This window comes from Atractosteus spatula, chromosome 2 (assembly GCF_055471065.1).
Source record: "Atractosteus spatula isolate fAtrSpa1 chromosome 2, fAtrSpa1.hap1, whole genome shotgun sequence".
In the NCBI taxonomy this organism is placed as follows: Eukaryota; Metazoa; Chordata; class Actinopteri; order Semionotiformes; family Lepisosteidae; genus Atractosteus; species Atractosteus spatula.
Window position 1 is genome coordinate 45493963 of NC_142707.1, and position 105287 is coordinate 45599249.

General features: G+C 39.7%; 1 protein-coding gene across 1 annotated transcript; it reads left to right on the forward strand.

Annotated features, from left to right (window-relative positions):
• Nucleotides 1-2086: 2086 nt before the first annotated feature.
• On the forward strand, nt 2087-84687 carry foxo3b (forkhead box O3b). The gene is made up of 3 exons (XM_088932070.1): nt 2087-3687; nt 74112-75607; nt 81591-84687. Exons 1-2 carry the CDS (start codon nt 3112-3114, stop codon nt 75564-75566), a joined length of 2031 nt encoding a protein of 676 aa, XP_088788196.1. The 5' UTR covers nt 2087-3111; the 3' UTR covers nt 75567-75607; nt 81591-84687.
• Nucleotides 84688-105287: the final 20600 nt, after the last annotated feature.

Genomic DNA, 105287 nt, shown 5'->3' on the forward strand with positions numbered 1-105287 from the left:
GGCCGAGCAGTGAAACACAAAAGGCCAAACTGTGCCACTAATAGGCTGCAGCTCTGCAGACCATGTGCAGGCCAGCTGCTGCCTTGCATGACACAAACAGTGGCACTGTGGACTAAGAACCCTGCTCACCATTTGCCAGAGCTGCCGATGTTTCCAGAACAAACATTGTTTTTCCAGACCTGGGATCCATTAATTCCTCTTCAGTCTTTGTGTTTATTTGACCTTCCCTCATTTGATCCACGATTATCATCTAATAAGTGTTGATGAAAGTTATTAGTGTTGTCTTGACATGTGTTTGTATTTATGTGGTACTATTTCTGTGACAATCGGGTTTTAAACCCTGGTCCTTTTGTTTCCCTCTCATGCTACGTTATCTATGTGTGCATTTCTTCAAGTCACAATGAATTTGATGCTAAGAAAACCCATCCCCAATGTATCTATAAATCATTCGTTTTCTTCAGTGTGGTCTTACACTGACACATTTATCACATGGACTGCAGATAGCTTCAGCATTGATCTCCAGTAGCATGATGTACAGTCTATATATTGCTGATCGATAACTCAAGATTGCTATGCAAGCCAGTCTGGAATGGCTTTTGTTAAGGGGAAACATTTATTTGCAAGGTGGGCATTTTTTTCTTGATACCTCGGAACATGCAACCTTAATGCATCTCATCAAGCATCTCATCTCTTATACAACAGCCGTGTGGAGTAGCAAACAGGCCACAGGCAAAAACTCGACATTTAAAATAAGAACATGTATGCAATTTAAACACATGCAGATTTCATGTGTGCCAAACTTAGACACTACCCACGGTTCATTTTATTCTGACATTATTTAACACAATATGCAACTAGCTTTGATCAAAGTTTGACAAAATAATCTAGGCATACATACTAATCTGATCCCTTTTCTGATAAACTCCCATTGTACTGCAATAGTTACACTGTCTGGTATCTGTGATTGTTGATTTTCTTTATTTAGTTGAGTGCCCTGCCTTGACTAGGTTAAAGACTTTAATTTTTAAATTAATTTACCTTTTCTTTTTTCCTACTTACAACTGACTGCTGTGTTGCCTCTTCATACCTACATTATTTATAGGATTAGAAATCTGAATCTATACTTGAATCTGTCAAGAATGTGGTGAGAGGTGAGCTTGGTTTGCACTGCCCATCAGTGTGATGCGTATATCTATTTTTGTCTAGGAAACACTCTTCAAAATGATCTTAAAATGAACAGAATATGCTACTTTTTACACAGTTAGACTCCATTTGTAATTTGTGACGACGTACTATTCTGGAGAATCAATTAAGAACAAATTTTCATTTGCTTTTGACAAACTCTACATTTACTTAACTTTAATTTTTTATTCTGAAGACACATTCGTAGAGCAGAGCATGGGCTGCAGCAATCTGAATGTGCTCAAGGTTATTTCAATCCATGATTTGAACCCACGACTGAACCATCCGATCTAGAGCCCTAACCACACTTCCACTTTGCTTTTCTGTAAGTGTATCTGTCTTGGTAAGGAACTGTGCCACAGCAACTACATTTTCAACATTGCACTTGTACATTCACAATTAGTTATTTAAACAATCTAAATGCATAGAAATATAGACGGACACAAAAAAATGCAACATAGACAATGTTTAGTGATCCTACACCCTAAACACCAAAAACAAATTGGATTTCTTTCTTTTCCTCTCAATTAGCAAAACTCTTAAAAAGTGGAAAGGTATATATGTCTCTAAAATCCGTTCATGTATGACTGCATCATGAAAATAACGTCACATCCACGAAACATCCCGCATTGAAACTGTTTCCTTTGACATTCACGCACAAGACTTACTATAGGCTTGCCTGGAAAATCTAAAAAGAAGTAACAATCCTTGTGACACGTTGACTTGACCGTGAAAGACAAATGACCACCGAAGCATGTGGAGAATCTGCGCATGTCCCAACTTGTTCTGTAATCAGCCCGTACTGTACATTTGGCACCTTGTCTCTTTAAAAGGCGATGCCTTCCGTGGAATCCAGGGGGCAGGTCTTTTTAGTGCTGGGGTTAGGCTGAGTCTCACTATCTGTGCTGTATAAGTTAGATTTTGCAGCAGGCTGTCAGGAGACGGAATGTGGAGTAGGATAATGATGTACGTAAGTGGTAGGGGGTGCAGTGTACTGCCACTGTGAATTCGCATCTGTGTATGAAGCTGTGGTTGACGTCCTCCGAAATGCGAGAAGAGGAGATGTTTGCATTTTTTTTTATATTCGTTTTTTAAATGCAAAACTGTCAGGGAAGCGGGTGTCCTTCTCCTGTCTAGTTATTAAAAAGGACTTGAGTGAAGGGGAAATTGTCAAGATGGCAGCGGTAGGAGGAATAGGAATGTGCTGGCAGTAATCTTGGGTTTTTTACTGTTATTTTTTCCCAAAGCGATTTTCAGCGTTGCAGTCTACCTGGAGCCTGAAGAATGGATCTTTGAATAAATACGGACCAGCAAAGACAGACGCAATTGTAATTTATTTTTTAAATGTACATTACATATTTGTTTTCTGTACGGTGCTGAGGTGCGGAGAAGATTTGTAGTTAAATCGCATTGGTACGACGTTGGATCCTTCTTTTCTTTACTACGAGGACTGACTCTTTGGTGGTATACGCCGTAGTACTCATTGGATCCAGAGAAGTACAGTGTCTGGCCTGTAAATATTAATTTGCACAGCGAACACCTAGCGGAATAACTCGAGATCATCCTGGGATATACCTGTGGTTTGCAGCCGTACTGCAATTACACCACACTAAGCATATGGGATTTAACATTGGATGTGGGTATGGTGATGAAGAACGCCTCAAGCTGGAAGAAACTTACTGGGAAAAAAATATTTTGCTTTATCCAATTTGCATTTTTTAAAACAAATCGCCTCTTTTTATTATTCACAACCGAGTTTTTTTATTTAGAACTTGCATTTCGTTAGGCTTTAAATTTACGTTTACTTTCCCCGTGAACGCAACTTCTAATGTGTGAAACGCATTCATGGAATGCGACTTTGACAGGCATCCTGTAGTGATTTGTTGAGTGATCGTTTTGTGGCAGGGACTAACGAGAGAGCAAGAAAAGATGGCAGAAGCACCTCCCCCTGACCCTCTTTCCCCGCTGGACGTTGAGATAGACCCTGATTTCGAGCCACAGAAGAGGCCAAGGTCCTGCACTTGGCCTTTACCCCGACCTGACTTGCAGTCCAATGTGGAGAAGCCCGAAGCCACTGACACGGACATTATCCCGGAGGAAGAGGACGATGAGGACGACACTGCCAATTCTATGACCATCAATGCCAATGGCACCCTGAGCAACACCAGCACGACAAGGGAAGACCAAAACAGTCCAAGCGCCCTCTTAGTGGACGCGATAGGTGCAGCGGCGACTGGCCAGGAGAACGCAGGGTCCCCGCTCTCTTCCCAGTCCCCGGGCACGGCTGGAAGCGGCTCCAGCGGCAGCCTGGGGTCCCAGCAGCCGAGGAAGTCCTCCTCACGCCGGAACGCCTGGGGCAACCTGTCGTACGCAGACCTGATAACCAAAGCCATAGAGAGCACGCCGGACAAGAGGCTCACCTTGTCCCAGATCTACGACTGGATGGTCAGGTGTGTCCCGTACTTTAAGGATAAAGGCGACAGCAACAGCTCGGCCGGGTGGAAGGTAAGAACGAGCCCGCAGTGCTGATCACCAAAATAAAAACAACAAACACATGGCTTTGGGTCTCTGACTCGTTTCCGTTGGTGTGCGTGCGGTTCTGTCACACTGCTCACAAGCCGCACGCCTTATTTGAGTTTCATAGCAACAGCTGCAGCTGATGGGAATCGTTCAAAAATGAGCTAGGTTTTAACCCAGCTTTAACCACTGTATTCCTTGTTTGCTAGAAAAAAAAACAACCTTAAATTAATTCTAGAAAGAATTAATTGCCTCTGATTCTGAACGTTTCATATTCATTGAGAAAAGTTGACGTATATTTAGTTTTTTTTCTGTTTATGTAATGTTGGCATGTTCGATAATTTTTTAAAGGTTTGAGGGAAATTTTTTAAAAAGCTGACGTTTGCAAGACTGTGTTGTGGAATTTGTACTACACAGCTGGGCTTTCTGGTGACAGAATGATTTGAGGACCTGCTGGCTGCGTGACAGATGAGGGGTTAAAATGTCCTCCTAAGTGAAAGTTGTTAACCTTGTAGACATTCAACATTGACCGGGCACTTCAGCCTCATCAGAAGGTTGGGGGGTGAAAGGTTAAGACTGTCAGCATGTAGCGTGGGAGGAGGGCTCCTGAATTATTGCATTGGTTGAAAGCACAATAAATTATCAGGGCAAGAGAGTAATCCAATCTGGCAGCTAGGGAAACTATCTGCTGGAGACCTGATTTGTGCAGCATGCACTGTCACTACAACTGTCTGCAAGAAAGTTCAGTTCACGATTCTGTTTTGCTGTGCTGGTTAAACTAGGGTTTAGGCAGGGCCGAAGAAACCTTTTTTGCATGTGTATTTTTGTACTGTAATTTAAATACCAAAGACTTGCTTCTCGGCCTACAGTACACGCCTTTAAACTTCCACGGAAAAGCTTATACAGTGTAGGCATCATTTAGCTTGTAAAATCCAAATGTCCTACCCAGTCTGAAAATGAGAGGAGGCCTTTCAGCGTTTGTGGAAGTGCATTTAAAAGCAAGAATAAGAGTCACTGCTTTACACAAAAGCTAGTAGGAGCATGGAACGAGCCACCCAGCAGTGTGATTGAAGCCGATACAATATGTTGGTTTCATTAAAGAAACGTCTGGGTGAGATTCTTGAATCAGTTAGCTACTAACTACCAAACAGGCTAGACGGGCGGAAAGGCCTTCTCTCATTTGTTACTGTTCTTCTGTTCTTACAGTATGTCCTTTTGTAGTGGGAGAGAAGGTATGTGATTTTGTCACTGGTGTCTTGCATCCCTTTGCCTCATTTACTAATATCCTTCCAGATTTTACAATAATAAACTAAATGAGATGCAACACCTTGTTTAATGGTGTGACCGCTCTTAAAACTGAGGGAGCTCGAAGCTAGATTTTACACAAGAATGATCCATGGGATGACATCTTAAGACAATTCTTTTTTTATTTAAAAAGTGAATACTGTAAATCTGTGTGCCTTTAAATTCATATACAGTCAATGCAGTGTATGATGATACCTCAATAATGGTTCTAAGTCAAGGAGTTTTTAATAGGTAATATTTAAAATTCCACGTCGCTTCATGCTTTACTGAGGTGCGTCAGCATCTCAATTCAAATATCTCTGCTTATAAGTTAACATTTTCTAGTCAGGAATGACTGGACACGTAATTCGGAGGCTGCCGAGTAAAAGCCACCTGGTAAAAGCGCTCACTCACAGGAAGGTTGAGCTCAAAAGTCTCGGGGTCACAGGCTGGAGCCTGAGTCGTGTCACTAGCTGACTGTGACAAGATTCCCCGAGATGCTGTGTGCAACAGGCAGAGCAGCACTAAGGGCAGAATTAGGATTAAGCTCCCAGGGCTTTTCTTTCCTTAAAACAGGGACTCCACATGTCTTCCTGAATTCCTGTACTTCACAGAACCAGAAGACACAAATGGCATGTATGTGGAAGTGCATTTAACACCGAGAACAGGACGCCCCTCTTTACCTAAAGTGTCATGGGAGTATGGAAAGTGATTAGAAATATGAATTGTTTGAATGTTTTTTCAAAAGCTGTGGCTAAGGCATATTAAGTTTAAACATCACCAGATGTTCATGTCATTTTTTTGGCTTGAAATGTCAGTTTTGTGATTTTATTAGCATCCAGAGTTTCCTGTAGTTCTAGAAATTCTCGTGGAGAACCATGCAGTTTCCATGCTGCTGCACCAGGTATCCGTTTTACGTCGTTTCTTAATCGAGACCACTGTCCAATGTTTTTCTTAATCAGTTTTGTAAAAGTTATATCTTACTGAATTTGCCAAAACCAGAAATTACTGGCCATGGAAAAGTTGCGTATCATATAGGACTGTTCACAATAAAGAAATTACAGCAGAAGAAAAGGATGGATTACAGTGCATGGTGAATTCCTCATGGCATCCCAAAATGAGTTGCACTCATTCGAGTGTACTTTCACCCCAGATTTAAACTGTGTAAACATACATTAGTGGAATTGAGATGAGTCTGACCTCAAAACTAAAAAGAATATAAATTACTATAAAAAATCAAATTAGTTGACAGATATCAGAATTACAGTACAAATATTAAAACATTCCAGTTTCAAATTGCTGTTGTAATGGATGAATAGCAAGTTGGGAGGGGGGGTAATTTTGAAAAGTAGTCAGTTGGAAACGTCTAGTAAAATGAGGGACACTGAGTTTATTGAAAGCAAGGGCTTCCATTCAGGCGTGACTCCAGTGTTAAGTAAATATCCCAGGGTTTTTTGTGTCATGTATAAAATGCTGGACAGACCTGGTTGTCTCTAATTCTGGCCAGCATGATAGCAAGAGGAGAGCTCAGAGACTTTGAAAGAGTGGTGACTATTGGGGTGTGTTTGGCTGGAGCTTCGGTAATGTCAATTTGAGGAATGTAGCGGTTCCTAAGGTGATGTTGACATTGATGTCCGAGGGAAGGACATCCACAGCTTAGGGCAGCAGAGGATGAAAGTGTGTGGACTGTGGTATCTGCACCTTGATTTGAACTGCAGCACAACTAACTGCAAATTTCAACACTGGGTGCAAGCAGCCAGTTTCAGCAGAAGCAGCCCACCAATAACTCCACAGAGCAGGATACAACAATCAGGTTGCACTTCTGAAATTACATGGATCTCCATCAGAAAAAAACAAAACACTTATCACACTTGGCAGTGGTGCACTGAAGGGTTCTGGTGGTTTCTGTAATGTTGTAGGATGCATTTTTCTGACATAGTTTGGGTGCTCTCATTCCCTCAGAAGTCAAGGTCCATGATCATTTCTAATTAATGGTACTGAGTGAACATCTTCACCTCATGCTGCAGTGTTTCTTTTCTGCCAAGAGGGGTGTCTTCCAGGATGCCAATAAGCCCATCACAGAGCACATGTGGTTGTCCAGTGGTTTGATGAGCATGACACTGATGTTAACCACGTCATGATCTTCTCAGTCACCAGATCTGAACACAAGCATTTATGGGTTATTCTGGAAAGTCGCCTGGGACAGAATTCAGAACCTCCATTAACAAGCCTGATTTGATTGACCTCCTGTCGAATTCCTGATGCTGGTAGCCTTTGTGTCATAGAGCAGATGGGCTACACTGGTCGCACATGGTGGTCCAATGCCTTTTAATTGATTTTACATCAGTATTTCAATTTTATGTCGACTACTTTTATGTAATACATGTACAGTGTCTATGCAGAGTACCCCATCATCTCTTAAATAATTTTTATTTTCATATCAGTTTAAAAAATAGTAATCCCTCTTGCTTCTCTTTTTAAAGGTAATTGTACCCAACTCTGTTCCTGAACTTATGTAACTAAAGTTATTATATTAAACTGTATATAGAGAGTAAGGAACCTAATAGCAGTTTTGTTGAAAATAGCAAGGCTAACACTTGACTGACATAATAAGTGTGTGGGTGACTGCATTCATGTTTTTCAAATTTGCAGTGCTGTGAGAAGAAAAAAGAGGCTGTTTTTTTTTTCGTCTGAAGTGTGCCCAGGAGAATACATGCAAACTGCACCGTTAAGTCCTGTTGGGTTTCTTACTCTGTGTGTAGAAGGTGAACTGTGAAGGAATTAATGAATGTGGCTTATGTTTTTGTTTTTAAATTATCTCCTCTGTTAGGATGAAAGGAATTTTGTGTTAATTTCATATGCTACAATTTATGGTATTATTAGCATCAGTAGGATATTTTTCTACCATTTTATATTTTACAAACTTATTTGGTTTTTGTACGAGGCTCAGGATGAACAGAATATCACAGAGTGGCTGTAATGTCTCGGATTCACAGTGGCACAGGCTAAAGAGTTATACTGTAGCTACCTAGAGTGAATGATGAAGAGTCTGCTTTAGTGTTAAAAACTCATGGATATGCATTTGTTTCTTAAAAATGTGCACATAGCTCAAAAGCGATGGGGGCAGGAAGGAGATTTTTTTATTGATTAATAACACTGGAAATAACGATCTTGGGACTGATGTCAGGCATGCATGTCACCTCCATGCTATTTCTTTATTCCATTTTTTCAGATGGTTAAAATTGAAGTCATCAGTGGGGCAGGCAGGTGAAAAGATCAGCAAGAGGTCTACTGTCAATACGCGTTATGGAAGACTATCAAATGGGAGACCCCAAGTTTTATTCATAGTGCATTATAAATTAAATGTCAGCTCGGGTCAATATCTAGCTCTCTGTGAGTTGGGGAAAAAACATTTTCTTCTCATATTGTAATGATATGAATGTCCTCAGATGGTCAATGAGAAGGAATTGACTCGCAAGGTATAGGAATGAATGTGGAGTTTTGTACCTCTGTAATTCTTGTAGCTTACTGTGGTGTTTTTCTGGAAGAACAGGAGATTTCATGAACGTTTACCTGGCCCAAGTGCATATCTAGACCAGTGAATTATACCATGTCTGAAGTGGATTTTACCTCCAGGTTGTGAACATGGAAGCTATAAAGTTATTGATTGAAGAGAAAAATCAATTATTTCCCACAAGTAAAACGTCGGAGGGGAAAATATCTGAATTATACCTGCCATTGTTTTTCTGCAGAGCAAGTCTGTGAAAATCCCAGTTCAGATCACAACCTGATGTTTTGTTGATTTGTATCAAAATCATTTGACTGTGATCAGTAAGTATCAGTGCTATTTCTATATTGCACCCAATAGATGTACATATGAATGCATATTATTTTGGGACCATTAGATAATTTTGCATTAGCGAATGTTCAATAATGTCTTTAACTGGTATACAAAGGTGCTTTCACAAATGTTCAGCCATTACAATACCAAGGTACTCATCTGTAAGGACACTCATACTATCCATCAATCTATTTTATAACCTCTTTATCCAATTCAGGTTTGTGAGGAAGCAGGAGTCTATCCCGGAAAGTAACGGGCGCCAAGGCAGGATACACACCGGATAATATGCCAGTCCATCACAAGGCAGACACATGGACACAAACATGCACACACTCACACCACGATCAATTTTCCCAAAAGACAGTTAACCTACCACTATGTCTTTGGACTGTGGGGGGGGAAAAAACAGAGCACCTGGAGGAAAGTTATAAGAATACAAGGAGAACATGTAAACTCCACACAGATAGCACCCCAGGAATTGAACCCAGGTAGCGCTAACCACTGCGGTACCATGCTGCCCACGCTCGCACTAAAGCTGGCTAAATGATATAGAGAGCACGTAAATGCTGGGTTCCTGTTCTTAGAAGGTGTGTGATACATGCCATCATAAAGGACACTTTCTGGAGCATCTGCAAGTGCCTTGTCTCATTATTGTAATGTTTAGCACATCAGTCTTCTTTGTACTGTTTTTGGGATGTGCCCTGAATCCAAAAGCCTAACCTTTAACCATCTGTTTCCTTGGCCTACTTTTTCATTTTGAGCTCAGTCATGCCTTAAAAGGCGGACGTGAGCAGCCAAGTTAAAATAGTAAGAACGTCATTGGGCAGCTCTTTTTTTTGGGGCTAGAATCCCATCAAACTGCCGACTCAGGTGTGCCTCGATCTCCCCTTCAGTGCTACTGCCTCTTCACCGCTCCTTGCGCTTCAGAGGAGGGGCCCTTCAGCCGTGTTAGTTAATCGCTCGACTCTGAAAAGCCTGTGGCTGAATGTGCTTCTCCCCATTGAGTCCTCTGCTGGCCTTATTTTAGGGGGGCTCTCTGCTGAAGACGAAGGAATGCGACCGTGTGAAATTCCCTGTGGATCAGCAGTCAGTACCTCAGTGAGGTCCAGTCCTTGTGGTGTTTCCAAATGGTGGCGACATTTGAAATTTGCAAGGGTGCAAATTTTCGAAAAATGGAACTGCATGTTCAGAGTAAGAGTGCAACCATCTATATATTGTTTGTAGACATAGACTGGAGTTGAATTTGTAGACCTTAAAGGCTGATGGTATTCTGATTGCGCCATACAGTACATGCCTGGCAATGCACAGGTATTATGAAGGCTATCCCATAAAATGGTGGGCCCAACTCTCTGACAGATATTCCTACAGTGACAGTGTTTCATATGTAGTGTTTATTGTGTTGGATTCCCTCTAGTTTTTTTGCAGCTTAGGGCATACTTTTAGACACTGAAATGTCTTTGCGTTGTGAAATGTGTGGCATACAAAATAAACTTTAAAGCGAGTAAAAAAGAGAGTGGGATGATGGCACACCGGTTAGCCTAGCTGCCTTGCAGCGCTGGGGTTCTGGGTTCAATTCCTAGGGTGCTCTCTGTGTGGCGTTTTGTAAGTTCTCCCTGTGTTCGTGTGGGTTTTCTCCCACAGTCCAAAGATGTGCTGGTTGGCTTCTGGAAAGCTATCCCTGGTGTGAGTGTGTGTGTCTGTGCGTGGCCTATGATGGACTGGTGTCCCATCCAGGATGTATCCTACCTTGTGCCTGTTGCTTGCCAGGTTAAGCTCTGGCTCCTCAGCGATCCCGTATTGGATAAAATGGTTAGAAAATGGATGGATGGATGAATGAAAATGTAGCCGAGACGGAGCCCATTGTGGATCAGGACCCATTCTAAAGTTGCCTTCCCTTCTGAACCAATCAGGTTTACGGATGCGTATTCCCCGAGATCATGAGATAAATGCCATTAGTTCTAAGAGGACATAATTATAGGAGCTCATTTTCTACTGGAGCCCTGGCCGCAGCAGGCTGGAACATTGAAGATTTATCAGAGACAGATGAAAAAGTGGAGAAGATCCTTTAAGATAATGGATGAAAATTAGCAACAAAGAACAATCTAATGGCAATGAATCATAATCAAGGGAATTATATGAATGCCTCAGTACAATCTAATGTTCTTCCCTTCACACACTTCATATTATTTTAAATTTCGTTCCAGTGAATTTTTGCAGAGAAATGAAGCCATTTATACAAATTTACATTATTTTATTCGGAACCAGTAATAGGTTTATTCCATGCTGAAAAGAGAAGAAAGAAAACACAATGTTTCAGCCATGGAGCCTTCTTCAGGTGTGAGAAAGACAGGGCAGTAAGCCTTTTTTTGTCGGAAAGGATAATCTGTTTTTTGAGGGAGAAAATGGTAGAAAGCCTTAGTTTCTTAATTGTTATTTAATGAGTTCATTTATTAGGCTTTCTGTACTAATAAATGTATCACAGAGCTAGTCTACATTTTTCCTAGGTGGATTTCAACAGTCTTGTTATCAAAATTGAGATCCTGTCTACGGCTTTGGTGCATTTGCTGTTTCAAAATGTTTAATAAAAATAACGCATGTTTCTGCAGCATTCGTATTGCTTCCTTTTTGGAATGATTCACAACACCCGAAAGCCCTTCTCATCATTTGTTTCTGACCTTTCTGATGGGCTTCTGTTCAGCAGTCAGGTAGTTCTTAATCATGGAGAGAAGGACAGGCCCAAAATGACTGACCACAAAGTGGCAACCGCTCATTAGATACCAATACTGAAAGGGGTAAAAATGGGGAAACACAGGAAAGATTGTTAACATTGTGGAAAGGTCACATTGAATTCATCAAAATGCCATTCCTGTGCTTTCTACTCTTTAATGAGGCATATTGAGTGATACAGTGGCGTAGGGGGATTATTCTATAGAGAGTTGCAGCTAAAGAGGACAGCAGTGACTCACAGCTTGCATTCCAATGAGAAATGTCATACATTTATGTTTTTCTACTGTATTAAAGGAAATCAGGCAGGGCTCAAGCAATGTTGCACATTGTAAATTAGTGGTTCTTAAAGTTCTAGAATAACTGATCAAGTTTAGGCCCTCTCGGCGAATTCATAATTTACATTAGTTGGATGAGATGTTAACAACAAGAAGGTTGTTAATGAAAGACAGTAGTGTCAGAAACTGAAGCCTGCATTGAAGCCGAGCACTTAACAGCTGGTCCTGGTTTCTAATCAAGGATATCAATAATGTATGTACTGTAGCGGATAATTGAGCCCACAACTGTCTGGTTAAGAGTCCACAGTTCTGGCCATTACTCTACAGTGCCTGTTAGAAAGTAACTGCATTGTTTTAAATGTAAATGTCAGTTTTAAATAAAGGCTGCATCTCTGCACAGACACAAGTTTGCAATTTATTCCATGTATGTACATTGGTTCAACTAACTTTTTAATGATTAATTTAATAGGTGTATAATGTAGCAAAAATATCTATTTGAATTCACTGACCACTTTGGCAAGCAGGTCTTTTGAACCTGACCATGAATCTGTTCAGCTCACCTCCTGTAATTGTTGATGATAAGCATTTGCTCAGGGCAGTGACTGACATTAAACAGAGATGCGCAAACACAATTCCTTGAATTTCATTAGGCTCTTCAGTTGTCATCACTAAAACATTGGCACTTTATACACAGGAAAAATTCTTATTCCGTTGCTTCAAATTACCTTCCAGAACTCTAGTGTTCAGGCCTAATTAATCTAATATATTAAAGAAACTGAGACTTTTGGAGAAGGCTTGGAGTAAGACAATAGTTTTGTAAAAGTAAGCTTTTCTATGAAACAGGACAGTGATTGTGTGGCAGTAGATATGTGCATGGTTAACCTGTATAGTAGATAATATTGTCTGTGAAGTGAAATTATAATGGAGGCATTTTGAGCCTGAGAGTTTCACGAGACCTCAAGACATCCCTGTAATTTTTTTTCATTTAAAAAATATTTAAATTTAAATAATTCTATTCTATTTTTCAGAAATTTGTGAACTAAAAAGAGCTGGTTTCTGTTGAATATTAGCAAAAGTCTGTTCAGTAGCAAGGCTTGCAACAAAACTCAAGACATGGAATTACAAGACCTTTTATAAAGTAAGTGGTACAAATACAAGGCAGAAACACAAGCAGGAAGACGATATTTTAGGAACCTTCTTCAGAGCTTAAGTAACGTTTCATTGGTCACCATTCCCTTAAAGCACTGAGTGAAAAAGGGCCCTTTCCATTAAATTGTCACATCCCCTGACACATTACGGCATTGAAGGCTTCTGTCCTGTAAAGGCCTTTGAGAACTACATATCCTAAGGGTCTGTGAACCCTTCACTGTGTAAATTGTACGAAGTCTCTACCTTGATAGTGTCTGAAGCTGAGCAGTTCTCACTATAGACCCCTTGGTATAATAGGTGTAACAAGTGCAGCTCAGGTTCGTCACTCTAATTTTTTACATATTAAGCCCTAACCATGTCCTGGGACTCTTGAAACCTCTCCAGCTCTTTACTTAATCAAATCCTTAATTAGAGGTACCACGTTGCTTGATTGGAGCCTTTGCAAATTGATTTTTTTTACTTGAAAGATCTGAAGTTGCTGTTGAAATGCAGTAGTTAACAGACAGAACTCCAGCATTCTTAAGACTCCCAAGGATTATACAGTAGTGTTAAAATGAGTCCTGTTTTTAGGTCAGTTAAGTGTACAACTGTGTACCTGAAAGCAAAGCTGGAACACAAACTATTAGATTTAGGGGCCCCAGGTCCAGGGGTGAGAACTGCAGGAATCTTGAAATGAGTTTTAATGCGTGTTTAGGAAAAAAAACTATTCTAGCAATGCTTTCAGCTTGAGTAAAATGCATTGTTTTCTTTTGCCATTATTTATCCAGTTGAACAGTCTTGTCTGCCAGGCACTGGTGACAGTCTTTAGAAGCAAGTGAGTTAACAACTACTTTTTCCGAAGCATATTGTCCATCATCCCTCCTGTTTGTTTTAAACCCTGTAATTTACCTAATTATATAAATCAAAAGTGTGTGTGTGTACAGTAATATGTGTACAGATAAACAAATCCTGTTGACACAACCACTTTCCAAGGGCAATTTCAGATCCCCAAGGAGACATCATTATGGTAATTTTTCTAGGATACTCTTTACTGTAATTCAAGATATTTATCATGTAAATAACTATAATATGTGTATTTACATACTGGAAGTTATGGTCTCTGCACCCTGCTAAATATAGTCGCAACCCAATTCCTGTTTTTTTTATCCTTCCAGAGTTACGGTGAAATTTGTTTCGCTAGTATCTTGTCGAGCTGCACATCTCTTAAATAAGTCTCAAAATGGATTTTTTGTGACAGAAAAGTGCCATTTTCTTTGTTTTTTTGCCAAATGAAATTTAAATTGCTGCTCACCTCCTTCTTAGTATGAGGTATTGAGACCAGCTCTTGCACTGTTTTTCTACACGATGAATTCAGGAAAGGTGGGAGCCTGTTTTGGAATTGCAGGTTGGCAGGGATTTCAAAGTTTTCCTGATCGGTGTGAAATTGGTGCCTTTTCGGCAGCCGTTCTCTGCGGTCTTGTCTGAAATTTCAGCCTTTGCCTCTAGGCCACATGGGAAGGCTCCCCCTGCATTGTATCACTGTGTGACTCAATGGCTGTGGTGCCATGCCAGTGGTTTAAATGTGTCATAATAAGCCATTGTGCAACATTCACCAGAGTGTAGTGTTTGTGTCACAAGATGAAGGGGCGGGCCAGACTCTTTACCACCTTGTGTCTGCCGTGGTTACACCTTGAAGTGCGGCGACGGTTGCGTGCGTGCAGGCTGAGTGTCCTCTGGCTATCTGAGAGAAGGTCTGTATAATTGATGAGCAGCAGGGGTGAGTGCCGCATGGGTGCTGTCTGATAACGCCTGTCCTGGGGAACCACGGCCTGAGCTGGCTGGCTAGCTGGGAGCTCCTTGTCTCAGATAACATGACAGCACTGGTGCTGCGTCAGATAACCGGGCTGTTCTGAAAGATGCCCTTGATTCGCTCAAATTCAGAGCTGCCACAGGAGAGCCAGAGTTTCTTAAATTAAGTGTATTCTGCGGATGATTTCAATTAGAAAATAAACTGGACATTTGATTCCCGCAGCCTTCCCAAGGGATGCCTTTTTTTTGTGGTTGTTGTTGTGTTAAAAAAGTATCGCGGGTTTGTCAAAAAGGTCACTGAGACTCTTGGCCTTTTTTTTCTCTCCCCTTTGGAAGGTTTTGGGTGATGTCATGACTCTTTGCCCTGGACTTGAACTTTAAATTGTTTTGTGAGAAGGCTGTCTCTTCCAATTGTGCCTTTTTCCTCAGCTCTCTTCACCAGTGTGGGAAGTTAAATTGTTCTTGATTAAAATTTAATTGACTACCTTTATAGCTTTCTGTGTCACTGAATTGGACCGCAAGAAATTGTAATTTAAGATGACAAGCCTTCGAAACAGAAGGTACTTTTTTTATTCAAGGGAACACTGTACATCCCTGCCTTACAATATAACTGTCTTTATGTTAAAATACTGTTGTTCATTGTGTTAGTTGCCAATGTTTGTATTTACAAGGGTGAAGACAACTTAAAAAGCAATGTGAGGTTTAGTGTGTATGATTTACTCTCCAAAGAAGCAGTGAAAATATGACTAGTTTTCCACGTTGCTTGTCTCTTTTCTAATTTCTACAGTTTTGGGCAATTCTAAGGAATTCTAAGGAGAAAATGAATTAATTACTATGCCTTGCTCCAGTTACAGTATGTGGTATTTACTTGGCTGTACTGAATTGTTTTCTCTTTTTAAAATTTGTCATTGGATAATTGCTGGATTTCTTCATTTGAGTAAATTGTAGTCGCTTTTCAAATTAAATACATACATCAAAGAGTAAGAAAGGTTAGAAAGAAAATTAATCAATTTAATCTATTTAACTCGTTGAGTTAAACATATTTTATAAAATACTATATGGTATTTTTAGCTGAACTGCACTTTCCTGACAGCTGTATAACAGCAACTACAGTATAAGCACTAATTTCAGAAAAAAGACAAATATGTTGAAACAGAAACTTACTATTCATGCTTTGCAGAGGATGCTGAAGGAAAATATATATTTTTTAGCTTCTTTCAGCATTTATTATTAGTAAAGGGAGTTTAATGCTCACACTTCCTTGCTAATGATGGCTTGACTGCAGTGTGTCGGTATTTTCTGTACAAAGGTCTGTTACTCTCAGGACTCCATCACAAAAGATGTTTCTTGACATCATTTCTTTAGAGAGAAACCTGACTTTCACTGCCAGTCCTGCTTCTTTAAGTGGTAATAGTATACTGACTACTACTACTTTGGCAGGTTAAAATAGGTCTTTGTTTGAGTATACTGTACTTTTCCGGAGAAAAAATAGATTCAACTGGGATATGAAAATGTGTAGGTCCAGAAGAAGCCTCAGTGATGATTAAAGAAGCACAAGTTTGTCATTGCAACTGAAAATTATTGACGCCAAATATTTCTTTAAAGTTTTCTGTTTGCAGTTGAACTTATTTAACCATTTACTGGTGTGCTGGACAGAAAAAATGAAGCAGGAGCCAGACAAGCTCTCAAAGAGTTTCAAAACAAAAGCAAACAATTCTTCATTTCCAGTAAAATGTCAGGCCTCCCCTACTGTATGATATTAAACTGTAAATTCTGTGTCATTTGACCGAAAAAAATGTCAGGTACTTATGAGCAAAATATCAAACTTATTATTTTCTATTCTATTTATCTTGTCATCTCTGCTATCCTCTTTGTCACGTTGCTTCCTTTTTTTGTTTACTGCCAAATATAAGGAATTCTTTATTTGGGTAGCTTTAATGTGATGTTCTTCATTGTTAAAACATTTTTTCTAATTCTCTTGTATCCAAACTGGAGGTATGTATTCTAGTGCAGAACTTATCCTTTTTGTTTCCTAACTTAGCTCAGAATCTGACTTGCAGGATCTAAGTTTACATAACCAATCTTTCAGATTGTGATCTTATCTAGTAAATTTATTTCTGCGTTCTGCATTTGGATAAAACCGCCTTTTTCTACTGTACCAACCAGTAACTGATATTTTGTTTTTGATTCAGCATCTTTTAATATATCCAGGTGAGGGAATTTCCTCACTAAAGCACAGGATAAAAGCATTCTCGTTTATCTGGGAAACATTTTCTGTTCAGATTCGGTTGCATTTCTTGTTGCGCGTTTCGCTTTCGTTTTAAAAACCGAGCGAAATCAGGGTCTCGGTTTTGATTTACTGCTTTAAAGTGCATTCTGTCACGCTAACCTTGGGCCTCCACTGCGTCATCGTAAAAGTATATGTGGGTTTATCAGACAAAACTTTTTTTTGTGTTCTTATTCATCCTCCCATTTACAATGACATATTGTGAATTTATCCGTTTCTCCAACGGAGAGTTCATCTACAACTCTTAGAATTGCGTCACACCTTTTTTTTCCCCCAAAGTGAAGATTTGACCATCACGTAGCGGTCTCCATTTGGTCATTTCCCAGGTCTTCGGCACCAGCTATTGGAATCACCTACAAGTGTGGTTGTATAGTGTTCAGCGCTTAGGGGAGCATTAAATTACTGCCGAGTTTAAAGGCTTCCTCTGAAATAAGACGGCTTTTTTCTTTAGACTAAATAATTGAACTCCCCGTACAAAAGGTGGGTATGGTTTGGGTCTAGCGTAGCGTTGTGTGGATTTTCCTGTTTAATCATAATAATTATCATAATAATTGCTTACACTTATATAGGGCTTTTCTGGACACTCCACTCAAAGTGCTTTACAGGTAATGGGGATCCCCTCCACCACCACCAATCTGCAGCCCCACCTGGATGATCCGCCTGTTTGACAATGAATTTCAATTGAGCGAGGCTTCTGCATTCTCTGCTGGCAAAGCTGTGTGCATCACCCTCACACCGACCTAAGCTGGTCCACATCTTCTGTACTGGTGGGTGAACTAAAGCCTGACAGCAAAGCTGTCACCGTAGTCAATGTTCCTAGAGTTTGCTATTGCCAGTGGAGTGGTTTACATTCCACTGAGCACAGCAGAAAACAACAAAAACGCTTGTCCTGTGTGTGTGACTAATGTTGCCCGACACAAAGAAGCCTCTTTTCTAGTTCAGTGCTGAAGTTATGACGCCAGCACTTTTCCCCCCATATCCTTCCTTTTTGTTTTGAGGACGCGGGACAGAACTGCGCAACAGCTCAAAGGGGCTTTGCAAGATTGGCGAAGCTTGGCAGGAAAGTTGCTTAGGAAACCCCTTTTTAATATTGTTTTGCATAGGCAGTCGAAGCTGCGGTGCCAAATGCCGTGTGCCGCCTGAGATGACCGGAGACGCTCCGTCGCCCAAGTCCGCCCTGTGTCCCACATGCACCTGTCCCTGCCAAGTCCCCTGGAACATGTGCTACCTCGGGAGAGGGGGCTCACTGTACGTCCCGGCTCAGCCCATAAAATGGATGGGACTGTTTGACGCCCTTAACTCTTCATCCCGCGAAAGCAGGACTTTGTCATTCTGGCGCGACTACTCACCTTTCCTGGAGCTGCCCGCTGTGAACAGGATGTCGAATCTCTGCTGCTGTTGCTCTACACGAGTACATGGTGGTGAAAGGGGAGAGATGTCGTAGGATCTTTTGAAAGCAGCTGGAGAGTAGAGAAAATACTTGGCTTTAAACATTCTGAAACAGCAATAAACTATGGCAAGAATGAGCAGTAGTAGAAAGGTAAACAGGTCTGTATCGGGGGGTGTCCAGTGCATCTGGAGAAAGCCAGATGGATGGTCTGTTCGTTTTCTTTTCTGTTGCAGTGTATATCAGCTTGTTATATCACAAGCCAGTATTTTATGGTGACACAGCATAATTCAAGGCACCCCCGCACTTCTAAACTTTGTGAGTGAGCTTGCATGATTGCTTTCCATTTATGACAGTTTTTGTTAATGACTCCTTAAGCTGCACCCAGGCCTAAGCCAGCAGTTGTGCGCCACTCTTAGTTGTGTGTCTCCACTTTCTCTGCACCTGAGCAGCTGGGTGAGCACCAGCCCTCGGGTGTTTGAAGTTATTTTTTTATCGCAGCTGCCTCATCCCTGATAGCTGTTACTTTTATTTGTTCTGTCTTTTGCTTGATAGCAACATTAGGATTCTCTAAACCCACGTGCACCGACAAAAATACTCATAATATATGATTATGTACAGTATCCCTATAATTTCAAGATTTCCGTCAGATGATTGCTTTATCACAATGCGTCGCCTTTAAGCAGATAACACCCATTTAAACATTGAGGGCTTGATTGTTATAGTATCTCCATGTTTATTGGCAAGGGAAGCTCTGTGCTGTCTCCCAGTTTGATCATTTGTTGCCAGAGTATGTCTCTGCTTGTTTTTCTGTAATTTTCCCCCTAGCTCACTGCTACTTACTGGGTTTTTAATCTGTTTTTTTTCTGTAAGCTGCTTGTTATTTTCAGAAAGGAAACAGATTGAACGTCCACACTGACAACTCACCCCTGATTGCAGGAATGTTCATATCTACGTGATCTGGTTGCATGCTTCCAAGTTCAGCAGCTGATCAGTCAGGTTTGTTGGCGGATTTAGGAAATTGGTTTACTGGGATGCTTGTGCACAGATCAGCCAAGGGTTCATGTATCTTGAGCGTCAGGGCCATAGCACAGTTCTGATACATTGATTTCTTATGGGATATAAAGCAAACAGATGTTTTAATCAAGTCAACACATTTACAACCAGTGTAATATTCTTGCACCACAAACACTTGTGTTTAAATAAGTGGCAAATGTGCCTTTTAGCATTGTGAGAGGCTTAGAAAAAACAAACCACACAGTCCAGTGGCGGTAATGGTTTGTCTGTCTGAAATGTTCAAAAAGAACAATTGCATAGTTGGACCGAAATGTAGGGAAACCGTTGATCGGGAAGTTTTATTACAAATTACTCTGATGTGGATTGTGAGACCGGAGTGGATCCATCTGAACTGCACGTGTGAGAGCTGCGACTTGTTAGGGAGCAGCTTTCCTGATTTGTGAAAGCTAAAAGCCTGTCCTCTGACAAGTTTTGGATTTTGAACAGAAAGAGGCCCGCAAGCGTGGAATGGAAAGAGGTCGGCCACAGTGGAGGCTGGGTGTGTTACTGCATGTTTCTTAGAGGGAAATCCTGCAGTGTTTGTTTAACACGCGTCTGGGTGACAAGCAGTGACAGAAAGCTGGGGCCCCCTTACAGAGGGTGAAAACAACACTGAGATTCTCTCTGGGGCAAACAGACTCTGTAGATGTGAACCTGGTCTTTACAGAGTGCCTAGTGTGTCATAGTAAAATTCAAAAGCAGCGTTTGCAGAGTTTATTTTTTTCTGGTTAGGAAAACTGTAAGCTCTTTAGGCTGTCTCACACCATGCAGACATTCATCTGTGAAAGGTCATTGGGCAAAGTCAGCATTATGAACCACGGCCTTTTGACTGAAAGTTGATTCAAAATGCAGAACGTGAAGCTTCATGCAGGTTGTGCGTTGCTGTTAGTTGTCTTTGTGGGCCGACGCTGACAGCCGTTCGCTTCTTTTACTGTAGAGTGGGACACAGGATCTGCGCTGCTTGGCTCTTTCAGAGCAGAATCAGTAGGTCCTTCAAAATAGGCACCCCTAGTTCTTCTAAATGTTCCTCAGTGAGCAGTAATGGCAGTGATATGATCACTACAGTTCATTTCTGGCACAGCCCCCAGACGGAGGTGTTCTGTGTGTCTGCGCTCTTTGTCTTCCTCGAGCCGTTCGCAGCCTGTGTTGGGTCGCGGTGGGTGGCGTATGTCTTCAGCAGCACACACGTCAGAGCAGAGCGCAGCCCTTTACCGTGCTAGGATTTTCGAACACTGCAGCCGGGGGATTAGTTTGGCTTGGAAAACCAATTTATCTGCTGGCGAGCCCCTTCTAATGAAAGCCTGGGCTTTGGAGGGAAAATCTGAAACTCGGTAAATAGGTTTTTAATCCCCTTTAACTGTTCGAGTAAGAGGTGGCATGGGCATTCGGGGTAGGATTTTCTCATCGGTTGTGTCCTGTGATGCCAAAACAAACAAAATCCAGAAAAAAAAACACACAAAAGGCTGTAATAGCAAACAAAGAAAACAGAAGGAGTCTCAAGAATGTGTGGCATTAACCTTGACTCGTTTCTCAAATTGATAGTAATGATGACCTGTGGGCTTCCACACTCTGGTAATACAAAGCATTAGGGTAGAGAACAGCAAGATTTCTCACTGGGTTTTCAGGAGGCCAGGCTGGTCTCAGTGAGCAGATGTGCTGTTACAGTTCAGGAATAGAAAGTAAAACTTAAATTGGCTTGTGAAGTTGTGTCTGGACATGTTTGTAACGGAGCAGTCAACAGGTGTTTGGACTGGGGAAGAGTTTTTTTTTGGGTGGAGGATGGGGTATGTGTCTGACTTCCGCTAATGCATAACCAGTGCCTTGCTGTATCGGCGGAGTCATATTCATGACCGCGGTCAGGGCCACATGTTTCCTGACACATGCCAAGTGACTGCAACTTGTGGAAGGAAGAAAAGGAAAGTGAGAAATGGATCTTCCTTTGTGACACAAAGAACCCTGACCAGAAAACCAGAAACAGTGTCCCAACACCAAGCTTTGAATGCAGTAGGTAAAGTATCAGTGAAGCCAGCGTTACGGGTTCAGGACGTATGTCAATATCAGTCAGAAGTACATATTGATCATTTCAGCAAACTAATGCATAATTCAGGACTGCCTCCCCCACCTCACACACACACTCTCCTGCCAGATTGAGCAAGCGATTGATACCCAGTAGAAAGAGAGAGAACGTCAGTCCCATGGAGCCTGGATTGTTGATTATCACACAGCATTACATCACCAAAACACCAAAATGCTTTTAGACTCATTAATTCAGAGTAGAGCCTGAAGAAACACAGAGGAGCCTCAAATACAAGAGGTGACTTTATATAGCTTCTGCTTTTTAAAAAATATAGCCTTCAGTGTTAGCCTTTTAAACTGTTCCTACTTCACAGACATTTTAATTTACATCCATGAACTTAAATGTAGGTTATTGGGCCTTGTTCTTTAGGACAAACATTTGGCAACATTTACTGTTACAGTTGTTGTCTAATTAGTATTCAGATTGTATTTTGAAATATTTTTAAAATATTGAAGGGTTTAATAATTTTATTTTATAAAGCATTAAGGAAACGTAAAGAAATAAGAATGTTTTTTAGTTACCACCGATTGGTTTCAAATGAAGGAACTGGCCAGTAGTTGGAGGCTAGTGTTGTTAAACATTATCACACCACATTACATTTTGCTGTGAGCTCTTGTTGTCGGAAATTCAATGTGCCGCTGTACACAGTGAAGACACTCAAGAAACAAGAAGCTTTAGGGAGTTCATTTCAGAGCTGGCATGAATTCCCAAATCCATTATATTGTACTGTTTATAACAGCCAGACACTGGATTTTCTTTGCCGAAGAGCTATAGTGACCAGTGTGGGATTAGTCGTGTCTAGCGGGGTCAGTTTGGAGCAGTGGCCTCACCGTGCTGTGATCTTACAGTGAGAGACAGGTGGAAATGTGCTTTGTGTTGCAACTTTACTGTGCAGGTCTCCATACGGGCAAGTAATGAATATTGCATTGGTTTACTAACTTTTTGTTTTGAGTCTGTGTTCTGCTTTTTTTTTCAGGGCATGAATATCTGCAGGGTTACCGAAAGAAATAGGCAAGTTGTTCCTACTAAACAATTCTTAGACGTCCCTCTTTTTTGCTTCCACTTGGCTGGAGGGGAGTATCTCAGTACCTTACTGGCTGGAGTCTTACCACAGCAGCAGTATCTACTGTAGATCACTGCTTTTAAAGAGACCTAAATAGGGGAACTTGCAACATACAAAATATGTAGAGAATCCCCTGTATTAATCTGATGAGTAAGACAGATGGCTCTTGTGGCAAAACAAGAGGGGGATTAGGCTATATAGGGTGGCAGCATAGCCCTGTGTGTACAACTAGGGAGAGTTAGGAAAATAGCAGTCATTAGTAGTTTTGAGAGGTAGGCTTTGCATTTCCAGCAGTTAATTTTAACAAGTCCAGAACTGATTAATAAGCTCTATTCTATTATCTACATGTATTACCTTGAATTTTGTTTTAATTTTGTGTCCATGGAATAATTTATTTTAAACTGAGAACTCTATTCTTGTTTTCTGGTGTTACATGGTATAGTCCACATTTATAAATAACAAGGACCCACAGTATATGAGTCATACAAACTTACTGTACATCGACTAACTTCAACACCTTCAGCACCTTTCAAATCTCCTTTACTCCCAGAGCTCCAGCTTTGGGGTATTAAAAGTGAGGGTGTAGGTACAGTACATGTGCTTACTAAGTTCATCAGTTCTTTCTCATCCTTCAGGTTTACCATGGCAACATCCTTACCAGGATAGATTTGTGGAGTTTGTTAAGAATGTGTTACATTATGTTTCTCATTAAATAGGACTAAATTAAAAGCTCTTTTAGAAGTCAGTAGTGATTCTAAATAATGAAATATGGCATTTGAAGTTTTTTACTTTCCTTGTCTTAGAAGAAATGTAGCTGGAGCTGGAAAACCTGTTATCATTGTGTAACGTTGCCATAGCCAAAATGTAAATGTAGTGGCTCTCTGAAGGCACCAGTTCTGTAGGGTTTGGGCATTTACTGTGACAATTATTAATTGTAGCAGTAAATCACAAAGTTAATTCTTTTGATGGCTTTAGAATCCAACCATGCGACATAACTCAAACAACGCACACACACAGGTACTAATACACGAGGATACATTTATTAATACATAGAATATGCATATAAACCTAACAGATCTTATCGAGAGGGTTATCAGAATACAAAAGATATATATTCAATCAGTTACGAAGTGTTACACATATCAAGAGGACATACGTTCAGTATATCATTCATTTAGACCGTTTCATAAATGAACTTGGTTATAACTTCTACATTAGATACTCAAAACAAGTACATAACTCTTAGGAATTAAATTGATATCAACTGGTTGGGATAACAATTGAATTCTCGAGCCGTAATGCAGTGAAGTTGAATACTCATCCAATTTCTGGGGATTCAGATCTCCTGCAGGCACAAAGAATCAGCTGCAGGCTTGTTGCTGTCCAGTCCGCGCTCTCTGGCTCCGTGCCAGGCTGTGCTGTGCGGCTTGCGACGGTGCGCTGCTGATGCTCCCTGACCGGCTAGTTAGTGTTGGCTTTAACTAGCAAAGTTTGTGCACAGGAGAAAAGATGACTGTGGGTCCCAGCAAGTCAGGAAGAGGACCGGTTCATTTCTGATGAAGAGCTAGTTCTGAATAGTGATTCAGCTGTCCACAGTTCCAACCTGTTCACGAGGCTTGCTGCTGATGCTAACCTCAGGTGGATCCTCTGGTTACTCTCTGGCAACCTCCGCTCTCGACTCTTAGAACAAAGGAAAGTTCTGGCACTCGGACACACTGGCCGTTCCGTGGTTGTCCGGGCTGAGTCTCAGGATGGTCAGGAGGCGCGCTGCGAGAATGTCCTGCCCTTGGGAGCCTTCTGCTCCTGGGCCGTCCTGCCCTGGAATTCTCCTTTGAATTCCCTTTAGAAAAGTTCACAGAATTCTTCTAAAATCTTACTGAATCTCTCAGGCTCTCTGTGTTGCCTGTTTTTACCTGGAGGAACTTCAGCTCGTTGATTGGCTGAAAGTTCCATGGGCATCAGAGTCCCACGTGGGTTACTCGGCCCTACCAGTCCCTGATTGGTTGATCAAGGTGAGATATGAGTCACTTACTCCTGACACCTAGGAATGCAGTCCAGATGTCCATCTGGCACTCCCTAGACAGATAGGCGCCAATGGATGACCATTGATCATGATAGCCAGACTTAGCTAAGTGCATCCCCCTTTGGGAGCTGTCCTAGGAAACCTTATCAAAAGAAACCTTAAATCAGCCTGCATGAATAGTTTCTCTGTGGCTGCACCACAGAGATGAACAGAGAGATGAGGCCTAATTTGGGAAAGCTCAGAAACACTTAATTCTTTCTTATTAATAAGCCTCGCCGCTACAATTGTGTGAGTCCCTTCTATATTTACAATAGATTGTTACTTGGAAAGACATAAAATGATGCATCAAAATGTAATACGTTTAAATGGTCATCCCATTTCACAGTAAGTTTGGCACAGGTTGGCTTAGGAGTACATAGTTTATCTGTCTTGCAATAGCAGATTTTATATAGAAACATTAGGCTCTTGGAAGAGAATGGCTGTGATTTGGTTCTGAAAACATCACTGGGTAGTCTCTTAATTGTTTTTGTAATTGTGCAGAAAAACTGGTACTGAGAAACATGGAAAATTAGATGATATCCTTTGCATTATAAAAAAAGTGACATGGAAAAAAATCTTTCTGCTGAAATCATAGAGAAAATAAGGTCCAGACAATGCATCATATACTCCCAAGATTGCCTGTGAACTCATTTATTGGTCTGTGAAGTAAGAACATATAATAATAACAATTGCTTATACTTATATAGCGCTTTTCTGGACACTCCACTCAAAGGGCTTTACAGGTATTGGGGACTCCCCTCCACCACCACCAATGTGTAGCCCTACCTGGAAGATATGATGGCAGCCATAGTGCGCCAGAACACTCCCCACACATCAGCTATCAGTGGGGAGGAGAGCAGAGTAATGAAGCCAATTCATAGAGTGGGATTATTAGGAGGCCATGATTGGTAAGGGCCAATGGGAAATTTGGCCCGGATGCTGGGGTTACACCCCTACTGTTTTCAAGAAATGCCCTGGGATTTTTAATGACCACAGAGAGTCAGGACGTCGGTTTTACATCTAATCTCTGTGCCTTTTTACAGTATAGTGTCCCCGTCAGTATACTGGGGCATTAGGACCCACATAAACTGCAGGGTGAGCGCCCCCTGCTGGCCCCACTAACACCGCTTCCAGCAGCAACCTTAGTTTTTCCCAGGAGGTCTCCCATCCAGGTACTGACCAGGCTCACACCTGCTGAGCTTCAGTGGGTTGCCAGTTGTGAGTTGCAGGGTGATATGGCTGCTGGCTATAAAGCCCTTTCCACATCCTACAGAACATTAGGTGTTGTAGATATCCCATCCATCCATTTTCTAAATGCATCTTCCAATTCAGGGTTGAGCCTATCCCGGCAAGCAACAGGAACAGGGTACATCCATGGCAGACACAAACACACACATACTGTACTCACATCTAGGACCAATTTTCCCAGAAGCCAATTAACCTACCAGTATGTTTTTGGATTGTGGAAATTAGAGCACCCAGAGGAAACCCACATGAACATATGGAAAACATACAGATAGCAGCCCAGGTCTTGAATTGAACTCAGGGTCCCAGTGCTGAAAGGCAGCAATGCTAACCACTGTGCCACTGTGCTGCCTGTGTTGTAGGTATAAGATGAGTAAATCTGAACCCTTAGGAAAATAACCTGCAGGAAACCTATAAGTTTCTATAGAAATGTCCTAATTCTCTATAGAAACCCGGAGGTTATTTTTTTTTATGGAAATGGCAAGGGGGTTAAGTATCCTTACACAGTGATGACACATACCTACTTTACAGTTAACAGTATTTTTCAATGGATTAACTTCAGAGGTATCGCTGACGGGAATATACTGATAGGTTTGGTGCAGAAGGGAAGAATGTTTTTTGGAGTCCAGAATGCACTACATGTGTTGTTTTAAAGCCCCTGTTCTAAGTGTGTTGCCATTTTAAGCTTCCCTGAGCACTGCCTGTCACAGCACCAACTGTCACCATTGCAAACACAAACACGTTGCGAGCAGATGGACAGAGGAGGCTTTAGTTTAATAACTTCAACCCTTGCTTTTGCTGGCTATTATCTGGGCCTTTTGGCAGAATCTGACATTTGCGGTGGGATTTGGGGAAAAAAAAAGACATCTGAAAAGCCATTTCAGCAAAGTGGCTCCTGTAGAAGAGGTCCCTGTTAATGTTAAGTGAAAGCTGTAATCTGGCAGACCTGGGGAATAATACCAATCAAAAGTTTGTCTTCCCTTCTTTAATATCGTTACAGCTATCTTCAGCTGAGCAATATTCCACTTGCCCTGGCCCACTGCACTCTGTACATGAATCTCTTGGACATGATGCCCATAGCATAACACTTCCCCTGTACATCATGTGTTTGTTAATAAAAGAAATAGCTTGTGAACCCCTTAGGTTGATCCATATTCTATATATTAAACCTGAAACTTAATTAGATCTACATGAAAATCTTAATAAAAGACCTAAGCTATATTTAAATTATTCTATTAAGAAAGTGATCCAACAGGAATATCCTTGTGTGAATATGTATGTTAACCCTTAGATTCAATAACTGGTGGCCCCTCCTTCAGTAGCAGTGACTTTGTTTCCAGTAACCATTTTTCAGTGTCTCTCACCAGCTTTTAGAAAATGTGTCCCTTTCTTCCTTACAGAACTGCTTCAAGTCAGTGTCCTCACACGAACAGCTCGACAGGCTGTGCCAAACCTTTTCAGTGTGGTTAAGTCCAAGCTTTGACTTGGCCAGTGCAAACTGCAGAATTTCTTCTTCAGCCGTTCTGTTGTAGATCCGCTTGTTTGTTCGGGATCATTGTTCTACTGCATGAGCCACTTTTGGCTCAACTTCAGCTGCTGAACGGTTGGTCTGCCATTTATTAAATGTTTCTAATTGTATCCAAAAGTTTAATTTTTGACTCATTTGCCCAAGAACACTTTTCCATAATTCTTGTAGATCATCCAACAAGGTGCTCTATGATGAAAATGACAATGTTCTTTTTAGAGAGCAATGCTTTTTTTCTGCTCGTCCACCCATGAAAGCTGTTCCTGTTTAGTGGTTTACTGATGGCTGAGGCATGAACACTGACATGAGCTGCAGCAGGACAGGCCTGCAGATCCTTAGATGTTACTCGGGGGGTCTTTGTGACTTCCTGTATGATTTTCTGGGTAACTCTTGGGGAGATCTTGGCAGGACGACTGTTCCTGGGTGGAGTGACTATGACCTTGAATATTTTCCATTTGTAGAGAGTGGATGGATGGGGCACTGAATGTTTAAAAAGAATTCTGTAACCCTTTCCAGACTGATGAGCATCAACTGGTCTTTTGTCTAAGGTTCTCTAATTGTGGCATGGTATATCTGTAGGGTGATCGCCAAACACACAAGGATTCTGATCATTATAAAGGACGGGGCTACCCAAACTCAGTCCTTGTGTACTTATTACCTCATATTTAACCACCTGATTTATTAAACCACCTGATTCTAATTACCTCCTTCATTATGACAAGTGAAGTAGAAGTTCACTTACTGTTTCACGTGCACTAATTCTTGTAAGAAAGTGTCATTCCTGCAGTTACATTGGGGGTTCACAGGAAGAGCACCTGTGGCACAAGAGGTGACAGGGGTAAGATAGAGCTGGCCAGTGGAAATTGAAGCTAAAGATCTTTTGGATGGTTTTCCGAAATTGGCTAGAGATTAAAAAAAAGAAATGAATTCTTCAGGATTTGATGGAACACATGTGAATTTGATTAACTCATAAAAGTTTCAAGAAAATAGGCCAAAACTGGTGCTTCTCTCTGTTGTAAATGTATTTTTTATTTGCACAACTTTAATTGGTAAACATTTAGTTTGCAATTGCCTTTTTAATTTTAATAGTTTTAGATGGGCGAATGTGGGCACTGCTGTGAGAATACATTGATTAATCATTTCGTAATGAATATTTTATTTGCTGCTGCACCACAAAAACTATGTAAAACAGCAGTCTTGGCAATTTATACAGAGGTCATTTTCAGCTTTTCCCTCTGAAAACAAATTACAATATACAATTATCTGAACAGTAAAATCCAAAGAAAAGAAGCAAAGAAGGACTTTATCAAATGCGCAGGATTTTAGCAGAGGAAAGGAATGTCCAGTTCTACCTTTGTACAAAGGGACAATAAGAGCAGTAACATACAAGTGGCTAGGACTGAAATTGCCGTTTAATCCTCCTGGAAGGCAGCAGTATTTAGCAGTCCCTTTCCAGCAGTGTGGTGTAAGGTAAAGGGAACTATCAATTTAGATTAGCCCCTGCCTAAGCTATGTAGCATTTGTACTTATTTGAGTGCGCCTAGCGATTATTGAAAACTGTATAGAAACCGTGAGCTTGACTTCATTACGGCTGCTGCCATTGGCTGCCAAGATCTCCTCCCCTATAGCTGATTGGCCGCTTACTTGAGCAGGAGAATCAATCAGCTGACTGGAAGCTTATGTAGGTCAGTGTGTAGCAATGTGAAAGTGCCTGGCTGTTCTTACTCCCTGAACTGGCTTTGTGTAAACTGGCAGCAATCCAGCTCCTGTTAACTACTCCAGGAGAAGCTGCAACGTGACTGGAATGGGGAGGGGAGGGCAAAGTTTTCTGTCTGCCTGGAGGTTGTGCTCACTGTATTAAAGGTACACTGTCGTGCACTGTTGATAAGTAACTTTCAGAACACTGGATCGTTCTGAACAGTTGCTCTTCTTCAGAGGTTAATGGTTTGTGCAAGTCAAATCCGGCTCAGAGTCGTTTCCTTTCATTTCTCTTTATTAAAGGTTGCATTTTGGAAGAACTTATAGCATTAACACCTCATTTTCTCTCTGGGCACAACAAATTATTACAGTACATCTTACAAATGAGGTGTTTTTATCTCCTGTATTTTTTATTTAAAAAAAAGACCACAGCAGTGTCTCTATATTATTTTTTTATCCCTATCTCTATTTTTTAAATTATTATTTTACAATGTGTGTGAATCTTCCAAAAGGACGGTTCCTTTTTTTATTTTGAACCCCCCCCCCCAAATTATTTCAGAATTCATTTATTGTTCTGTTTATTTATTGTCACTTTTTATTATTTACTGTTTTGTAATGTGCAGTCTACATTGTGTGGTGTTGTCTGTTGTACTGTCGTCTGCTGTACTGTGCATGTCCTGAGAGAACAGTGTGAGTAAGAATCCCATCGTACATGTGCATATGGTAATAAACTCCTCTATCTAAATGTCTCTTTTGAAGTACTGGCTTGTATGAGAGAATTGCTCATGGCTGGTTTGGTGAATGACTCCCATACACTGATTGAGCTGTGATTGTATTGCCCTCTCTTGTCCATATGCTTAACATACTGTAGATATTAAAAATCACATTACATGAACACTGCAATGTTACAAGGGTAATCCTAAATGGCAATGGGTGAGCCCAAAAGGATCACAACTTCCTGCAAAAAATACACCTGGCCTAACACATAGCGCATCAAAACTAGCCTGTTTTACATGTAAGATTGCATCTTCATTTGATTTGTCTGCCTAAAAAAAATTATAAATTATAACCTAATTTAAAAAAAAACTTCAATCAGGTAGTTATTCCTGTCAGAAAAACCCTATGGTGACGTGCAGTACTGCTGTTAACGATGTGCTTCCTTCTCAGCCCAGAAGTACTGGTTTTGTGATCTTGGCAACTGACCAACTGCAGTTCATCTCCTTATCAATCATTATGAACTTAGATCAACTGCAGGATGGTCCTAAAGTAAAAAAGTTAATTTGTTTGTGTGCTAGACACAAAGTGATTGTTGAACTCTCCAGCAAAAAGTGGAGCAACTCATTGAAAATGAATGCTTTTTGAAGGTTTCTTTTGAAAACAATCTGTTTTTAAGGCATGTGCAACACTGAACGTTGGGTGAAAACAATAGTTCCCCACAAAACGACGAGTTTACTTTCCTCTACAGGGCTTTTTCAAATTGCCTGCAGGTACGCTGCACTATAGAGCTAGAGTTCATGGCCAGCCGCTGACTGTGATCAAATCTTCATTTCCCTGACTGTGCATCTTGATCTCAGACAAAGAACTTGCCACATCATTTAAGTCAGCACTTGCTCCATTTGTTTTTTTAGTCTGTTTCATATTTTGCTAACAGATTGTACATGTTTGCACAAAGCCCCATTGGTTCATTTGGAAATTCTGATTAAAACGAAGGCCAGAGCTTGACCTTCCAATAAGGACAAATAGTCAAAGATTTCACTATGGTTATACATTAGGTTGGAAGCAATGCAAAATGAACAATTTGTTTATTTTAGTGAATACTGACCAGAGCCACACTGTCAGCTATCTAAAAGTGTCTTTCTAGTGTTTGGCCGAGCTCCTAAGATAACAACTGTGCCTGTTCTTCCCTCAGCTTTATTGGGAGCAGCTGAAATTGAGATATGCTAAAACCCATGCAACCTCATGTATTATTCAAATAATTAATTACCCTTTATCAAGAACATAATTTTTGCATTGCAGTGGCATCACCAAGATATAAATCTCTTGTTTCACCTTTTGCTGCTACAGAAGTTTAGAGATATGGCCAATTTAAACTGTGAATGAACTTAACAGAAGAGCAAATAAAATAAATTTTGTAAATCCCAGCTGACTCCAATCACTATAATTTCAAAGTTTGCCATTCGAAGGAGTTGGCTGGAAATCTCCTTTTTTGTAATGTCACACACAGTGCAAGGACATTGTTCTTTCTGCATACAATGTAGCTGTCAGGGCTTACTTGGAAACTAAGAAATCTGCAGTTATCATCTTCTGAAGTACATTCGGGTGTGAAATGTCAAATATAACTTTATTTTGTTTGACAGGAGCTCAGGTCTTTGCAATGCAAAATCAATTGCATGCTCACAGACCAGGAAGTGAGACACAGAGGAGATACAGACTTTCTCAATTAATATTTAAGTGTGCATTTATGTGGTGGGTGTATTGTACTTGAAGGATTCAAAATGTCCATGTTATGGCTGAAGGAAGTATGGAAAAATCAACACAGGTTCTGATGTGTCATGTTCTGAATCATTACTCCATTCTTATACTTTGCTTGTCATGGAGTGAAAATAAAATACAGCCAGCAGTACCAGTTTAACAGGCTCTGATGTGTGCGTACAGATAACACCAAGTAAAGATTGCCTCTTTATGGGCTAGGAGTTACCATGAAATTGCGGGATTGTTATCGGTCACTTGCACCAAAAGATAAGGGTGATAAAGGCAGAAATAAGGGCACAAAAATGTATTTCACACATTTGTATGATGACAGAAACCCTTTTTCCTTCAGTGTGTTCTAATCACTGTGGGGTTTAAATGTAAGATTGCCAGGGAGATTCAAGTTCACAACATCAGAAATGTGCAACAGTGGCAAGTAAAAAGATACTTCAAACCAGGGCAGCTATATGATATAATGTGCAGGAAGAGCCTCACAATTAGCACATTTTGCTTTGGGATGTATTTTATTCTTGCTGTAAGCAGGAGTAACAGAAACAGTAGTTAGAATAATACCAAATTACAAATTACAACAATGCCATTTTTTATGAGCCTTTTTAAAAAATGAAAGCATTGTGCAACAGCGCACACAATGCACAAGGTAAGAAAAAAGAGTGAGAGAAACATAGTGATGTTAATCAATTAGTGAAACCAAGTGGAAGATTAAATTACACATTAAAAGCTGTAGACACAATAGGAAGTAAAGTATTAATAAATAAACAGTGATAAAGCACCCTTACCCAGAAATCAAGCCTCAGTCCCCTGTGCTACAGAGGTCGCAGGGGAAACTAACGTGTCGTCAAACTTCTATGCAGCATGTTCAGCCTGTTCAGCACCGCTTGATGTGGAATGTAGACGTTTCCCCGGCTGGTGCCCTTAACAGATCCTGCCGTGTCTCCAGCAGTAATTGTCTGCTTGCACGCAAGCCGTCACCGGCTCGTAAAGAACGACATCATGTCTGTTTGTGGAGTGTTTTGAATAGGATGGGTTAGCTCGTCCTCTGGCCCTGTGGGCTGCATGAGACAAGAGGACGCGTTAAATACACAGTGTGTTAATCGGTGAGTTACAATTTTCAGAGAAATATTTTTATACTTTATAGTGTATTTTGTCCAATATCCTATACTGCAGTATACTGCAGTAGACTGGTGTCCTGTCCACGGTGTACCCTACCTTGTGCCCTTTGCTTACCAGAATAGGCACTGGCTAGGCCCTCCCCCCCAAAAAAAAAACTGGAAGAAGTGGTTAGAAAGTAAGTGAATATTCCTCCAAATACACGTGCTGTGCCATAAAACACTCCAAATATAGTGTAATGTCTCTGAAGAAAAGGAATATTCAAAGAAAATAAATTATACATGAGGTCAAATTGTTCCTTTTTTTTCAAATAGAAAAGCCCTGGTGCTTGGGCATGACTGAGAAATGATCTACTGTATTTTGTATTTACTGTACTTAATATGTGAAAGTCTCTTCTAGAGTCTCATCACTTCCCAAGTATTTATTTTTGCTTTATCTTAATGGTCCTAACTGCTAAAGTATTTGCACTCAATCTGCACTGACACAGAAGATCCATTTGGATAGTAAACACTCCATTAACTACACTTACACTGTGCAACTTAATAAGTGACCTCCTTCAAATTATATCTGAATTAAACTTATCAAGCAGTATTATAAACTAAACCATTCTGAAAATATTGGAAAAGCTAAATGGTTGTTAAAATCTGAAGTATTGAAAGAACCTCTTCTTTTTCCCCCAGACTTAACAAGTATTGATGGGGCCCCATTTAAAAATATGCTAAATAGGTCTTTGATTTGAGTAGGGAGCTACATCAGTTGCAGTGTTTGCTGCAAAGCAACAAGCAGAGATTAATTCCACACTGAAAAGTAGAAAGTAAGAAAAGGCACAACATGTTTTATGTTAAGTCTTCCCAGGTGTCTTAAGTTCCCTTGCCTGTCAGCACTGCTAACTTCAGACCCTAGTCAAATATGTAAAGCATTTTCAATTATTTTTTCTAAATGTATTTGCCAAACAGTAGTTGGAAATAAACATAATTTGATTCTACAGATATATTTAAAGATATTCTCATATTCTTAATACCTCTTTGTGGAGTAACATACAAGTATGTACAGCATATGAAGTTAATCTGTAATGATGCATTTATGTAATGTGTACATTATTCATCTGTTGCTAGATAACTTTTGGTTTTGGGGGTTGGACATAGTGTTGTGGGAAATTCTTCATCAGAGGAGCAGGACACAGTCTTGTGCAGATTCAGTTTTATTGAGCTCAGTAAGTCCAACAACGCGCGCTGGGTCTGCCCCTCAGAACAGACAAACTGCAAGGGTTTCCCAGCTCTTATATACAGTCAGAAGAAAGTTTGTTTCACAATCTGAGTGCTTGTCCTGTTCTTTGATATGTAATTACTTCTTGTCCTACTCTGTCTTGCTCTAGGTTCTGTCCTTTGGTGTGCAGACATTGATCTGCTTTATCCTGTTTGTGGGTGTTGGTCCTGTCTTTTATTATGTAGCGTTAAGTCACTGGGGCTGCTAAAGCAAGCCACCTTTATGGCATCTTAGCGTAACTTTTGTTGAAGGCTAAATTAACAGACCCCAGCAACACCTCTCACAATGTGCTTAAGTGGTGATGTTGCGATGCTGGAAAAGTGAGATGTATACATATCCCACTTCAATAGTATTTAATTTAATCAATTTTGACATACTGTAACTGAAAATTAAAGTGATTAAGTAAGGTGTATTAGACCTTCAGTACTGAATTTACATTACTGTTAGGCAATGTTTAAATTAAGTGATGGAAATGTGGATACAGATTATTAATGTTTCCTAGTAAAAAAACAAACTACTCTGTCAACATACTTTTAAATACATCCGATTCTGTACTTGTCTTACCTGCATATGCAAATGTAAAAGAGCCTTCATTGAAAATTGGACAGTTGCAATGTTCACAAAAGTCTTTAACGATTCCTTAGTTTAAACTCTGACATTACATAGTGCTCAAGAATCCTAGATCTTACAGGTGTCACGATACTTCTTTGCCTGTAGTGAGAAACTTGAGGCAGGTCACTGTGGTTTTCTCTGTGATTGGGTTGACCTTTCAGGTGTGTCTAGCTATAGGTTAGTAGAAAACTCTGGCTGCTCAAGAATTAAATAAGATGTCTTTTAGAACTGATTGCCGCTTATAAAACATTACATAAATTAAATTAATCAGATCACTAGATTTGTAGCACAATATACTCTACCTCATTACAGTTGACAGTACTACTATTGCTACTAATAATAATAACTTTTATTAATTAAGCCAATCCCAGGGTGACTGTATATGGTGATGAAGAAACAAAAAAGAGAAAAAAATACAAGTTTAGATTTGAAGTTAAAGAGTTTGTCTCTCAAACAGTCAATGGATGGGCATTCCATAACAGTGCAGCAACAACAGAAAAGGCATGAAAGTCCGCGATTTAGTCCTGGGTTAAAGTGAGCGAAGGACCAGCCTCACCTGGGCCGAGCTTACAAGAGCAAGTGTAAACACGGAGGAGTTCAGAGATGTATGATGGAGCCAGATTAGTAAAAGCCTTAAAAGTCAATAACAAGATCTCATGTTGCATACGTGACTTTATAGGCAGCCAATGTAGAGATGGCAATGCAGGAGTGATATACTGGCAGAGTCAAGCAAGAGTTAGATGTCTAGCTGCGGATTTTTGGACATGTTGCAATTTACCGACAGGAGTGCTAGGGAGGTCATAGAACAAAAAGTTGCAGAGATTAAGCCTTGATGACACAAATGAATGGATCAAGCACTCAACACCGGGCATTGACAGAAATCGCCTAATGTGGGCAATATTTCCAAGAGGTCTTAGTCACATTTTTCATGTGGCGTTCTAAAGCCTGGAGAGGATCGAGTATGGCTCTCAGATTCCTGACTATACCTGAGCCCTGAAAGCAGTGGGGAAGCAGTCGACCCTAACTGTAAAGCTCTCCGCAGTAGTGCCCTGTTTTGAAGTTTTCTCTCAAAATATCTGTGACATATCAAACAGTTTGTTGTATTCCTTAATTATCATTTGTCATGTTTGTTTGCAGATGGCGTTGCTGGTCAGTGTTCTGTTAATTCTGTTTGACATATGATTCAGAAATTTGCGTTTTTAAAAATGCTCATTTTAAAAGGTTTTAAATAGGCCTATTCTCATTTTGTTTTTAAATTTTGTCTTCATATATAAAAGAGTCCTTATTAGTACATCAAACCAAAAGTGTAATTTTCAATCTGTAATCTAGTGCAGAATGTAATTCTATTCATTTAGGTGTTCTGTATTCATGGGATGGGTTTTTCTCAGCTTGTAGTATATGGTATTCTCTGACTCTTTGACATTTTAGATCTTCTAAGTGACACATGAAATTGACTGCATAATAATCAGTACTGTGCTTTAGTTTGCCAAAGACAGTGTAATTACAGTGCTTAAGTAGTGATTCTCAGGATCTCTGACTAAAGTTGCTGTACGAATGCCATGGGACAGGTGAGAGGTGATGGGATGAATTCTATACAGCTGCCAAGGTTAGGCAATGCAATGACAAGGCAGAATGGCTTTTTATGTTTGGCTTGTGCCACCTCTACAGGCACTAGCAACGCTGTGGTCTGCTCAATATGTGTCTGACTCACAAGGTGCATGAGCACATACTGTACACAAGAGAGAAGGATGGTGAGGCAGGGTTTGTTAATGGGGTTATAGGGGGTGACAAATGATCCCACCATAGTTGGCTTTTTATATGCAGTTGTCAGGAGAGATTTGTAACCCATTTCTTGGTGCATTGTTCCCCTGATGTGCATGCTGTCCACATTAAGGAGAACTCAAATGTACTGTATACTGAAAGTTCAGGACCTTACAAAATTTAGAACTAAAATGTAAAGGAGGCATATTCATTAAAGTAAGATATTCAAATAACTGTTTTATAGTAGTAAGCTACAGCCTTCGAATATTATCACTGCTTATTACTGCTTAAAGGAAACATTTACAGTATAGGTGACTGAGGATGAAAAATTTTGAAGCAGTTTTTTGGTAAATTTCCTGTTTTGATTGCAGTGTTTATATCTGCAAGTCAGTGGACAGTTTAGATGTCCACCAGAGTAATGTTTCCATCCAGCAAGCTTAGTATTTAAAACCCTAAATAATATGAAGTCTAATTGTATGAACAAAGATGTGTCCTCTTGTTGAGTTAAAATACTTGAGTTTTTACTATTATAGATAAATCATGAGTCTAGAACACTCCTACTAGTGGGCCACAGTCCTGTAGGTTTGACAGATGTTTGATTATTTCTTCAGAATAGTTCTCAGTGCAACCTGCTATGACATAAAATTCTATATCTGCCCATAAATGTGTATGTTTTTTGTTTGTGATAACATTTTGAACTGATTATATGCTTAAATGTTGCCAGTATTTAAAACAAAATGGGTTTGGTTGTAAGGAGATTTGTGCAGAAATAAATGTGGTTCACTGTTAAAATAATGTAAGATCGAGCAAAAATATCAAGAATATCATGGGATGTCTAAAAAGTGGATATGTACTCAAGAGGAGATGACCAGGAAGGTTTTGGTATACGTCCAACATTAGGATTTGTTGGTAGTTTCTTGACCTCAGTGCAGTGTCAACTAGCTTTCAATTGCTGTTGCAAATCTGAATATTCTGTTTTGCCATATGCATTTTTATATCATGTGGTTTTTACACTATTAATTTGTTATTTCGTTGATTATTTATGTTGCTTTTGGATAAAATCTACACTAACCAGAATAATGCATAATGCTCTTCTAAAGAATGCCAAAAAAAATATAAAACTTTAAAAACATTAGACTGCCTTATCTCTACTTTCTATCACGTAGATCAACTAACAACATAGATTCTGTATTTTTCACAGTTTTTTTATGTACCAATATTACTAAAACCCAGGCTTTCAAAATCCCACTTTTCATAGTATGTAATGTAAACAGACAAAAGAAGGTAAAATCTTAATTTCTACCTTCTCCAAAAAATGTCAGACTAAATGTGGAGCCTTGCTTAAAAGCAAAATCAGATTAGTCATCTTTATTGTGCTGTTGTCTCTGTTTAGAAATGTTCGCCATGCCTAACCCCAATGTCTGTGTTTGAAACCACCGTAATGAAAACATTTGATGCCTTGAATGAATCCCAGATTAAACTCAACTGCATACCCATTTAAATCGTAGATTTAGATTAGGCAGTCTGGTTTTATGCTATTGAAATCTCTAGATGATATGAACTCACTCATAGCTGTGCTGTAGGATCTTCAAGATTATCATCTAAGTGCCTCCTACTGAAGAAGCAGCTTTATCAGAGAGACTGTTCCTGTCCACATTTTGAAGGATAATGACAAAAAAACTGAGAACACTGGTCTTAATGTTTGGACATCCTTTGGGGTGTCTTGCATTAAGAGCAAGGCTGGGGTTCACAGGGACAAATTAGGTACAGAACTGTAAATTGGTTTGAAAATACAATTCTTCTGGAAATTAGGAAGTCAAGACTGCAACATGCTCTGGTGTTTCTGATGCTAAAGTGATCAGAGCACTGCTAGCCACTGCTAGCCAATTGTAGATTGGGTCAGAAAACTGAGTTCGTTACCTTTTGAGAAGAGCTAGGATTGGTGTCCTGATCAGTGAATGCCAGTATTGTATATCTACAGTATCTGTCCATTTTCAGCAGCTGCACTAAAACTGGCTTTGCCGAAGCCTCACCTAGCAGACACAAGGTGCAAGACAGGACTGTAGCCTGGACGTGATGCCAGTCCATCGTAGGCCATCATCAGACACACTGTACACACCACAGCTTTCTCTTGTCCAAGCATTTGGGTTGGGATGTGGGGCACTTCAGAGACAAAACGGTGGGAAGAAATCTGGAGCTGTTGACAATGGCCACATAAATGTGGACAGACCATGCAAGCTCCACACAGAAGACACCCCCGTCCAGAACTGAACTCGGGACCCAAGAGCTCTGAGACAGCAGAGCTAACTGCCACACCACCGTGAAAATGGGTATTAGTGTTGCACGTATGTGTGTTATGACTCACAGCAACTTGAATGCAGATGTGCTATAGACTAAGTGTCTGAGAAACAAAAACTGAGGCACGGCCACTAAACCATTTTTAAGTAGCCTTGAATCTCGCTCGCGACATTTCTTTCTGAAGATTCTTGTCTTCATTAGCCTCCATGGTATACACATAGTGAATATACACGTGTGTTTTCCTTGATGCACAAATGCCACATACATAGGTTAGTATCTGCCAATTTATGCAACCAGTCTCCTCTGTTGTCACATCAGTACGCGTTTTTATCCTTTTTGCTCCTTGTTTTCTGCGGTGTTCAGGCGTCCCATCCAGGGTGTGCGCCCGTTTCTTTCTGAGATGTTTATATCCAGTACAAGAGGAAAGGGTCTCAACACAATTAGTACAAAAGACAGAATGGCAGTGAGAAACGCAGTATAGCTTCAAGTGTGCAATACTACTAGAGCAAGGATTTCACTCCTCGGTTGATTTATCTGGTTATAAATAAATAAATATAAATAAAATAATATAATATAAATAAAATGGTGTGAATCTAATAAAAGCTGAAAATAGATTGTAAGAATGAAAAATCCACATTATATTTTGTTATTATTTAGAATAATAATGACATATGTGATGTGGTTGACAATGTCTATGCTGTATTTGACAACCAATCAAGGCTCTGAAGCAGCACAGACAATTCAGAACACTTGACTTTTTTTCCTTAAAAGATTAAGCAGCATTAGACAAGACAAGGTCTCCCTAGACTCCTAAAAATACACTTGATAGCTTTAATCCCATAATGGACTTGCGCTGGAGGTTAGCGGCAGCTCTCCGGTGTGACTGTGGCAGCGCAGCCGCCAGGGAGGCAGAGGGGTGGGGTGACTGAAGGCGTTCTGGAACTTGCGGTGCGCAGCTCAGCGATTCTTGCTCAGGTTAGACCAGTTAACAGCTTAGCTGTAAGCGTTGCTATTGTGAGCGTCTTCCTGAAGTGCGCTTCGGCATCTTCCGAATGAAGAGTCCCCGCAGGCCCCGCTCATTCTGTGTTGAGGGGGTCCGAACGTCTGTGGCCGATTTCGAGAAATGTCTGGAAGGGCGTAACTAGCTATAAAAGCAGAACCAGCCTCCGTTTCCTGGGGTGCTCAAGTTGTGGAATAAAGCACGAGCATGCAGCAGCACTAAGTGCATTTTTCTGAATGCTTAAGGGGATGTAGACAATGGATGGCCTTGACTTAATGTGAGACTAGACTGTCATTTTCTGCAAAGTGCTGTTTTTACCTTCAGTAACATTTCCTGAGCTTCAGTTTGGTCTTGAAAGGAAGAGGTCTTTATACACATTGCTCTTATCTTTTATGTCATAAAACCTGGATGTCCAGTCAAGACGGCATTGCGACCTTTAGTCACAATGGTCACAACCTGGAAGGATTGGCTGGAAAAGAACTCTGACAGCCCCTAAGACTGGACTGGACAGTTGTACAGCCGTGCTCTGGATAAGAAAGCCTAGTTAATGATGTAGGCGTTATCGACTCTAATTGATTTCAAGCTGAAGTGTCAGCCAAGAAAAGAGCTGGTAAAGTGTGGTGACTTGCACAGCCAGAGCATGTCCGAAAGGGTTAGACATAACTCTGTTTAAAACAGCTGTAATCTGTCAGATTGAAAAGATTTGGCATGGGGTTAGGGTGAGCACAGCCAGATTGTAACAGTGTTTGATCTCAATCCCTGAGGCCTGACTTCGAAAGTGCTCAGGGCTTGCTGTGAGTGCATATGTGTATTTGAATTTGTTCATGGTACTTCTGGTGCTTCTTTGAAGGTCTCTTGGTAACGCAGAGTGCTGTCTGTTTGGTAATACATCATAGTCCTCAAGTGCAGTACCTTTTTTGAACATGAAGCAAAGGAACCAAGGAGGCTGCGTCTTACTGTTAAAGCTAGGGGCTCACTCCAGAGGAAGGCCTGGCTTGTCATGTGCGTTCAGAGAGATTGAGAGATTTCATAATAACTGGTTAAGCATTAGGTTGCGGAAGCTGTGCATTGGGCCTGGAGAATGTAGGCAGATGACAGCATGTGACATTGTCAAGGGCTGTGGGAGTCTGGAAAAGCTGCCCGGCAATGTTGTTAAAGCCGATACCCTGGCTTCCCTCAAAAAACAGCTGGATGGAGATTCTTGGATCAGTTAACTACCAACAAAAACAGGCTAGACAGGCTTCATTCATTTGTAAACATTCTTATGTTCTTATACAGTATGCATTCATAAGTAACGTGTTTTATACATTTTAATTGTGCCACCAACAGTGCCATGAAGAGTATACTATGCTTGAACATACGGTCTTCAATTCACCGTGAAAAACAAAAAAAAAAGTGAAGATAAAACCTTTTTGAGATTTCCTCCGCACTGGTGTCAGGATACATTTGGATCTTGTGAATATCACTGTTTGATTTATATGAAGTTGTGCTGTAACTAATGTTCCTCTTCAGCCTTTTCTGGAATACATATCCATCCTGCTTATGTCACAAGACTGAAGTCCTATTGATTTAAATAACATTTTCTTCCTTGGCTTTTACTGTAAAGACCTGTGTTCACAGGCGATTGAAGTACGCTGCTTTTCAGCTGTACAAATCTCACAAGCGTCATGGAATTGCCTGTTAATGCTGAACTCAGAGGAATGCATTGTCCTCATTGATTCGCAGCATTCTAAAGGGTTACTCAGAGAACAAAATTCTACAGATGCTTTTGGTTTGCTTTCTTGGGAAGACCAAGCATTGTAAACAATTAGCCAGCCCGAGCAGCGTTGGTTCATGGTTTTGCTTCTGTCGTACTGCAGAGGTTTGGGTTTGTCTTTATGATCTGGAAATGCTCCAGGAGAAGAGATCTCTTGTTTGTGCGCCCTTGCGGATCTCTTACAGTCACTAACCGGGCTGGCTCATAAATCTGAGCATGTAATCACAAGCCATGCTTAGACCAGCCAGTTCTGAGGAGGGCGGCCCTCCCTCTAGATGCTTTACTTCCTTTGACACTTCCAAAACCTTTTGTATCATAGACACTCACCCACAATGTTCAAACAGACCGCCTGCAAAGCGTGGGAGTTCAAATGGCTGTGGGTTCTGCACTAGGGGCTTCTACTAGGGGCTGCACATACTGTACATGAACACACACTGTGCACACTGTTCAGAAGAAGAAGAAGAGCAGAGGAGTCTTTGTGTGTTTCTCAAAGCACAGGAGGCAGCTGAGAGAGAAACAGCGCACGTGGCGGTGCGCTCTCTCGCTCACCAGGCGCCCAGAGTACTGCCTACTGCTCTCACCGCTGCAGTGGAGCATATACAGTATACGCAAGACCTGGCGTTTGCCAGCAGCACGTCACCTTCTCTGGAATCATGTGGATGTGATTAATGGTCTTAAGGCGTTTGGTTTTGGTAAGCCATAAGTTGCTTTCGAGGTAGATTTCAAATCCTAATGAGAAAAGGGGATTTAAAAAAAAAGTAATGGAAGCTGGCACAGGCAGATCTGAAAAATGTGTGTGGGTACATGTGAATCTTGAGAAAGATTGGATATGGCATTTTATCCACCCCTGATTGTTTTTTTTTTGCCAAAATGGGCAGATTTGAAAAGCATTAAACTTTCTTGAAAATTGCTCAGAAGGCTCATTTGAAATCAAAAGAAATCTAAATCAAATACAGAAAATGTTGTGTTACATCGCCTTTTTAGTGCCTCGGGGAGTTTCATCCAGGGCTCTTACATTCAAAGGAGTCTCTTTTTTTCGGTTTTAAAGTGTTTTTCCCGAAGAGAAAAAATAAAAAGCATGAGTTTAGATAACCGCTTTCTGAAGCCGACCCACAGTCTCTAATCGTGCACGTGCCACTCTGCAACAAGGGCCTTTCCTGTTTATTAAATTCATTTTTCGTATTCCATCAAGGGGGCTTTTAATGCTGAGAATCAGATGGCTTTTCCCCTTTTTTCATCTCCTGTAGCCTAGTAGATCAGTTGAGCTTCAGTGTAGACAAGCCCTTTCAATCTGTGCAAGGCTAAAGAGCATCTCAAGGGAATCCTTCAGACCTTTCAGAGCAACAGAAAAATGGGTCACAGAAGCAGAAGCATGCCAGTGGGTAATAAATAGCAAGGAAAGCTTTAATTTTGAAAGTGGAATGTACTACACCGAAGCCGATTATAGTCCTCCTGTGTTTACTAAGAAGAGCTACCAAAACTACAATAAAACTAGGGTTATGTGTGAAGCTGCTTGTTTAATCCAAATAACACATTATGTAGTTTCTCTTCAGGGACTAGATGCTTTTGAGTTTTACCAAATGTGTTGCACCTGTCAGAGGTAGACATCTTCCTAGAGTGCTGCCCAGCCAGACAAGCACAGCAAGTGAACCAAAATAACCCTCTGACGTGTGTCTGAGGTGTGCCCAGTGCTGAAACAATATGGAGTATCATGGCTGAACCAGGCAGGTGCAAGAGAACTGCCTGGAAACAAAGAAGAAAGTGACACTAGCAGGAATCACAGTAGTAGCACGTCTCCTTCTTAACACGGCTAATTGCTCTGGTGCAGTTGCAGGCCTGTTTGGTACAGGAGGAACCGCAGGTCCAGACCTGCAGCACCCGTGCTTGGCTGAGGAGCCTGTGGTATAAATCGACCATGTGTGAGATTATGACTGAACGCCCATCAGAACCCTAAAAAGTGTCCCTGATCTTGTGGTGCGAAATCACCTGTGAGTTGGTGAGTTGGTTTTGTGATCAGACTGAATTCCTGTACTGAAGATACTGTCTTCTGACGGGTTCATGCTGTACCCGTTAATATGTTTAACAGGTTTTGGCCTTGCTGAGGCCACATATACCATATAATAAGTTCATGTGACATCTAATAAAAGTTTGTTCTTTTTGTGGGGGGGCACAGCTAAGATCACACAGTACTTCTTCCATGCTTTAGAATTGCTGCAGCAAAACCCAGGGGAGAGAGAAGATAACATCTTTTCCTAAAGGATGCTGATTACAGTGGTGGTGAAGTTTAGTGGTTTCAAGCACAACAAAAAACAAGGAGCCCGGCTGGCCAGGAATCCGTTCTGTACCACAATGTCCCCTGGCAAGACATTTACTACATTTGACCTTCCAGTGCCTCAGTCCCACCCTGCTGTAAAAAAGTCTATAGTACATGGCGTTCGAGCTCGCGCTGGAAATTGGAGTTTGCCTGGCTGTGACTCTTGGCTTCCAGTGAAGGTTCCTTCCTGTGGGAGTTCAGAAAAAATTCTGAGACTAAACATGTTGAGCAGGGGTACTGTATGTTCATGAATGCTCAGATTCATGCTATAAAAGTCTCAAATACTCCTCTTAAAGCTATTTCTTACTCTCTCAAATATCCCTCTTTATTTCTTGGGAAACCAAATTCCATTTCATTTCATTTCTTTTAATTGTCCTTTGTTCACTGTGGGAAAATTTTAACGTAATTCATCTTGAGTTAGCATTTTCTGTTGCTAGCAGTGTAGCTTTAAATTATTCCTTAAGATTTTGCAGCCTCTTTCCTGAGATAACAGCGTCAGAAATGAACACATCTTCACTCGATTATCTAATCCTTTTGGCTTACTGACCATCCAAACAAGTCCTCCTCAGAAAAGAAACACATTTCAGATAATTGCTTGCGGGTTTTCCACCTTAATAAAAGATGGTCATAGTGTTTGGTAAACAGTAGTAATCGTTTACATACGGCTTACGAAATTCTCCAAATAAATTACATATTGCATCTGTTCGGCTGTAGCCGTCACAGAAAACTCAATGCAGATGGTTTCCAGAAAATCTGTTTTCCACATTTTCCATCCATTCAGTGGCTGGGGATAGTGATAATGCTGCAAGAAGGCTACTGTCATTCTTTCTGGAAAATGAATACCAGTGGAATCAATGAGTGGCTTTTGTTTGGTAAAGAACTATTCAATCTTTCATTTTTTCTGTTTAAAAAGCTCAGGTGAAGTGAGGCAACATCTTATTATACTCTGACATATCTGATCTGATTACTGCGCTGGATTTACACGAGAGTTTTAAAAATGTAGCTGAGTCTGCAGCTTTCTAAGGAATTTCCTTTTTTTGTGTGCGTGTTCTAATCAGGGCTTGGTGCCCTCCGGTTAGATTTGGCAACCCAGTTTTTGCTGATGCACATGGCCATCCATTATAGTATAGAACAGGGAAGCGCTATTGTAAGAACAATGAAAATCTTGCATAGCTCTCTACTGTTGGAACAAATTATAACACGTAAAGCAGGTACACCACTGCTGCTGAAGCAGGGGTTGGCTTTGATTTCTGACACTGTCTGTTGTGTACCATCACTGATATGCTTGACATATTTCAATATTTCACAGACTAAATACTGGCAAAGTAGAATATTTTATATATATTTTTAGAGATCTGCAGAAAAATATTTCAAAAAGGGCCCCCTGACTAAACTGTCCCAGATGTTCTCCGAGGCTTGCTGGAATGCAGAAGGAAGTAAACATGATGGCCGAAACATAACTTGTCTTAAATGCAGAGCAATAAACATTCTGCCCTGAAGCCAGCTTTTATAAAACATGATTAATCTCAAGGAAAAATCAGAATGTCTCTCTTAATAAAGAGAGCCTGAGCAGATTTAGGAATTTAGAAGAGGCATGTGACAATAGATTTTTCCCTCTTTAACTGGTTATCATATTTGAAAGGCATTTTGTATTGTGAAATAAACACAATTGTGAATAATACAATCTCCAGACAACCTTCTCCACTGGAGTGTTTGATTATAATTGTTAAACCATTTTACCTAACTAATCTCCAGCAGATTTTCAAAAAATGTTGGGGAAAAAAGGTAACTTCTCTTTTCATTATCTTCATTATTTCTCTTTCTTTTATGCATGTTGTGTATTGCTAGATTTTTTTTATTTCCTGGGCTTTTGCAGATACTTTAAGAAAAGTGAAGTTAAATTTTCTGAACTCGATGCAGCACGGTGATACAGTGGTTATAGCACTGCTGCCTTGCAGTGCTGGGGCCCAATTCCTGGGGTGCTATCTGCGTGTAGTTTGTATGTTTACCCTGTGTTCATGTGGGTTTTCTGCAGGAGCTCTGGTTTCCTCCTACAGTCCAAAGACACTGGTAGATTAATTGGCTTCTGCACAACTGATCCTGGTATAAGTGTACAGTATTTGTGTTTGTGGCTGTGTTTGCCCTGCAGTAGACTAGTGTCCCATCCAGGATGTATCCTGCTTTGCGCTTGTTGCTTGCCAGCTTAGGGTCCAACTCCCCCCTGACCCTGTACTGGATAAAGCAGTTTAAAAAATGAATGGAAGCTTCTGAACTCTTCCAGTGTAATGACAATGGATTTTCTCACTGGCCTGTGTTATTTAAATTAGCAAATTTGTTGCTTTGGCATTCGCTGTGTGGAGTTTTTCTCTTGTACCTGTTTGTTGTATAATTTGATTCTTGTATTTGGACAGTTTAGCTGCACTCTGAGAGAAAGGTCAGTGTTTGTTGGAAAGAGCTGCTGTTTTCTGAGCTCCCTGCTGGAGACTTACTGGAATAGACACTTACAGTAAGAAGTCTCCGAGGTAATTACAGAGAGCAGTGCTTGTGGTCAAATTTGGAAAATGAGGTTACCATGTAAGACTCCTCAGTAAATAACCTGGAGGGTGAAGCTGAGAATGCAAAATCAAGCCATTCTGATTATCATAGTGGAGCTCTCATAGCTGTCGTTGAGTATTTTCCTCGCACCCTCATTGCAAAATGAAATCCAACTTTTGAGCTCGTACATTTTGTGGATGCCTTTTGTCAAACAATAGGCACATTAATAGAATAGTTTGTATGATCAACATGAAATTAGTATCATTGGTTCAAAGTAGAAGAAAGAACATAAGAATGAGAGGCCATTCGGTCCATCTAACTTGTTTGGTTGCTAGGTGCTAATTGTTTGGTTGCTAGGTGCTAAGTGCGAGGATCTCTTCCTGACGTTTTTTAAAAATGTTATTGTCTTCACAACATAGCTGGGCAGCTTGTTCCATGCTCCTACTGCCGTTTTTTGCAAAGAAGTGCCTCCTGTCCTCAGTTTTAAATGTGCTTTCCCTGTAGTTGTGTCCTCTACTTCATCTTTCACTGTTTGGTTCTGAAGAAGTCTATTGGGTTGTCAATGCCCTTGAGGATTTTGAATGTACAAGATGTTATCTGGAATAATTTCAGCTCTGGTCCTTTGTATGTTGAATATGTCAGATGTGCTATGGAATCTTTCAAAAACAAGTTGAATAATCAACTACCCTCACACTATAAAGGATTTACAGTAACTTTGATGTGCTAGACTTTTGTATCTAATTAACAAATAAGACAAATGAGAATGCTTCATAGTACAAAGACATACATAAATGTGGTCAACTGTGTCATCACCAAAGATACAGCAATCTTTACAAAATTGCTGAATGTCAGTGAAACGGCACGCTTGTGCGTCTGAAGAATGCAATGTTTAGACAGATCAAAGTGTAGGAGACTGAGCGATCAGTAGTAGTTGCAGCTATAGGTTAGTTTTGACTCAGTTCATCACGCAGAAGATGTGGGAAGTCAGCAGACAGACTTGTGAGAGAAGTCTGCAGACAACCAGTGGTCAGGGCCTGTGGCTTGGCACTCAGACGCCAGAGAGGTTTATTACAGGGCTGATGACAAAGGAGATAAAAAGCTCTCCCAGAGTGATTTAAATGGTCTAAAAAGAAAGGTAATGGAGTAAGCCTGCCAGCAGAACAGTGCTGCTGGGAGAGCTGATAGATGGCACCAGCAGTTCTATTCAGTGCTTATTTACTTTCAATTTTTTCAGCATGCAGTGTTTGGCTTAATTCCTTGCGCACAACTTTTTCTGTTTTTAAATAGGTCATATCCTTTTTTCGACATCCAAAAATGTACTAAGCATTTCCATAGTGGATGATCAGTTTAGACGATGAAAGGGAAATACAGTAGCTGATGTATTAAGTGACTGTTTCACTCAGCTGTTCACCATGGGATAAATCAACAACATGCCTCAGCCTGTGGAAGGACAGAGCTCTATACTAAAGATTATTAGTATATACAGTAAGATGCAGATTCAGGTTTCAAGTATTCAAGAACTTAAAATACAACAAATCTCCAGGGCCTAATGGTATTCTACTGATTGCACTTAATAGCAACTGATAGCAACTGTCATAACATCCATGAAAAGGATGTCAAAACTAAACCGACTCATTATAGAACAGTCCATCTTATTTCTAATTTATTTACTGTTATGGAATTAGACTGGAGGTTATTTAAACTCAATGATCTATATGGCTTATAGGATTCTGGGAAATAGGTAAAATGTTTTTAGAAAAGGTAAATCTAGCAGAACTGACTTATTAGAATAATTAGAAAATACAACAGTAGTAATGGACACAGAGCATATGATATGGTGTATTTAGATTTTTAGGAGGCTTTGGGTGAAGTTTCTCATAAAAGATTATTAAAATGCAAATTGGACAGGAAATGTAAGACAGTAGGACCCAGAACAACTAAGAAGTAACAGGTATGGCTAAGATGTTAATACTTAGATTGGAGTGCTGAAATTAGAGGAGTACCACAAGGACCAGCATCCTGCCTAAATTTATATGAATGATCCAGATTCTTGTATCATCCTTAAACTAGTCAAATTCACAGATGATAGTAAAATAGGATTAACACACTCTAACATCTACAGTACAAAGGAAATTCAGAAAAAAAATATAGAATTCTAGTCTGGGTAAACATCTGGTAGGTGTTATTTAATGTAGACTTAATTTAAATACATTTAAATGCATATTGTTATATCTTAGTAGTACAGTTCTTTTAAAAAATGTCTGTTCAGCACATTGGGATGTTCTGGGACACTCTACCTACGAAAAGGATTGAGATGTTTCTGTTGACACATGACTTTTACTTTCCACACAGTGTGGGAGAGCAATACAAAACACAATAGTAAGGCCTCAGTTTGGACATTGTGTACACTATTGGTCACCCTGTTATAGAAAAGATATTACTGCAGCAGTCAGCCCAGCAATAGTTGTGAGAGCCCGGATAGCCTCTCCCGTCATGGTACCGAATGCATTATGTCTTTCATGAAATGGCTAAGTGTGATCTTTCGATCAGTTAGCTGCTAAAAACTAAACAAACAAGATGGCCATACAGAGAATTTTACTGATCTTCTTGCTAAAAACTAGAATGGCCTCCACTTGTTTGTGACTATCCCTATTTTCAGAAAAGTGAGAGGCTCTGTACTTACAGTAGCTTGTTTTTTTTTTAAAAACTGAAAATTGGTGTATGGAAGAATATCACACATAAATCTTTGGTAAGTGAAACAACATGTTAAAAATGCATTGATTTAAAAAAATAATTACACCTTTTCTGGACACTCCACTCAAAGCGCTTTAATGGGGACTCCACACAACCACCAATCTGTAGCCCCACCCGGATGATGCGATGGCAGCCGTAGTGCACCAGAACACTCACCACTCATCAGCTATCAGTGGGGAGGAGAACAGAGTAATGAAGCCAATTCATAGATGGGGATTATTAGGAGGCCGTGATTGGTAAGGGCCAATGTGAAATTTGGCCAGGACGCCGGGGTTACACCCCTACTCTTTTCGAGAAACGCCCTGGGATTTTTAATGACCACAGAGAGTCAGGACCTCGGCTTTACATCTCATCCGAAGGACGGCGCTTCATTGGGTTGCCAGTTGTGAGTTGCAGGGTGATATGGCTATTTAATATAACTTTCTGCATGAGGGTCCTGTGAAGCTTTGTTTTTCCTACATGTTTTCAGTGATACAAAGCTGATAGATTTGTTTGTAATTTGTTTTGTTTTTGTAATTTTTCAACACATTTTAAATGTTTATATGTGCATTTAAGCTAAGTGCAGCGTGGCAATGCTGTTGCCAGTATCAATGAAAAGCTGTGGTTGTTTGATCCGCTGGGTGTATGACGCACAACTGCTCAATGCAGATGTCTTAGGTTGATTGTCTACATTGACATTGAATGGGGAAAAGGGAAGCCAGTAGCCTTTCCTAAGACGATCTGAAAGATAAGCTGAATCTCTAGTGTGGAGCTGGTGTCATCGAAACTGTTTGAAAAACATCATATTGGCTGTAACCTCAGGAGAATCACCTGGTGTGTCTATCATACACTACAAAATGGCCATTATAGTTGTTCGTTAACGACACTTTTCCATAATAATCCTATGTAAAGAAAAGGAGCAACATATTCCACTCCCTCACAATTTCAATCAATTTTTCTTTCAGTTACAATGTAAAGGACTATCGCTGAGTCACAGAAATCAAAAGTGATGAAAAGCAAATTCACATGTCCTCAGACTTGAAGTATTCTTGTGTGTTGTCTCTTGCTGTGACATTGTTTCACAGTCTGCTCTGAAGAGTCATTAATTGGTACCAAAGTGAGTGGCTATTTCCTAGCATGATGCAAGCAGAACTACCTGATGGATTAGTTAGCAAAGAGGGGAGAAAGGTTCACTGAGGAAATAATGGTTTCAAGAACACTTTAACACGTGTTTGAGTTTAATTTGAGAAATGAGTAAAGACGTCCTGGATACATTTCTCACTGGCTTTTACCAATCATGGCCTCCTAATAATCCCCATCTATGAATTGGCCTCATTACTCTGCTCTCCTCCCCACTGATAGCTTGTGTGTGGTGAGTGTACTGGAGCACTATGGCTGCCGTCGCATCATGCAGGTGGGGCTACACATTGGTGGTGGTGGAGGGGATCCCCATTACCTGTAAAGTGCTATGAGTGGAGTGTCCAGAAAAGCACTACAGTATAAAAGTGTAAGGAATTAATTTAAGACATTAAATAAAGAGTGCAGTAATTTGTGGATATCTTATAGGTAATTAGGCTAGCATGGTGGGACAGTGGTTAGCACTGTTGCCTCTCAGCACTGGGGCCCTGGGTGACACCGTGGTGTGAGTTGTGTGTGTGTCTGTGTCTGTTTGTGCCCTGTGTTGGAATGGTGTCTCATCCAGGGTGTATCTCAACCTGTCCAATTAAAACCATCAAACATTTCAGTCAAATTAAGGCAAACACAAAAAGGGACTGGTACAGGAGAGCGATTTTGAATTAGCTTTGTGAAGATGGGACTTTGGGTTTACTGTATTCTGGGAATTGAGCGATGAATTGAAATATTTTTGTAAAGAAGATATCTTGATATGGAATATAATTGCTTACACTTATATAGCGCTTTTCTGGACATTCCACTGAAAGCGCTTTACAGGTAATGGGGACTCCCCTCCATCACCACCAATGTGCAGCATCCACCTGGATGATGCGACGGCAGCCATAGTGCGCCAGAACGCTCACCACACATCAGCTATCAGTGGGGAGGAGAGCAGCATAATGAAGCCAATTCATAGATGGGGATTATTAGGAAGCCATGATTGGTAAGGGCCAATGGGAAATTTGGCCAGTTACACCCCTGCTCTTTTCGAGAAACACCCTGGGATTTTTAATGACCACAGAGAGTCAGGAGAAACGCCCTGGGATTTTTAATGACCACAGAGAGTCAGGACCTCGGTTTTACGTCTCATCCGAAGGATGGCGCCTGTTTACAGTATAGTGTTCCCCTCACTATACTGGGGCATTAAGACCCACATAGACTGCATAGTGAGCGCCCCCTGTTGGCACCACTAACACCTCTTCCAACAGCAACCTTAGTTTTTCCCAGGAGGTCTCCCATCCAGGTACTGACCAGGCTCACACCTGCTGAGCTTCAGTGGGTTGCTAGTTGTGAGTTGCAGAGTGATATGGCTGCTGGATGATATGTTTGTTTAGCAGTACTCACATGGTAGCCTCTTTCTAGAAATGGTGTAGCTGTATCAGGAAATTCTGCTGATCAAGTATTTGAGATATTCATTCTTTATAGGTTTATAAAGAACAGTCCTGAAAAAAACCCCAGGAACCTTTAGGCCACAATGATCTTCATCAGTGCTCCTCATATATTGTAATGTAGAAATTCATAAATTGTCCTATAACGATACAGTGGAACCTTTGGAGTTGGTGACCTTCGAATAATTCAGCCGAAACTGGGAGTAATAAAGATGACCCTCTCAGTGATTATGCAGTGTTGCGTATTTCATTCCTACATCATTACGTTTGCCAATCCCAGATTCCAAATAGCACACTGTGCATCTTAATGGGATGAAATAAAAGAAACTCCATGTGAAGAGCCCTGCTGTTCTTGTTTTGGCTTCTGCCCATTCATTCAGCAACAGTATGAAAAGGATTCGTCTCCACTATTGGCAGCTTCTGTTTGTGCTCCAGTGCTTGGTATGTATTTTAAAACCTTTGCTCACAAAATACAAACACAGGGAATGTACAGTACATAAGCATTTAGAAGTGCCCCCAGGGTGGAACTGAAACTTCTGTTTAAAGGGTCAAAGGCATGTGAAAAGAAACCATTGGTTGTAGATAGCAGAAAGAAGTTATACTTTAAGCATAGCAGGCATTTCGGACAATTTTGAAGGAGTAGATCCACTGAAACTGAGGAGTAGTTGCAGTCCAACTTAATTTTACAACTGACACGTCATTAATGTGGTGATCATTTTTTCGGTCTTAAAAGAGGACTCTGTCCCTTTAAATCTGAAAGAAGAGAAGGCCTTTGAAAGTGTTCCTGGGCCTCATGATAAAGACAGAGCTGTTTATCTTCCTGCTAGGCTTGAACCCCCTTTCTTTTTTTTTTTTCTTCAACTCTAAGTATCCACCCAGGACATTATGTTCCACATGCAAGTTAAAAATACTGCCTCCTTTGTTTGATGTAGTGGACAGCAGCTTCTATTTGGCAGAACCCCTGCTGGAGTGAAGCAATTTGTTTATCCTCAGACCCCAGGCATGCTTGTGGTGGTGGGTGGGAGATAGGCAAGGCCAGGGACAAATGTCAGCAGTCTGGCTCTTAATATTGAAGGATTTAATGGGACTGAGCCTTGTGGGAGGGAGGCATTTCAATCCTGCATAACGAGTGTCCCCTTGTACTGTATCAGAGATCCATTAGGTGATTAGGTTGTTACAAGACCAAACTTTTGCAGAAAACATTACCCTGATATTCTGGAAATAGAAGTAAATGTCAATTTACGCATTTGCTCATATTGTTTGAATTTTCTTGCAGTCTCTGCCCTGGATGCTGTTATTCATTATTTACTTATTTAAGTAATCAAACCAAGCCCATTGAGATGTACTACCTCTGAGGGTGTCCTGTGAGTACCGTCAATGTGCGGTCGATTGTGATATTCCATTAATCCAGAGCTGGAAGGGAGCAAGGATACCGTGCTGCACACTAAACACAGAATCAGGATTTTTTTAGAAGCGCTAGCCCTCTTGAATTCAGAAATTGCTGCCGCACATCAGGCAGAATCACCTGGTGAATCAAAACAGTGTCAGGAATGATTCTGTAAATAAGTGTATGAAACTATTATTGTTTTTACTGTTAATATTGGTATTAATTGGTGGTTATTGGTAGTTAACCTAAATGTGTGAACAAATAATGTGAATGTGTGTATGAAATTATTGGTGATTTTACTATGAATAATGGTATCAACAAATTTTTATCCAAGATAACACACAGTTAAGAATGATTGCTTCACTTAAAATGGAGCATAATTTCATAGGAAAGTCTAAAAAAGGGTAAGGGGTCTAGCAAGTTGACATCATAAGTAATATAAAGTTCTGCAATGGTAAAAGTCAACATTGTTTAATTTTAAATTTTCAATCATGTAAGTGTCTCAAGTGTCTACTTATATGGTACATGTGATTCGCTATATATTGAAAAGGGTAAGAGAATAATTCTTTTTTGTGTAATAACCGTTGAAGGTTTTACCTTCAAATACAAAATGGAATAATCAGATGAAGAAGACAAACTTGCTCGGTTGCATTGGTTTCAGTTTTCAGTCACAGTATTCGTTTAGTACAGTGCCCGCGTGCAATGTGAATGACTGTCGGATTCTGCTTCACTGAAGCCAGGCCTGTACATTGCATTCTTCCTCCTGGGGTATTTCGCACTTTAAATGCTGCGTTAAACACAGGGCCTTTCATTACATGTTGCAAGTCTGCAGATGTCCAACGTTAAGTGAAAGCAGTGCCCTCTGGAGTGGAGTGCCATTTGGAAGCAGAGTGGGTCATACAGAATGAAGGGCAGAAAAGAGAACACAGCACATTGCGAGCGGAGACTGAATCGTGGTCGGTAAGACTATAGCTGCTCAAATTATGGTAAAAGCCTTAATGAGATGTGAGCCTCAAACTGGGGCTACACGCCTTTTTAAAAGGTCTTGTGGAGCCCTAGCGTGATAAGGGTTAACCTGAAAAAATGGTGCCGCTCAGCACCGTGTCTTGGAGTGCACTGTCTGGTGCTTCTACCTGGCTCCTGCATTCCCTTACATCTTCTCATCTCAATTCCATCTAGACCCCGGGCCTCCACAGTTACAGACATCTGATCACATGGGCCCCAGAACGGGTATGGCTGAATGTCTCAGCAGCAAACTCCTTTCTCTCTAGAATTCTTCAGGGTAATGGTTAAAAAATTAAGGATGATTCACTGGGCACAGCACAATGATACATTGGAAAATTTTAATTTACACTGTCGAAAATCATTCTTTCCCTTCTGAGAGAAGGCCATGTGTTTGTCTGTGTGGGTGTGTTTGGTATTTGTATTTATTTATGTACTGCCTTTATCTGGGATTAAACCTGCCTTGATCTCAAGATACAAGGCATCATATTGATGAGCAGCTTACACCCTGCTGACGTGAGGACCCGCCTGACTCCAGACGGCATAGCAGCCACTTTTTAGCACCATTGAAATTCAGAGACATGAAAAGATCAGGGAACGTGAAATGATGGGTTTGTACATCCCCCGCAAAAACCCTCACTCCACAAGTACCTGGGCTCAAAATGGGATTGCTTGCAGTTTAAACTGGAGCATGGAGCATGTCACCAGCATTGTCACATGACGTGATGCAGTATAGTCAATGAATTGAGTGTGAAGAGATGAAAGAGATTTGTTTCTCACCATACTCACATTTTATGTTTTGGCTTTTGGGAGGAAAGCCATTTTAACTACAGATTTTTTTGTTTGTTTCACTCAAGATCTCAGTTAAATCTTCCAAAAGCTTCCAGTAAATAGTACGATTTTTTTCTCTTTATCATTCTTTATGAAAATGTAGCGGTTTATGTGTCTGATTTGTCTGAAGGTTGAATGGCTCTATCTTCTACTGCATGAATGGAGATGTCTTCGGTGAAGTAATAAATCTTATACATTTCTTTCTATAAAATGTAGATTTGGCCTGGGAGGCATTTTTGTGACAGTATTTTTCTATATTTTAATGTATGGGTGTGAACTTGACACTTATTAAACAAGCTAGAATTTATTTAACTAAGTCAGTTCCTTCTTTTATACGGGAATCCTGTCTGTTCTCATGTTAGGAACTTTAACTTAAGCATGTTTTGTTAAAACTGTGTTTTCTGGCTCCATTATTTCACCCTAAAGCACTATAGGTTTACTGTATTTCTGGATGTTGCTTCCATAACATACAAATACTAACAGTATACATTAAAACATTCCTTTAAACATTACATTTGTTTGAGAATGGATATGAGAAAGAACATTTTGGACATTTCAGGTAGTAAGGCAGTGATAGAAGAAAAAAATAGAAGAACGCATTTTCGAGAAAAAAGCAAATTGCAGAGAGGTTAATAAGAGGTTTACTTTTTGTTTGTGTATACTTTTACATATACCAGGTATATGTATATATGTATATATGTATATATCTCAGGGTACAAAAGTTAACTGTGTCTTTTTCCCTCATGTTACTTCCGATGTAAGATGTGTTTAAAAATGTGATTAATGAATTTGTTCCTGTAACCTCTGTAGCATTGCAGGACCGTCACTAGTCATCACTAGGTCTGGAAGTTCTGCATCAATTTCTTTTTACAGTGTGTTCTGAGATTCTGTTCACCTCATGAAAAGAATTATAATACCATCGTCTTCAGATCATTTTCATGAAACGTGTGACTTACAAATATATTTTTTTTATAAATTCATTCTTCATTTTCTAAACTTACATTTTCTCCCCTAGTGTTGCAACCAATGGCATTTGTTGATAGTGCCATTCAGTTTACAGTAGATAAACCAGGTATATTGGTCATTTTTTTTACCTTTGTGTGGTTTTTGTGTGCTTCTCACTCTGGTGCATAGAAAACCTATCTGTTTGCTTTTCCACAAAAATGTCTTGCAGCCAGGTAATTTCCTTGGAGTTTTTAACCTGAATTTTAAATAGTTGGTTTGTAAAAGGGGTCTATCAATGTTTGCTCAGTTTTAAAAACCTAAATCTTTTTGGCTTTTAATATACAGTACATAAAAGGGTTTTACAGCCCATGCACTGACTTTGAGTATGTCCTGTAATCTAGTCAACTCTTCTGCTCAGTTACATTTACATTAAGTGTACTCCTGTCAGCAACCTGTAAGCCTACTCAGATCCTAATTTTGAATAATTCTAAATGTTTGCAACATAAAAGGTAGTATCTTTGACAAAAATCCAAGTTTTCTTTCATTCTCTCTTTATGGGTAGTACTGTATACATGTTCACCACTATAACTTTTTATTGATTAAATTTTATGGATTAAGTTGTTTGTTCCTTAATGCCTAGGTTAATGTGAATTGCCAAGAAATGTCAATATAAAATAACATTTTCTTTTGTATTCTTACTTAATTTGAAGCACGGGGATTGTAGAGGAGAGTCTTTTTTAAAGTTATTAAACGTTTTCTTGTGGTTTGATTTCCTTATTTTTTTTCAAGCCAAAGTGTGCCAGAGCAGATGAATGGAAAATATTGACCTGAGTGAGAAATAATTTAGATGTTGGAATGTAGGTCATTGTAATACATAGAACTTCATTTGACCCTTATTGTGCAGTTCTGCAGTAGACCACACTCGTGAGACACTAGTGTGAATTCCTTGTGTTGCCATCTTGCTCTGTGAGACTGGGTTGTTCTCCATGCTAGTTTTTCGTTCATTTGAGCAAAATAATTTTACAGTGCTCAGTTCTGCAAATAACCTGTAGTAAAAGGTGTTCCTTTTTTATCTGCATATCATCAGTTACTTGCAAAAACCTCCAGACCACATTTAGTTCATAAACCTGAAAACAAATTTAAGATTTTAAAGCTCTTCAGTTTAATACACTTTTAAATATAGAACTGGGATATAATCACAGACATACAGTATAACTTGGCACCCACTGTCTCACACAGCATCATTCTCTGATTTGTTGTTGTTCGATGACGTTATTTTGGGCTAAATGTTTTTGACAAAGATGATCTCTTTTAAGGTAATTGCATGCTGATTCAATCTAGCACATGGTAGTTATAATCTTCAACAAATTGACTAGTTTTATACTGAGTATGTGAAAATGTAAATTACTTTGTAAAGGCAGAAATAGATACATTCACTGAGTGCTTGCCCCCCGTTCACATTGGGCCGATTCTATTTCCATGTCCGGTTTGTCTAGGTGAAGCACGTTTGGCCTTTGTGAGTCTAACTGTAAGTGGCCCAGCTTCCTCCGGTGTGATTCAAACAGGAGTCTCCAATCCCAGTGCTGGAGATTCCAGTCCAGTTAGTCTTATTGGTCACCCTGAATCTCCTGCTTTCTAAAGATCTAGAAATCTTTTAAGTTATTGATCAGTGCAGTAAGTAATATGTTTAATCAAGGGAACTCTGGTTGTTAAGGGCTAACAGTTATTCTTATTTTTGTTACAAATAATCTCTAGACTTATTTAATAGATCTCATATTTAATAATTTAACTAAGCCCAGTTCAATTCTTCTAGGTCTTTTAAATTAATCAATTAACAATTCATAAAAAATAATAACCTGTAAAACCAACCAGGTACTATACATTGCATATGAAATGATATTTTTGGCCTTGTTTTTTTATGCAGGAATCAGGCGTTTAAACTTCTTGGGGAGTGATAGCATCTTCTCAGTGGATGGGTTGCTGATTAACGTTGTTCTTTTATTCAGTGGCAACACTAACAAGAAGTACGAATCCAAGATGAAACTGTCCTGTACAGAACGTACTTTTGATTGTGAAATGCAGAGCCTGTGAAATTTCAAAACTGAGTTTAAAAAAGAACTGCCTCTCGGGCTACAGTGATAGAAATCTGTTTATATGTAGCAGTTTTTACTTGACTACCATGTAGTCCTGTGTGCATGTTGTTCTGCCTGTATTGTATTGTTGTACTGTAATGTATCTTATTGGGCTTTGTTATAAGGTCTTTATTATTATTTGCTGTTCTGCAATCTGTACATTGTGTGAAAATGTTGTCTATTGTACAGTAGACATTCTGAGAGAACAGGGCGAATAAGAATCCCAATATACTTGTACATATGGCAAATAAACTCCTCTCTACAGTTAACTGCGTTTATCTGTAGCTTTGGCAGTCGTGTCTGAGGAGGTCATGTTGGCTAGAAGATGTCAACTTGTCCAGTGTTGTACTGTTATGTGAGCCTGGTCTTTGTCTCACACTGAAGGGGCATGATGTGTCCGTAGACACACAGCTAATACAACAGAGCACAGCTGTGTGGCATGGGAAAGCTACTTGCAACTTCACAAACGAGAACTCTTCAGGCTCTGTACGAGTGCTAGCAGCCGTGATCATCAATTTGGGGGAACATCTGACAAAATTCCTCACAAGCACAGAAACTTCTCCTGTTGAAAATTGTAATTGCTTGCAATTTGTATTGATGGTTTCTTTTATGCATGTACAGTACAATAAGCCCATTGGCTAATTAGTGGAATTGTAAGTCTCTGCATTGTTCTCAAACTTTTATTATTTCATTACTTCATTTTTTAAATCAACCTAGACTTGATGCAAATGCGTGAGATTTTCAGACTCGGGCATGAGACCCATTGCATGAGACTTGAGAATGTAATGTGATTACATAACATTGCTGCTGCTGACTGGAAAATGACCTTGCCGTGTATTACTGTATGAAACAGTATTTCAATATGGAAACATATTGTGAACAATTTTGTCAGCCTTCACACATTTGATGGCCGGCCAGTGTTGGTTATTGGCCCTCCTGGCCTGAATACAGCTGTGGGAAACCCATGAAGTGTGTATGTACAGTATGTGTTCTTTAATTGTTTTTTCACATTGGCACCCATGGGCCTACTGAGGCTCATTACTTAAAGACTCTGTGCATTTTGAAGACATAAGAATAATGACGTTCTTAACAGCAGGGCTTCTTATGCACAAAGCTTTCACTTGGCGGGGGACAAAATTAACAGTTTTGTTCCTTTCTCTCTACAAGACAGCTGCACCCATTCTCGACAATTTCCAGGAAGGGAAAGGAAAATAAGGCACTTTTTGAATACATTAATCAAAACTTTGACGTGCGACTTGATCTTTCATTCCATACACGAGAACAAAAGGCCTCAGGCCGAGAAGCTATTTTGCAGCGCAGTGCAGAGCGGCCCATTAGATTCTGAAATTTGACTACGCCTGTTACAACCAGCCAGTTTCAGTGGCCCGTAGACTTTGTTTCTGTTCAGAAGCACGCAAGCCCTCTTCTTGCCTGTTTGTTCCTCTGAAGTGACTCATTGTGCAGATTGCTGTCATCTACCTTAAGAATGTTAGACAATGCGTTCTGCGAGATCATTATTTAGGAGGGAGATGATTAGATTAGGTTACTAAATTTAGATCACTTCTGCATTCAACCAAGATTAAACACAACGGTTCACCGCGTATTAGAATATGCATTTCTTTTTTTAAACAAGGTGTGACTCCGATATGTGTCAGTCAAAGTTATTGTGAAATAAATGAAGGATCATTTTTTTTTGCAGCTGGAAAAAAGGGGTGAATTTCACACCAGAGCCACAGTGACAGGCTGGAGCTCATCATGGTTACTGTAGTGTTGAGTTGACTAGACAGCTTGAGACCCTTCCCCCCCTCTACCAGACATTCGTCCTTCGCAGACATTAGCCCCCGGAAACGCTGGTTGCCACTGGAGCACCTGGGGTAGAGAACCTCATTCAAGGGGCAACAAGCTACTGTATAAACCCACAACTGGCTAATCATGAGTCCAAAAGCTAGCCCACTATGCAGCGTGGCCATATTGTACTGCATGCACTGACATTTTATCGAACTGATATGACATACGTTCATTACTCTCAATAACATTTGTCGTCAACAAGGCTGATTGAGTTGCGATCTACTGTGAAAGTCACAGGTGAGCATTGTGTGTGGCTGCTGTTGGTAGCAATACAAACTGTACATTTGCACCAGGTACAGATTTCTCTTGTAGAGCCTGGACACATGCACATGTCTCTGAGCCCTACATGGCACATGTTGTCCCAGTTTATCCCACAAATATTCATTGGGGCTCACTGTCGCATTCTCATCCTTCAAGAAAGCCGTTGACACATGAGCCCAGAATGTCGTCAGGATGAGCCTAAGGCAGCAAGTGAGCTCCCAGTACTTCATTTTCCATCCCTCTGTTTTTTTATGGTAATACTGCACGCCATGTAAGTAAATCACTCTCCCCGGGCCTTGCTATGAGCGAGTATTTCCTTGCTTGTATATCACGGGGTCCAATAAATAAAAAAATAATGAAGATCAGTGCAAAGATGAGGTTTTAGGGCAAATGTGTTTCAAAAATCAGAAAGGAATTGAGACAGAATATTTAACAATGTACTTTTTGTCCCTGTAATTTAGAGGTGTCTTCTAGCAACAGTGTCAGCCTTCTCTTTCGCCCCTCCATTCATATAAAGTAGTGCCCCTGCCGGGATTCAGTCCAGGTCACTGTTATATGCAGTCACTACATTATTTTTGGAGCTAATTCAGGTAGAAGGGTGCTTCTGCATTTCATTATCGAGGAGCTTTTTACATATACCAGTGGTAAACTAACTATCATGGTGTCAATATAAATGATTAAGGCAATTAAAATAATAGACGTTTCCAGAATCTGTTTGCTCATATCTCACATACAGTGCCTTGCGAAAGTATTCGGCCCCCTTGAACTTTTCAACCTTTTGCCACATTTCAGGCTTCAAACATAAAGATATAAATTTTTTATTTTATGTGAAGAATCACCAACAAGTGGGACACAATTGTGAAGTGGAACGAAATCTATTGGATTTTTGAAACTTTTTTAACTAATAAAAAAATGAAAAGTGGGGCGTGCAAAATTATTCGGCCCCTTTACTTTCAGTGCAGCAAACTCACTCCAGAAGTTCAGCGAGGATCTCTGAATGATCCAATGTTGTCCTAAATGACTGATGGTGATAAATAGAATCCACCTGTGTGTAATCAAGTCTCTGTATAAATGCACCTGCTCTGTGATAGTCTCAAGGTTCTGTTGAAAGCGCAGAGAGCATCATGAAGACCAAGGAACACACCAGGCAGGTCCGTAATACTGTTGTGGAGAAGTTTAAAGCCAGATTTGGATACAAAAAGATTTCCCAAGCTTCAAACATCCCAAGGAGCACTGTGCAAGCGATCATCTTGAAATGGAAGGAGTATCAGACCACTGCAAATCTACCAAGACCTGGCCGTCCCTCTAAACTTTCAGCTCAGACAAGGAGAAGACTGATCAGAGATGCAGCCAAGAGGCCCATGATCACTCTGGATGAACTGCAGAGAACTACAGCTGAGGTGGGAGAGTCTGTCCATAGGACAACAATCAGTCTTACACTGCACAAATCTGGCCTTTATGGAAGAGTGGCAAGAAGAAAGCCATTTCTCAAAGATATCCATAAAAAGTCTCGTCTAAAGTTTGCCACAAGCCACCTGGGAGACACCCCAAACATGTGGAAGAAGGTGCTCTGGTCAGATGAAACCAAAATCGAACTTTTTGGCCACAATGCAAAACGATATGTTTGGCGTAAAAGCAACACAGCTCATCACCCTCAACACACCATCCCCACTGTCAAACATGGTGGTGGCAGCATCATGGTTTGGGCCTGCTTTTCTTCAGCAGGGACAGGGAAGATGGTTAAAATTGAGGGGAAGATGGATGCAGCCAAATACAGGACCATTCTGGATGAAAACCTGTTGGAGTCTGCAAAAGACCTGAAACTGGGACGGAGATTTATCTTCCAACAAGACAATGATCCCAAACATACAGCAAAATCTACAAAGGAATGGTTCACAAATAAACGTATCCAGGTGTTTGAATGGCCAAGTCAAAGTCCAGACCTGAATCCAATCGAGAATCTGTGGAAAGAGCTGAAAACTGCTGTTCACAAACGCTCTCCATCCAACCTCACTGAGCTCGAGCTGTTTTGCAAGGAAGAATGGGCAAGAATTTCAGTCTCTCGATGTGCAAAACTGATAGAGACATACCCCAAGCGACTTGCAGCTGTAATCGCAGCAAAAGGTGGCTCTACAAAGTATTAACGCAAGGGGGCCGAATAATTTTGCACGCCCCACTTTTCATTTTTTTATTAGTTAAAAAAGTTTCAAAAATCCAATAGATTTCGTTCCACTTCACAATTGTGTCCCACTTGTTGGTGATTCTTCACATAAAATAAAAAAATTATATCTTTATGTTTGAAGCCTGAAATGTGGCAAAAGGTTGAAAAGTTCAAGGGGGCCGAATACTTTCGCAAGGCACTGTATGTGTATGAGAAGAAAAGAATATAAGAAAGGGGTTGGCACAGTGGCACAGTGGCACAGTGGCACAGTGGCTAGCATTGCTGCCCCGCAGTGCTGGAGCCCTGGGTATTTTCCAGACCTGGGGTGCTCTCTGTGTGGAGTTGGTATGTTCTCTCCAGGTGCTCCAGTTTCCTCTCACAGTCCAAAGACATGCTAGTAGGTTCAGGTGGCTTCTGGGAAAATTGGTCCTGGTGTAAGTGTGTGCGTGTCTGTATGTGCCTGCGATGGACTGGTATCCCACCCAGGGTGTACCCCACCTTGTGCCAGTTGCTTGCTGGGATAGGCTCCTGCTCCCCTGCAACCCTAATTTGGATGAAACAGTTACAAAATGAATGAATGGATGCTCGGTGGGTAATTGATCCAAGAATCTCCTCCAGCCATTTCTTGAAAGAAACCAGGATATCTGGCTTCACAGCTGTTACCACACTCCCTCCTGTTCTTGGTTTTAAATCCACGTCCACATAGTCTCCACTTTTGTCCTCTGGTTCATAAGCCTGTTCGAGGTTTTCGACTCGGTATACCCTGTGACTCTGTTCTGTCTGTGTATTAAGGGGGGGGGGGGGGCTATTTGGGTCAGTGGCTCTGCATACAGCTGGGGGGCTGGGACGTTTAGGGGGAAGGAAGATCTTGTGCTGTGGCTGCCTCACCATCAGCGCTGTGGCAGGGGGTTTGACCTACAGAAGAACTCCCAAGAGCGGAGATCCAGTGGCTGGCAGGGAGTTGCCGTTAGTCCTCTGGCCTCGTGCAAGAACACAGAGACAGCCAGGACTGGGCCGGAAAGGCACATTGGGCTGCATGGAATGGAATGTTCTCTCTTGCGCTCCAAAAATCACAACAGCTGGGAATGAGGCTAGTGTGTAGGGTCGCTGTAAAAATAACTTTTCTTCAGCCATATCACAACCTCACTGGTTTATTTATAACCTAGAAGTTAAGGTGCCGGCAATGCAGAGCACTTACAGTATGTGTACCGCATAAGTGCCTTTGAGCTGCATTTTCTGCACTGTATGTATGGGACTGTATTCACTATAAGCCCTTTTTTAAATCTTGTGTGCAAAACATTAAAGTTTTGTGCTGAAGTCACACTCTCATGTGCACTGCGGCCCAATAAAACACATCAAGTGTTACTTATTATAGAGCAGTTCCTCCCCTTTGTGGTCCCCCTGTTTCACAGGCCTCTCATGGGCGTGTAGAAACTGTGAATTCTGGTGACTCCTGGAAGTTCCAGAAATGCTTCAATTTACTGTGGTCATAAAATTAAAGCCTTTAGCACCACATGCTCCTAGGTTACAACATGATGAATACCACTGATTTTTTTTTCCTGGGCTGATTGCAAAATACGTGTCTTTTGTAAATACAGTAATTCCTTAGCCAGGAAGGCTTTATGTGTTCATATCTATCAATATTGCTGTTAGAATTACTTTGAAAGCTGCATCTATACATGTACTACATTCAGTACAGTAAGCATGTGTTAACAATCCATCACTTATGTCCTCTTTGATAATATAGAATTTAGTCAGGTTGACTGTAGTGAAACTTAAAACCAGGAGCACAGCTGTTCCAGTGTTTTCCAATTTGTTCCCAAGTTGTTGCTTGGGAGCAATTTGGAAAACAGTGTTCAATGGCTTTTTAACAACACAAAGAATTATTTTGGAAGCAGTTTCTAAGTATTTGAAAAGCCTGTACTGTTCTACTGTTCTGGACAGTCATTTTAAAAAAATCATGTTAAATTAAAGGATCATCTGAGGTTATTTTTTTACCTTTCATCCTCCAAGTTTTTTATTGCTATGGAAAAATGCCAAAGGGCCAGTTTTACAGTACTTTCATGGGACTTCACCACACCGGAGATCAGATTAATTTCTTACGCAGTTAGAATGTGACACTTCTCAAGAATCCATTGTAAAAACGTAACCTTGCACGAAGGCATGACCATAATAGTTGAAATGGTCTGCATGCAAAACTAATCATTAACTTATTTGGCTGACTCTTTTATCCACAATGACTTACGATTACACCCATTTATACAGCTGGGGATTTCTCTGAAGCAATTCAGGCGAAGGACTTTGCTCAAGGATACAACAGCAGTGTCTCACCTGAATGGAACTGAACCCAGAGCCTTCACATTCAGAGCCATAACCACTGCAGAATTTCAAAATCCAGTCAGCCCCAACTGGAGCAAAGTGAGTAAGAAGACAGTCGAAACTGGAATCAGATGCCCGGTTGGCAGGGACAGGTAGCCTTAAAAGAGCTTTAAGTAGGAAGCTGCGTCTGCATGCGTAGGCTGCAAAGAAACAGGTAAAGGTGTATTCCATGCTGAAAGGAAAAGAAAAAGGACACAACATTTTGGCTGTGGTATTTTGGCTCCACAGCTGAAGTACCATGTCTCTTTTCTTTTCCTTTCAGCATTCCTTTCACCTGTTCCTTAAAAGAGCTTTGACCTCTCTCCCTCAGTGGTCTAGATGTTTTTAAGCTTTCTCAGTTGGAAGTGCTCCTTGTCCCAACCCCTTCGTTCAAGAAAGAGGCACCTGTGTTTATAGTTGCATAACCGAGTGCTGGCTGGCTTACAGTGAGCTGCTCTCCCAGAAAATGCTGATTTTTGCATCTGTCGGAGTCAACACTGAGAGCTGCAAGCAGATTCTCAGAGCAGCTGGAGAAACAGGAATACTCTGAGTGCTAAATTAAGAAGCCAGAGAAGATTATTTGGTCTGTGCTTCACTGAGTCATATTTATTGCTTTTTGTATTCCACAAATTGTACCGAACTGGGCGACAGTGGTAGAAACATAAGCCAAGTGCTCTCCGTGTTTTATTAAAGCCACATTAGAATGTAGCTGATTTTGTGTAAACATGTAACACTTGTAACTTTAAACACATGAGACATCAAAACATGCCGGTCTTTGTAATGTGTGGAACTCTTTTTAATACTGTATTTTTTGGGGTTATTCTAAGTGCCATTTTAATTCTTCACTTTATCTCAAAGAGCGTCCTTTGCATATTTCCTGAGCTGTGTCACAGGCCTATAGTCTAATAATAGGTCATATCCAGACTTTTTACTCTCATATGTACATTTTATGTTTAGAAAATGCCACACTCATTTTGAAGATGTGATCTCCATTCAAGCTGCAGTTTAGACCAGGTGTTTAACCTCAGAACTGTTGTCTGACTGGCATCACTCATGCCTGTTGTATAGAAAGGTCTTTCTCCAAACCTTTATGTGATGAAAGTGTCTGTAGTTTCTGGGACCTTTATGTAAAACATTTACCTTCATGATAAAAAATAGAGGGTGATATTAAGGTTTTTTTTTTGCATGACTGAGAGTGTCAAACTGCTTTTTTTTACAGGGCTCAGTTCTTATCGGCTCAGTTGTGTATGGCGTCACTTGCATTGTTAGCAAATTTTTTGGTCCTCGTTGCTATCCTGACCTTTCATTTTCTGTCGTGTCAATACAATTTTTCAAAGAAGTGATACTTTCAGCTGAGGTTATTTAAGACGAATTCGGTGTTCCATTTGTGCCTAACCCACTGAACTCCCTTTCACTTCATCAGCACTCTTTCTGCCTTTATTTGTTTTAAACCCCATACTAGAACTGCTACATTCTTGAGTTTGGACTCTTTTAGGTTCTTTTACACAAAAGGCTTACCCGTAGCGATCTGAGAAAAGGAATATTTTCTCAGGATTGAACATGAATGTTTGATTTAAGGTTGCTGTCAAAAGGAGAGATGTGAATGCAGTTCCCTTTATATTAGTGACTATAATGTACCCAGAAAGGGGCAGCTGTGCCTCATCTTACAAAACCTCTGCCACAGGCCAGGGACTGAGGCCTGCAGTTACACAATCCTCCTCTGAAGAAAAGAGTGGATTTTTAGTTGCACTGCTGACAGTGATAAATTGATACCACATGTTGATCCCAGACAAAAAGACCTCTGTATTCTAGTGGAAGTCCTTGCAGCTGGTGTCTTGAGTTGATGGTCCAACCCTGCAAGGTAACCTTGGTTTGGAAGAGACCCAAAACAGGCAAAGTGGATTAAAAAAAAACCTGCTGGGCACGGGAATCTATCCGTTACACATTAACTTGAAGCGGAGTGAAAAAGAAGAATTTTTGTCGTCCCTGAGAACAAGCTTCCTTCAAGTGTTTTGGAGACTCACAGACTCACTGTTTTGCAGCACAGAAAAAAGAGAGTTTCTGAATTACTGAGCTCCTGGCTCTGTTAGCTGTTTTTCTTAATGGTTTTGGGGAAAGCCCAAGATGAGCAAGTGCTGTAAACACACTCCAGTCACGCTGCCCGCTGTAGTTCATTACAGACTAAAAGCAGGATTTGCTTCCAGTGAAACAGTGCTGATGGATGTGAAATCTTGTCTGGGTGTTGGACAGGGATGTGGCTCACAGCATCAGAAATAGATTCAGTGGTTCCAATGGCTGGTATTGACTCCTGAAACTTTATCCCATGTGTAAGTCCCTGATCAGTTTGCCTATCTTCAATTGTTCATTTTTATGTCATGTTTCTCCTCGTGTTCAACCAGGATCTTTGTGAAAAGGAATTGAGAATACAGTATTCTCTTTTTAAAAATATCCAGCAGCAGTTTAGATCACTGATGCATTTCATGCTTGATTTTATTCTTCATGTTATTTAAAATACACATTTTTCAAAAGCTTATAAGTTAATAGCCATTTCCTTTACTCGTTTTGTTTGATTGGAATATTGCATGTGCTTATACTGTAGGTCATGAGAGTCACAGAAAAATCTACAAGTGTGGCATGTGGTTTTCCATGTAATCAGTGGGTTTTGGTTGTGTTCCAAATATTGTCTTTGAGACCGAACTGGAGATCAGTTCCATGATGTCAGTGTATCAGGGCTGTGGTGTATATTTGTAGTGCAGTGGTAGACACAGATGTCTGCTCCAGAATACCAGTAGGCCAAGCACCAGCAATTGTATTTACTCAAAACAATTGTGCGGTGCTGGAGAGGAAGTAATCTCAGGGTCAGTAAGTTGTGTGATTTTTTTTAGGATTTTAAATTAAGCCCCGCAGTTTTCCAACTTACAAAATGATTTGGTTGCTGTTATTATTTCATTTTGAAAGTCTATGCTGCTTACCATTATGACAGACTTGGTACTCTGACTATAGAAGGGGCTATAAGTAGGATATGTTGAACAAATGAGTGGCTTATGATGCTGAATTTTATGTGTGTTGAGGTATGTCAGAGCAGGACAAAAATCATTGTCATTTTCATCACTTGCGACTTTCAGGTGGACCCTGCTAGGGCCTTCGTTTGATGAAACTCTGCAGCAGTAGCTGATGGTGTGTAGTTCACCCAGGAGTAACTGCAATTCAGTTTGGATTTTGTATCTACTAAAGGAGATACCATTGTGCTAATGATGACAACATTTGAACAAAGGGCCAGGTTCCACTGGTGCCATTTCTGAAACAATTATTTTTTTCATTTTTACAAGTGACTTTCTCGAAATACCTAGAACATGCAGCATAATCCACACATGGGCAACTCTCTCTAAAGGTCATGTTTTGTATGGTGGGACTAAGGGTCACTGGAATATGTTCAGTCAGTGCCACTGCAGTATCAATCACTCCTGCTGTTTCAGAAGAAGAAATAACTCCTTAGGATTGAAGTAATGGATATCATATGCATTGGATTAAACAGATGACTGGAAATAAACTGACTGGCCAGTTTATTTCCAATCATCTGGCCAGTTGAGATGTTGAAATTGAGACTTGACTAACTAGTGTGACAGATTTTACAATATAGTGTTTCGAGATAGATTTGGAAGCACAATGGTCATTCTGTCAAGCTGGGTTTCGATAAACACATTGCAAAGAAAAAAAACAGCAACATAGCCTTCAAATGTTCAAGCTCTTTACCTTGTCAGTGGCTAAACTCCATCAAGACTACAAGCTGAAGACTAATTTGGCAGACGCCCCCAGGAGGTGGATACAAACGTCTCCCTCAGTTCCAAGAGTGTGTTAAATAGGATGATATTATTTCAGCCAAATGTACTGTATTCAATAAGGATAGGTAATACAATAATGAAAGGTGTTTTTTTAATGAGCACTTTACCCTTAAAAGGTAAACTAGAGCACTTTAGTTTAATATAGCTGGCATTTTTAAGGGTAAGTTATGTTGAGAATACTGTGGTGTGGTGTAGTTATTCATTGGTATTTCTTGCCTAGTATTTCAAGTCAAAATCCAAAAAATAAAAAGGGAGATACAGATACAGCATATAAATCATTGTAATGTATTTAATACAGAATTTTTAAAACATGATTTTGAATTTAGGTTAATAAAGTATATCTTTTTTTCAATGCAATGAGCAATGTTTCCATGTCATGAAAGGCCAGATATGTCCTTACTGGTGTCCTTTTTGTATGAAGTCACCAAAGGTTATGTCCTGCAGTCGTGTGTGACACAGGTGGAGATTCCCTGTGACAGTGCTGTCTAGTGAACATGTTGTAAGTAAAGCAGTGCAAATCCTATCCTGCGAGTATCCCTATTGATTGAATGTACTGTATGCTGCAGTGTGATAAATCTTTGGAAGCAGTAGGACATGAGACAGAGATCCGTTCAGGAGCAGTAATGTTCCAAGTCCACATTTCGGAGCCTTCCCCTTCATTCAAACATCTGCACCTTGCAGAGCAAACACTAGGCCTAAAACAGGTGTAAAGAAAACAGTTTGAACAAGTTTATCAAGTGAAAGCATGCTAATAATTTCAATAATCAAAATACACTGATTGTATTGTATATGTAAAAGGGTATGTCTAAGTCTATAGGACCCTATTAAATTTGCTTTTAAACACATAGATAAAAATAAACAAATACACATGTAGTACCATAAAGAAATGTCTAAATGTAATAATAAAACATGGTTTAAATGTAAGATTTAATAAAAATGCTGATATTGAACCACATCCAGTTTAACAGCAGAATTTCAGCTCCGTTGTTCATTGTAACGTTTTGGAAATGCATTTTCAGCTGAGGTGGTACAGTGGATAGCATTGCTGCCTCACAGCGCTTGGGCCCTGGGTTCAGTTCTTGCCTGGGGTGCTGTCTGCATGGGGTTTGTGTGTTCATGTGAGTTTTGCTCCAAGTGCTCAGATTTCCTTCCACAGTCCAAAGCCATACTGTTAGATTAATTGACTTCTGGGACAGTGGGACAATTGGCCCTGGTGTGAGTGTGTGCGTGTGTGCCCTGAGGTGGGATAGCATCCTGTCCAGGGTGTCTCTTGCTTTGTTGCTCGTTGCTTGCCAGAGTAGGCTACTCCTGCTTCTCCACAACCCTGAATTGGAAGAAGCAGTAAGAAAATGGATGGATGGATTTTCAGCTGTATTGTAGTTTCTTTCACAGATGAATACGTTTGTTAATGGAAATGATTGCAGCGTAATGTTCTTACTTTTAATCCAAATTCTATAAAAATGGATCTGGACAGCTGATTAAAGTTTTTCTCTTATCAGAAACCTCGTAGATTTGTACCAGAAACTGCAGGAAACCAACATCAACAGACTGATTGGCCTTCCTTTCTAACTGAATTGTTGGCACTTTCCTGAAATGCCAAGACTGAGAGATCAGACATTCTTAGAGCCAACTAGTTACTGGTTACAATTTCTAGACAGAACAGTGACACAACTAAGATTTTCATCATTTAGAAAAGAAACAATTGATTGTGACTGAAAAACTGAGACGCGTGATTAAACAAACTTAGAACCTGATTGAGAAAGTGCCTGTGGTGCTTATTCTGCTAGTGGAACAATGACAGAAAAAACTGAAACTAAAGCCAGCCCCCAAAACAATACATTGCATTTGTAAAAACTAAAATCACTCAATAATTTACATTGCATTATTCCAAAGAACCACTGTGCACTGTTACCTCTGACACTTCAAAAACGTCTCAGAATGAATTCTAATTTTTTATTTGTAATGTAATAGTTGCACTAGCCTTTTTATTGCCAGTGCAGGTATACAGTACATGACAAATGAGTAATAGTAGGGTGGCAGAGTGGGTTATTGATTACTCTTGTTCAGCTGTTTTAAAATATTTGTTCTGTCAATTATACCACCCAAAAATATTAGGTTCCTTGTAAAAAAAACACCTCTTTGGTTTAAACAAGAGTACTGCAATAAAACTTTTTATCTGACTCCTGTGAGATCCTTTAAGAGATTACAGAGAGTTTAACACATGGTGTGTCCAGACCTGTGTGGAAAATCTGAAAGGAGTTAGATGAACATGGAAAAGGGTTATCTGAAGCAGCTGCTGGAAAGGTTTAAAACTGCTGAGAAGCATTTGTATTTGGAAGACCAGACTGCTCCTGATGTGGCACAGTCGCTAAACGCTTCTCATCAAAAGAAAAGGAAGCCTTCTCTCTCTTGCATCTGTATGTGAGCAGCTCCAGTTTGTGATTGTCCCTTTGCAAATCTTTTCTCTTATTTGCTGCTCATGCCTTCTAAGATAGTTTATGTTTTCAGAATAAATAAGCATCTAATACGTAAGAGTTTCAGTAGTAAACGAAAAAAGCATTATTTCAGCTTATTTTAACGACTTAACAAGAGTACTGACTACATAATAGCAAACAGAAAGGTTAAACAACAAAAAGGCAAATTATTCAAGTTGTATTTTCTTTTTAAATTTTCTTTTTATACCTTTCATTGCCCCACTACTAAATGTAGTGTGTATTTAATCAATTATTACACCAAACAATTTCTAGGCAGAGATACTGATAGTGATAGATAAAGGTTTAAAGATCTCTGAACATTTTCCCCCTCTCTTTCTTTAGTTTCAGCTTGGAGTTAAACAAATTCATTTTATGGCAGTTAATAAACTGCATAAAAATCATACAGTTCTTAAGAAGTACCCTACTTCCTAGGTATTGAATATGAATGTCCACAACAATTGCTAAGGCTTAGGTTTGTGGATTGTGTTGAGCCAGTGATTACTTTATACACTTTCAAAACCTAGGCCCAGTGATGGGGCCTTAAGCCAAGATGGCCACCTGGTAATTGGAAAGTGACTGATAAGAGTCTAAACTAGGTGGGAAGCAAGGGATTTAGTCTGTGTATGACTTCAAACTGAGAAGGAGAGATAATGAGACCTCCACAGACAGGGATTCTACCTTGAAATAGACCATACTGAGCATCAAAGCTTCTGGCTGGTTGCCAGGGTGAGTCTAGACAGCACCAGTTGAGTCACAAGTAAAGCCAGTGTTACAAGAGCTTCAGACAGACAGACAAGTGGTCTCAGAAAGAGAGTGAAAGATAATTATTTTGCTTTACTCTCTTTTGTCACTGCATCATACCACATTCTTTTGTAGTTTTTCTCTGTCTCTTACACCTCACTGCTCTTGCTCTGACTGATCCTGTTTGGCCAGGGACAACTCTCTATAACAAACCTTGACATCCCTGACACAGAAACAGTCAGTTTGCTGTTTTACTGGGAGCTGTCGAGTAAGTCTATGCCTAACGTCAAGTAAGAGAGACAAAGAGAGATGGAAGTCAAAGAGCAATTTGAATAAAAATTGCCTAGTGAATGGTCGAGAGTTAGTGAAGAGAGAGCTGGATGCTGTGGAGTGAGGTAGATTTAACATACACATAGTTAATGAGATGAACAGAAGATCAGGAGAGTGTGATGAGACAGAAGCTGTGTGTGAGAAGAGACCCGCAAAGACCTGGAGATGGACGCAGCTCAATCAGTTCTCACTGGAAGAGCAGCTATGTAAGAGACCAAGGATCTCGAAGGAGTTCCAAACTGAGCTGTAGAGAAAAGACAGTCCACTTCAAAGATCAAAAGATAAGAATACCCTGGCAGCAGAAAGAAAGGCTCGGCTTGTTACACTGCATTACTGTATGAATGAGAGTATGAACCCATCCCTCCTGTTCATAAAGACACATAGTACTAATAAAAATCAAACAGGTCTAAATGCAGTTAATACCCTTCTGATAACAGGCTCAGATGAAATGCTGTGTGTAGGGAGGGTGAGTTTTATTGTGATTTGGTCATTGCAGTATACTGGAAAAACTGTCCTAGGCTTTTCCTTTGAGCATGGCAGAGGATGTGAGGTCGGGGATTGACAGCCCATTTGGCTAGAGAGGCCTTATCTTGATCTGCGTCCTGACAGAAGGCGGTTGCATAACCGAGCTGAACTCAGAGAAGGCTTTGGTGCCTTAGCAAAAGGCTGTTTCAGTGGGGTTTTTTAGGCATTTTAAGTGTCTCCAAACAGACTTTAAAACATATTGAAAAAATGTGACAGAGTACCAATGTTGAGCTTAGCTATAGACTTTTTTTCCCCAAAGTGCCTTCTTGGGAAATTTGTCATTGCTAATTAAGGCACATGAACTTATAACTGTCAAACGGTTAAGGACCTTGAGCAAAGGCTAAATTGATTATTTAAAAAAAAAACTTTGCATTGGGAGTCTTAGACTTTCTGTAATGTAAAATTATCATCATGTGCCTTTTCAAAAATGTATGAGCTGGTAGGAAAAACATATTTCAGCTTGACTCAGAATGTTCACAGGGCCTTTTTAAATATAAACACATCTGGTCTTTTCATGTTGTCCCCCAATAAATCTATCCACCATGACCTTTTCTGTTGTTCAAAGAGGCCGCACAGAAAACAAAATTGTGATCTTCCAGATATATCCTGGCTGTTGCATCATTATTGTACTTTTTGTTATTTTTGGCTTATTCGCCTCTAATGTAACACAGTCCTTTTTCCACACATCTGCGGTCATAAATTCTTGCCACAAAGACCAACAAGGACTTTTACTTCACTTATCTTAATGTTAAGCAAATGCTGTTGTTATCTATATTTGTAACCTAAAAATAATAAAATGGTTAGGGATTGAAACTACACTCTTTTAAAACTTATAATTAAATATATATATATTATTAAAAAAGAAACACTTTCACAATTTTGTACACAGTGAATGGCAGTTTGTAGTTATGGATATTGGAAGTAACTTGTTTGAAGCTTAATATAAAACAGTATAACAGGGTGATGGACATACAGTATGGAAGAGGTTCAACGAATTATTTCTTTAGAAATTTAATTGTGCAACATAATGGTGGGTGTCTTTTTGTTCTCCAAAATTAGTAAGGTATACAACTGAAAAGAATGAAAAAAAACATTGATTTTCAGTTTTAGTAATGCAGAAATGTTTCTAGTTTCCAACATAAAAAAGAGGGTTGCCTTTTCCATAGGTTGTTCTTTTTTCTGTTACAATAGTAAACTGTGATATAGTACAGTACAGTGGAGTATAGCAAACTGAGATATAGTACAGAACAGTTACAATTTAATACGTTAAAAGGATATTTCCTAATAGATATGTAATGTAATTGCTGGAAGCAATTTTATCAACAAACTGGTTTAGAAGTACTTGACACCAACAGTTATTTTAGAAGAATCAACAGAGGATGTTGCCAGGATAGTTTGTAGTTTGTTTTAGCTATATACTGTAGCCATCTTACATAAACAACAATGCCAGAAATACTAATCTGGGTAACTGATAAATCTCAAAGCATTTGGTAAAATTTAATTTACATCTAGGTGTACAAATAATAATAATTGATACAAATCTGGAATTATTCCATCTAATAATTTGTTCAATAATTAATCTTTTGTCCTTAATGTAGAAAAATCCACACTTATTCTTATTTTGTGAAAACATAGAATACCAGTTCATTAATTCTTCCTTTCACTTCCTGTTTCCCAGAATTCCATCCGACACAACTTGTCGCTGCACAGTCGTTTTATTCGGGTGCAGAACGAGGGCACTGGGAAGAGCTCCTGGTGGATGATCAATCCGGATGGTGGGAAGGGCGGCAAGGCCCCGCGTCGACGGGCCGTTTCCATGGACAACAGCAACAAGTACAGCAAGAGCCGGGGGCGCGCAGCCAAGAAGAAGGCAGCTTTGCAAGCAGGGCAAGAGGGGGGTGCGGAGAGTCCCTCCAGCCAGCTCAACAAGTGGCCGGGGAGCCCCACCTCTCGCAGCAGCGATGAGATGGACCCCTGGACCGACTTCCGCTCGCGCACCAACTCCAATGCGAGCACCATCAGCGGACGCCTCTCGCCAATCTTAGCCAACCCTGAGCTGGACGAGGTGCCTGACGACGATGCACCGCTGTCCCCCATGCTGTACTCCAGCCCCAGCAGTCTGTCCCCTTCGGTCAGTAAACCCTGCTCCACAGAGCTCCCCCGGCTGGCAGACTTGGCCGGTACTATGAATCTCAATGAAGGGCTCTCGGACAACCTGATGGATGACCTTCTTGACAACATCAACCTGACCCCCTCCCAGCAACAGTCTCCAGGGAGTGTCAACGGCAGCAGTGGGGGTGGCGGGATCATGCAGAGGAGCTCCAGCTTCACCTACGGCTCCAAAGGCACGGGCCTGGGCTCCCCTTCTGGCAGCTACACCAACTCCATCTTCGGCACCCCGTCCCTCACTGGCCTACGCCAGTCGCCCATGCAGACCATCCAGGAGAACAAGCAGGCCACTTTCTCCTGCATCTCCCACTTTGGCAACCAAACCCTGCAGGATCTGCTCAGCTCAGACTCGCACAGCCACAGTGACGTCATGATGACTCAGTCGGATCCTCTCATGTCGCAGGCCAGCACCTCCGTCTCCTCGCAGAGCTCCCGCCGGAACATCATGTTGCGCAGTGACCCGATGATGTCCTTCACCGCCTCCCAGTCGAACCAGGGAAGCCCTGTGAACCATGGGAGCCTGCTGCACCCTCAGCCCCAGTCTCAGAACTCACTGGGGGGAAGCCGGGCTGGGTTGTCCAGCTTGGTCAACGGGGGCATCGGCCTGGCCAATGAGACCAACAGCCTGGTTTCTGCCAAGCACCAGCTCCAGTCTCCCAGTGGCAGTAACCAATCTATGCAAATCTGTAGCTCTGACTCTTCCTTATACTCCAGTCTCAGCGAAAGTGGCATCACCCTTCCGTCCATGAATCAGGACAAGTTCCCTAGTGACCTTGACCTGGACATGTTTAATGGCAGCCTGGAGTGTGATATGGACTCGATCATCCGCAGTGAGCTCATGGACGCTGATGGTTTGGACTTCAACTTTGATTCGCTCATCTCCGCTCAGAATGTTGTCAACCTTAATGTGGGGAACTTCACTGGTGCTAAACAGACCTCCTCCCAGAGCTGGGTGCCTGGTTGAAAATCCACTCTCTTTTACAGGACTAGAGATGGGCAGAGCAGGTAAGCTCACTTCAAAACAAATACCTTTAACAGTTTAAAAAGTCTCTCAGCTGACAAGAATGAATTAATCATAAAGTGTTGTAAATCTTCTTTCTTTGTAAGAGAGGAATACGAACAATAATAATAAAGTATTAATAATCAAGTATTACAGGACCGGCAGCTGGCAATTGCATACAGATCAATGGTCATATATGACTGGGGTGCCCAGATAAGTGAAAAACTGCCAGGGTGAACTTGTAGCCTGTAAGAGTGCTGCATACTGGTGACCCCTGTAGCGGGTGACTGCTGAGTTCACTGAGTGAGTTACAGAAGTGACACGACTCCCTGTGAAATGTAGATGGTGTAAGATACTGATGTGGAAGAAGACCTGGTCTTTGGCCGTGGTGGAGTTACGCTGTCTAGGCAGTGGCACTCTGTGTCATCGGAGTCCACAAGCAGCCAGCATTCGGTCCCAGCAGGGCTAGGTAGAGACTATAGAGAGACTCTGCTCACTGGGGTAAATCTACTAAATCTAAATCTACTCTGAACAAACTGCAGTATGTCCAAAATTCAGCAGCCAGAATCCTGACCAGGTCTCGTGCAAGTGTTCACATTACTCCTATCCTGGAGTCCTTGCACTGGCTTCCGGTCAAATTCCGTGTAGACTTTAAAATCCTCATGCTCACCTATAAGGCTCTGCATGGCTTGGCACCTCAGTACCCGTCTGAACTATTATCGCCCTACTCCCCACCTCGCAACCTTCGCTCTTCTAATTCTGCTCTCCTTACTGTCCCCTAAGTCCGTCTACATTGTATGGGTGACAGGGCCTTCTCCTGTTATAGCCCCAAGCTCTGGAACTCTCTCCCCGAAGATATCAGAGAGTCACCTTCTCTAAACTCCTTCAAATCCAGACTCAAATCCCTCTTCTTCAGAAAAGCCTTTACTTAACTGGTTCCATTCTTCACCCCTCTGCTTTTCTTAGTACCACCATCCACGGTCTCCTCTATATATTGTAATTGTGTTTTATCTTGTGTATTCTTCTTATTTATTGTTGTTGTCATCCTGTAAAGTGCTTTGAGAAGTCACCTTTAAAGGCGCTATAGAAAATAAAGATGATTATTATTATTATTATTATTATTATTATTATTATTATTATTACTATCCTTGTCACACTCACATGTAAAATCTACACACGCTGGTTCTACATTCATCAAATTATAACATCTCCAAAAGACAGAAAGGCAGAGTGTGTATTGGTTAATCAGTGTTGAAGAACAGTGTTAATTATTGCATTGTATTGATTAAGGGAATATAATGGGGCACAGTAAGAAATAAATAGGTTCATAATAACATCACTATAATTTTGATTTCTTGGTAGCATTCTTACACTTGCTGGAAAAATACATAGGCAGCTACCTAGCACTACTGACTGAAAATTGAAGCACTCTTGAGCAGCTGTTGGACTGATATCTACTACTGAGCAGCCCTGGGATCCCTTGGATCCTATTGGTCTATTGCTAGTGTGATATAGTAAACACTTGGTCAAACATACATTTTGGCACATGAAGCAGTGAAATAATACAATAATGACTGATTATTGACGCTTTCTCTTGTTCTTTTCAAATGACAGTTATGTCTTGAGAAAAGAAACATATTCTACAGGAGCTTCTTATTTGTTATGTATATATGTTCATGCAGTGAGCATCTGTTAATTTCTTTAAAAATACACCAAATCTGACAGGCATGCCAAAATAATAGTTCTTTGAAACGATAATAAGCTCTTTCCTCTAGCTGCATGTAAACAACACCTTCTGAACCAAACACTCTAACGACCAAGCAACTGTACTTTCACATATTAAATTGAATCCTTAATTTATACAGTAACAGATGTGTATCGTACACCTATGTGCCTTTCATATGCCATACTGTGAGGATAAGCAAAGATAATTAAACTCAAACTGGGTTTATTTAGTTTACACTAAGATGAGACAGCCCTGCGGATAACAAAAATGCTGTTTTAAGACCTGTGAAAGCTCCTGCAACCCTTTGAAGAGGAAGTGGGATGAAATGAAAGTTACTTTAAGAGGATTTTGTTTTTGGTTTGATGTGTTTTTAATAGAGGTTAAAGACATGTTACAGTTTGCTAAAATAGGGTTGATATGTTAAGATTGTTCATTGCACTAGAAAGGCCTCATTAACATTCTGTGTACAATGTTGGTCACCATGTGATAGAAAATATACTGGTGCTCTGGAATCAGTCCAGAGATAAGCAACCAGATACATTTACTGGGCTCAAGGGATGTCCTACATTGACAGACTAAAGGAACTAAACTTTTTTAGTCTTGAGCTGAAAAGACTACAATCCTAAAAGGCACTGGCAATGTCAAACAAGCAGTGCTTACAGGGAAAACTTCAGGGAAGTAATGGAAGTGTATTTAATACTGAGAACAGGAGACACTTCTTTACCCAAATAGTTGTGGGAATATGGGAAAAGCCATCTACTGTAGTTTATCTAACACCTGGGCTTCTTTTAAGACACATCTGGATGATATCTTTAATTAGCTACTGCCAAATGGGCTAGATAGACCGTTCTCTGGTTTGTAACTGTTCTAATTTCTAATGCATGTAGAAAGAATTGTGTCTTAATTATGAAGTGGAGCCCTTGACCCTTCTGTTACCTTACTAAATCTTCCCCTTTCATCTCTTGAACCTGAATGCATTTTACTAAACAATACAAACCTTAGTGGTTGAACCAAATGGCTTGCACTGCACTCTGCACAAATCTTGTTTAAAACTTTGATATCTGTACTAAAACCGAATGTGGTTCAGTTTATGTACAGATATTTTAAGTTTGTTGAACTAATAATTTATCATTCCTGAAGTAGTTTTATGCAATAAAGTGATTCTTATTCATTTGTTTATTAATCAATACACATTTTTGCTTAACTAAATTTAATTAACTTTTAGATTTCCTTAAGAAATCCTCATTATTCTGAGAATTTAAAACCCCAAACCGTTTCCTTGAGCCCTGACTTAATTTTATATTTGCTGTTTGCACCTCCGAGGAGGTGAGCTGTTATGTTGAAAGTTGATACCTCCGGATAGTACTTCCGTGTTGAAGTGAATAAATGCATCACACCTGATTTTACACACATTTTATTCATTTGGCCAATAAAAAGCGAGGTGTAAGTGCTGCTTCACTGAAATACTCAAGTAGCGACACAATGATGATTCTAGTTACATACAGTATATTTGTGCGTTTGTGATTGGCTTTATGCCTGTTTGGAGGATTCCAGACCAGGAAAGCTTAAACGATCATTGAACATTTACAGCTAATTCTGTTGATCTGTTCACTTTTGCAGTGTTTAGAAGCTAGAAGTCACCACAGGACATGTGCTTTTACATGAAAGTAATTAAAACAGTTCTCCTTTATATGCGGAAACCTCACTAAATCCTAAATGGCTTTGTTTGATACTGCATGTTTGCTATTGACTTATATTACATACACATGCATATTCTCAGTGTATGTCCAAACTGTGCCAAGTTTAATTGTGACAAGAGTCTTGTGGATGGCACTAGGTCAGGGTGCTACTGAGGTTAATGAGGAAATCAGCTTGGTTTTGGAACATTAGTGTAATAATGTACTTTTAGGAATCGTATGGGATGAGTAGGAAGGTCTTGCCACTGTGTGATCCATGTGATCCTGTAGGGTTTGAAGAAACCTGAGAGGGGAATCATCGCACAGTAACTCTGGTACATTAAAGAGGAAGTGCAGCAGCAGTTATGAGAGCATATGTATTATTTGTCCTGTGTCTCAAATTCAAGAGTAAGACATTATGAGGGTGTACTGGGTGGAGCAGGTGTTTTCTAAATTGAAGAGTGATCTGTGTTCAAAGTGGATTGTAAACAATGAGCTGAAACAGGCTGAGGCCCCTGAATGAGGTGGAAGAAAAACTCATTCAGGAGGGAAATGAAGAACTGCAGGAATGATCTGTTAACAAATCACTTTCAAAGATGTGTGTTCTTAATTTGTGTGCTTGCTTTGCATACATTAGGCACAGAGTCATTTGAACCATCCTTGTACAAAAACTAAACCTGAAAATGTCACGGAAAGGCTCTATTGCCATAGGGGGTGAGCAGCTTGTGTTTTTTGTTTCTTGCTGTATTGCTGGTTTCGATGCAATTAAACTTTGTTTAGCTGATACAGTTGCTACGGTGGGGGATTTAGAAAAAATAGGGTGTTTTATTAAAGTTCTAAACCTCCACCCACGTTAAGAAGTATTGAAAAGATTTGTGTGATAAATGGGATTTATGTGGTACATTCAGACAGTAGCTTTCACCCTTTCAGGGCAAAGGTTAAGGATGCTGGAGATAAATATTGGGGTTCTGTTCTATACTGAAAAACAGTGTTGCCATAGGCAACAAGCAGAATTTTAGATTTAACATTGTGAAGACGGCATGGTGAAATGAACTTACAGGAAGTTTGTTTAGAGGGGTTTCATTCAATTCAATTAAAATATACCTAAAATATACATCCATATAAAATCCATGTGCGATAAACACTTAAAATAAGTGGTTTAATACACTACATTAAGTCAGTGTAAGCCTGCAGTTAATTCTTTAATAAACAAGCATTAGCAGGAGTGCTGGTTTAATAATGCGTAGGATTCTTTGGAAGTAGTGGACAACCGCAGGGAAGAGAAATCATGTTCAAGAAGTGCAAGAGCTAATTCTGACTGCAGTATAAGGCATCAAGGTTTGCTTTCTTATCCCCAACACTCCTCTCTCCAGAGAAGTGGAGTCTGGAAGGGGCAAGATTTTTCTTATTTCTTAAAATAAGGCACGCAAAAGAACAGTTTGCAAATGAGTGTACAAGTTTGTCAAATAGAAGGCAGTATGTCAGACTTCTATTTTGCAATATGACCATGGTGAGCTACAGTGCTTCATGGACACAGCAACACATGCTGTGCTGTATACTGTACTGTATAAATTAACATTGATACCGATGTCAATCACACAAAAATGGAGTAAAACAACATTAAACTTTTCAGTTTAATAACTTTTCATAATCCTATACTATTCTCTCTAGTAGTCACTAGGGCGTAACTACTGTACCTGTTGTTTTCCAACTCAGTAAAAGCCATTTATTTTCTGTCATCAGATTTCTCATTGATCACACTCAGTGTATAGAAATGAGAGAAAAACTGTGTAATTTGCTTTTTGTTCTAATACAACCACAATGCAAGTAAACCCTTTTTACGAATCGGAAAAAAACAAGACTGCAGCAACCTTTATCGCTTGGTGGAACAGAAGGCAAGTGTGAAAAGGAAGCCACAGCATGTCGTGCCTGAATTTAGTGGTTTATTTTTGTTTTCTGTCTCCTGAAACACATGTGCAACATTAGTTTTAATATGGTGATTTTCAGAAACCTTCATAGCGGCGACCTGGCTATAATTGTTCTTAATATACTGTAGATTCCAGGAATTGGAGAGTTGTAAAGTTACTCCAGCACAGAGCCGGCAGCTGATGACAGCAATTGCTTGGGTTGAATTTGTAGGTCCAGGAATCAGTACCTCAACAGCTGACTAAATTAACAGTGAGAAAAGGTCAAAGAACAATCAGCCTTCAGACTCCATCACTCCCATGATATTTCACGTTGAGTTGAAAAATGACATTTCACATTTAGCAATTAAAACAAAAATCCAAACCAGTGTGAGAGTGTACAATGTATTAGCTGGAAGCTCGGTACCCAGGATGAGAACACATTCATCATGCTGTGATAGCAACATAAAGTGGTGAACAAATGTATTTGTTCTGTAAAGGTCAATACAAATGTATATAAAAGCCATTAAGAAAAGTATACTGTACAATACGCCCAGGTGAACAGTAGTATGCAGAGTTGTGTTGTGACATAATCTTGTTAGAAAATAGAGATGTCATAATGCAAAGGCTGCTGGAGTGAAGGAATTGCAAATTCATCTGTTTTGTTTTGTTTTGCTTTCAGATCCTTAATGTGATGCAAGACCCAACACAATATCCTTTGCCAAACCAGCCGTCAGCACGATGTGGATAGTAGTCTGTTTTCAGAACACAGCCACTTGAGAGTTTTACCATTGTTCCCACAAAATGAAGACATTCAGTCAACAGAAGATACTTGCTTCAGCTTTAATGAAGTTCCCGGCAAAAAAAGAAAAACTAATTAAAAAAAATTATGCAATCTTTTCTGAAAAACCTGTAACAAAAACATGCACCGACTCCAGAGAGATATATTGTTTTAAAGGTGAACTTGCAAGTATAATGTAGCCTTTTACAGTAGTTTCTGTAAAAATGTTATGTGGTATTATTATCCTATAAAGTGGTTTATGGGGATGTTTTAGTTTTAATTTCTTCTTGGTTTTTTTTAAGTTTTTAATGTTAAAAGTTTATGTTCATTTTTCTAATAATTACCTTTCCATGGTGTCCATTTTAGAAGTATGTATCCAGTTGAAATAATTAAAGAGAAAGTAACAAAAAATCAGGGAAATAATCATTTTGGCAACATTGTTTCCATCACACTCAGATATCATTTTATAAAGGAAAAAGGCAAGACACAGGAAGGCTTTACTTTTATAAACTGGTGCACGTCATTTGTTTTGGGTTTTTTTTTGGTTGTTTTTTTCGGGGTTTTCCATTATTTTCTGTAATACCTTAACCCCTAATTATACATGATTCGGAAGCAGTGATTTAAGACGGATAATAAATGTTTATGTGTCTGTAACTATAGAATCTGTCAGGATTCTGTTTGGTATACTGCAGTACTTAGGAAATGGGATAGCCTTTAACAGGGCTGTGGTGACTCAGTCCGATATAATATGAAGCCAAAACCTGTTCTAGCATTGTGTACGTTGCTATGCCCTATTGGGTGCTAAACAGTGTTCAGCCTGTCTAAATGGGCTATTTAATTTCCAGCTGACAAAGGAAGAGGTAGTGATAACTAAGAAGAAAGCCTGTTTGGCATCACATGGCAGTGTTAGAGTTAAATATCCATTCGGAAGCCATTTTATTGAGGAAGTGATAAGCTATCTTGTATATTGCCAAAATTACTTGAACATGTAGAAGATGCTGGCAGCCAAAAAAGCAAAAAAAAATGATACAAAAGTTGTAATTCAGAATGTTTCTCTGTGTGAATTAGGGACTTTCATATATGCAACAGCCCCAGTGCTTAGGACGTTTAGAGTATAGACAACATCAGACATGGGTCTAGTTAAATGGTTCTCAGCTTTTTATTTTTCTTTGTAAGAAACAGATTCTTAAAATAATAATGATGTGTAATCTTTTTCTTCTAGAAGAAGAGGAGTCAAAAAACATAATCAGCTTTTGCATTCTTTTTTACACAAAATAACTGCCTTTCTTTACTTCATACGCAAAACTGAAGCATTCATAGAAATGCCACAGTTAAACTTTCATTTCCTCTTAATGCATTTTTAAAAACATTCTACTTATCCTATTTGGTATACAGTACATATATATATCTATTTATGCATACACACTACACACTGTGTGTGATACATATATATATGTGTTAATATATGTGCATAGCTACCGTTAATTTTCTACTAAAACCGGGAAAAGTGAATAGTAGAAGTACAAATATAAAGAGAGAGCTCTGAAGGTAGGGTAAGAATAAGAGAAAACTACGTGAAGATAGGCTGCCAGGGAAGCTAAAAAAAAGTGAACTTGATTTCTGGTGCAGCTCACTATTTGAGAAGTTTCAAGCCTATTTCTTTGGAGTAGACTGTGGAGGTTTCTTGTTTTATAGGATATTGTAATGCCTAATATATTTTAATATGAAGCCGGGGCAGATCATTATGCATGGCTGGTAGGTTATTGCATTAGCAGTGCAGCCCGAAGTTTAGTGCATGACCACCCTTCACACAGATTACCCATGTGTCACTGACACCCCCAGTCCTGCGTGACCCCCCAGCACACGAAAAACTGACCTCCACCTCCACCTTCTCCACGCCCCAAGAAAAGTAGCTTTGCAGTGACACCGATCAGTATGATGGATCTTCCTTAGACAATATCGTAACTTTGAACACCTGTCCCATTTTATATAGCAGCCCTGCCAGTCCCCACCCCCTCCTGTACTGCTCCTCAGTGTTCTCGCATTGCCGTTCACTGAACGTGTACTTTCTGTGATGACGTGAGTAGGATAATAGCATATCGGCAGTTTCTGCAAATTAGTGATTTTTCTCATTCCTTTCTTTTGAGACATTTTCATCTGCGGCACTTATTAAGGTAGTATGACAGGGAAGGCTGTGGGACAATCAGGAAGCCAAGAGGGAAAAAAAGGGAAAGTTGGGTTTGGAATAAGCATTGTTTGGTCCTGTCTGAAACACGTCCACTAAGTTAGCAGTCTGTGTAATCAGAAATTCTTCGCTTATGTTAATCATGAATTCTGACAGAAGTAGAGTACAGATTGGACAAAGCGATGCACTGAAACATCAGGCTCTGGTCTGGTCTAATCCTCCAGGTGCTTATAAAAATGCAAAGGAGCTGGTTTGGAGGAAGCAGAATTTCCATGTGTCGGAAGATAATGGAGTCCAAGATGGGTTTCTTTGGCTCGCCAGTAAAGATTCCACAGCAGGTTCGCATTTTCCTCATAACATTTCTGTTTACAAAGTTCAAGAAGGGTTAAATTCCTTCCTCCTCCTTCACCACCTCTCCTTTTCCCCCCTCTCAATTGTCTCTGTGTTTCTCCTTTGCCAAAAAGAAAATGTAAACTAATGCAATATGTGTTTGAACAGGCTATTTTAGATAACCCTCACACTTTCAACAAGTGGCTAAGTATCTTTCTTTTTATTTGGGGGTGGGGAAGTCCTGAGCTGTAGTTTTTTTTTAATGTGAGAGATTTTGTAATCACAAGAAAATGAGAACATACTACCTTAATAGTGGATAACCCATCGAACTTAACCTTTCTCCCTTTGATCTCCAGTAGTAAAGCGCTTCTACTTGATGTTAGTGGATATTTCCCTGTGTATTCCATTTTGAATTGTAATCTAGTTTGTACAAGAAATGGTGAGCATGTAAATAAAGCTCGGTGAAGCTCTACAGTTTCTCACTGGAAGTGTTCTCTTTGTTTTTTTCTCACCAGCATCTTCATGTAATTAACAACAATGCACTTGAACATTGACTCTGAATGATTTAGAAGTTGCAATTCTATTGCATTTATATGAAGAAGTGTTCATGGCTCGCCCCTTCCTTAAATGAGATTGGTTTCCACTTTTTTCTTTCATTCTCCAGTCGTTTCAAAATCCTTGAATGGGAAAATTGCTCAATGTATTAATAAGCTATCCCCACCAAAGCCGCATTTGAGAAGATTTTCTTGTCCACAGAGGAATCTTCAGTGTCAAAACTGAACACATGCAGGCAAAATAAAGAGGGCTGCATAATGAAACTCGGTTACTTATTCAGTAAACAGTTTATAAAGAAATAAATTGTGTGGGAGAATAACTCCCTTGCTGGGTCGAGCCAGCACTTGCATGGGAAGGAAAATTTCTTTCCCTCTTCAGGTTTTCTTTTGTGATCAGCAAAATGTTTAATAGAGCAAATTGCTCTTGTAAGCAGAACAAAACACAGTATGCAACTGCTCTTAATACAGTATGTTTCCAGTGATAAAATGCTTTTGTTTTGTCTCAAAAAGGTTTCTCTTTATATCTCCATTGACAAAGCAGGTGTAATTGTCTGAAATGGAGACAAATGGAAAATTATGTTTTGTTCATTTACAGTAGATAATACAACCAGATTCCATAAATATGATACAATGAAGGAAGTTAAGCAAGTTTAATAAATTTGCTCCTGGGATTACACACTTTTTTTTAAACCTTTTTAGGTTTTCTAGTTTTAATTTTTCTGGTTACTGTTTTCGGTTATACGTTACATAAGTCCGTTCTTGAGACAATTGCATTTGTGTGTCTTTATTTGAATTTTGTAGATTTCAAAATCTGTACATGACTGGCAAGATTTATTATTCTATTAATTTAACATTAGATTTCACATGTAAAATGCAGTAATATTTCACCATGTTCAATTATTAATATTTAGCTTGCTAAAATGAGCGGTACATTTGGTCATAAATATATTGCTATGATATTTCTGTATACAGTGTATATTAGTGTCTGGAACAGGGGCTTCTGTACTGTCAATCAAGAAGGACATTTGATAACACCACCTGTGGAACAATTATATCATGTGTACTTATTAAGGCAATGCAAGAAATTGCAAAGAATTTAATTATGGCCTCAGAATTATCAAGAATTATCAAGTATTAAACATCCATCCATCCATTTTCTAACTGCTTTATCCAAGTATTAAGTATTACCAGAAATAATTACTACCTAAATCAGAATTAATACATCCAGAGTTTTGCAGTTAAGCACAAAAAGTATCAGTGCTTTTGTCAAGATTGGCAGTTTTTTGTCAAGATTGTTTTCATTAAAAGTAAGAAAATAAAATTTGATTATCTTTGAGTTTCGATAGTTCATTGCAAGTACCAGAATGAAAGAGTGGCATTTCTAACAGGAGAATCTAGTCACTAGAAAAATAATTGTATTCTTTTCAAAATCTCCCTTTCTATAGTTCTAGTGCTATGACTGTATTCCAAAAAGCATGAACCACTGTACACGACCCAAAAATGTAGGTTGAATTGTCTGAAAGGTAAAATAAAGTAATCAAGGGCAAAACACAGTAAAGTTTGATTTTTCAATATTTAATGCATCAAAGCCACCTACTTTGTCGTTATTTTTTCAGTATTTGAGCTTTTGGTAGCAGCACCACCTCCTTTCTGGAACAGCAAGCTGAGGTCTGTCTCACTGTACGTGACTCTGCCATTGGTGCTTGGCATGTGCCACAGGTCTGGAATATAAACGCCAACTACCGCTGAAAGGTCAAGTGTCTTACATAGCTTACAAGCCACCTTGATGTTTATCTAAGGACGTGTTTGTGTATTTATATACAGTGCCTTAACAAATATTCAGACCCTTCCCACGGTGTCTCATTTTGTGAAATTATAAAATGTTGCATCCACCTTTTTGAAACATAATGTTTTCTTCAAAACCTGAATGTTTAAACAGAAGACTTTGAAGGGTAAGATAAATTGCACTAAATGACAGCAAAAACTATATAGGAAAAACTGAAATATGTTGAATACATTCAGACCCACGAACCTAATGTGTGGTTGAAATGTCTTTGGGAGCATCAACAGCTCCGAGTCTTTTGGGGTAAGTCTCTGCCTCCTCTCCACATTCACATGGTGCAGTTATTGCCCTTTCTTTGTGGCAGATTTGCTCGGGCTCTCACAAGTTGTTTTGGACAGCACTTTATAGGCCTTTGCACAGAGTCTCAATATGATTGAAGTCAGGACTTTGACAGGATCATGAACATTCACTTTCACATTTTTAGGCCACCCCAGTGTATCTCTGGTTTTGTGCTTCGGGTTGTTGTCTGGCTGAAAGATGAATTTTTGTCCCAGTTTTAAGTCTGATATAAAGTAGGTTTTTCTCTAAGATTTGCCAGTACTTTGCTCCATCTACTGTATGTTCCCATTAACCTTTACAAGCTTCCTAGTCCCTGTTGACTGTTGCACTGTCTTGGGTTTGCATCGGGTGTGACGTTTAGACTTGAAAGTTCCAATTTTGTTTGACCAAAAAGCCTTTTGCCTTTCGCAGTATTGTTGCAAGCCCCCTGCAGAATGTGAGATGTTTAGCTGTCAGTCCCAATACAAGTCCCTTTCGTGGAGTGACGGGATCTTGTCGACTCATGGACATTTTCTCCCATCTCAGCCACTGAACTCACTAACTCTTTCAAAGTCCTCATCGTGCATTTGTAAAGAGTCAATTACAGCTATTAAACTAAAGTATTATCAGTTGTTATCACATATCCACTTCATTAACTTTGATTCTGGTGATGAGAATAAAAGGGAAATTATGTACAGGAGCAAGACACAAACTGTCTTTGCAAAAACAAGAAAGCACTATTTGAAAATAAAACAATTGCAAAACTTTTGACCGAAAAAGTTCAAAGTTTTAAAAATAGCTGACAAAAGTTTAAACAGAGAGAAAAGAACACTTTGTCTCAGTGACTGCAGTGCTAATAAATTGCTGGAAACCATGGCTTTGGCTTATAAATCATTTTTAGAGGAGATTAGGACATGCATTGAATTGTCTTCCTGTGTAAATGCATATATACATATTCTTTGTTTTTCAATTATTATATTTTAATACGGGTCATATAAACATCAGTAACTGTTTTCATGAGGATTTAAATAGATCACGTTTCACTTTTTTATACTTAATTGAAAAAATAACACACGTCTATAGAACTGTGATTGAGAAGGCAGCCACCTTCTTGACAACAGTGTCGTACAGGAATACAACTGTCCAGGGGAGGAAACGGGTAGAAAGAGTTTTGCAGCCAGCATCAAAGATCACTGGACACAATCTTCCCTCTGTTGCCTCTGTTTATTACAGTCGCATCAAGCAAAATGATACGACGGTGTCCACAGGCCCCTTTCACCCTGCCTGCCCTGCTCCCTTTTTAAACTTCTCACTTTGGGGAGGAGGTTTCAAAGTATCAAATGCAGTCCTGCTCGGTTCTGAAATAGCACTTATCTAGAGGTCTCTGTATCACCTCAGTATGCAGATCTTTGTTGATGTAAGCATCATATGGGAGTGAATATAAACATACTGTAAGTGGAATAGACCTTTTTGATTTTTTAATTTTAAGTCTAAGACTGAATAATGTGTAAAGTATGTGTAAGTATAGTAAGTGAAAATTTAGTTGTTTTTCTTTTATTTAATTCGGGCTGCACTTGCACAACTTCCAATCACCTTTGTTGACATGACAACAAAAATAATTGTATCTTGAATATTGAATCCCATTTTAGGGAATTAGGTGGAAAGTCAAAAGTTTCTGTTAATTAAAACTTTAAACGGATAAATTGAACACATTCTCTTTGAAACTTTGAAGTTCTTGGAATAACATTTTTTGAATTTTTGATAGAGACCGCAAGTACTAAGCCCAGACAAAATGACTACTTGCTAGGTTAGTGCAAGGGTATTAAGTAAATTAGTCAAGGAAAAGTTGAATAGTGTTTGCAGCATATTATTGTTTTTTTAACTCAGATTGTTCTTTTCGGCCCTGGCTGACCGAGTTGAATTTTCTTCAAGGCGAAGTCTTTGGAAAATTGAAAGAAAAAATCCTTTCAGTTTTACATTCAAATTTAACATCGTAAACCAAACTTTCAGGCAGACAAATTGAGGTCTCCATCATACTGAAAAATATTGCGGGAGCCAGCAGCTCACCACAGTTCACCGCAGACCCCAAAGCCAAAGGGCATAACCTGAGAATGAACTGAAAGCACAAGTACTACAGAGAGGATTCATGGCTCTAACAGAAGGGAGGGCCTTTAGGGAGCAAAGTACATTGGCATTGGAATGATATTGATCCCCTTCCTGGCAAACCGTCAACACCACTTATCCCTCATAAAACAATGTATAGAACAACCAGACATTGCTTCAAGTCATGTTTAGATTTGGCTTCTAAAAGACAGCAAGAAAGTAAAAATGAGGAAATGGAAACAGGGATATTTGGAGACACTACATTAGCCTATTATTGTAAAAGACTGTTTTATAGCACGAGTTACTTTTTTGTTCAAAAGATCCACACCCAGCTTTTAGCCTTTAATCCGTAATGTGTTATGGATATACAGTACAGTATCTCACACACTTTCAGTACATTGAACTGTGAGTGATGCATTGATCTGATGCCAGCTATTGTCTCAAGTAATTTGATGAATAACAATATTGCAGTGTTATAGTAGAATAGAGGAACCTTATCTGGAAAGCATACTGTATGCAAGCACTGAGACAAAAGCCAAGAAGTCATTGGGTTTTCACCTGTTCTCTCTGTGCCCACCCAGAGATGCAAGTTGGGAAAAGACTGTATTGGTCAACTCTAAAGGCTACTGTCTCCAGTCTCCGATGATAACAGGCTCTGACATCTATTGTGTTTGTTTAATTGGATAATGGCACAGATTCTGCATGGATACACATTGTTTCCCCAAACTTCACGCAGGAGAAGGATCAACATAAAGCTGCAGCCATTCAGTACCAGGTAAGTTCCTGCATAGATTTATGGTAAGTTACATAAAATGCACAAGTAGTTATTGCCCTGTGTAGAAGTGTTATTACTAAGTAAAGGCATCGCATTCCAATATAGAAACCACTGACAAAAAAAGTGATAAGAAATACATTAAAAAACAATATGAAAAAGAGCATCACTCATGAGGTGAAAGATCACGGCTTCAGCTTAGGGTAAGTCAGATTTTAGCGGTATAACAGTGTGTTTAAAATGCCTGTTTACTGATGGGTAGGGGTTTCTAATCCTGTTCCTGGAGAGCTGGTATGTCTGTAGGCTTTCTAGGTCAATTTAAAACAGCAGAACCTAAAGACCTGGAAAAGGCTCTTAAATTGGTCCATTTAAGCCAGTAACCAGCTGTTAAAACTAGACTTTTCTGTTTGAAAAGGGCAGTTATGAAAAGATCTTACCAGTAATGGCAATTCATAAACTAATGTAAGATTCCCCATATAGTATGTTAGTTTTACAATCTATCCAAGAGTTTGCAAAGAGTTTTTCTTCTCCTCCTGTGCCCTAGTCCTTAATGTCCTTAATAAAATGTGCATTTTACATACTGTACCATACCTGCAAGCTGTTTTGCTCCTGGTTTTCTTTGTTTCCTTGAAACCAATAAAGCAGAGTAGCAGTTAAAGAGATTAAAGGGTAATATTTTTTTTTTCCAGAGGAAATTTCATTTTAGTTCTTACAGTTATTGTCATGTCTCCTGCGATGAACTAGTGTCTCGAGCAGGGCGTATCCTGGCTTGCATGTGTTTTCTGTCAAGTTAGGCTCCAGTTCATCACAACCCTGTAATAGTGGTTATTGAAAACGAATAGGTACTTTCCTGTGCATATTATCTAAAAATAAAAAACCTGCAAAGACCTAGAGGTTAGGTTTTTTTTTTGCCTTGAATCACTCAAGGCCTCTCCAATGGGTCATTTTGGTCACACTCATTTATGCAGGGTGACTTGAGATGCTTGGTTGGCCTTCTTGATCTCTTCCTGTTTCAAAGCACATCAGACCTGTAACCTAAGGACATTTCCTTGTCCAGTGGATATTGAAGCTCAGTGTGTTTAACAGTTCTGATACATGCCTTCTGATCGCGTGCTTCATGATGTCAACCAAGAACCTCGTTGTGCCAGCAGATAGAGGTCAGAACTGGAAGAGACAAACTGTCCCGGCCTTTTTTCCGGTAGGTGATGCTGCCTTCTCTCCCTGGAGGTCACGTTCTTCACAAGTAGGATGCTGCCACTTCTGTTGATGCTGTAACCCAGCATCGCCTGGTTCTTATAGCCAGATACTGCAATACAGCGGCATGTTCACCAGTGCAGCTTCTCCGCGTGGGACCACAGCTGTGAAGAATGGTTTCCACATGCAGAGTGTCTTGCATTACAGAAGGCTGCAAATGAATGGGTTGAGCTCAATTCTACGCTGCAAATTAGAATGGAGAAACACAGCCTTTCGGCTGCTGAGCCTTCTTCAGTTGGGGGCCGACAGCTTTTCCGCTACTAAGCCGCCTTCTCATACCTAAATAAATAATGATTCTATAAAGTTCAGCCTCTGCCATTTGTCCTTCCAGAATTTTCACTCCGATATTTTTTCATGTTTAAAAGTGTCTGCAGGGTTTACTCCTGTGGGCACCACAATCAATTAGTTATGAAATGTGTGTGGGCATGACTCCGGAGTGTTTCATCAAATATTTCCAAATGTTATTGTTGGAAAGAAGCTCTTGTTATTTCCCATCCATAAATAATTAAATTACTGAAGTTTAAGGATTGCTAAAAGTGGGACAATCCTACCTTAGTGTATAGCATTACAGAAGAATGAAACTGAATGTCTAACAGCTACTAGAGTCCACATATATCAATTCCTTAAACACACAATTACGCCTTGCATTTCACAATTTAACAGTCTGTTACTGTGAGTTATAGTAGCCCTGTAACAACTGCTGGTATTGCAGCTTTTGTTTACAACATGAATTTAGTGTTGCATGTTTTAAGCATTTAATATCTATTTTGGTCTCGCTCAGCAGGTGATACATTTGTCACTCGTTATTCAAACTGCCCATTATTCCAGATTAAGGCGAGTGGCAGTCTGTGATTTGAGAAGCAACTCCTGTCAACTGCAGAGTCTCTTCGTGTGTAATAACCACATTGTGATGTCACCTGGTTCTGTTCTAAGGAATGAGCCACAGCTGTGTATCCCAGGAGCACACACCTGGGGTGGAGTTCAGAGAGCCTGATAAGCGCAATTCACACTGTCTCCTTTGAAGTTCAGTTTCTAAACAGTGTGGTTTGCCTTACTAAGGGAAAGGGCATTCAAGAGACCACATTATTGTTTTTGTCTGCATGGTTTCAACACACCAACCTTTACAAGGAATTCCTTGGCTAATACCCTAATAAGGTGTCAAAATGACATTACTCAAGTCCAGCACAATGAAGAGGAGAACATAAAAAAGCCAAACAAACGGAATCATTGCTAGTTACCACATCTGTTAAAAGAAAATAATTTTTATTTGATTCAGAGGTAGTTCCAAGGTTTCCAAAGCTGGGAATGCCATTAGCTTGGATTATTAGGGAGAAAAGCCTGAGTACTCATAGAGAAGCCGAGAAGCAACAGTAAGTTATACTCCCACAGGACTGCAACACGAGACCTCTCATTCTGTCAGCTGTGTCCTTTAACTCATAAATCACCTCTGGCTCTCACCAAAAGTCTCCTTCTGTGAACCAGCTGGATATACACTGGTGTTTACTACAGCAGCAAATTAAAAAAAAACTGAGGCTTTAATATGTGTGGAATCTTCATAATACATCATATTTATAATTAAAACTTTCTCCCAATGGTTAAATTTAAATTTAGACATGCATGTTTGAAGAGATGCAGTGCGAGATTAATAATACATAAATAAACAATACATTTCATGAAAGGCAGAACCCCTTCTTGTCATATATGTTTTAGTAATGAAGGTAATGGTGCATTTTTATATGCTTAATTAGGACACTAGACTTCATTACATTCAAGATTCCTTGCACAGAAATTAATTTATAGGTATATACAGTATGTGCTTTTATGAGCCCACAATACCTTGTGTGTAATTATACAGTATGTGTTACTGTAAAAACACAAAACCAGGGTTTGCACTTGTTTGCTGCATTATTTATGGATTTAAAAAAAAATCTTACTGTGCTATAAAGTGCCCTCCAAACATTAATTTTTGCCTACCAGTGAATTTGTATTTTTGATCATGAGATTAACATGAATTACATGTGCACTATAATACATGTTTTATTTTTGTGTAGTTGCATGTATACTGTGAATTGTATTTGGAAAAAAAATACTCAGCTCAGTGATTACAAGTGAACACGCATCCTTAAACACTTTCACTGTAAGTACATTTCAGAGTGTAAAAGTATTTGGTTGTACATCCCATTGAGGCAATAACTGCATGAAGTCTGCGACCCACTATGTATGTAGAGTGGCAGCCATTGGAGTTGCTCTGCCTGAGCTTTGCTGGAGCCACTGACAGTCATTGTCTGTTCTTGCAATGTTCTGGTCTCCATCGTTCTTCAGCATGTAACTTGCCAGCTCTGTTGGGTTTAAACCTGGAGACTGATTTGGGCACTTTCCACTGTTCCATATATTTGTACATCAGTATCAAGTAGTATTAATTGTATTTTGTGACATTTGTAGTATTTATATATAGAAAACACACAAAATATATAAAACGTTTGTTGCGCTAGGTTTGGACAGCAACGTGTTTGTTTTGTCTTTTAAAAATAGTGAAAACTGCATTCATATGTACACTCTAAATAGAAAGGGCAGTAATTTAATGACAGAACAACACACATTATTAAATTAAAGTGTTTGCTCCCCCTAAGGTACTACCTCGTATATCCTACTTTGGCTTCTGATTCAGTACACAAACACTGCTGTAACTGGATTAGATGTTACCACTTGCCCTCATTCTTTGACGTCAGGATCTGTGGCTTCACGGGCAGCTGCATTGTGACAACCAATCAGGCAAGTCAGTCCTTTTCCTCATCGGCAGAAAAGGTTTGTTCACTTGTGTGCTTTGGATTTTTGCAGTGAAAAGAAGATACGTTCAATGAGCTGCCATTTTCTATTATTTTAGTTATGAGCAGGGTTGTTTGACACTTTGCTATACCTGTACTTCATAACATTCTGATTTAATTTGTTCCAAGACTCAATGTCCCAGTGTTGATCTGGATGGCTACAGTAAATTGTTCTGCAGGTGTTTGTATTTACATTGAAACTCTGTGGTGCACAGGGGATTTTTTTCCCCTCACACTGTTTGCATTAACTGCTTGTGATGAAGTGTCTGTCAGCATTATGCTCTTACTTGACCAGTCTTAAACCTGTTGGGCTTCTCTTTTGTCCAGAAGTCTGCAGACAATGAGTCACAGTGACTCAATAACACTTCTCCCTGCACTGTTGACAAGAATCACAAAGGAGAGTAATGAAGGAACAAGTGTGACTAAAACAATATCCCTGAAGCTGAATGGTAGATATTTATCTATTTTCAGTAGGTTACACTCACAGACCTATCCAGTTTTGTCAATTTTGTCATATTTTGACTTATTACTGTTTACTTGTCATCTTAAAATGGAACATACAATGACCCTATTTATAAAAGGACATAATTTTTACAATTCATGTTCTCAATTATTCCCTTAAATCCGAAAGATTTGCACTGATGAGTTCTAACACAATTTTATAGAATGTCAAAATTCTTGTTTGGAAGCCCCAGCTTTGGGCTGCACACAAAATACCTGGTGGTCATATTGTACAGTATATTCATGCTGGGATCCGGGGATTAGTTACGGATCTGGGGTGCTGTCTGCTTGGAGTTTGTATGTTCTCCCATTGTTCACGTTTGTTTAGTCCAGGTACATCAGTTTCCTCCCACAATCCAAAAACATGCAAGTAGGTTAATTAACTTTAGGGAAAAAAGGCCTGGTGTGAGAGTGTGTGTCTGTGTGTGTAAGCATTAAAGGAATAAAATGATATTAGAAAGCATAATGTTGGAATGTACTGGTTTATTTTTTCAATGGCATAAGAATATTTATTCCTTTTAAACTTCTTTTTGATGACTTAATCATTCTATAAAACTGCCAGATGAGCCTCATATGTTTCTCTTTTTTGGGAAGAGTGATCCTTACAGTGTCTGTTGTCTTTCTGTTACCCACACAAACAAATTAAATTGCCCATGCCACCATTGTGAATTAGGTATTTTTTAGCTCTTTTCAAACTATGTTTAGCCATTTTGCAAAATACAGGATGAAGACCATAATATTTGACAGAAACAAACTATGTACTAACCTAATACCACAATCATATTTTTATATTAAAAAATTAAAGCATTCAATAAATTAACAGAATTTTGGATAGTTCCACCACTAAAATAGACCACACTGCATTGAAGTGTTGCCTAAAATCTTCATTCTGCAGTGCATTGTCCATCATTTCCATTTCCCATTCCTGCCTTTTAAAGTAATAATTCTATGTCAAATACTGATGCTAAAGTATTCAACATGTATGGTATAAAGCTTTTTGCTTCAGGTTAGCTTATGTAGCTTTAATAAACCGTGGCTCTGGCATTAGCTCAAAGAGTACAGTAATGTTAGAAAACAAGTGAAAATCATTCGCTCCACAGCTGTGAGTGTCCTAGAATGCCACAGTAGTCATTATGGATTCCTCTTCAGCTGCTAAGTGCCTGCAGCTTATTTCCCAGCTGCCCCCAAAGTACTACAGTGAGAGGAGACGTCGAAAATCAAAACTAGATGATCCCATCCAACACATCAATTCAAATCGTTATCGACTCATTCGTCTACTGAAATCAAAACCTTTCAGTAAGTAAAGCTTAGAAGGTTTCCGTTTGTTTGAAATAACATGGGCAGTGGTCAAAAATGAGCTTTTTGTGTTGTTCTCAGTGCTGTCGACGAAATGAGATGGCTTTCGAAACTCCTTGCTAGAGATGAAAGATCACATTGCGTCACCTGAGGATAACAACCAGTCAGCAGCTTCTCAGAGTGTCTGAAACCATTATTGAGATGATAAGGGAACAGAACAGAGGCCAATTAATTATTCTTAAAAACTGATGCATTAGTAATCTTTATAGACACCTCCAACAGCCGCTGCCTCAGTGTGTTGACTTTAGTCATATACAATGTTATGGCTTATGGGGCTATTTTATGTGAATGGGTGTGTGTGTCAATTGCAAACAGTGTATTAGACACAGTATTACATTGTACAGTACAGTAGTTTTGTTTTTATTAGTACATACAAGTACATGCAGTGCCTTTACAAAGCCTACACACCCTTCCTAAAGTAGCACATTTTGTGGCCTAAGAGCCTGAAATCAAGACACATTAAATCAGAGTGTATTGGTTACACCAGAACCAATAGGATTTTAGGATCTTTCAATTAATTTGCAAGGGGTGAGTAATGAATCCCACCCATTTTCCTAGGTTTTAATTTTTAATGACTTTTCAGAATGCTTGAGTATGTGTTCTTCACTTGGAGTTTATGTATTACAATGTGTGGAAAAATAAAAGAAATTCCAATTGTGCCTTGATTTCAGGCTGTTAGACCACAAAATGTGCTGCTTTGGAAAGGCTGTGGAGACTTTCTATAAGTAGTATATACAAGTGGTTATCTCACACCTATGGACTTTTTCATTGAAATGTCTAATTGCTGTATCTTAATTACCTTTTATTTCTGTATATTTCTTTTCGGTCATATTCTCAACAGCTCTGGTTAACCTCACATTGTCTAATCAAGAACATGTCATGCCCAGGCTGGCAGCAACTCTCAGTCTTTCGTTGCCTCGGGAACCCGTAACATTCCCAGGTGTGATCGCATTCGGCCCAGGGCCATCACTAAACCCTCAGGCCTTTTGTCAGTAGGCCCCTCTCCCTATCAATCAGCCAAGTAATCATGCAGTTTAATTCTCCATATTTAGAAATGTGTTACTCCACAGGAACATTGAGTTTTCTCAGGAAATGCTGCATTCCTCTCTGTTCTGAGAGATGCGTCAGCCCAAAAGCCTGTGGAACCTGAATCCCGAAACCTGCCTGCAACCCTGACACCTAGCATTTATCCAGCGGTGTCTTCCCGGAACCACCCATCAGTCGGCAATTTCCACAGTTCTTTCACTCTGTCTGCCATAATTCAGCTCCATCCCTGTTCATCCTCAGCTGTCTTTGATGAGCCCCAAGCACCTTCAACATCGGCCTTCGCTGCCAACCACCAAAGATCACTGAGTCCCTGTAATTGAATTCAATCTAGTCAGTAACCACTAGCTGGAATGTGACAGAAGAAAGTTTAGAGGGCTTTAATTCTAAATAGCCCAATTTAAGTACCGTGTCTGTCTTATCCTGGATTGCCAAAGGTAAAGAAGAAATCTATGATTTAGTAAAATGGAACACACTAAAGGGAGGATATTGTAACATCTATGGCTTTAACAATGATTCTTTGGGTGGGACTTTGCAGAAAGAGTTGGATTTTCTGCATTCTCTGTGTTCAGTATCCTGCACTGTAAGTAAGTGCTGGAGACAAAAAGAAGTGCCAGACAAGTAGCTCACTACTGTGGACTGCTGTGGGCTCCCAGACCCTGGAATTACTGGACACTACGGAGGCAAGAGGTTATGGGTGTTTCTTTATGGAAGAAACTGCTCAGGTCTCTGGTCAAACAGGAAGTGACCAGACTGAGAACTGTCCCTGGTGCTGCCTAGCACATTTCAGTTGCTATGGTAACTGACCTTTGCTCTAAAACTGCTTCCAGAAAATGCCCTGTTCTTTGAACCATGACGTGCGAATTAAAAGACTTTAAAGGCAAGTAATGCAAAATTATACTTCAAGAATCTGCAGTTTTATCCCAAAATGACAACCATTGACATTCACAGGCATATCTTTTTGTCTCATTTTGAAGTAAATGGGAAATTAAACAACCATTCCAGTAATCTAATCCTCTTTTCATGTTCCAGTGATAGAGTTCTTTACACAGTTTTATATGACTAACTGCATAAGAATGGGGTAATACTTATTTCAATAGGTCTAATTCAAGTATGTCTGTCCAAAATTTGAGATAGGAACATATGCTAGCTTGTGTCAACTTGTGCAAGTAACAAATTAGGTTAATATTCAATAGGAGAGCGATTTACGATATGCAATAAGACACAAATTTATTTTGGACAAATTGATCTCTTATCCTGAGGCTGGTATTTACTTTGCCTCATAAGCCATAAAATGCTGTATTAAATGGTATATAAAAGAGTGACTGTCTTGCTTACAGCCAATGTGCCACAAAGTGTATGGTGACAATAAAAGAGCTCTGAGTTCCTCCAAGATCCTGTAGTACTGATATGTGATGAAATCTGACAGATCAGGAAAAAACAAGTTTTTTTATTACATACAGTAGTTTTAAAGACCTTTGACTGGCTGACCTGATACTCAGTTTACAATATTTCTACAGTACTGTAGGTGTCTCAAATTTTCTGTAAGGAATTATCTGAATCGCAAAGTGATGGGAAATAATTAATTCAAAAACAGAATAATAATAGTAAGAACATTATAGTGGGAATACTGGGTAAAACACAGAATTTCAAAGACATGACTATTAGACAAATAAAAAATGGTCCAGATCAGTATAAAGACATTCTGTAATTTTTGCTGCTCAGTAGCACTACAAGAGGTTTTCTGAATTCAAGGAACAGAAATGAGTTGTAAGCACTGGTGAGATGAAAAAAACCATAATGGGAAATCTATCATTTTTATAACAAATAATTCTTGTTTTATGGGAAAACAGTGAATTTAAATCATATGCATGATTAAAGTCCTATACATGTATAAAAGAAAGACAAACATCCAAAAAGTGATTGATTTTCCATTCTTTGTCAGGAAAATTGGTGTGCAGGAATGATAGCTGTGAATGTTCAGAACCACACCTGTCTCTATACATCAGGGAAGGTTGTTGAAGGTATCTCCTGTGCATGTATCCCTGTCGTGCTATTTGGTCTAACCCAAAATTCCTTACTACAGTCAGACATTTAGTATTAAAAAGATCTGACAATTGGAATCCATTAAAAAGATCATATTTTAATGCTTACAGAAAAACTAAAAAAATAAGCATATGCCAGGGTTATAAGAATTGTTTGACACCCGTCCTTTAGATTTTCCTTAAAAAACTCAGACTGTTTTCAGACTGTGCAATTCACTTTAGATGGCCTTCCTCTGTTCTCAAAGGATGTGAGCAGTTTGCAGACCCTAAGCAGACAAGTAGGAAATGTACAGAGTGCATGAAAGTATGAACATGTTTAATGAATAGTTTAAATGTAGAGGTAAGATAAAACATGGCACTTATCTAAAAGAAATTGTGTTGTGTACTGTTACTGTCTAATCTCTCACATTCCCTTATCTGTTAAAACTGTTGCCTTACCATAAATTATTGATGAATATGTTATGTCACCCTAACTAAAATCAATTTTATCTACTATCTATTATCTTGGGGAGTTTATGAGCTATTTTAAAATCCCAAATGAAAGCACTTTACAGTGGCACTACAAGCAATTAATACTGATTTAATGATAGGATGCATTCAGAGTTATTATTGCTAGCCAGAGATAGTTGTTTTGATTTGTTCATGGCACCCAAACTTACAAAAAGCTGAAAATCATTAGTAACATCTGTCTTTTAAGTACAGTATACTGCTATTTTTAGGTTACATATACTGTTCAGTGCCAAGAAAATAATTTTTATAAACCCTGAATATAATTTTAGGAATTACATTTTTTGTTACCATGATACTGTTGTTAAATCAAAACCAATCTTTTCTTAAATATCCAAATGTAACGAAAGCATTCTTTCCGGACCCTATGCAGACGACACAATCCGGGGTAAAGTGCGGAAAACGGTGAAAAAGCATGTGAAGGGCCTGGAAGGAAAACAGGGGGCGTGTCCATGGTGCGCTGGTGTTCGGGGGAGGTGTGGCCGAGGCAAACAATCCAGAGGTGAGTCCAAAAGAACCGGGTCGGGACCAGCACGGGAACGGGAGCGGGAACGGGAGCAGGAACAGGAACAGAAACAGAAACAGAAACTAAAACCTTAACGGGACTAGGCGCTTCCAGGTCCCAGACTCGCCTGGTATGGGAACCAGAGCAGAGCCAAGGGATTAATTGAGCCCGCAGGATCCATCTTTTGGCTCACAATTCTGTCACGGAGGACCAGACTTCGGAGGATTGGGATCCTATGCGAGGCTCTTTAGAAAGGAAGGTTTGGGGTAGAGATGGGATGCTAAGATGTGGTCGAGTAGAAAAGCAGGGTCCAAAATCCAGGAAGGCGTCTAGGGTGCGTTGGTACCAAATCGAGAGGCGAAAGAGTAGTCGAAGTACAATAGCAGGGTCAAAAATCCGGGAAGGTGTCTAGAGTGCATCGGTACCAAATCGGGAGGCGGAGGCGAAGGGGTAGTCGGAGAGAAGCGTAGAGTCGAATTGCCGGGAATCAAACACTAGTAAATGCGAGTTGGGAACATACAAGTACGGAGCTCAGGGAGGAGACCTCAATCATGAGCAAGGAAAGGAAGACTAGTGAGGGTTTAAATAGTGCTGAGAAGATTGGTGCGTGAACGTTCGGGGAGAGAAAAGCTCATGGGAATGCGGGAGCGCTTGCATGCGCGAGTGCTATTCGTGACACCAAAAGGGCATATATCCAATGCTTTTAAAACATACATTTCAAAGCTCTATGATACCAAAAAAATAATTAAGAATCTGAGCAAGCAAAATAATAATTGAACCCCTTGTTCTTTTAGCACAATTAAGGGTGTAATAATATCATCTGCGAAATTTCACATTGTGGATTGGCCAAGTCAAAGTCCAGATCTAAACCCGATTGAATTGTTGTAGGAGAACCTGAAAGGAGCTGTGCTTGCACGAAAACCCTTAAATTATATTGACATGAAGCAGTTCAGTAAGGAAGAAAAGGCCAAAATTCCCAAAAACTGATGCATGAGACTAATGAACAGAGGAGACCTTTAGCTGCCACAAGTTACTAAATCTAAGGGTTCACGTACCTGTTAACACAAAGATATTTTCTAAATTAAATAATCCAAATTCAATACATTTTATTTTTGTGTTTTATATGTAATCAGACCATATTAATCATTTATTTTCATGAAGATCTAACAATGTTCTCTGTCTAAAGTATACAAGAATCTGGACCAAACAAGGGGGTTTACAAACTTATTTTTTCTCAGTGCTGTAAGAGTCCACTACTTTTCGGGAGCATTTGTTTGCCCATGTTCTAAAACCATTGAAATAGCACCTAAATAAAATTAGAACTAGGCTACATTTTGGCTCTCCGGAGCTAGAATCATATTTAAGGATCTCATTAATCAAACAGAACATCAGACCAGTTCCACAATGTTTCCATTACAAAGATGGTAGACATGCACAATGCAAAACTCTTCGAAACTACTCATTAGGCCTGTACAGAAATGTATCTGATTTACTGTCCATAAGAGATAATGTTCAGTTACAGAGCTCTTTACTAAAATAATCAACTGAAATGACAGTCATTGAGCAACCATTTAAACAGTTTACTTAGTTTTATGTAACTGCTTAACGCAATACTACTGAATAATGAGCTGAGAGATGCCAAATATAGCTCACCTGACAGTAACCTTGAGCAGTCCTGCTTAAACAACAAAAATGCAAAAGATTATTAGTATGCAGAAAACCTGTGTTATAGGTACTGTTTTTTTCAATTTTAAACCAAAATAAAGTCACCTGAAATTAGATTAGTTTGCAGATGTTGGTGCAAATAGTGCCTTATACAGTAGGTGCCATGAATTTATTAAGCACTATCATACTGTACCCAGTTATGAAAACCTTGGATTATACACTTCTTTCACTTTCATTCTGCATTGTAGATTTTTAATAAATATCGGAAGTATTTTGTTGAATGAAGCCATGGAGTATTTGAAAAGATTTAAGAGTTGCATAAAAACTCACCACCAGGTATTTAGAACAGTTATTCTTCATTGGAAGGTAGGAAGTTGTAATGAACTCACTTGTATTGACTTGTGTCTACTGTATTGACATGTCTGTCACTTGGCTCTAAGAACAAGTGAGTCTTAGAACTCTTAATTCTACAGACACTGTGTCTGCCTTCTGAGCAGACAGTGCAGATTCAATTCCCCTCATTCCATTCAATATGAAGTTTAAGACAGTGATGTAATGGCCCAGCTGCTCCCTCTCGTATGCTAAAGCCTAGCTCTTTTGTCTCAGCTGATGCTTTTGAAAAGCACTGAGAGTTCAAGCTTTGTAATGTGCTGAAGACAATTTGCTAAAAATACATCTACAGTACATGGAAAAGGATTGTTGCTTACTGTTCACTGTTATCTTCAAGGTGCAAACCTTATCATCTGGGAACCTATCTGAAGCATATCTTCTGTGCAGCTGGAGCAGGCTTTACACCACCAGTGCTTGAAATTTGTATCTATATGGAAGCACTTAAGTGCTAGAAAAGTTTTACATCACATCCTTCATTGTAGTATAGGAGATACTCTTTAGCCAGACTGCAACTGGTAATATAGCCTTAAGCATTCCAGACACAAGGGTTTTGTGAAGGTAAAGAAGTTCCTTCAGTTTCTGGAGATTTTTAAGGCTTTAAATAGTTTTTGAGTTTTGGACAAATTGCAGGACCAGCAAAATAATCAAAAGGTGTATTCCTAAGTCAGACACTCACAGTAACCAGTTTTGATTTTCCTAATGACTGTGAGTGTAAACTGTAAACTGAATGTTTGTGGTCGCTACTTTATGTAGGTCTCATAGAAAAGAGTTCAAGTGGGTAGCTGCGTCAGCGTGCGTAGTCTGCAAAGGACCAAGTAATAGGTTTATTCCACGCTGAACAGAGAAGAAAGAAAACACACAACATTTTTCGGCTGTGAAGAAGAAGGCTATCGTGAAGAGGAAGGCTCCACAGCCAACACATTGTGTTTTCTCTCCTCTCTTTTCAGCATGGAATAAACCTATTACTTGGTCCTTCATAGAAAAGAGGTTTGAAAATGTCAGAGCAGTGTTAAACTTCGAGAGCAGGCTTGAAGAATTGTTTCCAGTAACAACGCGAAGGGCAATGAAATTAACATACAAGACATTGTGCCAGCTGTCAAAACCAGAGAGCACACCAGAGAAAGTATAGCTATTTGAGTAAAGCATATTTTGTATATAGTATATGTTGTATACAATGTATTTTGAGTAAAGTTGCAAATACTTTTCCTTTGTGATAGACTGATATTGATTTCATTCAGAATACTGTTAAAGTCATTGGGAACAGTTAAGGTATGCAATACGTTACTCATAAAGATGAATGATGGAAGGAATAGAATACATTGGGGTAACACTATATATAGTATTACAATTATAAAATGAGTGCATTATAATTTAAAATAGGGAATTCTTCTAAAAACTGATATTACTCTCAATTTTCACAGAAATTATTTTTCCCAATGGTGGCACAGTGGCGCAGTGGATAGCATTGCTGCCTTACTGTCTGTGTGGAGTTTGTCCAGGTGCTCTGGTTTCTTCCCACAGTCTAAAGACATGCTGGTATGTTAGTTGGCTTCTGGGAAAATTGACCCTGGTGCGAGTTTGTGTGTTTGTATCATGTGATGGAGTGGCGTCCTGTCCAGGATGTATCACTGTTACTCTGTGACCCCCTGTGACCCTAAATTGAATAAAGGAGTTAGGAAATGAATGGACAGATACCGTATATATTTTTCCAATTCCAGGCAATGGTAAATAACACATACTTTGTGCTCCACCTTTTAGCGTTTGTTTTCTCTGTGGATTTACATTACTCTCTCTCCACAGGTGGGAGACTTGTCTTTCATATAATTAAATATCTCAGAATTTTGGAACACAAGAAGGGTTAATGATTGGGAGAAATCCTCTGGATTGCTTATTGTTAATTGATCCTGGAATCTCATCCAGCCACTTTTGAAGGATTATAACAGTTTTTTTTCCAGAGCACCATGCTTCTTTCAGAAAAGAAGCAGCTACATTTTCAGGCCTAAATTCATCTCCTTCTCATTTCTGACCCTGTGTCCAGGTTTCATTGTTGAGCTTCATGTAATCCCTTGAGTTGACTTTGAGGATTAGGAGAATGATTCTAGACTAAATAGAACCAGTTATTTTAGCCTGTCTATGTATGACATTCCCTCGAGGACAGGAATTAATGTAGTGGCCTTTCTCTGAGCTTTCTCTGAGCTCTGAGCTTTCTCTGAGCTCTTCCAGAGAAGAAATATATTTTATGTGATAGGGTAGTCACAACTACAGAAAAAGAGTCTAAATGAGGACTTACTAGTAGTGCATGTTATTGTTTTAGAATAACCTCCCTCACATTATTTCACACTCTTCTCTTCATGTAAAAGCGTCTTACTGGCCTATTCTGGAACAGGAAGCAGCAAAGCGTGTAAAATGGCAGCATCATGTGACTGAGCAAGACTGATATTTGAGTGCCCCTAAATCCATGTGTATTGTGCACTGTAGACTGTCTTTAAACCCGCCTAAATTCTCTTTGCTTCTAGACTGAAAGTAGCCTACTGAGTTCAGACATATACTTACAAAGAGGAATACTGATAACAAATATTGCATTTGTCTGTGCTTGTCATCACCATAAAATACTTTATCGGTCAGAATTATCACCACCATGCCCCTTTTCAGGTTGAGTCAGAGTGCAAATCTACAGGGAGCAAGAAAAGGTGACATTTACTCACAGTTAACCTAGAATTTGTACTCTTCAGACTTTGGAGGACAAACTTGTGAATGTTATCATCCTTTTGCCAGGTTAACAAATATGAATCAAGATGGCCGAATCACAAAATCTCCAGCTGGAATAAAAAAACAGTAAAAACACGTTTATTTACATAATCATATATGTTACAAGTTGCTTGTGCCATTTTTTTTTGTTTATTTCAGAATACACCTCTGCTCTTGTGCTAATTTAAAGTTTTGGGGAGGGCCAATTTGTTTTATACAAACTGTTAATCCTGATAAGAGATGTGTAATTTTGTTGTTCTGGAAAGTAGCCTTGAGCTTGATGAGTGTGAGGAGAAAACAAGTGCTGTTTATGACACAGCACACCTGAGAATGAGTCAATGACAATCTCATTGTTGAATATAATGGAGTAGCTATTACAACAGCTATGAATACTATGCAGTTCTGTTTAAAGTTTGCAATTCTCAGTTCCCTTGTCACCCAAAAAGGAGTTTTGAATGAAAGTTCAGGAAAAGGTCAAACCCTAACCTTGCCCACTTTCCACTCTCTTGTGCATTAGTGTCACTATTTTTAGTGCATCCTGCTGCACATTTGCACATTATTTCACACCCCTCACCTCACCCCTGCAGTAGCTCCCTGGCTCCTTTTAAAGGGGAGGGGGGGCGTTCTGATCCTCTCATCTATATAGAATGGTTGCCATTCTCTCAGTCAGGCGATTTCAGTCGGTGAAACAACCCTATTCAGATCATCAATAG

What these genes read in the sequence shown, in the direction of transcription:
- foxo3b (XM_088932070.1), top strand. Translation starts at nt 3,112, where the DNA reads ATGGCAGAAGCACCTCCCCCTGACCCTCTTTCCCCGCTGGACGTTGAG. An exon ending in ACAGCTCGGCCGGGTGGAAG is followed by an intron (nt 3,688 to 74,111) that starts GTAAGAACGAGC and finishes CCTGTTTCCCAG; the next exon opens with AATTCCATCCGACACAACTT.